The sequence below is a fragment of the Oncorhynchus masou genome, chromosome 28 (genome assembly GCF_036934945.1).
Source record: "Oncorhynchus masou masou isolate Uvic2021 chromosome 28, UVic_Omas_1.1, whole genome shotgun sequence".
NCBI classification, from domain to species: domain Eukaryota; kingdom Metazoa; phylum Chordata; class Actinopteri; order Salmoniformes; family Salmonidae; genus Oncorhynchus; species Oncorhynchus masou.
The window spans coordinates 46,324,467-46,468,645 of record NC_088239.1 but is presented as its reverse complement, the minus strand read 5'-3'; the positions used below and the strand labels follow the sequence as shown (position 1 = coordinate 46,468,645).

The 144,179-nt window shown below is 43.8% G+C and overlaps 5 protein-coding genes and 1 pseudogene across 5 annotated transcripts in view; 3 read left to right on the top strand and 3 right to left on the bottom strand.

The window, feature by feature from the left end:
* Positions 1 to 6,870, top strand: part of LOC135517686 (A disintegrin and metalloproteinase with thrombospondin motifs 6-like) — a 121,766-nt gene extending 114,896 nt beyond the window's left edge. The window contains exons 22-25 of the mRNA XM_064942200.1: positions 802 to 1,006; positions 1,162 to 1,338; positions 5,709 to 5,865; positions 6,717 to 6,870. Of these exons, the coding sequence (XP_064798272.1) occupies positions 802 to 1,006; positions 1,162 to 1,338; positions 5,709 to 5,865; positions 6,717 to 6,826 (649 nt within the window). The 3' untranslated portion in view covers positions 6,827 to 6,870. The remainder of the gene's footprint in view (positions 1 to 801; positions 1,007 to 1,161; positions 1,339 to 5,708; positions 5,866 to 6,716) is intronic.
* Positions 6,871 to 33,131: 26,261 nt separating this feature from the next.
* On the bottom strand, positions 33,132 to 83,283 carry LOC135517687 (spliceosome-associated protein CWC27 homolog). The gene is given in 15 exon segments (XM_064942201.1): positions 33,132 to 33,871; positions 50,216 to 50,328; positions 50,680 to 50,789; positions 66,937 to 67,043; positions 80,671 to 80,846; positions 80,984 to 81,020; positions 81,142 to 81,221; positions 81,321 to 81,390; positions 81,513 to 81,543; positions 81,546 to 81,615; positions 81,748 to 81,846; positions 81,944 to 82,087; positions 82,485 to 82,597; positions 82,807 to 82,903; positions 83,050 to 83,283. Coding segments are annotated over 15 exon segments (1,452 nt in total). The 5' UTR covers positions 83,092 to 83,283; the 3' UTR covers positions 33,132 to 33,708.
* A 252-nt stretch (positions 83,284 to 83,535) lies between these two features.
* On the top strand, positions 83,536 to 93,623 carry srek1ip1 (SREK1-interacting protein 1). The gene is made up of 5 exons (XM_064942199.1): positions 83,536 to 83,859; positions 85,366 to 85,413; positions 85,611 to 85,769; positions 93,158 to 93,230; positions 93,328 to 93,623. The coding sequence occupies exons 1-5, from the start codon at positions 83,847 to 83,849 to the stop codon at positions 93,500 to 93,502; spliced, it is 468 nt and encodes a 155-aa protein (XP_064798271.1). The 5' UTR covers positions 83,536 to 83,846; the 3' UTR covers positions 93,503 to 93,623.
* A 4,463-nt stretch (positions 93,624 to 98,086) lies between these two features.
* Positions 98,087 to 102,584, top strand: LOC135516997 (peptidylprolyl isomerase domain and WD repeat-containing protein 1-like; annotated as a pseudogene).
* Positions 102,585 to 102,638: 54 nt separating this feature from the next.
* On the bottom strand, positions 102,639 to 120,585 carry LOC135517684 (E3 ubiquitin-protein ligase TRIM23-like). The gene is given in 12 exon segments (XM_064942198.1): positions 102,639 to 103,837; positions 103,920 to 104,044; positions 104,785 to 104,895; positions 105,005 to 105,134; positions 105,240 to 105,374; positions 105,934 to 106,149; positions 106,420 to 106,602; positions 108,819 to 109,097; positions 109,236 to 109,357; positions 114,689 to 114,851; positions 120,492 to 120,558; positions 120,560 to 120,585. Coding segments are annotated over 12 exon segments (1,737 nt in total). The 3' UTR covers positions 102,639 to 103,657.
* Positions 120,586 to 139,923: 19,338 nt separating this feature from the next.
* LOC135518594 (LIM/homeobox protein Lhx5) overlaps positions 139,924 to 144,179 on the bottom strand; it is a 15,373-nt gene continuing 11,117 nt past the window's right edge. Inside the window, exons 4-5 of the mRNA XM_064943754.1 lie at positions 142,194 to 142,359; positions 139,924 to 140,270 (exon numbers count right to left, since the gene is read on the bottom strand). Coding sequence (XP_064799826.1) covers positions 139,924 to 140,270; positions 142,194 to 142,359 — 513 coding nt within the window. The remainder of the gene's footprint in view (positions 140,271 to 142,193; positions 142,360 to 144,179) is intronic.

Here is a 144,179-nt window from a genome sequence, read left to right as displayed (position 1 = left end):
CTTTTGGCCTATGGGATGAAGCCGTCTGCCAACAGTGATGTGTGTGTATATTTGGGTGTAGATGAATAAGTCGTTACGGTTAGATGGGCATCTGTAATGAACTGATATGAAGCCCGTTCCTGGCTTCACTCAATGCCCAAGAAAGCTATATTTGAACTCATCAGCTCACTCCATTAATAAGGGCCAGGTTGACATAGGAACAAACACTATCTATGAGTATTCAGCTTGTTAGTGGATTCCTTTTCTTCTCTCCTCTCGGACAGCCCTTGTTGCCCGTTGCCGTATCGAAGTGAACTGCTACAGTTTTCCAATCAGGAAGGCAAACATAGTGTCCACAGTCAGGGAGAGTACTGGATCAACATGAGCGTGTAAACATGATTGTTTTAGAATACCCAGCATGGCATGGGCGGGGGCCGGGTGGGGGGGGGGGGGGGGGCCCAGATGTTGGGAGACAATGTTAATTCTCTGTACATTCCTGTGGAATGACGTAAGCCGGATCAGGAATGTAACGTCTCCCAGTCGCTGGATGTCTGTGTCGACTGTGTTCTGACAACATGTTGTGTAGTTTGAAAAATGTGTTGCCCTTAAAGGGAATTAGTCTTGGCAGTGCATAAGAAAATATTTCCTCCAGAATATACAATTGAAGCGTATTATCCCATTTGTGATACTGCATAATACTGGGGGAAATATGAAAACACATCTGACCCATATGGTTCCAATGGGACTGTCCTCTTAAAGTGACAGTCCCATTGTTGTTCTGTTCCAGTCGTTGTTCTAAAGTTGGTGATCGTGCTGTTGTAGGTGGTTTATCGGCGACTGGTCGGACTGTGGGAAGACGTGTGGCGGCGGGATGCGGACTCGGACGGTTCTGTGCATCAGGAAGATGGGGCCTGCTGAGGAGGAGACCCTGGAGGACAGCCACTGTCTGACGCACCGACCAATAGAACGAGAGGCCTGCAATAACCAGTCCTGCCCCCCTCGGTGGGTCACTCTGGATTGGTCAGAGGTAGGAGAAGGACCGCCTCTTTTTACATCCCAGCGGGGGGGGGGAAACGGGGTCTTTTTTTCAAACAGTTTTGTCCACTAGAAATGTTTCATGTAGAAAAAAAGTCAAAGGTGAATAGTTTTATTGAGCTCGTCTGTTCTTCCTTCTGCTCCCAGTGCACGCCCAAATGTGGCCCTGGGTTCAAGCACCGCATTGTGCTGTGTAAGAGCAATGACCTGACCAAGACCTTCCCGCCCGCCCACTGTCCCTCGCACAGGAAGCCCCCCGTCAGGACCCGCTGTAGTCTGGGACGCTGTCCGCCACCTAGATGGATCCCAGGGGAATGGGGACAGGTAGGATTGACTCCCTCTTCAGAAATCATTGCTTCCTTTCACTTTTCATTGCTTCATTGCTGGGGTCCCTAGAGAGCTAATCACGTGTGCCTGTCCAACCTGTCTGTCTGCCTGTGTTGTGCGTATGTGTGTGTGTGTGTGTGTGTGTGTGTGTGTGTGTGTGTGTGTGTGTGTGTGTGTGTGTGTGTGAATATGTGCTGCGGCCCCAGTCAGATCTCAACCATACCAACAACACGTGTCTGGCCCCTGTGCCCACCGGGCCACCAGGCTTACCCTCCCTTCAGATCAGGCTCTGTGGAGCCTCACATCCCAGCCTGCATGTCATCTCCTCCCAATTAGACTGCCTTTATTAGGGCCCAGGCCGGCCCTGACAGATGGCCTACGTCAATGGAGGGTCTTAAGTGGGATTTGAACCAGTGACCTTTTGGCCTCCGGCAGCGAAACCGGGGAGTGAAGCACGACCTTCACAACAAGCTGCCCTTTCTATGGCTCAGGGAGAGGAGAGACAGGGGTGAGAGACAGGAGGAGAGGAGAGGGTGAAAGGTGTAATTATAGAGGGGGAGGGAGGGGGAATGGGCCAATGGGACAGAGAAAGAAAGAGATAGAGAGAGAGGTATATACATCTCTCCTTGGCCAGTGCGTGAGAAAGTCCTTGGTCTAAACAAACTTAAAGCTCTGGTGTTACTGGTATATATTAGACCCAACAACCCTGTTGTTTGATGGGCTGATTGAAGTGGGAGCACCGGGTGATGTTGTTATGAGAACCTGGGACCAGAGCCCATGACCTCTAACCCCCCACAGTTCCTTTAATACCACAACAAAGTCCACCACAACCTGGTTAGGCCCCTAAATAACATCCAGGTACAGCTAGAAGCCTTCTACTACAGAACCTGAGAAATTCTCTCGTTACAGACAAGTAAGAGAAGGGAAGGGGGGAAACCTAGTCAGTTGTACAACTGAATGCATTCACCTGAAACGTGTCTTCCGCATTCAACTCAACCCCTCTGAATCAGAGAGGTGCGGGGAGCTAACATAATCGACATCCACGTCTTTGGCACCAAGGGAACAGTGGTTTAACTGCCTTGATCAGGGGTAAAACGGCAGATTTTTACCTTGTCAAGCTCGGGGATTCGATCCAGCAACCTTTACGGTTACTGGCCCAACGCTCTAACCACTAGGCTACCTGCTGCCCCAGAGAACTACTACGGTACAGATAATAACATTGACAGGAGAACTGTTATGTTGGACTGATAACCCTGGCTGATGTACAGTAGTTAACTAGATGTTTCCAGCTGATGCAACTAAATGCATGACTCCTGTGTCTATAGCTGGTAGCTACCATCTCTCTGTTCTAATGTAAACCAGCTGACTGCAGTCTGACTGATGCCCATTAAATAATTACTAATGTATCACATTCCTCCCATAATCGTCTGTGCATGTCGAATGTTCATTCTATTTATTTACATGTTCACTCTATTTCTCTGCATGTTCATTCTATTTATTTTACATGTTCATTCTATTTCTCTGCATGTTCATTCTATTTCTCTGCATGTTCATTCTATTTCTCTGCATGTTCATTCTATTTCTCTGCATGTTCATTCTATTTATTTTACATGTTCATTCTATTTCTCTGCATGTTCATTCTATTTATCTGCATGTTCATTCTATTTCTCTGCATGTTCATTCTATTTCTCTGCGTGTTCATTCTATTTTTTTTACATGTTCATTCTATTTCTCTGCATGTTCATTCTATTTCTCTGCATGTTCATTCTATTTCTCTGCATGTTCATTCTATTTATTTACATGTTCATTCTATTTCTCTGCATGTTCATTCTATTTCTCTGCATGTTCATTCTATTTCTTTACATGTTCATTCTATTTCTCTGCACGTTCATTCTATTTCCATGCACGTTCACTCTATTTCTGTGCACGTTCATTCTATTTCTCTGCACGTTCATTCTATTTTTATGCACATTCATTCTATTTCTATGCACGTTCATTCTATTTCTATGCACGTTCACTCTATTTCTCTGCACATTCATTCTATTTCTATGCACGTTCATTCTATTTCTCTGCACGTTCATTCTATATCTATGCACGTTCATTCTATTTCTCTGCACGTTCACTCTATTTCTATGCATGTTCATTCTATTTCTCTGCACGTTCATTCTATTTCTATGCACGTTCACTCTATTTCTATGCACGTTCATTCTATTTCTCTGCACGTTCACTCTATTTCTCTGCACGTTCATTCTATTTCTATGCACGTTCACTCTATTTCTATGCACGTTCATTCTATTTCTATGCACGTTCATTCTATTTCTCTGCACGTTCATTCTATTTCTCTGCACGTTCATTCTATTTCTCTGCACGTTCATTCTATTTCTATGCACGTTCATTCTATTTCTATGCACGTTCATTCTATTTCTCTGCACGTTCACTCTATTTCTCTGCACGTTCATTCTATTTTTATGCACGCGTTCACTCTATTTCTATGCACGTTCATTCTATTTCTATGCACGTTCATTCTATTTCTCTGCACGTTCACTCTATTTCTCTGCACGTTCATTCTATTTTTATGCACGTTCACTCTATTTCTATGCACGTTCATTCTATTTCTATGCACGTTCATTCTATTTCTCTGCACGTTCATTCTATTTCTCTGCACGTTCATTCTATTTCTATGCACGTTCATTCTATTTCTCTGCACGTTCACTCTATTTCTATGCACGTTCATTCTATTTCTATGCACGTTCACTCTATTTCTTTGCACGTTCACTCTATTTCTATGCACGTTCATTCTATTTCTATGCACGTTCATTCTATTTCTCTGCACGTTCACTCTATTTCTATGCACGTTCATTCTATTTCTCTGCACGTTCATTCTATTTCTCTGCACGTTCGCTCTATTTCTATGCACGTTCATTCTATTTCTATGCACGTTCACTCTATTTCTATGCACGTTCATTCTATTTCTATGCACGTTCATTCTATTTCTATGCACGTTCATTCTATTTCTCTGCACGTTCATTCTATTTCTCTGCACGTTCATTCTATTTATATGCATTTCATTCTATTTCTATGCATGTGCATGCACTGTATGTTTCTGTGTGTTCGGACTCAGTCACTTAAACAGTTCAGGAAGGCCATTCTACTTATCTTGGCTTTTCGACTCTGTCTGTCTGTCTGTCTGTCTGTCTGTCTGTCTGTCTGTCTGTCTGTCTGTCTGTCTGTCACTCACTCACTCACTCACTCACTCACTCACACACTCTCTCTCTCTCACCTTTCTCTTAACGGTGACTTAATAGGATGAGCTACTGTGTCCGTAGTGATTAGTCAGACTCGCTGAGTGTCTGCCGAGAAGGCAACAGGTTCATTCTATTTCTATGCACGTTCACTCTATTTCTATGCACGTTCATTCTATTTCTATGCACGTTCACTCTATTTCTGTGCACGTTCATTCTATTTCTCTGCACGTTCATTCTATTTCTATGCACATTCATTCTATTTCTATGCACGTTCATTCTATTTCTCTGCACGTTCATTCTATTTCTCTGCATGTTCACTCTATTTCTATGCACGTTCATTCTATTTCTCTGCACGTTCATTCTATTTCTATGCACGTTCACTCTATTTCTTTGCACGTTCACTCTATTTCTCTGCACGTTCATTCTATTTCTCTGCACGTTCATTCTATTTCTCTGCACGTTCATTCTATTTATATGCATTTCATTCTATTTCTATGCATGTGCATGCACTGTATGTTTCTGTGTGTTCGGACTCAGTCACTTAAACAGTTCAGGAAGGTCATTCTACTTATCTTGGCTTTTCGACTCTGTCTGTCTGTCTGTCACTCACTCACTCACTCAATCACTCACTCACTCACTCACTCACTCACTCACTCACTCACTCACTCACTCACTCACTCTCACACTCTCTCTCTCTCACCTTTCTCTTAACGGTGACTTAATAGGATGAGCTACTGTGTCCGTAGTGATTAGTCAGACTCACTGAGTGTCTGCCGAGAAGGCAACAGGGGGGAGTGGGAATCTGCACACTCAGACTACGCTAAGCTAAGCTTGGCCCAGAGAGGTAACCTTTTGGTTACTGGCTCAACGCTCTAACCGCTAGGCTACCTGGCGCCCCATTTTCAATAAACGCCATACACTGCCAGACAGCAGTAAAGGGCTGTTTGACTGTGCATAGGACTCAGTCACTATAGGTTATAACACATGGGTGTGAGTTTTAACAGTGTGGCCGTGTTGAGGGTGAATAACTCTGTGTCTTTTGACTGCGGTATGTGGTTAATAATGTGGTTCAGTGTTTGGCGCAGTGTGATTGATAATGTGTGTGTGTGTGTTTCACCACAGTGCTCAGCGCAGTGTGGACTGGGCCAGCAGATGCGGACGGTGCAGTGTCTCTCTTACACCGGCCAGCCCTCCAGTGACTGTCCCGAGGGCCTCAGGCCCACTGCCATGCAGCAGTGTGAGAGCAAGTGTGATGCCATGCCCATCGCCAACGGTGACGGTGAGTACAGAACACACGCACACACTCACACATACACACGGAGCCCTACCTACCGATCAAGCCGTATGACCTAAACATGGCGGGGCGACACAACTCTCACGGAACACAACACATTCATCTCTCCATTGAGGTTGAGCTGGCTGCAGTTCAGAGCAGCCCGGACCCTCTATTCCTCTGCCTGTTATGATGGATGTGTGTTAGGATGCCTAGGGACAGGACCAGGCAACACGCCGGTGGGGATGAATGGAAACGCTGAGCAGGTGTGTGGAGACGCTAGCGGCTAATGGGATTAGCTTCAGGCCAATTGTCCCCGTACAGACAGACAGAGAGACGGATAGCAGTGAGAGCATGTCTCCCTCCTTCATATAGCACACATATATAGCACACACACTATCTCTCCCAGGGAGGAGAGAACGGCGGGAGCCTCACAGCAGGCCATCCGTCAGCTGGAACGTACCACTACACAGAAACACGGAGGGGAGATTTATTAGGGCCGGTTGTTGTAAGAGACAAGAGAAACTTGGAATAGTCCACAGTGTTTCTCGACCTTATTGTACCAGGGACAGGCTCGGAGGACCGCTTATATTAAATCTAACAGCTAAGACCTGACTAAATAGGTGTCAGAAAATTATCTCTGGGACCGGTGCACCTGCCGGAGGTTAGAACCACTGGTCTGGAATGCATTTAATTCATTTGAATCCAACAGCAATATTACAACATGGACACACACACACACATAAACACACGCACAGACAGACACACACATGTGGTTCATAGACATTGTCATTCCTCTCCTCTTGATCTTCTTATTTCCTTTATCTCCTATCTAACTTTTGTATTTTTCTCTCCAGAATGCAAAGACGTAAACAAAGTGGCATATTGCCCACTGGTGCTGAAGTTCAAGTTCTGTGGCCGTGCGTACTTCAGACAGATGTGCTGCAAGACGTGCCAAGGACGCTGACCCACTGAGAGAGAGAGAGAGAGAGAGAGAGAGAGAGAGAGAGAGAGAGAGAGAGAGAGAGAGAGAGAGAGAGAGAGAGAGAGAGAGAGAGAGAGAGAGAGAGAGAGAGAGAGAGAGAGAGAGAGAGAGAGAGAGAGAGAGAGAGAGAGAGAGAGAGAGAGAGAGAGAGAGAGAGAGAGAGAGAGAGAGAGAGAGAGAGAGAGAGAGAGAGAGAGAGAGAGAGAGAGAGCGAGCTGGAGGGAAAAGAGCGAGACAGACAACGGGAAGAGTGAAAGAAACGCAAGACCAGTGGAAGAGGAGGAGGAACGAGGATTAGGAAACACTGGGACAAGAGAAAAAAAGAGGGATTTACCCGTTTGTTACACCTGCTACGCCCTCAACCCCCCCCCCCACCCCATCATCACCGTGGAAACCTAACCACTGCTCAGCAGACACGCTGACACAGACGTTTATTGCCGTCACTTCTGTGAAGTGGGAACCTTAGAGGATTATTGTTACTGATGTTATTTTTTATTATAATAATGAATATTATTTGTATTATTTTATTCTCGTCTGATTGTTGTCGTTGTTCGTCGTCGTTGTTGTTTTTTGAATCCAAAGTGCTGGACACGTCACACATCGAGCGGAAGCACCGCAGGGATGTAGGGAGTAGCCACTGGAAGGGGGGGAGAGGATGAAGGAGTGTAGCTTAAAAATGGAGGTGGGGGTCGTAATGGGGCTCTACGGACAGACAGACAGACGTTGGCTCCAGTGCACAGGCGTGCGTGAATATCCCATAAATTACACCTAAACACTCCCACATCACCAAACCCACCAGTACTGTAATGAACTCCTGGTCAAGACGTCATCGCCCGTAGTGTCCTTCGAGCGTTTTGTATTAAATCTGTCTGCGACTATGCCACGTGTTGTCAGTGGAGTCCTGGAGGGCGATGAGATGACAGAGGGCATGTTTCTAAAAAAAAAATGTTCCGTGCTGGAACCAGAAAATGAGGTGCTGTGTCTGGAGTTATTGCCACTTCCGTGTTATCAGAGGAGCTGAACACAAGGGCGCAGGGGCGCTACGGTCAGATCATTCTTTTGTTATATGTTGGCGTCTCTTCTTGTGCCGTCTTCCAAAAAGGAGGGGTGCCTTCGTCTTAAACAACACTCACGTTGTGCCACAACCCTTAAGGAGGAGGACCATTGCTGGGCCAAAATAATGGATTTGTGAAAAAGTCCCTAATATTGCAAACTGCACCGTTTGTCAATGAAGTAGTGGAACTGGCTTTGAAGGACCTTATTGTTGTTACCATTATCGTTATTATCATGTAGTTATTATCATGTAGTTATTATCATGTAGTTCTTATCATGTAGTGGTTGTACTCCACCTCCAAATGGCCTCATCAAAAGGCATTGGAGACAGTTGCTGTTCGTAAACGATACTGTTATCAAAGCCGGAGGACCTCTGTATCAGCTCCATAACAGTGTATGTGTCGGGCCCAGGTTTCATCAGCGTGGGAAGAACGCACAGCCTCTTCAGCACTGTGGCTGGAGTTAAGTGAAGGGCCAGTACTCGCACACACACGTCCCTCCCAGCAGACCACGACGTGTTGCCAGACCACGCAGATCCGGTCTGCCACAGACAGACTACCTCCAGATACTGTCATCCCCCCTCTGCCCCCCACCCCCATCCTTTGAAGAGAGTACAAAAAGCAAATAACAGAATACTATGCAACTCAATGGTGCTTTTTCTTCTTTTTTATTCCGGTGGAATACTGTTTGTTTCCGTTGCCGCCTCCTCGTTTCCTCTTCCTCTTCAAGTGGGAGGCCTTTCCTGGCTTCACCCTGGCTCCCCCAGGCTCTTCTCCCAGGCTCTTCTCCCTAGCCTCTACCTGGCCTCTCCCTGGCCCGTGGTGCTATAGAAACGGGTGCATCCACTCCCCACTACCATACAGTGACTATAGGCTGGATCTGTTCGGAGCAATATGAACACTAAGACAGTATCTATGTTTGTTAATGCCGGCAATGTTGTTGTTTGTTTCAAATGATCTCTTCTTACCTCACACTGGGAACTTTCATTGATAGCGAGGTATCCGTGTAGTAACCTCGCACACCCAAACACAACACCGCCACCCCTGACCCCTGACCCCTATACATGGAGTTCCAGCCAGTTGTATCCTGTATTATTCCTAGCGGTGTCAAACATTCTTCCAATGTAAACCTCACCCAAGTGACATTGCTGCTGGCGTTGGTTCGGGGGTTTGTGAAAAGGGACCGCCACCTGTGTGTGGAACTGACCCGCGGTTCCAGACGGCCTCAGACCCCTATGGAGCCATGCTGAGGAGGATAAAACCAGTAGGACTTAACGGGAACCCCCCATACCATCGGGAAAGACAATTTAGGAGTCATAAACGGACCACGTGGGGACTGCCACAATCATACGACGACTATGCTACTTTTGTTTTGCTGCTGCTACTTGTTTGGTAGCCACCTCCACATTGAACCAGGACGTTTGGACATTAGTGGATACGATGAAAACGAAAGCATTTGACACGTATTGAACTCCACATGCTGGGGCTTCTTCCAGAGCTCTCTCAATGTCAAATCCGGAGGCTTGAAGTAACAGTTTATTGGCATTGGGACACAGAGCCGACAGACGGACAGAGAGACAGACTGACTTGACAGAGACACTCTAGAAGATGCTCATTCCAACTGGTACTCATAGCTGTGAACTTGGACGTTATGAATGTCACGTTGCTTTACCACCTTCAAGGGCAAGAGAGACATGAAAAATAAGAAGCATTATTTGATTTAGTTGCGTATATTTTATATTCAGTATTAATGTTGGTACACTGTTACTAATATTTTTTTTTTTACATTGTAAATGAAATGCTAATTTATTGCCATGTGTCACTTGTCATACATTTGCTTCACTGCATGCGAACATAACGTCAGTCTCGTGAAAAATAAATGCAGTGAAATAGGGCCCCTTCACCGAACTGATTTAACGTAGATACATTACGACAATAAAAAGAGCAGCTTCCGAAGAGACTCTGCGTTAAGATGGCTTCTGTTTTTCCCTGAAGTGTGTGAACAAACCGCTTGTGTGGTGTCTGTGTTTCAAGGTCTGAAAATATTCTAAGGACGTTCTACGACTCTTCCCGAGGCTCTAAAAGATCGTGTGGACAGATCTTCATTCTGAAGGTGCTTAGTGGACTGAGTTTGACATTTCTTGCTCTGGCCCAGTAGTAACACCCCTGATTCAGGCAGTAGGCAGTATGTTATTTCAACTCCGGCTGTTAAAAGCTTTGGCCACCATATGCAATTTGAGACTGATCAGTCCATTCACCAAGTACTGGGAACCTGAGGCTCTTAACACCTGATGGCAGCACACCAGAATACTGAACCCCCGGTTAATAGCGACTAACAAGTGCATCTATTCACTGCAGTATAAGGCTACAGCATGCAGAGCTGCGCTAACCAATCCTAGACACCCTTACTTCGTAGTGATACACGTGTGATTTCCCATACAGGTCACCTTTGGTTACAATCGGGGTGGAACTCCAGTCTGTATGATCTGGCTACTAGTACCTTCACCCCCCCCCACTAGGACCTGCTGAGGCTTTCTCTAGACCTCCTTGGTAATGAAGTCTAAATAAACCCCATCTACCCCAATTGGCTCATTAACACCTGCTCCTCATGATAATCCACAGCCTCCTGTTACACAGGCAGAAAGAAAAGACGGGCTGTTATGTCTGGCGTGCGCGTCCCAAGTTTAAAATGCCTGTGTGTGTGTCTGGCTAGGCTTCAGTCCTGCTGGCCAACTGCAGGGGTCTGTGATTACATTACCCTCAAGGAGGAGAGAGAGGGGCTAAAGAAAGGGACAAGAGGAAGAGGAGCAGAGGCGAGCGAGGGATGAGGAGGACGAGAAGGAGGAGAAGACGATTCGCAGAAAGAGGGAAAAAAGGTGAGACGGTTCAGGCTGAGGGATTCAACAGCTGCTCTCCAACTGACACGTTATGCACGCCAGCGACCCCGGTTCGGCTGTTTACATGCCTGGGTTGTCAGCAGCCACAACAGAGAGGAGCGCCGAGGTCTACAGACAGAAACAATGACATTCCTCATATCACCATATCACTACAAACACCATATACGGCTCCTACGAAGCTGAAATACGATTGTATGTACAGTGCAGTTCTGGTGGTGCAATATGTTAGAGGGCTCCATTTTGGGTTTGTTTACTAAAGGACTGTGCTTGTATGAAAGGGATCCACCGTTGAAACAAATATGTGTGTTTTCCAGAAGCAGTCAACTGCATAGCATGCGTCGTCAGGGGGACAGACATTCTCGACACAGATCCATGACACGATTGACTTGTTGGTGATCCTTAAAACGTTATGGCCCATTGGGCACTCACCGGTTGTGTCAACATCGTTTCCACGTCACTTCAATTCAATTACGTTGAACCAGTGTGGAACAGAAGTTGAGGGTGCTGGTGGGGGTGCTGCTCCAGGCATAGTATCGTTTAACTAGTTATCCAGCGGCACGTGGGCGATGTGACATAAATCAACAAGGGCCGTTTTCATTCGTCTGCAGGACAAGATGGCACCTGGTTCGTCTCTCACACACACCTCACCAGATGCCTATCTCACCCCTGCCAAGTTCCTCTCCTGGACTCAGTAGCCTGTGTACAGCGGTAGTCTTACCTGATACAACAGAAACACAAGCATATGTTATGACACTCACAGACTCCCTCACAAACCCTGTAGGATGCCTACGTAAATGCTTCAGAACGTTCTCTCTCGCTCTATCTGTCCACGCCTGTTGTCAAGGCTATAATATTAGTCCCCGTGACATATTCCATGTGTGTGAGAATGAACGTGCTGAAGGGGGTTCCCAGCAGGTTGGCTGTCTGAGGTGACAGGGGTCTGTGGGGAAATCTGTGGCGGCCGCAGACGAAGAGGTGTGCCATAGACTCCATCCTCATCCACGCTCTACTCTGTGCATGAACACACAGTCACAGACAGTGAGAAAAGCCATTCCCCCTCGTTAGTTAAAAACACTCTCGGGGCATTTAGACACACACGCACTCACCCCCCCCCCCCTCCTCACACACATTGCTAGCACGCCTACAAGTGCATCTCCATCAAAGCCTCCAAGAAGGTATTTGTGACTTTAAGCTGCCTCTCCTGGCAGTGTTTGGATCAAGACCCGTGGCTGGTTCTAAGCCTCCTCACCTCTGGACCTGGGAAACATCCTAGTGCCAGATCCTTCTCTGACAGAAACATAGATCCTCGCCTGGCAGGGAGCCAATTACGGCAAAGAACAGGGGCCTGGATTCCAAAGCTGGATCTAGACAGCCGTCGTTGTCGCTGCTGTGTGTTAGTGGTTTTCTTCTCTACTAGACGGTGTGAGGATTAACGTGACGACAAACGGCATCTCTTCTCAGAGAAGAGAGGACAGCAAGAAGTCGGACGTTTACATACACCTTAGCCAAATACATTTTTCACAATGCCTGACATTTAATCCTGGTAAAAATTCCCTGTCTTAGGTCAGTTAGGATCACCACTTTATTTTAAGAATGTGAAATGTCAGAATAATAGTAGAGAGAATGATTTATTTCAGCTTTTATTTCATCACACATCATCACATTCCCAACAGGTCAGATGTTTACACACACTCAATTCGTATTTGGTAGCATTGCCTTTAAATTGTTTAACTTGGGGCAAACGTTTCGGGTAGCCTTCCACAAGCTTTCAGGTTGAGCGGCCTTTCAGGTTAAGTCGATATAGGACTCGTTTTACTGTGAATATAAAATAAAATATGTACCAGTTTCCTCCAGCATCTTCACAAGGACCTTTGCTGTTGTTCTGGGATTGAATTGCACTTTTCGCACGATCATCTCGAGGAGACAGAACACGTCTCCTTCCTGAGTGGTGTTTTTTAATTTTTAATTTTACCTTTATATAACTTGGCAAGTCAATTAAGACTTGTTATTTTCAATGACTGCCTGGGAACAGTGGATTAACTGTCTGGTTCAGGCAGAATGACAGATTTGTACCTTGTCAGCTCGGGGATTTGAACTTGCAACCTTTTGGTTACTAGTCCAACGCTCTAACCACTAGGGTACCCTGAAGCCCCCATTTTGAAGGTAGGCCTTGAAATAAAACCACAGCTACACCTCCAATTGACTCAAATGATGTCAATTAGCATAATCAGAAGCTTCTAAAGCCATGACATAATTTTCTGGAATTTTCCAAGCTGTTTAAAGGCAGTCAACTTAGTGCATGTAAACTTCTGACCCACTGGAATTGTGAAATAATAATAAGTAATTATAATAAATAAATAATAATAATAAGTAAAATAATCTGTCTGTAAACAATTGTTGGAAAAATTACTTGTGTCGTGCACAAAGTAGATGTCCTAACCGACTTGCCTAAACTATAGTTTGTTAACAAGAAATTTATGGAGTGGTTGAAAAACGTGTTTTAATGACTCCAACCTAAGTGTATGTAAACTTCCGACTTCAACTGTAGCTGTGATACTCCTGGTGTCGCCGATGAGAGTCTGAAGGGCTTTAGACATGATTCTACTTAAGCTAAACAGCTCCAAAAGGTGTTGGAGACCGTAGGCAGTGCGTGTGTGTGTATATGTTTGTTTCTGAGTGTGTCTGTGTGTGTGTGTGTATGAAGTCCAGCAGGAATGTATTTGGTTCGGGTAGGTCATCTGCTGCTGCCCAAGCCTGGCCTGGTCTCTCCTGGGGTTAGGCCCTGTTCGCTGCTCTCTCCCACAGCAGACAGCCAGCCAGACTGAGTTATTGTACAGAACAGCAAAGGATGGGATGTGGGGCTGTTGGGGGGGGGGGGGGGGGGACATCTGTCCACCTCGTCCCTCTCACCCCACATGCAAGGACAGTCCTGTAAGTTATATTCTAAAAATACAAATAAAAGAAGAAGAACACGAGAAAGCAAACGAGCGTACCACACTGAGTGGACAAAACATTAGGAACATCTGCTCTTTCCATCACATAGACTGACCAGGTGAATCCAGGTGAAGGTTATGATCCCTCAATTGATGTCACCTGTTAAATCCACTTCAATCCGTGTAGATGAAGGGGAGAAGAAGGATTTTTAAGCCTGGAGACAATTGAGACATGGATTGTCTCAATTGTCTTATGTTCTTGTTGTTTCGTGCACTTAGTGTATACCTGTTCGGGTCAACACCCGTGGGTAAATCTAAAAGCACAGCAATAACAAAGGATGGAAAACATCGGATAAGTGCTTTCTCACTCTATTATATAATGATACTACAGTATAGTATTAAAGTGATGCAGAATCCTGCTGAACAGAAACGTCTTTGTGTGTCTCCGCTGTAGAACCCGAAAGTGAATCCGCACGCTGGCATAATGTTCCCAAAGTGTTCAATAAGGACAACGTTTTGACCCCAAACGGAGTCCTCGTCTCTCAGTGACTGCCCTGGTTCCTTTTCCCTGGCTGTCCGTACAGCAGTTCACCTTCAGAGGCGTCCAGTTCCATCATGTCCCCTGTCCTATCATGTCCCCTGTCCTGTCGCCATGTCCCCTGTCCTAAAAAAAAAACATCGGATAAGTGCTTTCTCAGGCAGCCATGTAAGTAGATTAGGCCCACAGCGATTCGATAGCCAATCACTTAGCCCCATGGAGTTGTGCCAAGAGAGAGTGTTTGAGCAGCCCCGGGGGTAGATGAGGTGTGTGTGTGAGAGAGTATGTGTGTGTGTGTCTGTGTGCGTGTGTGTCTGTGCGCGTGTGTGCTATAGCCAGCAGTAAGGACTCTGAGTTCCCACAGTAGTAAAGGGACGTTTTTTTCCTGGCCATCACATCTTTATCCCCATCAGAGATGAGTTATACAGGCCGTCCTCCTCCTCTACACAGCTAATAACAGACAGCAGCCTAATGGGGATGAATGATGATGATGGGACTTGGTGTACTGTACGGTAGGGTGTACGGCTCTCCCTGCGTTTAGTGCTCTCGATTGCAGTTCTGCTTCACTGTTATGCTGCACTTGATCTGTGTCTAGTCCAAGCTGCAGCTTAGTGAAAAATGTAGTATTTTCTTCCATCCTGGGAGTCTCAAATGGTTTTGATGAGGCTGCATAGATAAAACAAAATGACACCATAGAATAAACACTGCAGTGACACCATACATGGGGAGTGAGTCCTCGGCAAGTTTTCGTCCTTTGGAGGCTCCTTTTACTACTTCCATCTCCTTTATCGGTGTCTTTTGAATGAGGCTGATTCTATTGGCTAATAACAAAGCCAAATATAGCCTCCATATATAACTCTGGCTAATACTGTCACTTAGACAAAGTGAATGAGGCCATATAGCAGGCCATATAATTGTAATCAACTGATTAAGTGATTAAAACATAACAGTGGAGGAGTAACACTACATTTTATGGGGTACATGTGGACTGTTACCCTCGGTACTGTGTGTTAGAGATAACACCTGTCCTCCAGGTCTCTCTGGTTAATTCTGTTTCATTGTAATTACGATATATACAGTGGGGCAAAAAAAGTATTTAGTCAGCCACCAATTGTGCAAGTTCTCCCACTTAAAAAGATGAGAGAGGCCTGTAATTTTCATCATAGGTACACTTCAACTATGACAGACAAAATGAGAAAAAAAAATCCAGAAAATCACATTGTAAGATTTTTAATGAATTTATTTGCAAATGATGGTAGAAAATAAGTATTTGGTCAATAACAAAAGTTTGTCTTATATATATACCCTTTGTTGGCAATGACAGAGGTCAAACGTTTTCTGTAAGTCTTCACAAGGTTTTCACACACTGTTGCTGGTATTTTGGCCCATTCCTCTATGCAGATCTCCTCTAGAGCAGTGATGTTTTGAGGCTGTTGCTGGGCAACATGGACTTTCAACTCCCTCCAAAGATTTTCTATGGGGTTGAGATCTGGAGACTGTCTAGGCCACTCCAGGACCTTGAAATGCATCTTACGAAGCCACTCCTTTGTTGCCCGGGCGGTGTGTTTGGGATCATTGTCATGCTGAAAGACCCAGCCACGTTTCATCTTCACTGCCCTTGCTGATGGTAGGCTTTGTTACTTTGGTCCCAGCTCTCTGCAGGTCATTCACTAGGTCCCCCCCCCCGTGTGGTTCTGGGATTTTTGCTCACCATTCTTGTGATCATTTTGACCCGACGTGGTGAGATCTTGCATGGAGCCCCAGATCAAGGGAGATTATTAGTGGTCTTGTATGTCTTCCATTTCCTAATAATTGCTCCCACAGTTGATTTCTTCAAACCAAGCTGCTTACCTATTGCAGATTCAGTCTTCCCAGCCTGGTGCAGGTCTACAATTTTGTTTCTGGTGTCCTTTGACAGCTCTTTGGTCTTGGCCATAGTGGAGTTTGGAGTGTGACTGTTTGATGTGGTGGACAGGTGTCTTTTATACTGATAACAAGTTCAAACAGGTGCCATTAATACAGGTAACGAGTGGAGGACAGAGGAGCCTGTGAGAGCCAGAAATCTTGCTTCTTTGTAGGTGACCAAATACTTATTTTCCACCATAATTTGCAAATAAATTAATTAAAAATCCTACAATGTGATTTTCTGTATTTATTTCCCTCGTTTTGTTTGTCATAGTTGAAGTGTTCCTATGATTAAAATTACAGGCCTCTCTCATCTTTTTAAGTGGGAGAACTTGCACAATTGGTGGCTGACTAAATACTTTTCTGCCCCACTGTACATTCTGTTTGGGAGTGTGGATTTATTAGTGTCACGGATCCCTCCGGAACCTTCATCACGCACACCTGTCCCATATCTCCACTGATTAGTATTGTATTTGGTTTCCATGGTCTTGTCGATTATTGCTACTATGTCCGTTGGTGCGTGTGAGTACCTGTGCTGTGTGTTTTGGATTCCATGCCATTGTGGATTGCACAGATGATTACGTGTCTCGTCCCGTGTGTTAATCATTGTACGCATGTGTTATTTATTCGAGGTACTCCTTGCTCTTTTGTGTTGGGTTGCTACCCTGTGTGTTGTTACGTGTTTGTTTGGTTTTCAACCCCGTGCCTTTACATGGCACGCCGTAATTTGGGCATAATAAAAAAAAATATTACGCATTCCTGTGCCTGTCTCCCGAATCATTTATGCCGACCTGACATTTTCATGTATTTTAGAGTGGTTAATTTGCATGAAGTGTTGTTGGGAAAACCAGTTCTATGGAAGAATATTAGGGCCAAGTGAAGAAAAAAAATGGCAAAGGGTGATGGTACTTGGATTGTTTTATTTTTTGCATGATAGTACTTTCAAAAAAGTGGGAATATTTTGAGAACAAACTCAAAATGTAATTTTGAGAATAAAGTCAAGTGGCAGTTATATTTCAAGATTAAAGTAGGAGATTTGGTTAACTGCATGTCTCCCTGGCTCCCTGTTGCTGTGCCACCACCGATGAAAAATACCTGCAGTCAGATGACCTGGTGAAACGAACTATTGTCTAACAAGGAAATTCTTTATACTTTAGCACATAATAACCATATTATTATAAGTAGGCATATCAGGACCTGGAAGAGGTTGTGCCTCATATTTTCAGGAGGAACCATACTAGTCTTATTTCATCCAAGTTCATGTGGTTACATAGACATTGTAGGTAGAGACAGCTGGGTTGTGTGTGTATGCAGATGTGTGTGTGGGGGGGGGATCTAATACACTTGTTCAAACAGGCGTCACACAAACACGGTATCCCCAAAGCGATAACCATTCTAACGGCCATGGTGCGTTGCCAGACTGTGAAGAGACATGGAGTTGCTACAATGTCATCCTCAATCTCCTGCGTAGGCCAACACCATGCGTAGTATATTTTAGATAGTTACAGCTAGACCAGCAGCCTATATGTCGAAACAAATGGTTAACTTAAAACACCATGCCATGATGCATAAATGTCTATGTAGACTACACTTATGATGAAGTAGCCTCATAGGCCCTACAGATTGCATGGAAAATAATTGCCTATATAGGGGACAATGACCCTGTTTTGGGTAAATCCATGCATCCTTCATTCCTCCCCATCCTTGAAGACCAATAGATGAATAGTGAAAGGAGATATTATGCTAGGTAGTCAACCAAGACATGTCAGGTCAATCATTGTTTCTTTGCAGCCCATCATCAATTCTCTAACATGACTATATTAAGATCAATGATTATTTAAAGAAAGGGAGAATACATCCGTTAATATATTCAAACAGGGCCTCAGATTAGCTGGTTTGCACATGCAGTAGTGGTCCTTGAGTTGCCTCTCCTCCCACCAGCAGCCTCCCACAGACACTTGCATAAAACCCCTGCTTCATTGTTCATTCCACCCACCGCTGTTGGATAGGCCTATAATTTATGTAAAAAAAAAAACAAGCACTTGTTCTCAGTTGATGCTGACGTTTATCTCAACGAGTAGGATCTCAAAATACGATGGAAATAGAACCACCAAATCCCCTAGTAATTTCCAATAAAGAACATGAAAACAGAACATTTCCCCCCTCTTTTAAACGAGGCATGAAAGGAGGTGATAAAGTCTGGAAGGTGAGCAGGTCGAGAGCGCACTCTTACAGGCCGCAGAACGGGTGCTGCAGCGACAGCAACAGGTGACTGTGGGGCTGGCACTTGTACTTCCGTTGGGGCCAAGAGAGCGTGTGCCACCGGTAGCGAACCACTCAAGGTGGCATCAATGGCAGAGTGAGGACATGCAGGAGGTGGCACCTTCCTCAGTCGACTGGCATGCCAGACACATTTTGCTGGGCCCAGCTGACATTGAACTTGACAAGGTGTTGACAAGAAGGTGCAGAGCTTGTCTGCGCGGTGTGGTTGTTGAACCCTTACCTCACTTGGATTCCAGGAAGCTGTGCTCTCTTTTCATGTAGCAGTCCTCATTTTTACGCTGTTGGCTTTGCACGGCTGCTTTGACTGTCGAGTCTGTCGGGTTTCCAATAAAGGGACGGAGTCTGTGTAGGGGCAGCTCTAGTTCACATCCTAACATCAGCTTCACAGGAGAGACTCCAGTGGTGGAGTGGTGGGCAGCTCTGTCGTGCAGCAGAGTTTGTGACATATACTCAGTGTCGGAGCCACCTTGACGTGAGCTCTCAGTCCATTTTTCAGGGTTTGATTGAACCTCTTTCTCCCCCCTCACCGCAAATGTCCAGTTGGATATGTTCCCATGGACGGCAGGGCCAGGCCAGTGGCTGCAGTGGTGTTGGCGGAGGTCTTTCCACTGACAAGGCATGGAGCACAGTCACGTACTAGCCTCTCTGCTTCTGCTTCACAATGCCAAGGTTGTCCTCATGAGCGATGGCCAACACTCGTCCGCTGAGGCTGCTTGGTATGACGGTGCAGTTTCCGCGAGCCTGACATGTTTCATTCCAGCATGACAGCTCATGTTTGAAACCCGGCATATGGTTGGAGTTCCGACGGGAGCTGTGCTGGCCAATGATTGGCTACGTATTCCCGCAAGGTCGTGAAGATGGGGTCGTTGGCTGATTCTTGGGTCAGATCTTGAGCGACATACTGTGTGCGAGAGGTGAGTGTGGGAGCTGGATGAGGTCCTCCTTGGAGTCGACCTGAGCACAGGTGGAGTCTGGGGGAACTGAGCGCGAAAGGAGGTTGGCTACCACATTGTCCCTGCCCAGGGTAAACTGCAGCTTAAAGTTATATTGCTGGAGGCGGTACATGCGGAGGGGCTTGTGACCCGACTCGGAGGTCGACATCAAGGCTGTGAGGGCCTGGTGGTCAGTGCGTAGAGGTAAATGTGCCACCGCTCGCAGGCCCAGACGCGTGTCAGTGCCTCCCTCTCTCCAACTGAGTACTTCTGTTCAGTGGGGCTCAAAGCGCAAGAGGCAACACCGTCCTGAAGCTGACAGAGGACCGCTCCCACTGCTGTGGCTGACGTGTCACAGGTGACCAGGTGAGTTTAAAGTTGGCCAGGACAGGTGAAGTGGTCAGCAGTTATTTGAGAGAGGGGACAGCCTGTGCACAGTCGGGTGTAAAGACCCACTACACCTGCTTCGACAGCTGAAGCAGAGGGGACGTGATTGCCGAGTACTGGGACAGGAAACGCATGTAATAACCCGTCATTCGCAGAAATGAGGCAAGTTGTGTAGCAGATGTCGGTTCTGGGACATGATGGATGGCTTCCACGCTTGACTGCAGCGGTGAGAGCCCTAGGGCTGACACGCAGAACCTGACAAAGTCAATCTCTGGCACTGAGAACAGGCACTTCTCAGTGTTGAGTGCGAGGTTGTATTGGCTGAGCGCTGCGAAGGCTGCTTGCAGATGTTCATCATGGACGGTAGAGTTGGGGCCATGGATGACGAAGTCGCCCAAGTAGACAGCCATTCCAGAGACCCCGGCAAGGATGGTGGACATTATCTTCTGGAAACAGCTGGGGGCTGAACTGAGGTGTATGGAAACTCCCTCTCTGGGTGTAGGGGAACTTGCGAAAGTCCAGCTTTGTGAAGACCGTCGCCCCGTAGAAGTGAGTGGTCAGTTCCTCCATAGTTAGCAGTGGGTACTGATCAGGTATGACGGCCTTGTTGGCCGCTTTCAGATCCAAGCAGACCCGCAGCTCTCCAGACTTATTTTTGGCGATGACCAAGTTGGACACCCATTGGGAAGGCATCCACCGGCTCCATGAATCCATCCTCCAAGTGCTTCTGTAGATCCTTAGTAACCTCCTCACGTAAAGTCAGTGGAATACGGCGTAGAGGTTGAACGACTGGAGTCACTGTAGGGTCGAGGAGGGGATTATGTGTGAACGCTGTCAGGGCACCTATAACGTTGAAGAGGGTGGGTCATTGCTCTTGCTATGGGGAAGTGACGTGCAGGATTGTTGAGCCACTGTTGTCCAACAGAGAGAACCCCAGGCTGGTGAACAGGTCTAGACCTAAGATATTAGTGCCCTGCCGTGGGATGTGGAAGGGGAACCGAGTGCGGGTCTTGTTGCCATACTGCACTGGTGAGTGTATAAAGCCAACGTCATCAATCACTAAGCACCCATATTCGTACAGGCCAAGGCTGGGTGGCTGGAGAGGCAGGTGGGACAGGAGCTGGTGGTAGGTAGCCTACATGTTAGAGTGCTCAATCTAGTAAACCGCTATAGTTTTAGTATGCTGTTGTAGCCCATTATAAAATGTGTAGAGCAGCTTGACATGGGACACACACACGTAGCCCCCGGTCTCCAGGATCCCAACATAATTTGTTCATGTAGCCTACTAGGCTATAGTCGTTAGAAGGATAGTTGTCATAAGGGGGAAACACTACTGTTAGTAAAGCATTATGGATAAGATTGTTAATAGTTGCCCTTATACACACATTTTTTGCAAGGTGTTTGCCTAGGATACGCAGCATACCTTGTAGCGAATTCAGGGGGCAGACTGACCAGCCTACGAAATGCTCTGAGACCAGGTTGCAGCGAAAGAGGACCCTAGTTTTATTCACATTCAGTGGCAGTGCCAAGAAGGCTTGCTGATTGTTTTCATAACACACCATGGCAATTAGAAGAGTATATGCCTGTGGTCTGAAATTGCCAAGGGGAAACTTGGTGTGTGTGTGTGCGAGTTATTAGATTAGATTGATAAGAGTGAGTGCGCAGTGACGCCTGTTTGAACGAACGTATTAGATCATTAGATCGATAAGAGTGAGTGCGCAGAGACGCTGGTTTGAGCTAACGTATTAGATCATTAGATTGATAAGAGTGAGTGCGCAGAGACGCTTGTTTGAGCTAACGTATTAGATCATTAGATTGATGAGTGGCAGAGACGCTTGTTTGAGCTAACGTATTAGATCATTAGATTGATAAGAGTGGCAGAGACGCCTGTTTGAACGAACGTATTAGATCATTGGATTGATCTCCGTTTGTTTCCCCCCTACTTTTTACACACACCTAACAACACACCTAACCAGCCCGTCTCGACCTATGTATGCAACCAACCATTTCTCTTTCTGGAAATACTCTGCGGCACAACCTATTCCAGGTCCCAATACTTATAATAACATGGTTATTATGTGTTAAAAGAGCAAGGATTTCCTTCTTACTAAAGCCAATTCTAAAGTTTAGTTTCATCAGGTCATTTAACTCAACGGTGGCGTGCGCCAGCAAAAGGGAGCCAGGAAGACATGCACTTAACCAAATCCCCTACATTAATCTTGAAATATAACTAAGACTTTATTTTCAACATTTTGACACTTACTCTCGAAATTACACTTAGAATTTATTCCCGAAATATTGCCACTTTTTGCCCGTTTTTTTCAAGTACTATCATGCAAAAAAAAAATTACAACCAAGTACTACCACCTGCTGCTGTTTATTTTCTCTTTTCTCTTCACTAAGCCCTAATAGTCTTAAGTACATTTGAGTCATGCTGAACAAAAAGGTAAGTTCCTAAAATAATTCCTCAAAGATGTGTCTTCTGAGGTGAAGTATCAATGTCTCTCACTATCTCTCTGAGGATGTATGACACTATCTCCTAACTATTCCAGGGGTGGATATAGGAATGGAACTGCTGCTGTCATGTGGGTGTAAATAAGGAAATGAAATACACAGGAGCTGGAATGCATTGTACATTGGCAGGTACTTTCTCTACCTGGCAAACTCATCTTTGTTGATATTGTCTGCTCTTGTTGGACTCCTTCTGATTGTTGCTTCCATTAGATGTGGAGACAAAGACCGTGGCAGGATGTTTGGTGGTGTCTTGAAAGGACATTAGGTCTTGAGGTTCACGAATGTATTCATATCACAGCATTACTAGACTTTGACCCCATTTGGTACTATGCAAAATACCAATAAATATGCATAAGATTAAACATTTATTTTTTTAAAGAGATGGAGATATGGAAAAAGAAAGAGGAAGAAGACAGAGAGCCTTTCCTTTGAAGTACCTACCGAATGAACATGACCAAAATACCACTGCCACACTTTATGAAGGTGTGCATTCAGTCACAGTTAATATCATGTAGGCATCCACTGGCTTCCTGACCATCAATGTCTTTTATATCCTGGCTTGGTCCACCGCACAGGACTGCCCAGGTTACATACCTTAGATTCTAATCTGGACAGGGACCAGTCACTGGGAGACTGAGAGAGAGATAGAGAGACACCTGGCCAGTGTGCATAGAAAGAAGATAAATACCGCTGTATACTTTAGCAATGTTTCCGACTGGACCGTTTCAGCTGGCTCTTGTGAGAGTGAAAGGACTTCAGAGTGACAGGCCCATGACACAACACTAATGTGGAATGGACATCTCCATTCCAGCCCCCGGCTTTTCCTACAAAAACAATTTGCATTTTAGAGATAAAAAGAAATAACAGCACACTGACTGCTGTAGCAATGTTTGGACCTGAAAGGTCAAAGACACCTGGCTGGCTAAGTGGAGAGTGATAGGCCCTCAAAGCGACGGGCCAATGACACAACACGAACATCTCCATTTCAGACATTCCCTGCATTCATGGAAATCCCAAACTATTAGCTTTTTAGAGAGAAGAGCCATCGTGTTGGGTCACAAGGTGTTGTTGTTCTGCTAACTAAGGGACAGGTGAAGATGGGAGGGTTAGCCTACAGTACCGGCATGCCATCTATATTTGTTCCAATGAAAGGGTCTGTTCCAGCATCAATAAACAGGACAGTCACTGATACAGTAGTTGAGAAACACAATACTGTGTTGATAGATGCTTGATTACTAGCGTGGTTGGTGGACTGAAAGGTTAAAGAGAAGGCCAAATGTCATTTAAAAATAAATTAAAATCATGACGGGATAGACAGTTTTACAGGTGAACGGTTTTCTCTGAGTCCTGAGGCAGTAGTCATGGGTGGAGAGAGATCTTGCTGGCGCCACCACCCACACAGTAGAAACACACCAAGTCCACAATCTCATTCAATCAAATGTTCAATGCAGTATTTAGGCCTATGTTACACAATGTCCTCAACGGTGATTGCTGTTGTTAAAGGTCACAATAGTGTGAACCGATGCAATGATAAATGAATTGTATCACCTGTTCAGCCGTTGTTAGGGGCTCAGAACAAGAAGAGTCATCCTTTTCAATGAGCAGGATTCCTTTGTGGGTTCCTGACTTGGTCTTCTCCATTGGGGACCAGAGTCGTACTCAGATTCCAACAGCCAGGTCTCATTTCTACAGACTTCCTTCAGAGTTCAACACCACCCTCACAAAACAGCACCAATATAGTCATGTCAAATATAAATTCCCCTTTCCAAGAATCGTCTCTCGGATTTATGGAATAAATTCATGCATTACCTTAAATGGAAATATTTTTACAGTCTCCAATGGGTGGGTTAGATAACAACCGTCCAGCATGTAATTTAATGCAAAATGCTCATTCAGTCCGAGGTAGAATATTTCTGAGGTTTCCTTTTTAGAGTTTAACCTTGGTCTTTGGTTGTAGTCTTGGGCTTAATTTATTGTTTTGACTGGTTCCTTTCTATGCTTTAAGATTTCGGGGAAATAGTCTTCATTCCTGATCAGTCTCGTCCAATACCTCTGGTTGTGGGGGTTTTCGTGTGCAGGCAGCCTGGCCTCTCTTGGATACAGCGCCTGGAAAGGCCTTGCAGGGGGAATGAAGCTCTGTGTTTTTTGTTAATGCTCCAGTACCCCCCTTTTCGAAGGGGAAATGTTATGCTATATCACATTCCCCAGGTTGGCATCTCTCCTGACATATGCCCCTCCAGTGGCACTTCTTTAACAAGGTGTCTGAGTCTCTGGGTCAAATGACACCCTCTGAGCCCTGTCCCCCTCCTAGTGCATGTAGTCAACTAAGCCTTATAGGGACAATCGGAAGTTGATACAACACATTCTTGGACTTAACAAATGAATTACACAGTATATACCTATTGATTCTTGATGAATATAGCATATAAATGCCTCACGAGCTCAGTTCAACTGTCGTAGCCCATCAGAACCCCAAATAGAAGATTGTTCTACTCCAATGTCTGTAAACATTGTACACGTAAACAAACACTATAGCCTCAAAACATGCTTAAAAATGATGTTGTTATCTTGGATGGTCAGTGGTTATATTTCTCAAGACTCGTCCCTCGGGTTTTAACCAGAAAAGAGGCAGTGGGACTGCTTTGTTATTGTTTCAACTACAGATTGCCCCTTTAAAAGGTCTCTGCTCAATAGTAGCACATTTACAATAGGGGATGTGGTCCAAATGATGTGCACTACAAGAAATAGTGGGCTCTGGTCAAAAGTAGTGCCCTATGAAAAAAAGAATAGGCGGTCGTTTTTGCCCGAGAAGATGAGGAAGGACAAGCAGCACAGGAGCAACAAACCCCAGGTCTCAGTAGCCCAGTCAGGCGTGTGGAAGAAGTCAATGACTGCTTTCTAATACTTCATCATCCAGAGAGTTTTACCAGCGGCACACGCTCCCTTGGCTCCACTGTAAATGCAAGAACTCAACTCTGCTATATAGAGACTTTGATTGTGTTTGTCTTTAGTAAAACAAAGTTCATACTATCTTCACATATGACCGCCAAGCACTTCTGGACATCAGATCGACAGTTACTAATCTTGATTGAGACTTCAAATACGACTTCAACTCCGACTTAGTTGTTCCACTGTTCATACCGGACCCTATTCCTTGTTCCGTGGGTTACCAAAACGCTGCAAGCGTAGACATGGGAGATGAGGTGGAGTCCTGGTGAAATTGAGGCGAAGAGAAGAACGAACGACACTCCCCTCCGTTCGATTGGCAAATGTCCAGTCACTTGAGAACAAGACGGATGATATTCGTTCAACATTCTCCTATCAGAGAGACTTGAAAATCTGCCATATTATATGTCCTACTGAAACGTGGTTGGATGATGGCGCTGTGCACGTAGTACTCTTGCGGATTCTCCATGCAGCGGCAGGATCGGACGGTGGCTTCGGGGAAGTCGAAAGGAGGTGGAGTGTGTTTTTTAATAAATAACAACTGGTGTGCTGCTTCAAGTGAAGGACATCTCGAGCTTTTGATCACCTGATATAGAGTACCTCATAGTAAGCTGCAGACCCTTTAATCTACCAAGAGAGTTCTCATCCGTAAATATCACCACGGTCTACATCCCTCCACAAGTCGTTTATGGAGCCATAAACAAACAACAAACCGTTCACCCAGAGGCAGTGTTTCTGGTGGGCGGAGACCTTAACGCGGGGAGACTTAAAACCGTTCCACCTCACTTCTACCAACACGCCTCTGCGACACTAGGGGCGCTAAAACTCTACACCACTTTAATTCTACCCACAGAAATGCATACATGGCCCTCCCTTCGTCCTCCCTTCGGCAAATCTGACCATGACTTCATTGCCTTGTTTCCTGTTTACAAACAAAAGCTCAAAAAGGAAGTACAAATGATGCACTCAATACAGAAGTGGTCGGATAACACAGACACGAGGCTACAAGACGGTTTTGCTAGTACAGCCTGGGATCTTTTTTTTCTGGGATTCCTCTGATAGCATTGAGGAGTTTACAGTCACGAGTTTCATCAAAAACGTGCATACACAACGTAGTCCCCACAGTGGCTATATGAACGTATCCAAACCAAAAACCATGGATTACAGGCAATATATGGGCTAAAGGCTAGAGCAACCACTTACAAGGAACGGGACATGGACACATACAAGAAAGCCCACTACGATCAAACATGAAAAAGGACAATATAGGATCAAAAAGGTGGAATCCTATTACACCAGCGCCGATGTTCGTCGTATGTGGCAGGGTTTGCAGACGATAACCGATTACAATTGGAAACCCAGCAATGGGTCTCAATTGTATTTCACACTGCCCACTCCCACCTGGACAAAAGGGGAAGTAACTATGTGAGAATGTTGTTCATAGACTACAGCTCAGCGTTCAACACCATAGTCCCCACCAAGCTCATCACCAAGCTGGGGAACCTGGGACTGAACCCCTTCCCCTCTGCAACTGGATCCTGAACTTCCTGATAGTACGGCCCCAAATGGCGAGGGTAGGCAACTACACCTCCTTCATGGCAAACATTCAACATGGGGGACCCTCAGGGGTGTGTGCTTAGTCCTCTCCTGTACTCCCTGTTCACCCACAGAGAGTACTGTGTGGCCACGCACGACTCCAACACCATTATCAAGTTTGCTGACTACACAACGGTAGTAAGCCAGATCACGATGACGATGAGGGAGAGGACAACAAGGGGAGAGAACGCCATCCACATCAGCGGGGCTGTTGTGGAGCGGGTTGAGAGCTTCAAGTTCCTTGGCGCCCACATCTCTAAGGACTTAACATCGTCCGCACACACCCGCACAGTTGTGAAGATGGCACATCACAGCCTCTTCCCCCTGAGGAGGCTGAAAAGATTTGGCAATGGGCCCTCGGATCCTCAAAAAGTTCTACAGCTGCACCATCGAGAGCATCTTGACTGGCTGCATCACCGCTTAGTATGGTAAATGCACGGCCAAAATGCCCTGCCGACACTATATATACAAAAGTATGTGGACACCCCTTCAAATGAGTGGGTTCAGCTAATTCAGCTAGACCCGTTGCTGACAGGTGTATAAAATTGAGCACACAACCATGCAATCTCCATAGACAAACATTGGAAGTGGAATGGCCTTACTGAAGAGCTCAATGACTTTCAATGCGGCACCATTCAACAAGTCAGTGCCACCTTTCCAACAAGTCAGTTTGTCAAAAATAGGCAATGCGAGAGCTGCCCTGGTCAACTGTAAGTGCTGTTATTGTGAAGTGGAAACATCTAGGAGCAACAACGGTGGTAGGCCACACAAGCTCACAGAACGGGACCGCCGAGTGCTGAAGCACGAACGTAGCACTTAAAAATAGTCTGTCCTCGGTTGAAACACTACTACCAACTGTCAAACTGCCTCACAAGAAGTGTTTGTTGGGAGCTTCATGAAATGGGTTTCCATGGCCGAGCAACTGCACATAAACCTAAGATTACCATGTGCAATGCCAAACGTCAGCTGGAGTGGAGTAAAGCTCGCAGCCATTGGACTCTGAAGCAGTGGAAATGCTTTCTCTGGAGTGGTGAATCACGCTTCACCATCTGGCAGTCTGATGGATAAATCTGGGTTTGGCAGATGTCAGGAGAACGCTACCTGCACTATGCATAGTGTCAACTGTAAAGTTTGGTGGAGGAGGAATAATGGTTTGGACTAGGCCCCTTAGTTCCAGTGAAGGGAAATCTTAATGCTACAGCATACAATGGCATTCCAGACGATTCTGTGCTTTCAACTTTGTGGCAACAGTTTGGGGAAGGCCCTTTCCTGTTTCATCAGGACCATGCACCCGTGCACAAAGCGAGGTCCATACAGAAATGGTTTGTCGCGACAGGTGTGGAAGAACTTGACTGGCCTGCACAGAGCTCTGACCTCAACACGATCAAACACCTTTGGGATGAATTGGAACGGAGACTGCAAACCAGGCCTAATCGCCCAACATCATTGCCTGACCTCACTGATGCTCTTGTGGCTGAATAGAAGCAAGTCCCCGCAGCAACGTCCCAACCTCTAGTGGAAAGCCTTTCCAGAAACGTGCAGGCTGTTATAGCAGCAAAGGGGGGGGGGGGGGGACAACTCCATATTAATGCCCATGATTTTGGAATGAGACGTTCGACGAGCAGGTGTCCACATACTTTTTAGTGTATCTACCTCAAAGACCTCTGACCTCTGGTATTCCCTGTATATACTGTAGCTCCATTGTGTATTTTATTCTATTCCGTGTTACTATTTAATTTCTAAACTCTGCATCGTCGGGAAGGGCTGGTAAGCAGGCATTTCACGGTAAAGTCGACACCAGTTGCATTCAGCGCATGTGACAAATCCAATGTGATTTGAAGAATCATATTTTCATTACAGAGAGGAGAAGACGAAGGAGGGGAAGAGAGGAAAAACCTGCTGGTGAAAAATAAATCTCAGAAAGTGGCAGTGAAATATCGTCTGTGACACAAGGACATTTATACAGGTTAACCCTATTAAAAGAACAGGGGCCCTGTCTACCTCTGTTTGACTTTAACTACCCCCTCTTTTTTTTCACCATGAGGCTATTAGAATACGAAAACTCAGATGAGCAGATAGACTGTCAGCAACACAGCTCCGGTAGTAAGGAACAGGGCACTGTGACAGAGAGGGTCACAGAGACCTAGAAAGACAGACAGAGGTAGTAAAAGCACAGTACACATGGCTCAGATTCAGCGAATGCACTCACCGTTTAATTCAGGCTATTGAAATAATAGTGCTGGATGTTGCACCAAGGTCATACTGCTTTATGATAGGCTTCAGAGACCTAGAGTGGCATTTCCCCTCAGATCTCGCTCTCTCCTCTTTGAGCTCACTCTCTCAAACTCATGAATAACCCTAATATCAACACAAATGGGCTCCCTTCTTATGGACATGCTCTGGTGACCCTATTCCCATGGCCTATAGCAGCCCCCCCCCCCACACACACACACACACACCTCTTAGTTTTTGCCCTAGCACTACACAGCTGATTCAAAGAGCCAACTCATCATCAAGGTTTGATGATTTGAATCAGCCGTGTAGTGCTTTGGCAAAAAACGAAATGTGCACCCAGGGGGAGCCCCAGGACCGACTTTTGGGAAGCTATAGGGCAAAAGAGAAAGACACAGTCACCAAGGGGCGATTAGGTTAGGTGCGCTATCCATCCCTTCTAATTGGGCATGGACACAGGCACACACACACAGCTCCTGCCCCGTACTGCCAGGTTGTTCCTTCTCACACAGGGGACTTGGCCAGGTCGTGAGGACTCATGGCTAGGGGTTAGAGGTCAGACACGTGGCCCACTCCACATCCTGGTCCTCCTATGCCGCTCCACACCTCCCCGGCCACACGGGTAAAAGCACACAAGGAGGAAGGCTGTATTTCATAACATGTCAAATGGGTGGGGGTGAGGGTAGATCAGAAGCAAGGTCAAACTAAAATACCTTTACAAAGTCACTGGAAAGGGTGTGTGTGTATTGGGAGGAGGAGGGGGGGTCACAGGTCATTGGAATGCTAAATGTGCAGTAAAACCATGGAGCAGGAGTGTGTGTGTGTGTTACAAGTTATTTACATTATATGCAGCAGGAAATGGGCAGGAAAACTCATCTGAAGGGTTGAGGTAAGCAGCATCAAAGCCCTGTAGAGCCCAAGGTAAACTGTAATGTTATCCGACCCCCCCCCAAAAAAGAATATAGTAAAAGTAGCCATCCTTCCCAGCCAACCTGATGTAGCTCAGACACACACACTGTGTTTTTTAGGAGAGCAGAAGGATTAGTCTGCTAGTTGTAACCTCCGTCAGCCCGTCCACAAGGGCAGAGAACATGGCGGTGGTGGAGCACGATAACGTAATTACCTCAAATCTCATCCCCAGCAGTCACGTGACCGATGGATGGACGTTCACAGACAGCAGCAACCATGAGTGGTATTTCCTGCCCAGAGCTTGCCACAGCAAGGTCAAGCCAGGGAATGTTAAGTATTCTGCTGGTGTTGCAGGGCTGGAGAGAGGAGTGGCATCGTCTTGTCCTTTGTACCCTCTCCAACCACCGCTAGGATGTCTCCATGTTAAGGCTAAAGGGTTTAATCATAGTCCAAAACCTGTACACGTATGCACGGCAATGTTCTAGAATGTTGGACGGTTGGATTTCATACTTTTCGAATTCTCAGTGCAACTCAAGCAAGTTCTTCAACCGTTGACGCATTTAAATGAATAGAGGACGTGTACTGGAGCCGCGTTGGTTGGAATTGTGGTAAGGTGTGCGTTTGGGCTTTGTGTCCCCTGCGGAGGGCGGTTTCGGAGCCAGTCGCTATCGTATATGTCATAATGGGACGGCGGACAAATCGCGTCTCATCATCTGGGGACTATGACTTTATGCTTAAGCTATTTTTGTATTCTCAGCCGATAATTCGATCAAGCTAATACAGTAGCTAACGCCTTATATTTCAATTTCTTGACTGTTTCATGTCTTTTTGTTTTTTGTTGTTCTGCACAATATTGTGAGAGCTTTTGTAAACAGAAATGATTTCTAGTCAAGAGACAATATTGATATCAGCCACGCACAAGCCAAAAAGGAATCGGTTGTGACCAACCAGTGGTGGAAAAAGTACCCAGTTGTCATACTTAAGTAAAAGTAAAGATACCTTCATAGAAAATGACTCATGTAAAAGTGAGTCACCCAGTAAAATACTACTTCAGTGAAAGTCTAAAAGTATTTGGTTTTTAATATACCGAAGTATCAAAAGAAAGTGTAATTGCTAAAATTTACTTAAAGTATCAAAAGTAAAAGTATAAATAATTTCAAATTCTTTAGATTAGGCAAACCAGATGTCACAATTATATATATATATATATATATATATATATATATTTTTTTTTAAATCTACGGATAGCTAGGGGCATGCTACAACAATTGACAAACGAAGCATTTGTGTTTTCGTGAGTCCACCAAATAAGAGGCAGTAGAGATGACCATGACCAGGGATGTTCTCTTGATTAGTGTGTGAATTGGACAATTTTCCTGTCCCGCTAAGCATTCAAAACGTAACGAGTACTTTTGGGTGTCAAGGAAAACCTATGGAGTAAAAAGTACATCATTTTCTTTAGGAATGTAGAGAAGTAAATGTAGTCAAAAATATAAATAGTAAAGTACATAAACCCCAAAAAATGACTTACATAGTTTTAAAGTATTTTTACACCACTGGTTGTGACCCACCATTGGCCAGCCACGGGCATGGCTACAGTAGATAGTCTAACTGAAGCATGGTGCCTCTCACCTGTTTTACATTAGCAGCAGCAGCAGCTCAGACTCGGGCCAGGCCGTGGCTGGGCGACCAGGCTCATAGTGGAACATTAACTCTCCTTCCTGTTCCATATGAGAAGTTAAGCATGAACCCAGAAGAGCAGTAAAAGGCGGCTTGCAGGCCAAACTCTGCTCCTGGTCACACACATGGCAAATCTACATCATTTACCCTAACAAAACCACTACATTAAAGCAGAGAGGCTAGTCTGGTCTTAAATGCCACCCTAATCTTTGTGTAGTGCACTACTTTTGACCAGAACCACCTTATTGCATCCCCATATAGTACACTATGACATAAGACCAGAACCACCCTATTTTACCAGAGGCCATGGCTCTCAGTTGATGGAATATGAAAGGAGCGATACATTAAAAAAAGAGAGGCAAGGAGGTTCGATTGTCACTAGTTCGATTTCACCACAGCTATGTGTTCCTTGCGTCAATCTGGTGAAATGACTGTGAAATGGCTGGGTGAAGGCAGATCATATCCTGCCTGACTGTTTTAACTGACAGGGTTGGAATGGAGAGGAGAGGAAGCCCTACAGACTGACTCAATGTGCATCCCAAATTTCACCCTATACAGTGCACTACTTTTGACCAGACCCATATGGGCCCTGGTCACAAGTAGTGCACTATATGGGGTAAAGGATGCCATTTGGAATACAACTATGGTGCTTAAATAAAGACAGAGTCAGGGACTTAATCGAGCTTTAATACCAGTTTTCACAACTTCTGCTGGAGAGCTGTTTTTATGATTCCAGTCATGTGAAGTCACACTGGCTGGCTCTGTCTACTCAGCTGCTGTTATATCAGATATGAGGAAAAGTTGGCTTTGGGCACAAATACAGGATCAGCTTACCCTCTCCAGATACTGATATTAAACTATAGGGGAACAACACTAAACTGACCTTAGATCAATGTAAAGGGGAAACTACTGCAGCAGCTACTGTGTTCCATTGTCTCTCCTCCCTTTTCGGCTTACTGCTCATTCCTCACCATAGTCAAGGTTTTCATAACACATTCTGGGTGGATCTCTCTCAGTCATTTAAAGTAACTTCCTCTTATAATCTTCTCTCCTTAAATCTCAAAAGCATATGGTGGCGTGCTGGTTTCCTCTCCATCTCACTAGTTGCCCTTCTTGCATGAACAGTCACACTTGCCTTTGCTTACCAGCGCCGACTTTGCTGACCGCTGCTTTACTAAGGACATTCCTGTTGCTTACTAGAACTTTGATGTGTGGTTGTCTCACCTAGCTACCTTTCAGATGACTGCGCTAACTGTAAATCGCTCTGGATTAGAACATCTGCTAAATTGAGTGAAAATAGTCAAATGTAAATAGTCGGAGTTGGGTTCCTCTCCTCGTCTCCACGGACAGTAAACTATTGGGACACGTGAAAATCCCAGTGTGCATCCTCCATGTTGCGCTCACCTGCCCAAGCCAATGGTTGAGGAGTTCTTAAAACGCAGCAAGCGCAGAGAGGAATACAAACACAGCTGCAAACATCAAAAGGAATGTGTGCCTTATGACAAAAAAAGGTACATTTATTATCCGTACATGTTCACAACATTGGTCATCAGACATGTTGACGTCAATGACTTGGGAACATCATCCATCACCTTTACTACTTTACCTGGATCCCTGGGCATTTCTCAACATTTCTCAACCCCTTTTCACCTTTACTTTCCAATACTCCCGCAATCACAACATACAGTACTGTACGACAGAAAATGAACCTATTCTTGGAAATGTGGGTTCACATTCCAGTTCAAAATGACACTATGTCTTGATGACGGATAGTTTTAGATTAACTATAGCTGTCAGGTCATGTGCGTTTCCTTTTTTATTGGAGGGATAACCCTGATGGGCTGAAGTCACATTGGCCCTGTGTTAGCCGTTCCCTTCGATCAGATGTGAATGGATTCCCGACAGCTTTTCAGAAATAGCTTTGTTTTGGTTGTTCATGGCATTCCAAGGTTCAAAGTTCATCAGGAGAGACAGTTGTTTTGAAGTGGTAGAGAGGAAGAGAGGAGAGGCCCGGTCAGTCACATGGCTGGGGTTAATCTCCATGCCTAATCCCTAACCCCTCACCTCTTGGCCTTCTTCTCCTTCATGATCTTCTTGCTCTCCTCTCTCCGCCGTTTGTTGACGGGGTTTCGTGGATCGGAGATCTCAAATGTGTCTTCGTCCTGCATGTTGGCATCCTTGACTTTCCTGGTTTGCTCGTCAAACTGGAGAACATGGGCCATCCTAAAATCAGAGAAAGAGGAGGTTCAAAGAACAGCAAATAGAGCACTGTGATGGGAACTCGGTAAATCACATCTGGTGATATGGAACTCTCCATCTCTCCATCTGTTCCTCTCCATCAATTCAAATAGAATCACATTCCCTTTGAAGCCGGTGTTCTGTCACAACAGGCATTTATGGTATCAAGATGCCATGGTGGTGAGTGATGGCAGTGTATTGATGATAAAGGAATAGGCTACGGCTACAACACAGCAACGCGCGCACTATCACATTAGTGTAAGAATAAAAACATGGTACAAAATACAGGGTTGAAATGTTCTGTTCTCTCAGGGAGGAGCAGGAAGAGGATGGAGAGGAAGATGAGGAGGAATAGGAATAAGAGAAGGAAGATGACTGATATGCATGTGGAAGCATCCTTGGCTGTTCTCTTGTCCTTTGTGGACTAGCAGCAAGCAGCACCTCCGCAAAACAGAGAAAAGGGGAGAACGGCAGAATCTGAAGAGATTGTTCGGTTTAAAAAGGCAACTGACTTCATGATTCAACCTCTATCAACACTTTAACGAAAACCCCCTGACATGTTACCTAGTAGGCCAAGCGTGTCAGTGTAACAGTTATCAATCAAACTCCCAGTATATAGATACAGTGAGAGCAGGAATCCCCGGGGAGACAGCAGAGAGTGGAGAGAGAGGACTTCAAGAGGGGTTAGGCAGGTCTCCGGTGTCCATCACGCAGACACATCTGCCCGGCGCAGAGGGATTTGCGCTACATTCATAGCGCTCTGTCAGTGTCTTGACACGCCCCACCTGTTTGGAGGGTCCTGATGAAGGCCATGCGTCACCAGGGGCCACGGAGCTGCAACCCCCGGGGAATTAAAAACAAGATAAAAAGGGAAGATGCTATCACCAATTCACAGAAGCCGAGAGACGGAGACAAAGCCAAGCCAGACGAAGAGCTTCAGGCCCAAATCTTTTTGACTGTTTGCGCTATTACTGTGATGTACTACTATTACAGGTAGTTAGTTAAAGCCCTATCTTGTCCGAATCTGCCATATCTATCATTTTTACTTGGCGGGAAGATTATTATTCCAGTCCCAAAAACCTACCGTTTTTTTTGTGTTTTTTTTTATACAAACTCCCAGGTCCTTTGATAATATTTATCTAGTGTGAATCGTCACCACTGTGTTTTGAGGGATATTACAGAGTTGTACGGTGCTGCACACAGTTTGGGCAAGAACATGAGAACAAATTGATGCAAAGAGCTACAAAGTGTTATGCAAACAAAGTCCTATCCGTTTTGTCATATATCAACGCTCCCAGTGACTATGTCTTTTTTTTAAAGATTAAGTAAATGATAGTGCGCCAATGAATTGATAAATTGCCGAATACATCAGTTGATTAAAATGTCTGCATGCAGTTCATGTTTCTTATTGATACTATTTATACTTTCTCCTAACTGAAAGCCAATATTAGGCTATTCCTAGACAAGTTGAAATACATGGTCAAAAGTATGTGAAAAGCATCTCATTCCAAAATCAAGGGCATTAATATGGAGTTGGTCCTCCCTTTGCTGCTATAACATCCTCCTCTCTTCTGGGAAGGCTTTAATATGGAGTTGGTCCCCCCCCGTTTGCTGCTATAACAGCCTCCACTCTTCTGGGAAGGCTGTTCACTAGATGTTGGAACATTGCTGCAGGGACTTGCTTCCATTCAGACACAAGAGCATTAGTGAGGTATTGCACTGATGTTCGGCTATAACCCCATTGAACAGGGGGCCTGAGGTCAGGGCTCTGTGCAGGCCAGTCAAGTTCTTCAACACCGATCAACAAAATATTTCTGTATGGACCTTGCTTTGTGCACGGAGGAATTGTTATGCTGAAACAGGAAAGGGCCTTCCCCAAACGGTTGCCACAAAGTTAAAAGCACAGAATCATCTAGAATGTCATTGTATGCTGTAGCGTTAAGACTTTCCTTCACTGGAACTAAGGGGCCCGAACCATGAAACACAGCCCCAGACCATTATTCCTCCTCCAAACTTTACAGTTGGAACTATGCATTGGGGTAGGTAACGTTCTCCTGGCATCCGCCAAACCCAGATTTGTTTGCCGGACTGCCAGATGGTGAAGCGTGATTCAGCACTCCAGAGAACACGTTTCCACTGCTCCAGAGTCTAATGGCGGCAAGCTTTACACCACTCCTGCCAACGCTTGGCATTACACATGGTGATTTCAGGCTTGCATGCGGCTGCTCGGCCATGGAAACCCATTTCATGAAGCTCCCGACGAACACTTCTTGTGCTGACAATGCTTCTATTGGCAGTTTGGAACTCGGTAGTGAGTGTTGCAACAGAGGACAGATGAATTTTACGCTCTATGCGCTTCAGCACTCAGCGGTCCCATGCTGTGTTTGTGTGGCCTACCACTTCGCGGCTGAGCTGTTGTTGCTCCTAGATGTTTCCACCTCAAAATAACATCACTTACAGTTGACTGGGGCAGCTCTAGCAGGGCAAAAATTTGACGAACTGACTTGTTGGAAAGGTGGCATCCTATGACGGTGCCAGGTTAAAAGTCCCTGAGCTCTTCAGCAAGGCTATTCTACTGTCCATGTTTGTCTATGGAGATTGCATGGCTGTATGCTCAATTTTATACACCTGTCAGCAACGGGTGTGGCTGAAATGGCGAAATCCACTAATTTGAAGGGGTGTCGACATACTTTTGTATATATAGTGTATTTCATAGCAGTTTAGATGGTACAATGAATCTCTACACTTTGCTTGTTTTGTCATATAAACTGACATTAGGCACACTATTAGAATTTTAGCAACCAGGAAATGGCGGAGCGATTCCTGCATATTTCAACCAGTTTAGCTGGCAGCCATTTTGCACCATTCATGCCTAGAACAGCCTCCAGTCTTCCATCATAACAGTACATAAAAAGAAGAAAAAAAAGATTTACAGGGGGCAATTTCATAAAAATTAATCCCGTCCGAATCGGACAATGGAAAACACAGACAAGCCTGGGGTATTACTTACATAATGAACGTTCTATAGTAATAGAATATAAGCCAACCTATTGCTTTACAAGTTCTGCTGTATGGTCCTAGGGGGAGATCCCCTTTAAATCAGCCACTAAGATCACATTGAAATGTGTGTCCTCCTTGTATGTGTGTGTTGGATGGCGTGTGTCTGAGTGTGCACTTGAGTCTGTGTGCGAAGCGTACATTATGAGTGTATTTTTGTCAAGATGGCTTGTCTGTGTGTCTATGTGTGAGTGTGTGTGTGTGTGTCTGCCCATGTGCTTCGGTGAAGCGTGTGTATATAGTGGTCCTTGGTGGCTCAGTTGGTAGAGCATAAAAACATCTGCTAAATGGCATATTATATATACACTGAGTGTACAAAACACTCCCCCCCCCTTGCCCTCAAGACCGCCTCAGTTCCTCGGGGTGTGAACTGTACAAGGTGTCGAAAGCGTTCCAAAAGGGATGCTGGCCCATGTTGACTCCAATGCTTCACACAGTTGTGTCAAGTAGGCTGGATGTCCTTTGGGTGGTGGAGCATTCCTAATACACACAGGGAACTGTTGAGCGTTAAAAACCCAGCAGCGTTGCAGTGCTTGACACAAACCAGTGTGCCTGGCACCTACTACCATACCCCATTCAAAGGCACTTTCAATCGTTTGTCTTGCCCATTCCCCCTCTGAATGGCACACCCACACAATCCGTGTCTCAATTGTCTCGAGGCTTAAAAATCCTTCTTTGGCTTGTCTCCTCCCTTTCATCATCCGATTGAAGTGGATTTAACAAGTGACATCACAGCTTTCACCTGGTCAGTCTATGTCATGGAAAGAGCAGGTGTTCATAATGTTTTATACACTCAGTGTATATGTTTGTATGTGTAGGGCTGCACAATACAGGAACATATCTATCTAATTGCAATTTTTGTACCAAATACTGCAATTTTACTTGCGTATATAGATCAAAACACTTGGGAAAACGGTTGGAATCACAGAAATAGAATTATCATTCTAATTTCATGGTTGGAATACTGTGGACACTTGGAATGCAGTTTAGGTTGGCATGAAAATGAATGAAGAAAAATATGGGAGGAGATGGTTGTGACAGAGTAGGAACCAAAGTGTTGGTCAGTGTTTCCCAGGCGACCCTAATTAGATTTAAATAGATATGCATGTTCAGGCAAAGATGTTAGAACATTCTTCGCCTTGTCCTCTCTGATTAAGAAACAAGTTGTTGCACCACGGGTTCCGGCTGTATTAGAGTAAAAGTTTGCTCGCAAGATTTGCCGTATCTCACTGGACTTAGCTAGCAAAAATGTGTCTTAGCTCCTAATGCTAATTGTTAGCTAGCTAGTTAACTCCAGTGAGATACGGACACATTTGCAAGCTTGCTAAGACCAACTAAGTAGCGTGTTGCAGAGAGCAAGTTACACAAGCGAACAGTCAAATATACAAATGTTGATTTATGTTAAGGAGCAAAGTGGAACGCTGCCCACTGCAGTTCTTGTTTGGGAAAAATCTGTAGACTGCACGCTGTGGATTGGTCAATGGAGGCAGAGTGAATTCCCGAGCACAAGGAGAGTGACATGAAGGGTGGGGCTTGAAGTGCATGGGATTGGGAAGCAGCCTTAAGAAGAGAGAGGGAGAGAGAATCGTGCAACCTTATGTGTTTGTCTGCCTTTTAGTCTGCCTGGGTACATAGGTGAAGAATGTGTGTGTGCTCTGCAGTCCCCCCTCCTGTGTTCATGTGAACTGGGCAGTAGTAGTGACAGCTCATCCAGGACGTCATGGTGGCTCTACTCTGGCAGACTGAGGAGTCCTGCAGCGCGAGGCGGACCGCTACCATAATTTGTCTAGCAGCCTCAGTGATGACAGGAACACAGCCTCATTGCCCAGACTACAGAACAGTGTGTGTATGTGTGTGTGTGTGTGTGTGTGTGTATGTATACACACAGTGCATTCAGAAAGTATTCACACCCCTCGACCTTTTCCACATGTTGTGTTACAGCCTGAATTTAAAACGGATTAAATTGAGATTGTGTCAATCTACACACAACACCCCATAATGATGTTTTTCTAAATGTTTGCAAATGAATAAAAAATGAAAAGCTCAAAAGTCTCGAGTCAGTAAGTATTCAACATCAGCCTAAATAAGTTCAGGAGTAAAAATATGCTTAAGAAGTCACACAATAAATTGCATGGACTCACTCTGTGTGCAAAAATAGTGTTTAACATGATTTTTGAAAGACTACCCAATCTCTGTACCCCACACATACAAGTATCTGCAAGGTCCTTCAGTTGAGCAGTGAATTTCAAACACAGATGCAATGCCAAAAGCCATGGAGGTTTTCCAATGCCTATTGGTAGATGAGTAAAAAAAAAAAACTTAAACGCAGACATTAAATATCCCTTTGAGCATGGTGAAGCTATTAATTACACTTTGGATGGTGAATCAATACACCCGGTCACTACAAAGATACAGGTGTTTTTCCTAACTCAGTTGCCGGGGAGGAAGGAAACCACTTCGGGATTTCACCATGAAGCCAACGGTGACTTTTAAACAGTTACAGTTTAATGGCAGTTACAGGAAAAAACTGAGGATGGATCAACAACACTGTAGTTACTCCACAGTACTAACCTAAATGACAGAGTGAATAGAAGTGACAGTTAAATACATGGTTATTCCACTTTGTAACAACAAAATGTGGAAAAGGTCAAGTGGTGTGAATTCTCTTTGAAGGAACTCTCTATATATATATATATATATATATATATATATATATATATATATATATATATATATATATATATATATATATATATATATATATATATATATATATATATATATATATGTGTGCCAGGCTCTGGGCTCCCACCATTCAGCAATCCAGTCTGCTTATCAAACCCACTCTCTACCCAGAAGCCTCAGAACTCAGAAGCCTTTCCTCTATTTGTTTTTCTTTCGCTTTCTGAAAAGAGGGAGGAAAGAGGGAGGGATGGGGGTGGGGCGACGGGCTCTATGGCTGGCTTCTTGGAGTGTGTGTGTGTGTGTGTGTGTGTGTGTGTGTGAGCAGAGCGATCTAGAAAGTATAACGTTTGTAGACCCAGACGGAATAGTTTACAGTCCCCTGGCCCAGACTTGACTTGGGGAGTCTGACCTGTAGTAACCCAATAGTTCCTGTACCAGAGCTCGCAGAGTGGCACAGATATCCTACGCTAGTGCGTGGCTGGCGGGTGTTGTTCTAGATTAGGTCTGCGGCCCAAATGACACCCTATTCCCTATATAGTGCACTACTTCTTACCAGAGCCCTGTGCACCATTTGGGACCCGGGGTGCCTTTTGGGACACCGCCTGGGACTGCTAGGCTACTGTGCCCATCTTCCCTCCTCCTCCTCCTGTCTCATACCTAGCTGGCTGGCGGGGGCCAAACAGTGAGACTGAGCTGGGGGCCTGGCTGGCTGAGACTAATAGCAACTACAGGTTTTGTTATTCTAAATCTCTCACACAGACACTTTCCTCGAAGTTCAAACACATGGGATTAATTTCAGCCCTCTGACTCTCTCTCGCTCTCTATATATTGAGGTTTGAGAGAGAGACTCAGAGGTCTGTCGGTGAAAATCAGAATGGGAGAGGAAAACACGATGTAAAAGCTGATTTCCTGACTGTGGCTCTGTCTGCCCACTGAGGGAAACGGCAGAGAGACCAGGCTCTGCAAACACGCACACATACACACCGCTGTCTTCATTGCCTTCAATAAACTGGTATATCTGAATTACTGGCACGGCGTCAGGTGCCAATACACAGACACACGGGCCGTGTTTTAACTCCCAGCAGGAGCTGCTCCACAGGGCAATGTGTTAGCTAGCTTGTTTCCTGTAGGCTGGAGCTCGCCCTCCCTCCCCCTCCGTGTCTCTGCGTCTCGCTCTCAGTGAGTCGCAGTACTGCGGTGAGGCTCTCTGTTCTGGTCAGGACACGGCAGGACGTTGAAAACACATCAGCAGCAGAGAGGAGAAACGTCAAAACACAATCCATCTGAGGAGGTAATCAAATTGAAAAATAGAACCGAAATAGACCATAAATGTGACCGGCCGGGGGAGGAAAAAAATTGAATTCCATATGCATCTGATTTGTCTGACAGAAGGAGCGGTGCGAGCCAGCAGACTACAGTACTGAACAGTGTCCTCCTAACTGTAGTGTACATCCCATTCTATAGCTTCAGCCTGTGCGCACTAAAACCTTAGAGAAACATCCCTATACTTCCTCAAGTGCTAGTTTCTTACACAGTGGCAACTCAATGTTGTATTTTGTAAAACACACATTAGGGATGACAAAACCCTTCAGTCCTGGTCTAGGCCTAGATGGTAGAGAAAGTGGCATCCACTATTACTGTAGAGCTGTGCCGAGGGTCGGGAACGGCCTTTCCAACACACGCATCCGTAAAGACCCACACACAGGTAGTCGCGCGCACACACACACACCATGAGCCAAGCCTACTAGGACAAAACAAAAAATGTCAAAGTAAGAGAGAAATAAACATGCCCATGTTAGAGCAATCTTTTCACCTGGCTGGCAGTCTGTGTTTCTCTGAGAGTGCGGAAACTAAAACCTAAGGCTGGCACCCAGGCAGGCCATAGCTACATCTACAGTGCGTTGGGGAAACTATTCAAACCCCTGGACTTTGTTCAATTGATTCAATACATTTTTCCCCTCATCAATCTACACACAATACCCCATAATGACAAAGCAAAAATTTAGAAAAAAATGCCTTATTTACATAAGTATTCAGACTCTTCACTATGAGACTCAAAATTGAGATCAGGTGCATCCTGTTTCCATTGATCATCCTTGAGATGTTTCTACAACTCGATTGTAGTTCACCGGTGGTAAATTCCATTGATTGGACATGATTTGGAAAGGCACACACCTGTCTATATAAGGTCCCACAGCTGACAGTGTGTGTCAGAACAAAAACCAAGCCATGTCAAAGGAATTGTCAAAGAGCCTCAAGACAGGATTGTGACAAGGTACAGATATGGGGAAGGGTACCAAAACATTTCAGCAGCTCTGAAGGTCCCCAAGAACACAGTGGCCTCCATCATTCTCAATGAAAGAAGTTCCTAGAGCTGGTCGCCGGGCCAAACTGTGCAATCAGGGGAGAAGGGCCTTTGTCAGGGGGGTGACCAAGAAACCAATGGTCAGTCTGACAGAGCTCTAGAGTACCTCTGTGGAGATGGGAGAACCTTCCAGAAGGACAACCATCTCTGCAGCACTCCACCAATCAGGCCTTTATGGTAGAGTGGCAAGACGGAAGCTACTCCTGAGTAAAAGGCACATGACAGCCCGCTTGGAGTTTGCCAAAAGGCACCTAAAGACTCTCAGACCAAGAGAAACAAGATTCTCTGGTTTAATGAAACCAAGATTGAACTCTTTGGCCTGAATGCCACGTCTGGAGGAAACCTGGCACCATCTCAATCTACAGTGAAGCATGGTTGTGGCAGTGCGACAAGTCTCTGAATCCTTGAGTGGCCCAGCCAGAGCCTGACCTTGAACCCAATCGAACATCTTTGGAGAGACCTGAAAATAGCTGTACACCAACGCTCCCCATCCAACCTGACAGAGCTTGAGAGGATCTGCAGAGAAGAATGGGAGAAAACTCATCAAATACAGGTGAGCCAAACTTGTAAGCGTCATACCCAAGAAGACTTGAGGTTGTAATCGCTGCCAAAGGTGCTTCAACAAAGTACTGAGTAAAGGGTCTGAATACTTATGTCAATGTGATAGTTTTTATTTTATAGTGTTTACGTAGTGCGTACAGCCCAGTACATTACTGGGGCTAAGCTTCCTGCCATCCAGGACCTCTACACCAGGCGGTGTCAGAGGAAGGCCCTAAAAATTGTCAAAGACACCAGGCATAGACTGTTCTCTCTACTACCGCATGGCAAGTGGTACCGGAGTGCCAAGTCTAGGACAAAACGGCTTCTCAACAGTTTTTACCCCCAAGCCATAAGACTCCTGAACAGGTAATCAAATGTCTGCCCGGACTATTTGCATTGTGCCCCCCCCCCCCCCGACCCCTATTTTTCCCGCTGCTGCTACTCTCTCTTTATCATATATGCATAATCACTTTAACCATATCTACATGTACATACAACCTCAATCAGCCTGACGAACCGGTGTCTGTATGTAGCCTCGCTACTGTATATAGCCTGTCTTTTTTACTGATGTTTTATTTCTTTACTGACCTATTCTTCACCTAATACCTTTTTTTTGCACCATTGGTTAGAGCCTGTAAGTAAGCATTTCACTGTAAGGTCTACACCTGTTGTATTCGGCGCACGTGACAAATTCGATTTGCAAACATTTCTAAAACCCAGTTTTTGCTTTGTCATTCAAATCAAATCAAATTTTATTTGTCACATACACATGGTTAGCAGATGTTAATGCGAGTGTAGCGAAATGCTTGTGCTTCTAGTTCCGACAATGCAGTAATAACCAACAAGTAATCTAACTAACAATTCCTAAACTACTGTCTTATACACAGTGTAAGGGGATAAAGAATATGTACATAAGGATATATGAATGAGTGATGGTACAGAGCAGCATAGGCAAGATACAGTAGATGGTATCGAGTACAGTATATACATATGAGATGAGTATGTAAACAAAGTGGCATAGTTAAAGTGGCTAGTGATACATGTATTACATAAGGATGCAGTCGATGATATAGAGTACAGTATATACGTATGCATATGAGATGACTAATGTAGGGTAAGTAACATTATATAAGGTAGCATTGTTTAAAGTGGCTAGTGATATATTTAAATCATTTCCCATCAATTCCCATTATTAAAGTGGCTGGAGTTGAGTCAGTGTCAGTGTGTTGGCAGCAGCCACTCAATGTTAGTGGTGGCTGTTTAACAGTCTGATGGCCTTGAGATAGAAGCTGTTTTTCAGTCTCTCGGTCCCAGCTTTGATGCACCTGTACTGACCTCGCCTTCTGGATGATAGCGGGGTGAACAGGCAGTGGCTCGTGTGGTTGATGTCCTTGATGATCTTTATGGCCTTCCTGTAACATCGGGTGGTGTAGGTGTCCTGGAGGGCAGGTAGTTTGCCCCCGGTGATGCGTTGTGCAGACCTCACTACCCTCTGGAGAGCCTTACGGTTGAGGGCGGAGCAGTTGCCGTACCAGGCGGTGATACAGTCCGACCAGGATGCTCTCGATTGTGCATCTGTAGAAGTTTGTGAGTGCTTTTGGTGACAAGCCGAATTTCTTCAGCCTCCTGAGGTTGAAGAGGCGCTGCTGCGCCTTCTTCACGATGCTGCCTGTGTGAGTGGACCAATTCAGTTTGTCTGTGATGTGTATGCCGAGGAACTTAAAACTTACTACCCTCTCCACTACTGTTCCATCGATGTGGATAGGGGGGTGTTCCCTCTGCTGTTTCCTGAAGTCCACAATCATCTCCTTAGTTTTGTTGACATTGAGTGTGAGGTTATTTTCCTGACACCACACTCCGAGGGCCCTCACCTCCTCCCTGTAGGCCGTCTCGTCGTTGTTGGTAATCAAGCCTACCACTGTTGTGTCGTCCTCAAACTTGATGATTGAGTTGGAGGCGTGCGTGGCCACGCAGTCGGTGGGTGAACAGGGAGTACAGGAGAGGGCTCAGAACGCATCCTTGTGGGGCCCCAGTGTTGAGGATCAGCGGGGAGGAGATGTTGTTACCTACCCTCACCACCTGGGGGCGGCCCGTCAGGAAGTCCAGTACCCAGTTGCACAGGGCGGGGTCGAGACCCAGGGTCTCGAGCTTGATGACGAGCTTGGAGGGTACTATGGTGTTGAATGCCGAGCTGTAGTCGATGAACAGCATTCTCACATAGGTATTCCTCTTGTCCAGATGGGTTAGGGCAGTGTGCAGTGTGGTTGAGATTGCATCGTCTGTGGACCTATTTGAGCGGTAAGCAAATTGGAGTGGGTCTAGGGTGTCAGGTAGGGTGGAGGTGATATGGTCCTTGACTAGTCTCTCAAAGCACTTCATGATGACGGAAGTGAGTGCTACGGGCGGTAGTCGTTTAGCTCAGTTACCTTAGCTTTCTTGGGAACAGGAACAATGGTGGCCCTCTTGAAGCATGTGGGAACAGCAGACTTGTATAGGGATTGATTGAATATGTCCGTAAACACACCAGCTAGCTGGTCTGCGCATGCTCTGAGGGCGCGGCTGGGGATGCCGTCTGGGCCTGCAGCCTTGCGAGGGTTAACACGTTTAAATGTTTTACTCACCTCGGCTGCAGTGAAGGAGAGACCGCATGTTTCCGTTGCAGGCAGTGTCAGTGGCACTGTATTGTCCTCAAAGCGGGCAAAAAAGTTATTTAGTCTGCCTGGGAGCAAGACATCCTGGTCCGTGACTGGGCTGGATTTCTTCCTGTAGTCCGTGATTGACTGTAGACCCTGCCACATGCCTCTTGTGTCTGAGCCGTTAAATTGGGATTCTACTTTGTCTCTGTACTGACGCTTAGCTTGTTTGATAGCCTTACGGAGGGAATAGCTGCATTGTTTGTATTCAGTCATGTTACCAGACACCTTGCCCTGATTGAAAGCAGTGGTTCGCGCTTTCAGTTTCACGCGAATGCTGCCATCAATCCAAGGTTTCTGGTTAGGGAATGTTTTAATCGTTGCTATGGGAACGACATCTTCAAAGCAAGTTCTAATGAACTCGCACACCGAATCAGCGTATTCATCAATGTTGTTATTTGACGCAATACAAAACATGTCCCAGTCCACGTGATGGAAGCAGTCTTGGAGTGTGGAGTCAGCTTGGTCGGACCAGCGTTGGTCAGACCTCAGCGTGGGAGCTTCTTTTTTAGTTTTTGTCTGTAGGCAGGTATCAGCAAAATGGAGTCGTGGTCAGCTTTTCCAAAGGGGGCGGGGCAGGGCCTTATATGCGTCGCGGAAGTTAGAGTAACAGTGATCCAAGGTTTTTCCGCCCCTGGTTGCGCAATCGATATGCTGATAAAATTTAGGGAGTCTTGTTTTCAGATTAGCCTTGTTAAAATCCCCAACAACGATGAATGCAGCCTCCGGATAAATGGTTTCCAGTTTGCAAAGAGTTAAATAAAGTTCGTTCAGAGCCATCGATGTGTCTGCTTGGGGGGGATATATACGGCTGTGATTATAATCGAAGAGAATTCTCTTGGTAGATAATGCGGTCTACATTTGATTGTGAGGAATTCTAAATCAGGTGAACAGAAGGATTTGAGTTCCTGTATGTTTCTTTCATCGCACCATGCCTCGTTAGCCATAAGGCATACGCCCCCACCCCTCTTCTTTACCAGAAAGGTGTTTGTTTCTGTCGGCGCGATGCGTGGAGAAACCCGTTGGCTGCACCGCATCGGATAGCGTCTCTCCAGTGAGCCATGTTTCCGTGAAGCACAGAACGTTACAGTCTCTGATGTCCCTCTGGAATGCTACCCTTGCTCGGATTTCATCAACCTTGTTGTCAAGAGACTGGACATTGGCAAGAAGAATGCATTATGGGGTATTGTGTGTAGATTGATGAGGGAAAAAATCTACTCAATCAAGTTTAGAATAATGCTGTAAAAGCATCAAAATGTGGAAAAAGTCAAGGGGTCTGAATACTTTCCGAATGCACTGTATGTAATCTAGAGCAGTCAGAGTGTGTTGATCCACTGTATAAAGTTCAACAGTGTGTCAAGTCGTTAAGGAGCAGCTCCTCAGGCCTGTGTTATGACTGGGCATTAACAGACATAACATATCTGTTACAGAATGGGAGGGGGGGGGCTCTGGCTGGTCTACTAGAACTGTCTCGTCCTGAATGGCACCCTATTCCATCAATATCATGACGTTGAATCAAAGTGGAAAACTGGTTGGAGCTGCAAAAAGTCCTCGACGTAAGGGCATTTCCGTCTTTTCATCCCCAACTTTGAACCTAAATCCAATGATATGGTGACATTTTTTGTTGATTTCAAGTTGAATTCACGTTAGTTGACAACTCATCCAAATGTAAATCAAAACTAGATGTTGAACTGACTTCTGTGCCCAGTGGGAAACTTTGCTTAGGACTTATTGCAAGTAAGGCTGTTCCCGACTAAAAAAAAAATCTTGGTTGACCGAGAGTCGTCCTGACAGACCATGTGTGTTTCAATAAAATCAACTACATATGCACTGAGCTTGTTTGATGCTTTAAGCACACGGTTTGATTAAATAATGGAGACACAAAAATGACTCAAGAAAGAGCCCGATGGTCACACTGTGTTAACAAATAGTAGTGAGACCTGCGTGCATATTATGTGTGACAAACAGGTGCTGTTAGATTACAGTATTATTTTTCTGCCTGTTGGGAACAGTGTAAACAACACTAAATAAATTTAAGTAATACAAGTCTGTTCTAACGAAAAACGTTTGTAAAGCCTTTATTACAGCATAACAAAATCTAAAAATAACCGAATCTGTACAATTGCTTTATCCAACATATTGCTGTTGTATATTAAACAAACAAAACAGGCAACAGAAGCAAGATCTGTCATATTTATGTAGATATTTGTGACTAATTTCAGGAAACTAGGCATATGTCACGGGTCCCTACTCACAGGAACACATTTGAACTAAAACTTTGTTTTTGGGGGCAGAAATGCCTTCTGGAACATGTGAACTTTCATGTGCCTTAATCACAAACTTGTACGCCATATGTAAATACGAATACAATTGTTAAATTATGAGCCTAGTTGGTTTAGCCACAGAAAAAGCCAGCAACCTTCCCGCTAACTATGATTGGCTGAGATAATGAATGGCTGGACATGCCGAGACATGAGTTCGGATTGGTCTGCCATAAAAATCCTTTTAAAAAAACCAACCCAAACATATATATTCTGTAGTAGAACTGCATAAGTGTTGCTCTTCATAAATCATGATTTGGGATTATGGTTCATTGTTTAGCTAGCTACATGTCTTATCAAAAGACTCCCCTATGCAAGTATTAATTTCAATAGAATGTCACTGTTAGCTACATTTTCAGATATTACACGTTTCTAATTTGGCAGAAAGTCATATTCATTTCAAGTTAAAGTGTAAAGTGTACTGTTAGCTAGCCAGCTAAAATTAGCTGGCTGGCTCGCTAGCTAACGTTACGTGTATGATATTATTATTCGTATCTCAGAGCCATTTGCTTTGCTAGTTATAGCCTAATGTTAACTAGCTAACATTGAACCTGGTTGGTTAGCTACCTCCAGATTAATGCAGGGTAGTAACGTCATGAGTTAGAATTATGGTTCATTGTTTACCTAGCTAGCTAGCGACATGTTTTAACAGAAGATTCCACTTTGCAAGTAACCATTTCAACAGAATGTCACTGTGACAACTGTTGATAGACGTAGCTGGTAAATTCGCTCTGGCTATCTTCTCCGATTTCAGAAAACTCTCGTCCGAGTGTGCTAGAGCGCAGAATAACTGACGAAAGTTACGAACGCTCAACGCCTGTTAAATATGGGCGGTAAATATGTCAGTAAACGTTGACAAAAAATAGACTTCAATTGTTGCAAGCTCTGGATAACATGAAAACAGCCTAACCAGCTCTGCTAGGGCGAGTAAAATGATCAGTGAGCTGTTCTCTTGTTTGTGTCTGGAAGTACACTAACATTAGCCAGTTAGATCGGGTGCTTGACTGATGTTGTTAGGACCGAACGCTCAGATCAACCCGTAACTTCTTGGTGCCAGGGAGCAGTATTTTCACATCCGGATGAAATGCATGCCCAAATTCAACTGCCGGCTACTCATCCCCAGAAGATAAAATATGCATATTATTAGTAGATTTGGATAGACAACACTCTGAAGTTTCTAAAACTGTTTGAATCATGTCTGTGAGTATAACATAACTTATGTAGAAGGCGAAACCCTGAGGAAAAACCATTCAGATTTTTGAGGTCATTTCGCTTTTCATTGGGAATTCAGATTTCTAAGGGACCTTCTTGCAGTTCCTACCACTTCCACTGGATGTCACCAGTCTTTAGAAATTGGTTGAGGTTTTTCCTTTGTGTAATGAAGAAGTAGCCCTGTTCAAAACAAGGGTCACTTCAAGTGTACTGTTTGTTAGAGGCGCGAGACCAGAAAGGTAGCGTCAGTTTGTTTTCTTCCTGTATTGAACACCGATCATCCAGTCTTCAATTTTATCGATTATTTACTTTAAAAATACCTAAAGTTGTATTACAAAAGTAGTTTGAAATGTTTTGGCAAAGTTTACAGGTAACTTTTGAGATATGTTGTAGTCACGTTGGAACCAGTGTTTTCCTGAATCAAACGTGCCAAATAAATGGACATTTTGGATATATATCGACGGAATTATTCAAACAAAAGGACCATTTGTGATGTTTATGGGACATATTGGAGTGCCAACAGAAGAAGCTCGTCAAAGGTAAGGCATGATTTATATTTTTATTTCTGTGTTTTGTGTCGCGCCTGCAGGGTTGAAATATGTTTTCTCTCTTTTGTTTACGGAAGTGCTATCCTCAGATAATAGCATCGTTTGCTTTTGCCGAAAGCCTTTTTTAAATCTGACATGTTGGCTGGCTTCACAACACGTGTAGCTTTAATTTGGTATCTTACATGTGTGTTGTCATGAAAGTTTGATTTTTATAGTAATTTATTTGAATTTGGCGCTCTGCATTTTCACTAGCTTTTGGCCAGGTGGGACGCTACCCTCCCACATATCCCAGAGAGGTTAAAGAGAATTTGTATCGCAAATAAAGTTGCATAAATAACTCAAAATGAAGCATATAGGAGGAACTGTTTCTTTGTTAAATGCTCAACAGAGAATAGTCGCTTGTGCGAACTTCCTCGTACATCGTTTGAGGAAAAATAGCCTTTATTTATTCTGCTATGTTCAATTGTATTCTTATTACCATAAAATAATACCACAGGAATTATAAGCAAATATTGCCTGCTAAATTAACTAGTGTAGGCCACAGTCATATGGCATAGCCAGAGCAGGGTCTAACATAAGGACGACTCAGAATATGCTATTCTGTTCTTCTGAAATAGGGTACATTTTCTTCAAATCATGTTTCTTTAGACCTGCCTAAAATAAATAATGGTTTTATTGTGATGGTGTAGGCTATATTAAATGGATTTATTAAACTTTTTCAAATGTAGATGTTCCAAAAGGTCCACATCATTGGCTTGTAGGCTATGTGTGGAAGCCCGGAGATGCTAAATGTCTGGGATATTTTATGTTAAACAACAGTCAATTACCTTGAGACCGGCATTGTCATTTGCATGACAATCACCGGCTGACAAAATATCATGAGCGCCAGAACGCTAACCATAACGTACCATCCTTTGTCGTCGTCCTCTGCCAGCTCCTCGGGGGCCTCCTCAGGGGCCTCGGAGGTCTCAGTGATGGCTGAAGACAGCTTGGACTTGAATCGGTCCAGCAGCGCCATTGTCTACAAGACAATCAGCTTAACGGTCACTGGGAGATCTGGGTCACTAACAAAACAAAATCTTAAGATCTAACGCTCATCTAAGTCTCAGACTTTCACCTCAACCCCCTGTTGCATCAAGAAGAAAATGCACTGCTGGTAATTTATGTGTTTGACTGAAAGACGTCATCATTAATGTCATCAACACTATAATCCCAGAGCTCCAATTGACCACAATGAGGACCAGTAGGAAAATGTACACACTAACTACTGAAAGTCGCTCTGGACAAGAGCTTCTGCTAAATGACTCAAATGTAATGTGTGTAGAGAGTAAATGACAGCTGACACAGTTTTGAGTAATGACTCCTCTGTTACCTGCGCTTCTCTGCTGGATCCCTTCTTCAGTTTCTGTTTCCTCATGTCTTCATATTTCTTCTTGCCCTCCAGGTACTCCGCCACCGCCTCGCTGCCTGGCTTCTTCTCTTCTATAGGGACCCAGTAAGGTACTAGTTAGTTAACAGTCAGTTCATTGTTAGTTAATAGTCGGTTCGCAAGCTTGGATATATTAAGGCATTGCCCCGCTGTCTTGTCTGTCTTTTTGTCTTCTACATTGAAGTTGATAGAGTTAGTTATTTAGCAGTTCATTTACAGTTAGCCTAGTTAATGTATCACATTAAGCAGTGACAATAGCAAAAAACACTATCAGACACAATGCAGAGGAAAAAACATCAAACATGTAAAAACCATCTGAAGCTCTGCCTCGTCATTAGTAAGAGATCAGCTCAGAGAGAGGGACCCGTCATCGGGTCACAATGACAAACACAAACTGAATTGATCTGATTTGAGGGAAAGATCCACTACTGCATGGCTAACAGATCCAGCAGGATGACTGATGGGCTCCAAGTTTAACAAGGAAACCCCTTTCCTTCTGCCATGAGACCCCTCTCTTTCTGCTCTGCATCAGAGCCAGCCACATCCAACATATTGTAAATGTTCCCAATGAAAAAAATGAAAAAACGTCTGAATTCTTCAACTTCAGCCTTGAGACTGGATGGAGACTGCTCAGGGAAAGTATACCTCTGGGCAAGCAGAGTTTAAATGAGAAAACCAAGTGGCTCGACATTTTTGCCTCAAATAAGTGGATATACCTTGTATTATTCAAGCACAACAATACTTACAAAAGCACAGTAGTAGGTCTACTTAATACATGAATTCATTATCTGTACACTGAAATTAACCTTAGTACTTTGCCAAGTGAGGATACAGAATACAACATCAAAACACTGTAGAATGTAGTGCCCTTAATCCACCACCATATTTTACTAGGTATGGGGTTCTTTTATGCTAATGCATCCTTATTTTGACACCAAACCCACCACTGGTGTGGTGACCAAAGAGCACTAATTTCATGTCATATGACCATAGCACTGTTTCCAGTCCAAGTGCCAATGCCTTTTAGTAAACTCAAGGCATTTACATTTGCTGGATGACATGAAAAGTGAGCTCTTTGGCCACGCACACCAGTGGTGGGTTTGGGGTTGAAATAAGCATGCATAAGCAGAAAAGAACCCCATACATACTGTACAATATGGTGGTAGATCTTTAATGTCCTGGGGCCCTTGTTAAGGCCAAAAGCACCATGAGCTTTAACCAGTAACAGGACATTTTTCCCAAAACATGGTTGCCTCTGCCTGGAGGCTGAAACTTGGCCGCAAGTGGATCTTCCAGCAATAACCCCAAGCACATATCACAATTCCTAAAGAAATGGTTAATTGATCCCAAAATCACACCTTGATCTGTTTCACATGTCGTTGTGCTCGTCTCCACCACCCTACAGGCGTCGCCCATCTTCCCCATTATCCCCTGTGTATTTATACCTGTGTTCTCGGTTTGTCTGTTGCCAGTTCGTCTTATCTTGTCAAGTCTTACCAGCGTTCTTTCCCGCCTTCCTGTTTCTCTAGTTCTATTTTCTAGCTTTTCCCAGTTCTGACCTTTCTACCTGCCTGACTCTGACCTGACCACGAACCTCTGCCTGCCCTGTTTCTCTAATAAATCATCTGAGAACTGTACTATCCACCTCCCATGTCTACATATGGGTCATCTCCCGAGTCGCGATAATCTCAGTCTGCGGACTTGAACACTATCAAAAACCTGTGGTTTGAATTGAAGAGGCCAGTCCATAAGCGCAGACAAAGGATCTCAAAGATCTGGAAGGATTCTGTATGGAGGAATGGTCTAAGATCCCTCCTGATGTGTTCTTCAAATCTCATGAAACATTTTAAAAAGGCTCAGTGCCGTTATCGTCGCAAGGTAAGGCACTGAAAACAGGGGTGTCAATAATCCCCCCCCTATTAAAAAGAAATCTATTTCTCTGAGCAATTGTGTTAGTATAAAATATTATAATTTTCTTTTTAAGCATACAATATAGCTTAGTATTTGTATTATTTGTTGTATACAATCTTTTTTGCTCATCTTTATCAAGGGTGCCAATAATTTTGAACCGGACTGTAGATCATGGATCAAAGCGTTCCAACACTGTTTCCATACTAGGTCAAATCCCACATGCGTGCCTTGAGAGTGAAGGAGAACCTCCAAGCAATTCTATAAGCTAAAGTGGGCAATCCGCAGTTGAAACAATGAGCTGAGGGATGGGACTGAAGAAATGTAACCACTCACAAATTCATATACAAAGCTATGGATGCAAGGACTGATCATCCATGATATCAAAATGATAGTTTGAACAATGTTTTAAGGCTATATAGTATGCTTACATTTACTTTATTGACAAACATTGGAATAAAACAAGCTTCTATGTGGGGTTCTGATGGGGTACGACAGTAGAACTAATAAGCTCATGAGGAATTTATTAGCAGTGGTGTAAAGTACTTAAGTAGTTTTTGGTTGTATTTGTACTTTACTATTTATATATTTGACAACTTTTAATTTTCTTTAGTAACGTAGTGAAATAAAAATATCTACTTTTTCTCCATACATTTTCCCTGACACCCAATCTCTCCTGCATCTGATTTGGCAGACTCACTAAATACAAATGCTTCATTGTAAATAAAATAAAAAAGACAATTGTGCCGGCTGGTTTGCGGAATATAAGAATTTGAATTTGATTTATACTTCAGTACATTTTAACAATTATTTTCCTTTTGATGCCTACGTATATTTAAAACCAAATACTTTTACTCAAGTAGTATTTTACTGGGTGACGTTCCCTTTTTTGAGTGATTTTTTTATATTGGTGTAATTAAAGTATGACAATTGGGTACAAGCAGTTATATTCTTCAATAACCAAATGGGTACATATCATTAACTTGTTCTTCCAATGGTTCATGTATTTGCTTTGACATATTTGTGGAAATGAACCGTTCCCAACATGAAATCATTTGAAAGCTTTGCTGACTTATGTGACTGACTGGGGAGGTGACGTGCAAGGAAAGCATAAGCAGGGCTCTGCCAAAGGTGCCTCCACAAAGTACTGACTCAGGGGTGTGAATAATGAGATATTTCCATTTCATTTCATTTTCAAGAAATTTGCAAAAATGTCTAAAAACATGTTGTTTTCACCTTGTCATGATGTTGTCAGGTGTCTTTTATACTGATAACAAGTTCAAACAGGTGCCATTAATACAGGTAACGAGTGGAGGACAGAGGAGCCTCTTAAAGAAGAAGTTACATGTCTGTGAGAGCCAGAAATCTTGCTTGTTTTCCACCATAATTTGCAAATAAATTAATAAAAAATCCTACAATGTGATTTTTTGGATTTCTTTTTCTCATTTTGTCTGTCATAGTTGAAGTGTACCGATGATGAAAATTACAGGCCTCTCATCTTTTTAAGTGGGAGAACTTGCACAATTGGTGGCTGACTAAATACATTTTTGCCCCACTGTAGATGGGTGAGCAGGGAAAACATCCCTACCTAGTTCATCTGCACACTTATTTCCACAACAGCCCTCTGATGTCACAGATTGAGATGGCAGGCAGGCAGCCTCAGTCACCTGGCTTCTGGAGTTATGGTAACTCTGACTCGCGGGTAATGTCCCCAGGCCCCGACAAGACAGGACACACAGAGGGGACAAAACAAACAACGTAACGCGCCACAGACATACCTCCTGTGTCTGGGCCTGTCATCTATTAAGAGCTGCCATAGTACTGTACGAATGCTGCTGGCTGGAACACTGGGCCATTGTCAGAGAGGCTGGTATGTTTGCGACTTGATCATCCAGAGGGGAGAAATGGTATTCAGCACGTGTTACACAAGTATGAGGCCTATTCTTCAGAGCAAATTTTTTTTAACGAGCTCATCTTGAGAACATGATACTGTAACTGTGCTTTACCTTTCACTACTTGGTGTGTATGGCCAGTGGGATTTTAGCATGTAAATCTTGGTGGGGTAAAACAAACAACATGTGGGATGCATGCCATCAAAGCCACGACACAACATTAAACAATACATTAATTGCGCTATATAAACGGTGACAAACAGTGGCCACAAACTGTTAGGACCTACATACAGTGCCTTGCGAAAGTATTCGGCCCCCTTGAACTTTGCGACCTTTTGCCACATTTCAGGCTTCAAACATAACGATATAAAACTGTATTTTTGTGAAGAATCAACAACAAATGGGACACAATCATGAAGTGGAACGACATTTATTGGATATTTCAAACTTTTTTAACAAATCAAAAACTGAAAAATTGGGTGTGCAAAATTATTCAGCCCCTTTACTTTCAGTGCAGCAAATTCTCTCCAGAAGTTCAGTGAGGATCTCTGAATGATCCAATGTTGACCTAAATGACTAATGATGATAAAGACAATCCACCTGTGTGTAATCAAGTCTCCGTATAAATGCACCTGCACTGTGATAGTCTCAGAGGTCCGTTAAAAGCGCAGAGAGCATCATGAAGAACAAGGAACACACCAGGCAGGTCCGAGATACTGTTGTGAAGAAGTTTAAAGCTGGATTTGGATACAGAAAGATTTCCCAAGCTTTAAACATCCCAAGGAGCACTGTGCAAGCAATAATATTGAAATGGAAGGAGACCACTGCAAATCTACCAAGACCTGGCCGTCCCTCTAAACTTTCAGCTCATACAAGGAGATGGATGAACTGCAGAGATCTACAGCTGAGGTGGGAGACTCTGTCCATAGGACAACAATCAGTATATTGCACAAATCTGGCCTTTATGGAAGAGTGGCAAGAAGAAAGCCATTTCTTAAAGATATCCATAAAAAGTGTTGTTTAAAGTTTGCCACAAGCCACCTGGGAGACACACCAAACATGTGGAAGAAGGTGCTCTGGTCAGATGAAACCAAAATTGAACTTTTTGGCAACAATGCAAAACGTTATGTTTGGCGTAAAAGCAACACAGCTCATCACCCTGAACACACCATACCCACTGTCAAACATGGTGGTGGCAGCATCATGGTTTGGGCCTGCTTTTCTTCATCAGGGACAGGGAAGATGGTTAAAATTGATGGGAAGATGGATGGAGCCAAATACAGGACCATTCTGGAAGAAAACCTGATGGAGTCTGCAAAAGACCTGAGACTGGGACGGAGATTTGTCTTCCAACAAGACAATGATCCAAAACATAAAGCAAAATCTACAATGGAATGGTTCAAAAATAAACATATCCAGGTGTTAGAATGGCCAAGTCAAAGTCCAGACCTGAATCCAATCGAGAATCTGTGGAAAGAACTGAAAACTGCTGTTCACAAATGCTCTCCATCCAACCTCACTGAGCTCGAGCTGTTTTGCAAGGAGGAATGGGAAAAATTTCAGTCTCTCGATGTGCAAAACTGATAGAGACATACCCCAAGCAACTTACAGCTGTAATCGCAGCAAAAGGTGGCGCTACAAAGTATTAACTTAAGGGGGCTGAATAATTTTGCACGCCCAATTTTTCAGTTTGTGATTTGTTAAAAAAGTTTGAAATATCCAATAAATGTCATTCCACTTCATGATTGTGTCCCACTTGTTGTTGATTCTTCACAAAAAAATACAGTTTTATATCTTTATGTTTGAAGCTTGAAATGTGGCAAAAGGTCGCAAAGTTCAAGGGGGCCGAATACTTTCGCAAGGCACTGTAAAGCTGTCCAACAGCAGTTCCAACACCTTACCACTGCTACACCTGACTATCAGCGGAGTCTTGTCTGGCAGCGAAACAATTAATTCAGCCTCATTTACTGCCTTTTAAAAAAAAACATAGCTGATATGGCTGATTTGCTTAAACAAATGTACATCTCAATTGTCAGTAGAAACCACAAACTATGGCATAAGGGGACGACAAGCAGATAAGAAGGAAATAGGTAATTTCGACTAAAACATTAATGAGCGAGCTAGGATGGACATAGTTATTATAACTATTTGTTTAGCACTTTTGAAATGTACAGCAACAGAATTCAGAATTTCTCTAAACAGGTTAATGGGTATATGTGCACAACCAAGTCAGAACAGTATGCGAAATTAAGAGTGGTATACAGACCAAATTATTAGGGGGAGGTACATGGGCTACTAACATCTAACTACACAACATACACTTAATTGACTTTCTTAGCTACAGTATACATACCTCCCTGGCATATTACATAATTTATGCCTCAGCAGACAAGGCATTTTTGGACCTTGTTGTGCTGTGCTCACTTGAACAGGAAGGTGGCACAGCAGTCCTTCGTGGGCAAATTGTGTAATGAAAGTCTGGCATTATCTGGATTTATGGTGCTTTCAAAACAACTGGGAACTCTGGAAAAAAACGAGGTTGAACCATGATGTCAGTGATTTTCAGGTCGTAGCTCTAGAAAGAGGCCAGAGTTCTCAATCTACAGTTCCTAGTTGGATGACTGAAACATATTTCCCTGTCGGAGTTTGTTTTTTCCAGAATTCCCAGTTGACTTGAATTCATTGAGTTCAAGACTTCGCAGATCCGAGTTAACAGTGGTTTGTTTGCACAAATCATACTTCATTGACCGCAAGGCCAATGTTGAATGTTTATCATTTTAAACTAGGAAGAGAGCCCCCTAATCCCAGATTTGGGACCACACAGCCACTGTCACTGATTCCTTCCAAATCACTCATTGTTGAATTTGCGATTTCCAACTTGTTTTGTAATGTTTATGTCCAATGGCTGATGAGCACCGATACGTGTTATCTATCATTTCTCTTCATATGACAAGGATTAAAAAGGATTTGCCAGTAGACGTGATTCATGATGATTGATGACTGCTAGCTAAGATTTTGAAAGTATGATGTTGACATGATCAGTCCAATCAAAGCTAATGTACATATAACGTCATTTTATCTGTTGCCAATGACCTTCAGCTTTCTTTGATGGGCACTTCTAATGTAACTCTATGGCAGCACCCAAGGGGCTAGAATTTTAGAGCTCTACCCTTAGACATGACTGTGACGTAGTGTCCCCATGAGAGACAGAACACTGAGCCAATCACGGCGCAATGCTCCGTATTTCCTGCTGGCTTGCCCCACCACCACATAAAGCACTGAGCTAGGCTGAAACACCTACATTTTGTAGCTGCCTTACTCAAGAAAGCAAAAAATAGACCATGTTTGTATGTGGCTTTGAAAAGTGCTCAATGACAAATATATATATTTTTACATTGTTTGCAAACTGATATGTATTAATGTCAAAATAACATGCAAAACAAATAAATAAAATATATATACAGTGGGGCAAAAAAGTATTTAGTCAGCCACCAATTGTGCATGTTCTCCCACTTAAAAAGATGAGAGAGGCCTGTAATTTTCTATGAGAAAAATAAATCCAGAAAATCACATTGTATAATGTGGTATTACTGTCTGGTCATTATAGTGTTTATAGCAATGCACAGGCATTAAGGTATCACTGTATCCTACCTGGTATAAGCTATTCCCGAGCACTCATACAACGTTATGCAGTTTGTGCATGTGCATTATGTCTAGCTGACTAAGCTCAACTCCTCGGCGAAGGAAGTTTGATGAACTCCACCAAAGGAGTCGAGCAGGGGACAGGCTTTGTGGAATTCATCTCCGGCTACATCGATTCGCCCAAGGTCACCTACATTATAGCCTGCCTATACTGCTATTCCGGAGATGCCCTGTATTTGTCATTTCTTTCTATTCCTGCGTAGAACCACTTTTGTACCTTCTCACTACTCTGTGAGAAGTCAGTACTCAACCTTGTGTGGTAAACCCAATATCTGCAATAAATCTGTTCTGAAGACTTCTGATTTGTTCTTGCCGGACAGCCCCGTGGCAGCTGAATCCTGTCCACTGCTACCTATATAGTTCTCTACTAGCCTTTAGTATTATTCTGTAATAATGTTGTCTGTTTAGAGTGAAAAGGCTTAAAAGAAAATGTTGTCAGTTCACTTTATGAGAAACCTAATTGAGTAACAAAAAGCTTAAGCCCCACAGGGTATTTGGGTTTGGAAGGATATCATTATAAGTCCAGAAAACCATGCAGTTACTCATTTCACAAGGTATTTAGGCCACAAATACACCAAATTTGGAGCAATCGTTGGAATTCCCTAGCAAAGACTGGGGCCACACTCTCTCTCACTCTCTACAGTCCAGGCCTCTTCCCCAGAGTCAACATGGAAGTCTGCTCTGCTGCTCGAGGTGCAAATCTTTCCCTTTTGATTTACGATAGCAAGAAGTGATCCCTTTCCATCTTTCTCATTCACCCCTTGCACTCTGCCCCCTCGCAGCAGCCCGGGACTTGCAGGATGCTGAATGATGATTCCCTTGGGCACTAACACAAGGAACACACGTCGCCCTCTCCAGCTGTTGTCACTAACTACTATCTTTGAGTTTGATGGCCATTCTAACCACATTCTTCCCCTTAGCTATCACCTTGGCCAGAGAGAACTACAAATCACAGGCCTGATGTGGTAAGGGGGGGGGGGGGGTTGTTGTGAATGACAGACTCCTCTTCGTTAGGGGAGGAAGCACCTCCATCTCTCTTTTCCTCTTTAACCAATCAACGCTTGTTCAAGACGAATCAGAGGACCGTCGCTTTCAAAAGGCCTGGAGCAGTCAAAGCAGTGTCAAAACAAACCCCGTTTCTCATCGATCAGCACACTCATCAGAAATAGTTCCAAAATATGTGTTGTGAAGCCGGCTACTCCTCCCTCTTTCTATCCATCATAGTCATTGCCGTCACAACAATAAAATAATGCAGATTCCAGCTGTGAACTGAGTGATGTGGTTCTGAGTTTCCTACAGATTGCCTCCCAAAAGAGGTCACAACAGGGAAACCCAACACCCACCCACTATATCGTCATTGAACCTTAATTTCCTTCCAAACAGAAATTTTGAAATGAAGGTTTCTGCCAGTTTCTTTTTGCTCAATAGGCTATGTCCTCTGACATAATTTGGCTTAATAACTTTGACGAATAAATGTTTAAATCTCCATTTGAATGTATTCTTCGAAAGGCCAAAAGAAATTACAACACAATCCTTGACTCAACAGCCAAATTGAATCCCATTCCAAAATATTAGAAATTCTCGAATGAAGCCACACGATTCATAAAATGTCAAACTGAACTGCCTTTGTCAGAAACGTGAACTGATATTTTGGAGGAAAAAAATAAACCTAACTGCAACATATAATCATAAGTCAATTGACGTTTCAAAGATCAGTCTTTGTTTCTTCCACATCAACAATTTGACTGACAAGGCGCCATTGAAATAAAACACGCTGTGCACACAGGCATAACCTGTATAAATAACTTGGAGTGGTAGAAAGAATGTTGCCACATCATTGAGGGTGGGTATAAAATGGACAGTGTTTTCAGCCTGTCTTTCTTATTTTTGGCTCTCAGAACCAACACTTATGCCAAGAAAGAGAAAACCAGACTAGAAGAACATGCTATAATTTATGTCTTGAAAATGGAAGCGATGTCTGTCGAAAATAATAACTCAAAAAGGTAACTCAAATGTCTCTTTTAGCTCTCTGCTGGGTGAGTTCTGGGGTGACAATTGATTTTTTTTCCCTGATTAAGTTGCCGCATGCCAAGTTAGTGGGTAGTGGCTGCTGCTGTTGTTAGCGCATGGAGGAGGAATATGTTTGCTTCTGGGACTGAGCACAAAGATGTGTATAGCATAGGAAGTCCAGGGAGACCAGATTCAAGGCCTGCTGCAAGAAACCAAATGATGAAATCAGTTCCCAGCAAACAGGGGACATCCTGCGACGTTCCCATTAGGCCCCTTTAGGGCTTCGGTGCGACGTTATCTTATTGATGTTCTAAGAACATTGCATGATGGTCCCAAAGGGAACGTTCTCTGGTGGACCTTTGTCTAGTTCCCTGTAAGAAACCAGGACATCACTGAGGACCATGTCAGGAACGTTTTAGGACGTTCAAGACTTTCCTTTTACTAGTCCTTAGGATGTCACGTGACGGTCCCAAGGGTCCCACATTCTCTGGGGAACCTTTTCATAATTCCCAGTTTGTCCTTGGGGCGTTTTTAGGACGTTGTGTCATGGTCCCCTGAAGGTCCCGCGAAAGTTCTTGGGACATTGTGTCATGGTCCCCTGAAGGTCCCGCGAATGTTCTTGGGACATTGTGTCATGGTCCCCTGGAGGTTTTGTTTAGTTCCCGATTTGCCCCGGGGATGTTTTTATGACATTTTTGGGACATTGTATCATTTAACATTACATTTAAGTCATTTGGCAGACGCTCTTATCCAGAGCGACTTACAGATTGGTGAATTCACCTTATGACATCCAGTGGAACAGCCACTTTACAATAGTGCATCTAAATCATTTAAGGGGGGGTGAGAAGGATTACTTTATCCTATCCTAGGTATTCCTTAAAGAGGTGGGGTTTCAGGTGTCTCCGGAAGGTGGTGATTGACTCCGCTGTCCTGGCGTCGTGAGGGAGTTTGTTCCACCATTGGGGGGCCAGAGCAGCGAACAGTTTTGACTGGGCTGAGCGGGAACTGTACTTCCTCAGTGGTAGGGAGGCGAGCAGGCCAGAGGTGGATGAACACAGTGCCCTTGTTTGGGTGTAGGGCCTGATCAGAGCCTGGAGGTACTGCGGTGCCGTTCCCCTCACAGCTCCGTAGGCAAGCACCATGGTCTTGTAGCGGATGCGAGCTTCAACTGGAAGCCAGTGGAGAGAGCGGAGGAGCGGGGTGACGTGAGAGAACTTGGGAAGGTTGAACACCAGACTGGCTGCGGCGTTCTGGATGAGTTGTAGGGGTTTAATGGCACAGGCAGGGAGCCCAGCCAACAGCGAGTTGCAGTAATCCAGACGGGAGATGACAAGTGCCTGGATTAGGACCTGCGCCGCTTCCTGTGTGAGGCAGGGTCGTACTCTGCGGATGTTGTAGAGCATGAACCTACAGGAACGGGCCACCGCCTTGATGTTAGTTGAGAACGACAGGGTGTTGTCCAGGATCACGCCAAGGTTCTTAGCGCTCTGGGAGGAGGACACAATGGAGTTGTCAACCGTGATGGCGAGATCATGGAACGGGCAGTCCTTCCCCGGGAGGAAGAGCAGCTCCGTCTTGCCGAGGTTCAGCTTGAGGTGGTGATCCGTCATCCACACTGATATGTCTGCCAGACATGCAGTATCATGGTCTCGTGAAGGTCCCCTGAATGTTCTTGGGAAGTTGTGTCATGGTCCCCTGATGGTTTAGTCTAGTTCCCCGTTTGTCCTGGGGACAAATGACAATAGGATTACATTTGACATGAACACTTAGTACTGTCTTTTCAATATGACCCCAACTTGGATTTGAACTCACAACTTCTTGATTTGGGGAATACTGATCTTTCTGTCGTGGCACAAAGTCTGTATAATTTCCCAGCCTCCCGAGTGGCGCAGTGGTCTAAGGCACTGCATAGCAGCTGGCCGCGACCGGGAGACCCATGGGGCGGCGCACAATTGGCCCAGCGTCGTCCGGGTTATGGGAGGGTTTGGCCGGTTGGGATGTTCCTGTCCCTTCGTGCACCTGCACTCCTATGGTGGGCCGGGCGCAATGCAAGCTGACCACGGTCGCCAGGTGTACGGTGTTTCCTCCGACACATTGGTGCGGCTGGCTTCCGGGTTAAGCGGGCGTTGTGCCAAGAAGCAGTGTGGCTTGGCTGGGTTGTGTTTCCGAGGACGCATGACTCTCGACCTTCTCCTTTCCCGAGTCCGTACAGGAGTCGCAGCGATGGGACAGGACTGCAACTACCAATTGGATACCACAAAATTGGGAAGAAAAATGGGTTAAAAATAAATAAAATATATAGATTCAACACAATTACAATAATTCAGCAGTCCCCTACACATTAATTAATTATAATCCAACACAGCACTTAATTACAATAGCAGTGCAGATGACACTCTTTTGTTATCAGTTATTTCCGACTATTCTCTCATTGATTTAATTAACTTATTTCAGCAATGTGAGGGGTTTCTGTATAGTTGTCTAATGTTGGTGGGGGAAATATTATTCTGTTTTAATGTTTCTCCTGAATCACTATGATAAATATACTCGTTCTTTTCTTCAGTGCATTTAACAGAGCTGAGATTGACTTTGAAGTACAAAAAGTGTAGGAAAACCCCTACAGATGAAATCAGTCATTGATACAGACGTGGTGGCATAGCAGGAAGATCAGAATTCCGTGAACCAAGACACGAGTTCAAATCCCATGTGAGGAAATGTTAAATAATAATTACTGTATGAATAAACATATACAATGTAATCATGAATGTCAAAGAGAGTCAAATATGTAAGTTGAAAAGACTATATTAAAAGCACCTTTGGTGTGTTAGTTCCCGGGACCAACTGGGAACCAGTTAGTGGACCATGATACAACGTCCTGACAACTTTAGTTGACAAATTCTTGATGTCCAAACGACTCATTATTGTTTGCAGGGTTAGCGGCTGGGATCAGATCAGTAGCCTGTCAAAATAGCTTCCACTCATACTTAGAACAATACCTCATTTAGGACAATAACTCATTTAGAACAATGCCTCATTTAGGACAATAACTAATTTAGAACAATACCTCATTTAGGACAATGCCATACATGGCAATAGGTTTTTAGCTCATTTCAAATAAACATGAACTTAATATACAATATTTTCCATGATAAATGAAAGCGATAAGTTCAAACGGTTCAAATGGGAATCTTACTGCTAGATATAGGCAAGGCATTTCAGATCAGAGAAAAATTACATTTTTATTATATTCTGACAATTACAAACTCAGTGATTATACTTCAGGCTCTCGTCTGCTACTAACATTAACCTAACCGTCCCAGATAGATATGATGGAGCTCCCTTTTCTTGTTTTTTCCTGGTATTTCGTTGGCGATTGCTGAGTACATGGTGAACATGCCTCCTCCAAACGGTCCATGACCTGTCTTGGCCAAGTAACAGAGGGCTGTGTGTCCCAATGGCACCCTATTCCCTACAGAGTGCACTACTTTTGGTCAGAGCCCTTTGGGCTCTGGCAAAAGTAGTGCACTATACAGGGTGCCATTTGGGACGCCGCTGTGGAGGACTCCGTCCAAGCACAACATGTGCACAAGCAGGATCAGAATTCCATCCTCTGCAATTTCATTCTCATAAAAAATAGGACAAAGAGGAATCTAGAACACTTCAGTCTTCTTGTGTGTATTTATCAATAGTGTGTTTGGCAAGCTAAGAAAACAATCTAGATTAGATTTGTTTGTTTTTTCCGCAAACCGTTCGGTCACACTTTAATTAATCAAAAGCGCTTAGAAAACATTTGAGGGCAAAGGGCTTTGCAAACACACCAGTCTTCTGCTAACAGAAATTCAAAACGTCTATGGGTCTAATGGTCCTGTCCAAATGTCCTGTCTCTTTTGAAAGCGTAAAAGAACAATACCCATTTTATTTGCCACATGAATGTGAGGAATGTTGAGTGTATTGAAGTGCACGTCCGTGTACGTATGTTTTGGAAGTGATGTCTCTGTCTTAATAGCAGACCGGTGAGGTAATGATGATACAGAAACACAAAGTCAGCAAGTTTACCCTCTAAATTCCCTTTCCCTAGAGACTACAGTCAAACCTACCACAGCTGCATCTGAGCTTCTTTGGAATTGACCGCTGCTCAGAGGTCAGGCTGTGGGGGGTGAGATTTTTGGCCCCATCGAGGCATTCAATGTGAGGACAGTGACGTACAACAGCCTCCCTATTCAAAGCTGTTTGAAGGTCAAAAGGTTTTCCTGAGCCCACACTAATCCTTAGAGAAAGTAGGGCAGAAACCTGCCTGACCAGGCAGCTTTAGAGTGAGTAGATTTTATTAATAAAACAAGACTTACTGACCTTTACTAGGTCACAGTGATTTAGTTTTTTTAGTAACAGCAAAGTTAAAAGTGAAAACAAAATCTGTATCCGAAATGGCAACCTACGCCCTATATAGTGCACTAGTTTTGATCAGACCAAATAGGGCTCTGGTGTTCAAAAGAGGTCAGTAAACCATATATGGCCAGGGATCGGAACCGGTTAAAAAAAAAAACTGAAAATAATTATTTTTCAAGGAACAGAACCAGAACAGGGAACGAAAGTGATCTATACCGTTCCGGAAAATAACTTATTTTTGAAAGCATAGGATCCGGTTAATAACATTTTATGTTCCGGGTATTTTTTTCTAGTTTCACAAAGAAAAACGCAACAAAGCGCCTATGCAAAGTCATGCCTCTGTCAATCAGAAACTTCATCCAGTGTCTGCCTGCCAGCTGAACATCTTTGCCAGTGTGTGTGTCGGCTACCTGCCCCTCCCACTCTGAAGCACAGCTGTAGCCTACTAATGTTGCAAGTTTGATTCAGAATATAGGGAGAGATGTTTAATTAAAGAAGAAAGGGTTTAACTTTTTCAACGCTAGTTAGGGATACTATAGTTATCACATTTCACGTGTTATTGATTCTGGTGCCGCTGTGCACACACAAGCTTGTTAGCTAGATAGCTCTGGTCCAACGTTAGCCGACTCTGAAGTTCAAAGACATTCAAAGTTCCTCCATAGAAGCCGCTCCTCCGTAGGTATAGCTCTGTGGGCCTAATTCAGATAATGCATGTCATAACAAGATTCCCAGCACTTCAAGCCAAGCCTCCTCCTCCACCCTCTCACTCTCCCCACCTGCAAAATGTAAGTTGTATATCATGTCCTACACTTCTCTTTCCATCGCGTATGTAAACAACTCACTGAGCTATAGCTAGCCTGCTCCATAGCAAGCCTCTGGGGGGGTTCGAACCGGTTCAGAGCATTATTTTGCTGGTTGGAACAGTATATATATGGTTCGGTTCAGAACTAAACTATTGGAGATTCATTTAGGTTCCAACCTCTGTAGGGTGCAGCCAAAATGTGAAGCAGTAGCTGTTTCACCGCTTTAAACCCAAAGTCACCATCCATCCAGAATGATGAGAATGAGATAAAACCACCTCCTTCAGTATCTAACCCACCACACCACGCAACAGTGCATTCCTCTCCCTCAGCCGAGTCTCAGGATTCAGTGTTTAAGCAGACATCTGCCCCCCTGCAGAGTCCGCTGGCCCGTGACTTCTCTTCTACACATTCCATCCTGCTGAATGAAGCCTCACGTCCAACACATTCACGTAATGAGAGGAGCGTTCAAAGAGGCTGCTGCCCAGCCGGAGACACACATAAAGGCCTCCTGGTTAACACCGGTTACAGCATCCGGCTGGATAACCACATCTACACTGACCTACCTGTTGTGACTTACCTGAACTGAAGCTTTTGTGTTTCCCTGTGACCTGCCAAGTAGGCCTAAACAGAAACGTCTCTAGCTGGGATCCAGTCTCAGTTGAGACCTAATAGTGGGTTCTGAGTCGAGTACCCACCATGTGGTAAGCACTGAGTAAGAGGCAGTGTCGGGGGAAAAAAGACAAACAGTGTCTAGGAGATGATGAGAGCATCTCAATATCTCATGAACTTAAATGCGCCTTGCGGTGACCCCCCCTGTTCGTTTGGCATTTATGCCACCACAAGACCACATGGACCATTGGTTTTGTTGCAAAACAACGTTTTGAGCTTCTCAGTCGTACTTAACTCTGAGCCAACGTGGTTTTCATGATTGTCCAAAAATATGTGTTTCTTTATCGGTGGGTGTACCGACAAAACACTCGGGAGACAGGCGGTATTACGGGAGGCTGCAGGACTGTGTGGTAAAAAAACACCCACTTAGTCGCCTTGTCACTTTAAGCAAAGCTGAAGACCAACCTACGGCAAGGGCTTTGGTTTTTAACCAAAGGGGGTAGGCAACTCAGTAATTTGTTGCTCAAGCAATTTACGTAATTAAAAAAAAAAAAAAAAAAAAGCAGAGCCTTGGGTAGAATAAACTAGAAGTTGACGTCCGCCTTAATTGTCAGAGACGAGAGGACTGTCTGGCTACATACATAGCCATTACAGGAGAATGTGGCCCAGAGAAGAAATACTGTACCTCATGGAGATGGAGGATATCCTCTGTGTTAGATCACATAGAGAAAATGACTTTGGGTAACACTTCACATATAACGAGTATAAAGGGTGAGTAGGTAAGTCGTTGTTTTTAACAGTCTATAAAGTTTGTAGAAAATCCTTTCATAAACCATTTATAAAGTGGTACCTGCAAGGTATTTAAAACAGTAGTTGATGTAGTGACATACCCTCGCCTTCCTCCTCCTTCTTTGGAGGATTGGCGATGTCTTCCCTCCTCTTTTTGATGGCCAGTAGGTCCTTCTTCAACTGGCGAGCCTCTTGACGCAGCTCGTCGCTGGAAAGGGAACAGAGGAGTTAACATTCAAGTAAACCACAGATCAACACAAGGTATACACTGCAGGTGACAGCCTCAAAATATACCGGGAAAAAAAAAACGAAAGTCGTCTGAATTACTACAGATGGCTCTACAGCAAATCAGACTGACTGAAGAGAGCAAACGCTACTGCGATCGGGGAACCCAGGTGCATTTGACTTTTCCGTGACGTGGTCAAAAGTCATAGCTTAAATTCCAATGTATTTATCCAGAACTTTCTACAGCAGTCCACTGTTCTGGGTCTTGACAAACAAACACGTATTGTTCCAAGTTACCTACTTCAAGCTTCTCACAACGCAATTAGCATGTGGGAGTGTGTGTGAGAGCACTGAGCTGTCGTAAAATGAACATTTAAATGTTTAAAAAAAACGGGAAAAAAAAGAAAAAAAAACACACAATGATCATAGGCAGCGCTTCTATACAGTTTGAGGGTTGAAATATGTACACTAAAAAACGAGCTCCAATAAATCGAGTGGCGCCTTATTATGAGGAGTGTTCACGCGGCCTTCCAGGCAGTCCAGGGTTCTGGCACCACTAGAAGGGATGTTGTGGTTGAGTGGGTACAACACAGCCCCATAAAACCCCTGCAGAGAAAAGTCCATCTCTCTCTGAGTAACAAGTCACTGATCCCTACTGCGGCCGTGGACCAAATGAACTCGATGAAGTGCTTGAGACTGGGGAAACTGGCACCAAATTGCCTCCAATTTGTTCCCAGTTTAAAAGGGCATGTCCTCGGTTGGTTTTTAAAAACTGTGGCTGGCTGGCTATAGTCGTACCCTTCGCAAAACAATCATTTATTTGAGTCGCTTCCTTTATCATAACTTGCTTCCTACATGTATTTATATAGACTGCAATTACAGTAATACAACACCGAGGGGTGTTACCTTCAGATGGACTCAAATGTGTTTCAATTTCATGGGAGGCTATAAACCTGAAATGACACTTACCAATGATACAGTAGCCCAAAATACTCAGACCTCAGACAGAGGGGAACAGACTTCAAGAAGACATAAGCAGCGGGAAGTAGTGGATCTATAAATAAAGTGTATGCCTCAATTACTGTGCTGAGCACAAATGCACATTCATACACTGCAAATGTTCAAGTGTGATTGTCCGGCCTTTCTGACCCTGAATGAGGAGACCTGGAACAGTGATTAAAGTTAAGCCATTGAGGCCAAGGCATGTCCAGACCCAGGTCCGGACCCAGGTCCAGAAATCCTGGGTGTAAGCGGAGGTCTCTGCTGGCTGGCTGCCCAAAGCCCAGCTAGGAGAGGGAGAGGAAAGGAGAGGATAGAGAGGAAGTCTGCTCCCCATGCCAACAATCCTCCTCATACTGTTCCCTTTAACATGACTGACAGACAGAGGCTGCTAAGTACAGACCAGCTATCTGATGTTGGGAGACAATAATATTTATACAAAGCCTGACAGCTCTGTTTGGGTCCTTTTGCAGAGCACAGGTAACACGGGTAGGCAACACAGGTGAACTTCAGAAACACGTCCAGGAAGCATCTCTCCAAACAATGGCTGCCTTTGTTTCTCTGAACACCTTTTTTTACTCTCTCTCCCCACCTTCTGTTCCTCATTCTGTACTTCCCCAGCTCTCCTTCACCCCTCCATTGCTCCTTAGGGGGGGGGGGGGGTCATCAAACTTAGCGACGTCTGATATATTGACCTTGTAAAATGTATTATTGTGGTCGACTAGATCCCGCTGTGTCTCTTCCATGTTGGGCTCCCTGCTGGCTCTAAGTAGGGGCTCAGGTATTGGAGGCCTATAAGGTACTGTATGCGTGACCCAGACACAGCTAGACATGGTGTTGGTTTGTCAATGTTATTTCTCCTCTTTAGGGGCTTAGGTATGTGAGTCTCAGACACACAGCCAGCCAGACATGGTGCTGGTATGTTTTCCCTTTCTTGGGTCACAGGTATAGGAGGTACTTGAGCTCTGTGAGCCTCAGACACAGTTCGGGCATGGGGTTGTTGGTATGTTTCCCCTGCCTATCAGGCAGAGACACTGTCAGAGCTGAGGTGGTAGACAGGAGACATCCTGGAACTCTGCCGGAGGCCTTTGAAGACTGTCGCCTGCCCAGTGTCCCGTCTCAGTCTCACATCCATCTCTCTGTGTCTCCCGGTGTCTCAGAGCTCGTCTAAGAGCTCGTTCTGGGGAGCCGGGCTGAGTGGACTACGGCATGAGGAGTTAAGGGAAGGTCAAAGCTGAGGAGTTAGTTAAGGTAAAGTACTGTATGTAAACATGTGTAGCTAAGGCAGTGGGTAAGGTCAGATCACATGAGCTCAAGATGGAGGAGACGAACGAACAGTATAATGTTTGCTGACCACCGAATTTGCTTTGTTCTGTACACCTCGATAACAATCAGCTTAACTGGGCAAAACAGCTCTGGGCCTGCTAGCTGTTGATACGGTAACTACACAAGCTCAGATTTATCAGCACAGAGATCTTTGGAGTTTGAAATGAAGACAGACCATAGGCTATATATTTTACTGGGAGGGAGGGGAGGACACACTTCTGACTGAGTGATCATTTTCGGCTTGCCTTGACACGCTGCAATTTGCAAAACAAGAGAGACATCTCCAAGGCAACTGCCAAACAATGGTGCCGCGGGCAGACCCCCGTGCCAATAAAGGAGAGAGGCCAGAGAGGACGGGAACGAGGAGGGAAGAGAGCCAGCCAGCAACACCTGTTCATTCACTCCTGGGGGCTCAGCACATTCCACACAGAGCCCTCCAACACTGCAACACACTGATAGACTGACACTGGAGATTATATTGTTTCTGTCAGCAGCACACAGGTAAACTAACTACTCTGCCCCCATCCGCCTGTCTGTAGGGATGACAGTATTGTAGGGCGTGTTCCTGAAAAAAAATGTTTTTGTTTGACCAACAGTCGTCTGTTCTTTCAACCAATCGATTGGTCACAATTTCAAAATGTGTATTTTATATACAGTGGGGCAAAAAAGTATTTAGTCAGCCACCAATTGTGCAAGTTCTCCCACTTAAAAATATGAGAGGCCTGTAATTTTCATCATAGGTACACTTGAACTATGACAGAATAAATTAGGGAAAAAATTCCAGAAAATCACATTGTAGGATTTTAAATGAATTTATTTGCAAATTATGGTGGAAAATAAGTATTTGGTCACCTACAAACAAGCAGGATTTCTGGCTCTCACAGACCTGTAACAACTTCTTTAAGAGGCTCCTCTGTCCTCCACTCGTTACCTGTATTAATGGCACCTGTTTGAACTTGTTATCAGTATAAAAGACACCTGTCCACAACCTCAAACAGTCACACTCCAAACTCCACTATGGCCAAGACCAAAGAGCTGTCAAAGGACACCAGAAACAAAATTGTAGACCTGCACCAGGCTGGGAAGACTGAATCTGCAATAGGTAAGCAGCTTGGTTTGAATAAATCAACTGTGGGAGCAATTATTAGGAAATGGAAGACATACAAGACCACTGATAATCTCCCTCGATCTGGGGCTCCACGCAAGATCTCACCCTGTGGGGTCAAAATTATCACAAGAACGGTGAGCAAAAATCCCAGAACCACACGAGGGGACCTAGTGAATGACCTGCAGAGAGCTGGGACCAAAGTAACAAAGCCTACCATCAGTAACACACTACGCCGCCAGGGACTCGAATGAATGAATGAATAAAATGTATATATATATAAATATAATGTATATATAAATATATTAAAAAAATAAAAAAATAAAAAAATTGTCCGATTAATCAGTATCTGCTTTTTTGGTCCTCCAATAAATCGGTATCGGTGTGAAAAATCATAATGGGTCGACCTCTAATAACCATATACAATTGAATGTGCACATGTCTTACAGTGATGGACTGTGTCATCCCCATGACCTCCACAATGATTTAGTTCACTCAGACAGGCGCGAATCAGACAGGTGTCTTGTACACCATGAAAATACATATTTTCTTTGCTACTGCTCGACTAAAGAAATTTTGTTCGACCAGCAGCCTATCAACCAAACAAACGGCCAAACGACTAAATGGAATCAGGCCTTACAGTATTGATGAAGTCACCATTTTTTGACAAGACTGGTTGACTTGACAGCCGCCTGCATTGAGAGTCCTAAGACAAAAGTGCCCGGAGGATACTCCAGTTACAAAGAGGCACTACTCACCCTGTCCCGACCACAGCTAGGTACCGAATTCGCTGTCAGCTGACTGAACCGAGGTGACAAAACCAACTGACAGTACCTAAATCAAGAACAGATCGGTGAAAGAGGTCACCCGCACTGCTGTCATTTAATTAATGAGTCACTGAGTTAAGATCGCTGGAGACATCTTCAAACGCTCATGGAATTCAGTTTCTATTGACTGCTATGTGAGTGTAATAAAACATGAAATTAATTCTATATTATTTTATGAGAAGTAGAAATAAAATTTAAAACTTCTGAGCCTATACTATAGCCTCATAAACGCAACTGCCAAAATAAAGGAGACACTTGAGTAAACACAAAGTACATTGAAAGCAGGTGCTTCCACGCAGCTAGAAGAAGAGATCTCAGAGGTCTCAAAGGAGCATAGGGGGTTTAAAGGGTAAGGTAAAGGGGGACACCAAGTCAGTATGTACAACTGAACGAGTTAAACCGAACGCGTCTTCCATATTTAACTCAACCCCTCTGACTTCATCGGCATCCACCTCATCGGCGCCCCGGGGAGCAGTTAACTTGGGGTTAACTGCCTTGCTCAGGGGCAGAACAAAAGATTTTTACCTTGTCAGCTCTGGGATTCGATCCAGCAACCTTTGCGTTACTGGCCCAATGCTCCTACCCGCCAGGCTAACTGGTGTGTGTGTGTGTTTACACAGGCAGTCCCATTCTGATCTTTTTATCACTAATGGTCTTTTGACCAATCAGATCAGCTCTGAAGAAGATTTGACATGAAAAACATCTGATGTGACCAAATTGTGGGGGGTGGGGAAATCAGAAATGAGCTGCCTGTGTCTCAGTCACCAGATCTCAACCTAGTTTAACACTTATGGGGCGGCGGTGCCTGAGACAGCGTTTTTCACCACCATCAACAAACCACCAAATGATGGAATTTCTTGCAGAAGAATGGTGTCACCTCCCTCCAAAAGTTAGAATAGTAGAATACACAAGGTGCAATTTCGAAACTTGGTTGTGCATCAGCAGTCTGCTATTTGTCATTCACTGACAGTCACTCAATTAGCCCGTGTCAGTTAAGATGTTTAGATTGTTAAATTAGTCTAGCCAGCTATCTAAACTTGTAATCATGGCCGAATTACCGACCGGGCAGTCAAGGCACGCGCCCTAACCTCCAAAGGGCCCCCATTGATTTTGTTTGTCACGCTCCCTCAAATATCATATTAACATGCCCTAAGTCATGGGAGAATGTGTAGAATTGCAGTAAATCAGCTTTTAAAATAGCAAAAATGACTCCTCAATCCATGACAAAACGTGTAGAAATGCAGGAACTTAGTTAAACTGCAACAACAACAACGTTATGCAAAGCAAACGTATTTGTTTACCTTTTGTTAAATAAGAGTCTAAGCTCTGTCTTAAGCGGGGAGGGTTCTACTAAACCATATGGAATTGTTTACATTTTGCTCCTTGATTTTGAATTCACACCCCTTGAAGTATACCTTTTTGTATTGAAAAAATTATTTGATGAACATTTATTTTTGGCTCGATGAACATTTATTTTTGGCTTTACTGCTATTAGCCCATTCAAATGCATTGAAGAACAGATTCACTACATGGAACAACAGATAGCGCCCCCCCCAAAAGATATCCAAAAATAAGTTTACTGTAAAGTGTCTGTCCTATATCTGAGCGATTTGACATGTATTTAACCCCTTATTTTTGACACTAAACAGTTTCCATACTGTATACATTATACTCCCATTCATTTTCTTTCCATTGGTACCAGGGGACCTTCAGAGGAGTCTTGTGAGGCCCAGAGATGTGTGTGCAGGTGAGTGTCTTGCCTTTCCACAGAGGGGTCATATTAGTGTGCAGCCCAAACTGTTGGGACGCTAACAGACAGAAGTTGGCAGATCGGCTGTACAGACTTCAGACAAGTCCCAAGACGCTTGTGGGGGTCGTAGAGCAGAACACCATCGTCTTTGTGAGAATCTCATCTTTCCATAGTCATAATCGTGTGCAGGTCAAACCGTTCGGACGCTACAGACGATTTTGTGAGAAGAACCGGTCTCATGGTCTGAAACGCCGCTCTCGCTCTGTCACCTTCCACCGCAGATGCGGAAGTGAGACCGAGACGGATGCGGTGGACTGAGACGCATGCAAAGCAAAACAAATATTTTAACGGAGATTTCTTTTATTATGCTAATTAGATTTCCACTGGGGCGCGGACATCGACATTAGCAGGAAAAGTATTTTATTAACCCCCTCACAGATCTCTCTGTACGTATTAAAATGATAGTTTTTAATCAAAGTGCTGAGTTCATGTGAAGCGGCTAATCGTATAGCTAATAGACTATGTGTTTGTAGATGGACTGAGGTGGCTGTAGATACAGCAACCAACGTGATAACGTTACCAATGTGAGGCTCCCATCGGACCTCACTGAAACTCAGACCCTGGCTACGGCCTTGTTGCCTGCATAGAGGCTATATATAAATGCGCATATATTCGGAGTAAATACGCAAAATCAGATTTCAAGAAGTGGCAAGCTGTCACAAACGGCCTCCAAAACAGAACTGCTAATAAATGAGAATGAGCCAGAGCAGAGCAGTACAGTTAAAAATAGCAGAAACACCACAAGGTGAGCACTAGTTTCAACCAGCCCAAGGGGAGGTCTCCATGGGTATTCATTTAGCCAGATGAAAAATAACACAGTAGTGAATACAGTGGCCTTCTGTTAGCAGGACCATCCCAGCCTCTCTCTCTCACACACACACACACACAGAGTGTGTTAATGAGACCAGGCTTTGACGAGATGCCAGAGTGTGCCCTCGCTCTCTCTGACTCCCTCCCTCCTTCAGATCTATCAGCTGGGGGGAGTCAAGAGACATCCATCCTCCACTCCACCTCCTTCATCCCTCCTTCCCAACCGGAGCACAATGCCAGCCATTCAGCAGCACCTCCCCACCTGTGTGGGACTGTCATCCCGCAACACTGTAAGGAGGAGAAGGAGGGGAAAGAGAGAGAGACAGAAGAGAGGAGAGAGAGCGAGAGACGCATGTCTCGGACCAGCCTATCTACATTAAATGTCCTCCCTCTCCTCTTTTCTGAGCAGATTGAAGTAGGAACAGGTCTTCGTCATTCCTCTCTGCTGGGCCAGGCGGCTTTCGGCCTCTCAGGGGCTGCCAGCGATTGTCGCTCATTCAGACAATTCAAATAAGCGAAACCCAGGGTGCTGTGGATGATTTACTTTTCATAAAGAAAGCACACAAAGTGACTGGCTACGGCCCAGTCAGTCAGTCAGTCACTCTCTCTCTCTCTCTCTCGAACTCCGCCAGCGCCGGAGAGGAACCCACAGCACAGCACAGACAGACAGAGAACAGGAGGGATCCCAATCCCTCAGCGCAGCAGTCTAAACCAGGCCGCTGGTATACCAGAGAGATTGGGATGACAGACAGTGGGATGACAACAACATCTAAACCTTTACATTCGAGTCATCCAGCAGACACACTTGTGCAGCAGACACACTTGTGCAGCAGACACTCTTGTGCAGCAGACACTCTTGTGCAGCAGACACTCTTGTGCAGCAGACACTCTTGTGCAGCAGACACTCTTGTGCAGCAGACACTCTTGTGCAGCAGACACTCTTGTGCAGCAGACACTCTTGTGCAGCAGACACTCTTGTCCAGGGCGACTTACATTTGGTGCATTCATCTTCAGATAGCTAGGTGGGACAACCACATATCATAATAAAGTACATATGATGTCTTATTTAAAATATATATTCTTTGAAGAGTTAAGGCTTCGGACACGTCCTTAACACGGGCAGGGACTATGCTGTCAGGGGAAAGCCCTTTCCGCCACTGGGGTGCCAGGGCAGAGAAAAGCTTTGACTGGCCTGAGCGGGGGCTGACCCCCCTGTAGGGGTTGGACGGCCAAGAGGCAAGAGGTGGCAGAACGGAGTTCTCGGGATGGGGTGTAGGGTTTGAGCATAGACTGAAGGTAGGGAGGGGCAGTTCCCCTTGATGCTCCGTAGGCAAGCATCACAGAGTGGATTCGAGCTTCGGCTTGGTTCAAAGCCAAGCAGGACGGTGAGGAGGAATCTGACCACAGCACCACAGACAAGAATCTGCATGACTGTGCAGAGAAGGAGAGAAGCAATCTGTCTATCCCTCTCCTACCAAGTAGGCTAAATTCCCCACAGGTTCTTCATTCCATCCAGCCCATCAAACACATAAAGAGTCCTAAACACACAGATCTGTTTCCCGAGAGAGAGACAGACAGATGGAGAAAGAGGGAAGAGAGAGACAGAGAGCGAAAGACAGAGAAAGCAAGAGAAAGACGAAGACAGAGAGTGCTCCGTGCTGGATAGACATGCAAGGTCGGGCCAGCAGAGATGTGTAGACCTGTCAGTTCCAAAACACACAGGACCCTGCTGCCAGGAACTGGATTGTCTACAGCGGTTCTCCACTAGATAGTCCAGTGCTTCCTGATTCCCATTACCTTTCTCTGAGAGACCCCCTGGGTTATGACCAATCACAACAAACAGGTGCAGCCAATTAGCCACACCGTGACACTTTTGTATGTGTTTGTGCGTTTGGTGTCCAGTGTAAGACCACTTGGGCTTAGATAATTGGTGTATGTTGTCCCAGTTAATTGTGAGTTCCATTGTCTGCTGAAGGACCGTCTAGTGAAACAACAACGGTCTGGCCAACCCTCCTTCGGGAGAGGTACTGGGTCGTCTTGGTGACCAGGTCATCAGTCACCTAGTCAGTCAGGAAAAGGCCACATCTCAATCTGTTAAAGATCAACAGTCATTATAGACTTTTCTTCACACACACACACACACACACACACACACACACACACACACACACACACACACACACACACACACACACACACAACCCCCTGGACTGGCTCACAGGCCTAGACCTTAAAAGGCCCAAACAAGGATATTTCTCAGTTAAAACATGATTAAGATTGGAAAAAGACAGGTCATGGTTAAACATTGGGCCTGACAGGAGTTGTTTCTTCCTGATTTGGGGTTGAATTCAGGGCTAATCTCTCAAGAACGACCAGGCAATGAGAAGAGGGGAAAGACAGGGAGAGATAGATAAGAGAGATATACACCGAGTATACAAAAGATTAAGAGCATCTGCCCACTCCATGACAGACTGAAAAGCTGAATCCAGGTGAAAGCTATGATTCCTTATAGATGTCACTTGTTAAATCCAATTCAAATCAGTACAGATGAAGGAGGCTTGTTAAAGGAGGATTTTTAAGCCTTTTTTAAAACATAGACTGTCTATATGTGCCATTCAGAGGGTGTATGGGCAAGACAAAAGATTGAAGTGCCTTTGAGTAGGTGCCAGGCACACAGGTTCGTGTCAAGAACTGCAACAACGCTGCTGGGTTTTTCCCGCCCGACAGTTCCTGTGGAACGCTATCGACACCTTGTAGAGTCCATACCCTGACGAAATGAGGCTATTCTGAGGACAAAATGGAAGGGGGGGGGGGTACAATTCAATATTAGGAAGGTGTTCCTAATTTTTGGTAGACTCAGTGTAAATGGAGAGAGAGAAAGGCAGAGAGAGTGCACGCCTGAGAGAAAGAGAAGAGAAAGAGAGAGCGCAAGAGAGCCAGGGTCTTGTTGGCAGAGCCAGTCAACTAAGGCTGTGTCCCAGAGCCATATGGAAGCGTTTTGCTTCCCCAGTCATGCCCCGTCGGGTTTAACAAAAGTGGCGGCTAGTCGGCTACCACATGCACTGCTTTTGGGACTCACTTCAATATATATATATATATATATATATATATATATATATATATATATATATATATATTTTTTTTATAAACTCCCGCAAAGAGGCCCCAGGCATTTCATATAGAGACCGGATTTAATCAATAGGAATGGTGACGAGGTGTTGAGCTCAGATCCCTCTCTGGTGAATGCTGCGGAGGTGAGAGGGATTGATATATAGCTATATATAGCTGTATCATGGGGTCGATATACAATAACGGATAATGATGTGGTAAGTATATACCGGTGTTGTAAAAACTGTCCGCACCCAACCAAACAGTCCGAGTATTTCTAGAGAGATTTCCAGGTTTATTACCCTCTCCTTTAATGGACGGGACCAAATTACAGTTCCCTCTTCAATTCCCATCCTGTCATAGTAAATATACATTATGATTTGAGATATCTCGTGAAAACACCTCAGACTGATTACGTCACTTGATGCTGAGGAAAATGGAATGTTGTCTGGTCGCTTGGCACCTACGGGAAACAATTGCCTGGCAATATGGTAAAGACGTTTTGTGTAGATCTGAAAAATATTTTTTCCGCGAGATTCCTAATTTTCGCTGTCGTCTCAGACTTGACTTTTAACGTCTCCACCTGAGACCTGCTGGATAACACCCACGACCATCCTTCAGTTTTATCCCCTGCAGTTGAGCAGAAAGGAATTACTCAGCGGGCCAAACAATAAAAATACACTCTTGTGGTCTGAAACAATATCTCAGAGAGAAAGGGGGAAAGAAAGAGAGAGAGAGAGACAGAGAGGAGAGATTCTTCAACAATGCCCCCTTTGTCCCGGCCCAACACTGTGCTCTACCTACCAGCCTTCCCTTTGACTCTGTGCCAACACAAACCACGGTGCTGGGGTACAGGCCTACAGCCAAACGATCTACGCTTGTGTTTAATATACTACAGTCGGTCTGCATCGGCCTACCTGTCAGTCACATGCACACACGCACGAGCGCACACACACAGCTGACTGGCTGGGCCGGTGCCGAGTCCTTATCCCATTGGGTAATTGAGAGGTAACACAACACACTGCTAGATAACAGTTTATGATAAGGCTGGTGCTGTGTGGTAATCAGCAGTGGCATTGAGACAAACATGTCACATGCTTTTAAAAACACTATGTTTCCTCCACCGGTAACTGATTTTGGACGACAACCTTGAGGTTACAAAAACTGTCACAGCCGTTCTCTCTGCCCGGCTCGATCTGTCTGTCTGACTCTCTTTCAGTCCTGTTTGCTTGCTCGCTCTCACACAGTGTTGGCAGACTGATGCCTCTACTACAGCGGAGTAAGGCATGTGGTGCGGGTGACAGCATTTCTCTTCCACCTAGCGGGTCCTGGCTGCAGTGGACAGGCTGAGTTCATTGATGTGGGGCCAGTGGCCCGAGGTGAGTGTGTGTTAGCAGCGAGGGGGTCCTGCTTGGCTGAGAGGGTGTCACTAGTCCTCATCAACACCCTAGCATGGTGATTCCTCATGAGACTAGAACAACAACAAAGAAAGACCATGATTTGGGGGATTTTCACAAAATGTAATTCGTAGAATGGTCCTTTAGAGGAAGGAATGTTGACATATTTGGCATGTGTATCTTAAAGCCTAATTGAGAAAGAATTGAATTGAAGTTTTGTGACCACATTTGGAACATGTTGGCCTTACCCAGGCCTCCTTTAAACATTCCATGATGTTTCATCTGTAGGTGCTACAAAGCAAAGATTGGTGTCATATGAAGCTTTACCGTAATATGAGTAGCATTTAGACTTCAATAACAATTTTCCTATATGCATTTATGAATATTGAAAAACAAACATGAATCGAAAACACCAAATCTTAGATTTGGCAAAAAACAAAATGATATACATTGTTGAACATAATATACTCTACGGGCAGATCAACATTCCACAGTGGGATCTCTTCTACTTTTAGAGTTACGATCCAATATGTTAAGCATTAACAACAGCGTGAATGTCAAAATTATCCTCTACTGGTGATACAGGATGTGCTATGATACAAGTAAAAAGGAGGGCTGTGATTGGTTACATTGTCTACTATGCCAATTTCTCTATATAAAAATGGGCCACATCTTTAAAACTAGCAGAGATCTGAAACTCGCTGGAACTTCAATATGTCAATAGAGTCTTTTATGTTCAACAATGTGTAGCTTTTTTCTCTCCAAATCTAAAGGCATACTAAATTGCTCATGTTAAATATTCATGTGAATATTTCTCAACATTAATTAATGTAAGGAAATTGTTATTGAAATGAAAATACTACGCATATTAGAGCAAGAGGTAAAGCTTCATATGACACCATGTTTGCTTTGTAGCACCTGCAGACGAAAACATTATGGAATCTTAAGAGATGCATTTTGCAGAAATCACTATGCCATTTCCTGGTTGCAAAAATTCTAACAGCTTAATTTTAGTTGTGACTAAACAAGCAAGTATAATGTAGATAATCATTCACTGTACCATCTAAAAAGCTGTGAAATATCATTTCCATAACCAAAAATATTGGACTTTCAGCTGGTGTTCAAAACCGTAAGTAAAAGAAGCAAAAACTTAACTTAAAGAACGGGAAGCATAGAAATAGCACACATAGAACAGATTCACCGCTTCTTAGACTTGCTTTCAATGAAAATGGCAGATCTATAACACACATTACTATGTTACAGCTTTAAAAGGCGGCCTAGGTAAGGCCAAATGTACCAACTTTAATACATTTTTCCACAATTATGCTATAAACATACAAATGTAAAATATATGTCAACAATCCTTCCTCCAAAGGACTCTTCTATGGATTACATTTCTTGAAAATCTTAACAATCATGATATTTTTTGTTATATTGTCATGAGAAATCACCCAGCATAAGTACCTCTGACTCTCTGATTCATTAATTAATTCATGGTTACCAAAAGTAATTGCCATTAAAATGTATTTTTACAACAATCAGTGTTTAATCAGAGATGGCGTTTGCCATTGCAATTATCTTGTCAAGACTGTACTTAGTTACAGTAGTGAGCGAGGAGTAAGGAGTCATTGTTGAGTTATCAGTGTTGGTATGTAGCCTGATATAGCCAGTCCATAGGATTAATGATGGCTATTTCATCAAAGCAGCCGAATCACACTGCTCTATCTCTACGACGAGGTCCTTTGGTATGTTCAGTCATAGTGCATCATCTCAGTTATCACAAGATACCTTTGAAAACCTATCAGAACAGATTGAATGAAAAGCTGTCTCTTTTATCACGGATTTCCTTGTGAACTGAACCAAAATGTCACCTAGCTGGACATTGAGTTGGGGCTTTTAAAGCAATAGTATATCCAGTGCATAGACAGACTGAGCTCCCTTGTCCATGCAGTGCTACAACGCCTCCCCATGGCCAGTTTAAAGAATTACAACTACTGTATCACAGATTCGACATCACTTTCTCTTGTACGCTACCGCCACCTGCTGGGCACCAAGTCAGGTTTCTAATCAAAGATGTGGTAAAGTCAAAAAGGGGCCTAAACTCAGAACACTGATGAACGATTAACCTAAATGATAACACCGCTATTAGATTAAACAACAATCCCCAATTAAAAAGGTGCATAAATGGCCGCATGGAATGGATGGCATGTCATTTTAGTGTAATGTACCTGCGGTTGGCCCTCTTTCCTCTGTCCTCCTCGCTGGGATCGGTACTCTTCTTCTCATCCTCCTTCATCTTCTTCAGCTTCTTAGAGATCCTCTCCCTCATTTCCTGCCTCTCGTCAGAGTCATACTCCTCTTCGTCACCATTCGCATCCCCCTCCGCAGCCTCATCATCCTCACCCTGAATACGAGAGAGGAGAGAAGGCATGAAGAACGCTCAAGAGAAAAGGTGTTCCCCAACAAGCGGAACGGAGTGCATTATACATGTGGTGCATGGTGTGTTGATTGAACAGACCCCATGAAGGTATAAGAGCATACCTCTGCTGCTTCTCCAGCCCCACCTCTGGCTTTTTTCCTTCAAACACAAGACAAATAGATTCAGAAAAACATGAATAATATATCCATTCATTCACTCTCCAAACAAGGTAAGTTGAGGCAGCAGAGCATGGTGTCTCTACGGTATCTTAAGTGTTTACTTGTTGACCGCTGGGACAGAGCTCAGCAGCGGATCATCCTTCAGCAGGTCATGACTGCTTTTGCTTTTCCCCTTCAGTGTCTGGATGAAAAGAAACAATGTGTGGATGACACGGATGGCACAAAGATGGCGAGTTTGATTTGAGGCGCAGAATAACAAGACCGCTCATGTTCTAATCACCTGGCTGACTTGAGTTACCATTTCCTCTTCCTCCTCAGCTTCCTCTCCAAATGACAACAGACTGAAGTTCCTGACAAAATAAATAGGTCCAGAGTCCGACTGTTCATAACTGCAGTACCACGCTTCCGAGTCAGCAACAGATTGAGAGTGAGGAGCAGAGAAAGTGTGTATAATAGACAATTAAACACTTACTTTGTTGCTTTGGACTGAGATTTCTTTCCTCTTTTTTGTCTTCATCCTTTTTGGATTTTTTTCTTTCACGTGGAATGATGTCATCAAAGGGAGAATGTAACACCTGCAGAGAGACATTTGAAAAAACGTAAAGTAACAAGAGTCTGACAGAATTGGTACACATGTAAAAACAAATGAATGGTCAAAGTGATAAAATATTAGGGTGTGATGTAAACCCATAACAAGACATACATACCTCAGTGGTTCGTATCTTATGTGGATTTAAAGGTCTTTCCTCCTGATCACATTCCACTTCGGATAACCTGAGCATGTTGTACACTGTGTCACCCGTCACCTGCATTGGGGAAAGGAAGATGAACTTCCAGGACAAATGCTGCATACTAAAAGCTGTCCAAACATAAAGATGCATTGATCTTCTTTTGGCATTTTACCTTTCCAAAGATGGTGTGTTTGTTGTTGAGCTCATCTGCCCGACCCAGGGTGAAGAAGAACTGGCTGCCGTTGTCATGGGGCCCTGCGTTGGCCATGGCAACCAGACCACGTCTGTTGAAACGCAGTCTGGAGTGAAACTCATCCTGGGAACGGGGGACAGAGCCAACAGCAAAACCAAAATCAGCCCCACTGTCACATTGTTAGTGGAAGTCTGAAACCATAGTTTTATTTTTTATTTATTTTATTTTAACTTTATTTAACTAGGAAAGTCAGTTAAGAACAAATTCTTATTTTCAATGACGGCCTAGGAACAGTGGGTTAACTGCCTGTTCAGGGGCAGAACGACAGATTTGTACCTTGTCAGCTCGGGGATTTTAACTTGCAACCTTCCGGTTACTAGTCCAACGCTCTAACCACTAGGCTACCCTGCTGCCCCAATGGGTGAGTTGACAAAGGTTCCATGTAGAAAAGTTGAGTTTATGTCTAGCCTATAATGTTTTGGGGGTGACCATGATGCGAGTTAATAAGGTGATGGGAGACCTTGAATGGGCGTCCATAGATGGACTCTCCCCCCGTCCCGGATCCTGTGGGATCTCCTCCTTGGACAATGAACTCTGGCACCACTCTATGGAATGGTGTTCCATCATAGTAGCCTGTGGAAGAGAACAGTACACATTTACAATAAGCTGGTGTGCAAAGTGAAATGGTGAGTATACTAATCTCCTGAGGACAGACAGAATCGGACAGAATTCCGGGTTCTGGGTTAACCAAGATTGAGTATACATTATAAGTACATCAGTACTGCTGAGTGACCTTGCGTTTTAACCTGCCAGTAGATATAAATCAGGCACCCAGTCCTTACCTTCCATGCATAACTGGACAAAGTTTCTGGCGGCCTTGGGTGCCTCTTTGGACCACAGCTCAATATCGATGTCACCAGCTGAGGTCTTGATCAGAACCTGAGAAGGTAGAAGCATATCACTTTATACCAAGGCCACACGTCTGCTTGGCAGAACGTTAGCTAGCCAGCTTACTGTACTTCGTGCAGACTGTGATCATCAGAGGAACTAATTGCAGGAGCCCTGGCAAACAAGCTGGCGCTCACCTTTCCGTTTGTTGGAGGCTCTTGAATGTAAATGTTGCTCATTTTGTTGTTGACGTTAACAGACAACTCGACACCGAAAATATGTTATCTATCTTTCAGCAGTATGAAAATATATATTTGTCCGAAAATGCAGCACTAAGTATTTGGCAAAGACTGCAAATTAGAGATTAATGTCCAAACGTGTATTCCAGCACAGCTCACTGAACCGCCATGTTGTTAAACCATGAATGCGTTGTTTACCTCGAGGCAATGGGGTGTGAGCGGCATTTACCAAGTCGATGCGTGGAAGCAGCTTCCCTAATATTTGTTTGAAGGGTGATATGTCAAATATCAATGAACTTATTAAATATGTGTATGGAAATATATCGTAAATAAACATCTGTTAAAACATTGATGGATTATCATTTTCATATACACCCCTAAAATGTGTGGTTTGGTCCGTGTGTTACATTGCGATCAACCTCCTCCCCGCCCCCCTAAAACGTTATACAGAACAGTAGCTAGCTAGCTAAAGGGAGGCTGACGAATTTATATCGAGAAAACTCTAATTATTCAAGTTTTCTGATAAAATAAGAGTCATAAATATTAGTATGTGCGAATTATTTCTCAAGTAGTCAGTCAAATCAGCTCCAAATGTGTTTACATTTTTTTTTAAATAATGTTTTAACCAAAGATGGTAGTAACCACTAACCATTTTATGTTTCCTATCGGACCTGTTTTGTAGAGGACCCACAGGGAAGTGGTTCGAAATGTATCAACGCAACAAGGTTGTTGTTTTTTTGTAATAAAGTGTGATAATGGCTGCACCAGGTATGTTTGCTCTAACATAAGACTCATCGGTATTAATATTTTAATGGAAATTGGAGGTAGCTAGCTGTAACTATCTTTTAGTTGCCTTTTGGCAAAACTTATGGACTGCTAGTTAGCTAGCCTAGCAACTATGATCCGATTGGCTAGTATGATTGTGTTCAATGTTTTAAATAGCTAGCTAGTGTTATTCTGATAATAATCTGTGTATGGCATTTTAGTCTCTCCATTCGTCTGATAACAGCTGTGTTATGTTATCTCAATGTGAATCATATACACTGAACACAAATATAAACGCAACATGTAAAGTGTTGGTCCTGTGTTCCATGAGCTGATATAAAATATCCCAGAAATGTTTTGTACGTGCAAAAAGCTTATTTCTCTCAAATTTTGTGCACAAATCTTCTTACGTCCTTAGTGAGCATTTCTCATTTGCCAAGGTCAACCATCAATCTGACAGGTGTGGTATAATAAATAAGAAGATTGAACAGTATGATCATTACACAGGCACACCTTTGGGGACAATAAAAGGGCACTCTAAAATGTGCAGTTTTGTCACACAACGCCTCAAGTTTAGAGGGAGCTCGCAGTTGGCATGCTGACTGCAGGAATGCCCATTAAAGCTGTTGCTGGAGAATTGTTCATTTCTCTACCATAAGACACCGTTTTAGAGAACTTGGTAGTCTGTCCAACCAGCCTCACAACCACAGACCCTGTGAATGGCATTGTGTGGGCGAACGGTTTGCTAATATCAACGTTGTGAACAGAGTGCTCCATGGTGGCGGTGAGGTTATGGTATGGGCAGGCATAAGCTATGGAAAAACAACACAATTTGCATTTTATCAATGGCAATTTGAATGCACAGAGATACTTTGATGATATCCTGAGGCCCATTGTCGTGTCATTCATCCGCCGCCATCACTTCATGTTTCAGCATGATGATGCACGGCCCGGATATGATGCACGGATATGTACACAATTCCTGGAAGCTGAAAATGTCCTAGTTCTACCATGGCCTGCATACTCAGACATGTCACCCATTGAGCATGTTTGGGATGCTCTGGATTGACATGTACGACAGAGCGTTTCAGTTCCCGCCAATATCCAGAAACGTCGCACAGCCGTGAAGAGTGGGACATCATTCCACAGGACACAATCAACACTATGCAAAGAAGATGTGTTGCGCTGCATGAGGACAATGTTGGTCAGACCAGATACTGACTGGTTTTCTGATCCACACACCTAACTTTTTTTTAAGGTATCTATGACCAACAACAGTCATGTGAAATCCTAAGATCAGTGCCTAATAACATTTTTTTGTCAAATGACTGATTTCCTTATATGAACTGTAACTCAGTAAAGTCTTATACATTTTTTTGCATAATGCGTTTATATTTATGTTCAGTATAAGAAGGAATCAGAATACACCGGCCTACATTTTTGCAAGACTTCAACAAAGCCAAAAATTGTCCCATTTCACAATGATTACATTTGTCAATTAATTTGCAGGTCCCAATAAGGACAACATCAGAGCTGGGTGCAAGAAATGTGGTTACCGTAAGTCATCTTTATTGCTTATATTATGTCTCTAGTCTAACTCTACATATTCAAGCCTTGTGAATACAATTCCAGAATGTTTCTTGTTGTCCCCTGACCCCTGAGTGTGCCATAATCATTCTGTGCTAGATACACTTTCATTCTAAAGTACTTCCCTTCTTCACTCACTTTTGTACTTACTCTGGTCATTTTATCAGCGGGCCACCTGACGTTCGAGTGCCGTAACTTTGTGCGTGTGGACCCCCGGAAAGACATTGTCCTAGATGTAAGCAGTACAAGCAGCGAAGAGAGTACAGAGGACGAGCAGGAGGATCTGCCTCATGACAAGCTGGGTCGGGAAGGAAAAGACTCAAAAGGTCTAAACCTCTTTTACATTTTGGAATCTCTGCTCAGCATGTTGTTAGAATGATCTGAATTCCAACTGGTTACTGGTACAGACATGAATGCCATTCTGGACATATGGAACAAATCTAATGAGACCAACTACAATCCATAAGCAACCAAGGCTCTTCATCATGTACTCTCTGATTACTACCTCATTGATGCCTGGCGAGCTCATAACCCTAAAGCAAAAGAGTACACTTTCTATTCAAACAGGCACAAAACATTCTCCCAAAACGATTTAGTACTATGACGTGCCTACGCTTTTATTTTCTTTATTCAAGAAAATAGAAATTCGACATATGAGCATATCTGATCGTCAGATACACATTCCAGATTCTCCTACAAGAGCCACAAGATTGCGCTTTAATATTTCCTAACTACAAAATCCAAATTTTCTGTGACCAATTTGAAACTGAATTGAATGAATTTGTAATTATTAACAAAAATTCAGTTGAGGATCCTCACATTTTATGGGACGCCATCAAAGGCGTTATTAAAAACAATACAACTACATTTGTATCTGAATTTGCCATCCAACGAGACTCAACCATTTCATCCATGGTAATTGACCCAGTCATCTACTGACTAACAAGTTTTGCAGCAATGATCAATTACTGGATATTGCAACGATTGAATCTGAATCAGGTGAATTACTATACTCAAAGTCAAATTAATCAACTAAAGAATCTCCCGTTGATATAAAGAATTGTACACCTCTGATTTGTAAATCCACACCAAGCCAGATTGATTCCCATTTAAAAGATCTAAGAACTCCTCTTCTCTCAGTTGAGGAAGCCAGGCTTGCTGGGAGACCAAATCTATTTCCATGAACTTAAAAGGGCATTAGATAACATCAATAAAGGCACATCACCTGGTTGGGCTGGTATTCCTGGTACTCTATTAAAAATGTTGGAACCAATTAGGTCCACTGTTGCTTGAAATGATTAACACAGTCGTTGACAAAGATTCATTTGGAAGGGATGTTAGAACAGCACTAATTTCCCTTTGATATATATATATATATGGTAAGGACGCCATTTTCATTTGCTAAACATAGATATTAAACTTTTTTCAAAAATTCTGTCGTCTTGTCTTGCTACTTACCCAAATATTATCCGAAGATAACATCTGTTGTGTATTACATATCTCACATGCTTCATCATAAACCAAAGCTCCTTGGGCTGTTCTGTCTCTCAATGCAGAAGAAGATTTTGATAGACTAGAATGGTCATATCTTTGTGACTTGGCTCGAATTTCATTAATATGACTAAAATACTAAATGACAACCCCCAGCCATAGTAATAACAAGCAATATGTGCTTTGTTCTATTCAGTATAACTAGACGTTGTAGGCAACGTGATCCCATCTCACCTCTGCTATTTTTGTCTAACTACAATGCAGTTCAAAAGTATTTACTAAATAAACTAAAGTAAAACATTTAATGAAAAGTAACACAAAATAACAATAACGATGCTATATACAGGGGGTCAATGTGCATGTTATTTGAGTTAATTTGTATATGTAGGTAAGGGTAAAGTGACTATGCATGGATAATAAACAGTTAGTAGCAGCAATGTACAAAACAACGGGGGGGAGGGGTGTCAATGTAAATAGTCCGGGTGGCAATTTGATTAATGGTTCATCAGTTTTATGGCTTGGGGGTAAAAGCTGTTAAGGAACCTTTTGGACCTAGACTTGGCGCGCCGGTACCGCTCGCCGTGTGGTAGCAGAGAGAACAGTCTATGACTTGGGTGGCTGGAGTCTGACAATTTTTGGGGCCTTCCTCTGACACCGCCTAGTATATAGGTCCTAGATGGCAGGAAGCTTGGCGCCAGTGATGTACTGGGCCGTACGCACTACCCTCTGTTGCGTTTTACGGCTAGATGCCGAGCAGTTGCCATACCGGACAATGATGCAACCGGTCAGGATGCTCTCGATGGTACAGCTGTAGAACATTTTGAGGATCTGGGGACCCATGCCAAATCTTTTCAGTCTCCTGGGGGGGAAAAGGTGTTGTCGTGCCCTCTTCATGACTATCTTGGTGTGTTTGGACCATGATAGTTTGTAGGTGACGTGGACAGCAAGGAACTTAGATCTCGACCTGCTCCACTACAGCCCCGTCGATGTGAATGGAGGCGTGTTCGGCCCTCCTTTCCCGTTAGTCCATGATCAGCTCCTTTTGTCTTGCTCACGTTGAGGGAGAGGTTGTTGTCCTGGCACCACACTGCCAGGTCTCTGACCTCCTCCCTATAGGCTGTCTCATCATTGTTGTGATCAAGCCTACTACTGTTGTGTCGTCAGCAAACTTAATGATGGTGTTGAAGTCGTGCTTGGCCACCCAGTCGTGGGTGAACAGAGAGTACAAAAGGGGACTAACCACGCACCCCTGAGGGGCCCCCGTGTTGAGGATCAGTGTTGTAGATGTGTTGTTGCCTACTCTTTTTGTCAAAATGAATATATAACTCCAGGTTTCTGGAATTCAGTGCTTTCCTTGTCTCCCACTACTGGCTATTGTGAAAAAAAATCCATAGTGCGGTTTCGAAATGTATATGGCAAGGTAAGTGATACCGGATAAAATTATCAATCTTACAAAGAGGGAAAGACGTTGGAGGAATATCTATACCAAACTTTAAATTGTATTTCCAGGCACTAGCATTTCATCCCATCGTAAATTGGTTTAGATGTGATTCTTCCGGCCCCTGGCTGAGTATGGAGAGAAATACAGTGTATCCTATTGCCCTGGAAGAGGTGCTCTTCACTGATAGACTATATACAGTGCCTTGCGAAAGTATTCGGCCCCCTTGAACTTTGCGACCTTTTGCCACATTTCAGGCTTCAAACATAACGATATAAAACTGTATTTTTTTGTGAAGAATCAACAACAAGTGGGACACAATCATGAAGTGGAACGACAATTATTGGATATTTCAAACTTTTTTAACAAATCAAAAACTGAAAAATTGGGCGTGCAAAATTATTCAGCCCCTTTACTTTCAGTGCAGCAAACTCTCTCCAGAAGTTCAGTGAGGATCTCTGAATGATCCAATGTTGACCTAAATGACTAATGATGATAAATACAATCCACCTGTGTGTAATCAAGTCTCCGTATAAATGCACCTGCACTGTGATAGTCTCAGAGGTCCGTTAAAAGCGCAGAGAGCATCATGAAGAACAAGGAACACACCAGGCAGGTCCGAGATACTGTTGTGAAGAAGTTTAAAGCAGGATTTGGATACAAAAAGATTTCCCAAGCTTTAAACATCCCAAGGAGCACTGTGCAAGCGATAATATTGAAATGGAAGGAGTATCAGACCACTGCAAATCTACCAAGACCTGGCCGTCCCTCTAAACTTTCAGCTCATACAAGGAGAAGACTGATCAGAGATGCAGCCAAGAGGCCCATGATCACTCTGGATGAACTGCAGAGATCTCCAGCTGAGGTGGGAGACTCTGTCCATAGGACAACAATCAGTATATTGCACAAATCTGGCCTTTATGGAAGAGTGGCAAGAAGAAAGCCATTTCTTAAAGATATCCATAAAAAGTGTTGTTTAAAGTTTGCCACAAGCCACCTGGGAGACACACCAAACATGTGGAAGAAGGTGCTCTGGTCAGATGAAACCAAAATTGAACTTTTTGGCAACAATGCAAAACGTTATGTTTGGCGTAAAAGCAACACAGCTCATCACCCTGAACCTACTCTCCCCACTGTCAAACATGGTGGTGGCAGCATCATGGTTTGGGCCTGCTTTTCTTCATCAGGGACAGGGAAGATGGTTAAAATTGATGGGAAGATGGATGGAGCCAAATACAGGACCATTCTGGAAGAAAACCTGATGGAGTCTGCAAAAGACCTGAGACTGGGACGGAGATTTGTCTTCCAACAAGACAATGATCCAAAACATAAAGCAAAATCTACAATGGAATGGTTCAAAAATAAACATATCCAGGTGTTAGAATGGCCAAGTCAAAGTCCAGACCTGAATCCAATCGAGAATCTGTGGAAAACTGCTGTTCACAAATGCTCTCCATCCAACCTCACTGAGCTCGAGCTGTTTTGCAAGGAGGAATGGGAAAAAATGTCAGTCTCTCGATGTGCAAAACTGATAGAGACATACCCCAAGCGACTTACAGCTGTAATCGCAGCAAAAGGTGGCGCTACAAAGTATTAACTTAAGGGGGCTGAATAATTTTGCACGCCCAATTTTTCAGTTTTTGATTTGTTAAAAAAGTTTGAAATACCCAATAAATGTCGTTCCACTTCATGATTGTGTCCCACTTGTTGTTGATTCTTCACAAAAAAATACAGTTTTATATCTTTATGTTTGAAGCCTGAAATGTGGCAAAAGGTCACAAAGTTCAAGGGGGCCGAATACTTTCGCAAGGCACTGTATACACTGCTCAAAAAAATAAAGGGAACACTAAAGTAACACATCCTTGATCTGAATGAATGAAATATTCTTATTAAATACTTTTTTCTTTACATAGTTGAATCTGCTGACAACAAAATCACACAAGTTATCAATGGAAATCAAATTTATCAACCCATGGCGGTCTGGATTTGGAGTCACACTCAAAATTAAAGTGGAAAACCACACTACAGGCTGATCCAACTTTGATGTAATGTCCTTAACACAAGTCAAAATGAGGCTCAGTAGTGTGTGTGGCCTCCATGTGCCTGTATGACCTCCCTACAACGCCTGGGCATGCTCCTGACGAGGTGGCGGATTGTCTCCTGAGGGATCTGGACTAAAGCATCCGCCAACTCCTGGACAGTCTGTGGTGCAACGTGGCGTTAGTGGATGGAGCGAGACATGATGTCCCAGATGTGTTCAATTGGATTCAGGTCTGGGGAACGGGCGGGCCAGTCCATAGCATCAATGCCTTCCTCTTGCAGGAACTGCTGACACACTCCAGCCACATGAGGTCTTGCATTAGGAGGAACCCAGGGCCAACCGCACCAGCATATGGTCTCACAAGGGGTCTGAGGATCTCATCTCGGTACCTAATGGCAGGCTACCTCTGGCAAGCACATGGAGGGCTGTGCGACTCCCCAAAGTAATGCCACCCCACACCATGACTGACCCACCGCCAAACCGGTCATGCTGGAGGATGTTGCAGGCAGCAGAACGTTCTCCACGGCGTCTCCAGACTGTCACGTCTGTCACATGTGCTCAGTGTGAACCTGCTTTCATCTGTGAAGAGCACAGGGCGCCAGTGGTGAATTTGCCAATCTTGGTGTTCTCTGGCAAATGCCAAACGTCATGCACGGTGTTGGGCTGTAAGCACAACCCCCACCTGTGGAAGTCGGGCCCTCACACCACCCTCATGGAGTCTGTTTCTGACCGTTTGAGCAGACACATGCACATTTGTAGCCTGCTAGAGGTCATTTTGCAGGGCTCTGGCAGTGCTCCTCCTACTCCTCCTTGCACAAATGCGGAGGTAGCGGTCCTGCTGCTGGGTTGTTGCCCTCCTACGGCCTCCTCCATGTCTCCTGATGTACTGGCCTGTCTCCTGGTAGCACCTCCATGTTCTGGACACTACGCTGACAGACACAGCAAACCTTCTTGCCACAGCTCGCATTGAAGTGCCATCCTGGATTTGCTGCACTTCCTGAGCCACTTGTGTGGGTTGTAGACTCATGCTACCACTAGAGTGAAAGCACCGCCAGCATTCAAAAGTGACCAAAACATCAGCCAGGAAGCATAGGAACTGAGAAGTGGTCTGTGGTTATCAGCTGCAGAACCACTCCTTTATTGGGGGTGTCTTACTAATTGCCTATAATTTCCACCTGTTGTCTATTCCATTTGCACAACAGCATGTGAAATTGAGTGTCAATCAGTGTTGCTTCCTCAGTGGACAGTTTGATTTCACAGAAGTGTGATTGACTTGGAGTTACATTGTGTTGTTTAAGTGTTTATTTTTTTGAGCAGTGTACAAAGTATGTGGGCACCCCTTCAAATTAGTGGATTCTGTATTTAAAGCACACCGTCATGCAATCTCCATAGACAAACATTGGCAGTAGATTGGCTCAGTGACTTTCAATGTGGCACTGTCCATAGAGCTGCCCTGGTCTGTAAGTGCTATCATTGTGAAGTGGAAACGTCTAGGAGCAACAACGGCTCAGCTGCGAAGTGGTAGGCCACACAAGCTCACAGAACGGAACTGCCGAGTGCTGAAGCGCTTACTCATAAAAATCGTCTGTCCTTGGTTGCAACACTCACTACCGAGTTCCAAAATATTTGTTTGTCGGGAGCTTCATGAAATGGGTTTCCATGGCCGAGTATTTGCGCACAAGAGCCTAAGATCTCCATGTTTACTGCCAAGCATCGGCTGGAGTGGTGTAAAGCTCACCACCATTGGACTCTGGAGTGATGAATCACGCTTCACCATCTGGCATAGTGCCAACTGTACAGTTTGAAATGTTGACTCAAATGCTGCCCACAGTTGTGTCATGTTGGCTGGATGTCCTTTGGGTGGAGGACCATTCTTGATACTAACGGCAAACTGTTGAGGATGAAAAACCCAGCAGTGTCTCAGTTCTTGACACAAACCGGTGCGCCTGGCACCTACTACCGCACTTAAATCTTTTGTCTTGTCCATTCACCCTCTGTATGGCACACATACCCAATCCATGTCTCAAGGCTTAAAAATCAGTCTTGAACCTGTCTCCTTCCTTTCATCTAAAGTGATTTGACGTGGATTTGACAATTGACATCAATAAGGGATCCTAGCTTTCACCTGGATTCACCTGGTCAGAAAGAGCAGGTGTTCTTAATGTTTTGTCTACTCAGTGTATATGCACCTATTTTCATCCTTCTTTGCTTTTAGGCACATAAGGAAGGGGTGGTATGGTAAGGATTTTTCTGTGGGGGGTGGAAAACATGGTTTCTGGGTGGGGGGGCGGGCGGGAGGTGGTTGGTTGGAGGGAGACATGTTGATTGGGGGAAGGGGTTAGAGACAATATTTATTTATTTTCCCCTTTTTTTCTCTTTACTTACTACGTGTTACTTTTTTGGCTCTGTGATGCGAGCTAACCATTTTAAATTAGATGAGTTTGTATATTGTGCATTAGCCCCCCCCCCCCCCCCCCAAACTAGAAAATAAAAAAATGTATAAAGGTTTGGTCACAAAGAAAAAGGTCAATACAGTACAAACGACTAGTTATTTTATAACAGACTACTTAGCACTGCTCTAGTCACTGTTATAACAGGCTCTGCTGTGTTACTATGTTATAACACTGTTACATGACCCTGCTTAGTTGTCTATCAATCCTTGGCTTCCATCAACTGTGTTGCTCTCACTTTTATTTTACTGTTTTTGTCTGAATGGCTTTGTGCATTTGTCCTGATTGCTGTAGGTCCCCAGGAGGACACCAGGAAAGTTAAACACAAGAGGAGGAAGAGTAAAGACAGAAAGTCTGAAAGAAAGAGGTACGTCACATTCGTTTCTCTCCGGTATGTATGAGAAATAATGATGCATGGTGGTAGTGTTATGTTTAATCACTGTGGATGGCACAATCTCCCGTAGGTCTTATTCATCGAGTGACGAAGAGGAGAGCAAGAAGAGAAAGAAACACAAAAGCCACAAGAAAAAAGGCAAAAAGGAAAAGAAAGAAAAGAAGGAACGTCACAAGAAGAAGCAGAAGAAGAAAGGTGAACCTTCCTCGTCTGACAGCTCCAGCGGGTCCTCTGACACTGATTGAGAAGATGGAGCGTTCAGGGACAGATTTACTGAAGTGTTTGCTACTCGTCATTTTACGGAGGAATCGATCGAGCTCAAGACATACGATTGTATTTAGATCCACTTTACCTTTAAGATATTATTCCTTTTTCTTCAACTTTGATTTTCTTTTCTTTGATGTTTTATGTCCTGTGCAAAGTAATAGGTGCAGACACTGAGTATATCTGGCCCTTGTGTGTCACAGAATCAAGGACCATCTGTAAGGCTGGTCAATATAGCCTCTGCTACAAATGAAACAACGGACCCAGATTTACTGTCACTGGTTTGACTTTGGTGAATACTGAAACATTTGGATGGAATTTGTTTTTAAAGGTATTATGTAGATTGGTAGCATCTAGATTTGACCATTTATTAGTGAACCATCTGAACTTGTCATTTTCCAAGTGTTGATCTTTCAAGTTACCAGAATGGGATAGGCAGATGTAGTAAGCAAGTCATTTCTGTATTTTCTATTTTTAGGAAGGTATTAAGGTGGTAATGCTTCCAGATTTGATGTCATTCATTTAGTAGAAAACTGTAATAAAACAATCCTATTACATTTCTGTGTCTGAGCTCTTTGAAATGAAAGTGATTATTATATTCAATATATGATGGGAAAATATATTTTGCTGTTTGAGAAATGCAGAGACATTGAGGAATTTACTTGTTTTCAATCTTCTGATATTCATGAAATGGCTTTTGGAGGCAAGACGTGCAGAAGTGTATCTCCATCCTACACACAGTGCCTCTGGTGTTTTGCGGGTACTATTTAATGAAACTGCCAGTTGAGGACTTGTGAGGCATCTGTTTCTCAAACTAGACACTAATGTACTTGTCCTCTTGCTCAGTTGTGCACCGGGGCCTCCCACTCCTCTTTCTATTCTGGTTAGAGCCAGATTGCGCTGTTCTGTGAAGGGAGTAGTACACAGCTTTGTACGAGGTCTTCAGTTTCTTGGCAATTTCTCAGTAATTTCTTGCATGGAATATCCTTCATTTCTAAGAACAAGAATAGAGTGATGAGTTTCTGAAGAAAGCTCTTTGTTTCTGGCCATTTTGTGCCTGTAATTGAACCCAGAAATGCTGATGCTTCAGATACTCAACTAGTCTAAAGGAGGCCAGTTTTATTGCTTCTTTAATCAGAATAAGTTTTCAGCTGTACTAGCAATTGCAAAAGGGTTTTCTGATGATCAATTAGCCTTTTAAAATTATAAACTTGGATGAGCTAACACAACGTGCCATTGAAACACAGGAGTGATGGTTGCTGATAATGGGCCTCTGTACGCCTATGTAGATATTCCATTAAAAAACAGCCATTTCCAGCTGCAATAGTCATTTACCACATTAACAATGTCTACACAATTTCTGATCAATTTGATGTTATTTTAATGGACAAAAAAAATGGCTTTTCTTTCAAAAACAAGGACATTTCTAAGTGACCCCAAACGTTTGAACGGTAGTGTGTGTATGTATAAATATATCTATATATATATATATATATATATATATATATATATATATATACGTGTGTGTGTGTGTGTGTGTGTGTGTGTGTATATATGTGTATATATATATGTGTGTGTATATATATATGTGTGTGTATATATATATATGTGTGTGTATATATATATATGTGTGTATATATATATATATGTGTGTGTGTATATATATATATATATATATATATGTACAGTGGGGCAAAAAAGTATTTAGTCAGCCACCAATTGTGCAAGTTCTCCCACTTAAAAAGATGAGAGGCCTGTAATTTTCATCATAGTAGGTACACTTCAACTGACAGACAAAATGAGGAAAAAAAATCCAGAAAATCACATTGTAAGATTTTTAATGAATTTATTTGCAAATTATGGTGGAAAATAAGCATTTGGTCACCTACAAACAAGCAAGATTTCTGGCTCTCACAGACCTGTAACAACTTCTTTAAGAGGCTCCTCTGTCCTCCACTTGTTACCTGTATTAATGGCACCTGTTTGAACTTGTTATCAGTATAAAAGACACCTGTCCACAACCTCAAACAGTCACACACCACTATGGCCAAGACCAAAGAGCTGTCAAAGGACACCAGAAACAAAATTGTAGACCTGCACCAGGCTAGGAAGACTGAATCTGCAATAGGTAAGCAGCTTGGTTTGAAGAAATCAACTGTGGGAGCAATTATTAGGAAATGGAAGACATACAAGACCACTGATAATCTCCCTCGATCTGGGGCTCCACGCAAGATCTCACCCCTTGGGGTCAAAATGATCACAAGAACGGTGAGCAAAAATCCCAGAACCACACGGGGGGACCTAGTGAATGACTTGCAGAGAGCTGGGACCAAAGTAACAAAGCCTACCATCAGTAACACTCTACGCCGCCAGGGACTCAAATCCTGCAGTGCCAGATGTGTCCCCCTGCTTAAGCCAGTATATGTCCAGGCCCGTCTGAAGTTTGCTAGAGAGCATTTGGATGATCCAGAAGAAGATTGGGAGAATGTCATATGGTCAGATGAAACCAAAATATAACTTTTTGGTAAAAACTCAACTTGTTGTGTTTGGAGGACAAAGAATGCTGAGTTGCATTCAAAGAACACCATACCTACTGTGAAGCATGGGGGTGGAAACATCATGCTTTGGGGCTGTTTTTCTGCAAAGGGAGCAGGACGACTGATCTGTGTAAAGGAAAGAATGAATGGGGCCATGTATCGTGAGATTTTGAGTGAAAACCTCCTTCCATCAGCAAGGGCATTGAAGATGAAACGTGGCTGGGTCTTTCAGCATGACAATGATCCCAAACACACCGCCCGGGCAACAAAGGAGTGGCTTCGTAAGAAGCATTTCAAGATCCTGGAGTGGCCTAGCCAGTCTCCAGATCTCAACCCCATAGAAAATCTTTGGAGGGAGTTGAAAGTCTGTGTTGCCCAGCAACAGCCCCAAAACATCACTGCTATAGAGGAGATATGTATGGAGGAATGGGCCAAAATAGCAGCAACAGTGTGTGAAAACCTTGTGAAGACTTACAGAAAATGTTTGACCTCTGTCATTGCCAACAAAGGGTATATAACAAAGTATTGAGAAACTTTTGTTATTGACCAAATACTTATTTTCCACCATAATTTGCAAATAAATTCATTAAAAATCCTACAATGTAATTTTCTGGATTTCTTTCCCTCATTTTGTCTGTCATAGTTGAAGTGTACCTATGATGAAAATTACAGGCCTCTCTCATATTTTTGTTCAGTATATATCAGCGTATTTTTCAAAAACCGTTTTGAAAGCGATGATTGTTGCCGTTTCTAAACGTTAAAACACAGCGTGGGAATTGTAGTTCGCATGGCGCCATCAGTGGGCGAATATAAGCACTGAAAACCCTACATACGGAGAAGGGGTTCTGAGAGTTAAACCCTAACCTTAAAGAGGAACTGCACCCGATAACTTGGCCTAGGTTTTTTGGGTTGCTCTTCAAGAAATGCTAGCGGCCATGACAGAAGCCAAACCTGAGTTGGCTTGGGGGAGGAGTTCCATGATCCTGGTGGAGAATACACAGGGTTTTCCCCTCCCCATATTGACAGATACCATTCAATTCAATAATACAAAAAGACGATACAATAAACGTTTAATGCCGAATGGCAGGTCTCTCTTCATTTAGAGACATCAGTATCAAGCTGTCTGTCAGTCTGGACTTCATCACATCATCTTGCAAGTCTCCATGTGCTGGCTCCATACATGTTTCTGTGAACACAGTCGCAGTTCTAATACCATTGGCAATTGGATTAGATCATATCTGACACAAACAGGTACTTTGTTGAGGTTTGAAAAAGTCAGACTAAACCTATATAATTATGTTCTCCCCATCGACGACCGTCGGTGAGCAAGCAAGAGGTGAAGCTGGAGGTAAGGTCTTTGCCAGAGCCCCATTGATGGGTATAGCAGCATAGATCAGCTCCTGGCCTCTCGTCAAAGATACTAGTCAGTCACACACAAAAACACACACACAGAGCACTGATCACATTATCAATGGTGGTTATGAATAGCCTGGTGGAACCAACCTGATTGCCTTCCGATATCATCAAATGTGAAGTGAAATAGAAATGGTGAACACAGCGATCAGGCTGGTTCCACCAGGCTAAGTTATACCCATGACGTTATTTGCATCTAAGTGGAAATTTCTCAACAAATAAGGTCAGTTTACATAAATTCTGTTTCACAATTGGGTTATCAAATGTGTCAAAGTAATGACGTTACTTTCTGTATTTGTAAAACATGATGAGCCTGCGAAAGCTGTTGCTGCTGACGGATGAAGGTTGCTGGCTGGATACTTGCCAACATGTGGATGACTGTTCAATTCATAGGAATGCTCACAGTGAGCATTGATGCGGATGAGGGCCCCTTCGCTGAATGTTAGGCTGCAGACCGAACATCTCTTGAACAACTGCAGCAGGCAATCTTATGAGATGGTGTTGACCGGAAGGGCCTTTGAAAGGGTGATTTTCACATAACGCACATTACCTGTTGTTGATGAAGCCGTCTGCGTCATCAAGGCAACAACTCGGGTCGTTATCAGAGGCCTCATGATGACGTGTCCATTTCTTAGGAGTCGATGGAGACTGGCAACAACAGAGGAGGTGTCACAAGGGTACTTGTGTTGTATGACACTTTTCTTCTTGAGGTCTTGCCTGACAAGTTGTGAAAATAGCAGGTAAATAGTGAATGAAATGATTTTTGGAGGTGGCTAAACCATTGCAACCACTTTGCTCTTTCTTGTAGGTCCCGGCATCCATTCATGACCAAGGGGATCAGTCTGGCACCCAACGGTATACTTTGTTAAACAGAAAAACAGGGTCAACGATTGTCATCTTTCAATTATACATTTACATTTAAGTCATTTAGCAGACGCTCTTATCCAGAGCGACTTACAAATTATAAACATCGTTTGAGAAATAACGTATCTAATTAAATTTGGAATCTTATTATATGCTTTACAGATGTAAACTGACTGGCTCCAGATTGGATTAGATTGAGGCCTGTGACGCTGTTACTCGCAAATTGGTATCTCCCTAGCTAGTGGGTATCTCCCTAGCGACGATAATGATCTCACTACCGGTAAGATCACCACCACTGCGGACCAATGAACTCCAATGACCTATTCCACGTGGTGGGGTCCTTCCGCAGTGCATGCAAACCAGAGTTGTTGGCTGTGCATCCTTCTAGAAGTATGCATTGCATGGTCAAAACGTATAGGGTTTTTCAGTCTCAAACGGCCGTGATCCTTTGAACGCATTGGTTGGTGACGATGAAACAAAGGAGCCCCATTCAACGAAGGGAAGCGGTGGGGCGATTTGCATGCGGAACTTGACAAAAGGGGGCATGATTTCAAATCAAATCAAATTTTATTTGTCAAAAGCGCCCGAATACAACTTTTCCATGAAATGTAAATAATCCTGTGGCCATTTGGTTATCAGTCTTATGGCTTGGGGGTAGACGCTATTAAGGAACCTTTTGGTCCCACCGCTTGCCGTGCGATAGCATAGAAACAGTCTGTGACTGGAGTCAGAATATTTTTTGGTCTTTCCTCTGACACCGCCTCCTATATAGGTATACAGGAAGCTTGGCCCCAGTGATATACTGGGCCGTACGCACGACCCTCTGTAGTGCCTTATGGTCAGATATCAAGCAGTTACCATACAAGGTAGTGATGCAACCGGTCAGGATGCTCTAGATGGTGCAGCTGTAGAACTATTTGAGGATCTGGGTACCCATGACAAATCTTTTCAGTCTCTTGAGGGGGAAAATGTGTTGTTCTGCCCTCTTCACAACTGTCTTGGTGTGTTTGGACCATGATAGTTTGTTGGTGATGTGGACACCAAGGAACTTGAAACTATCGACCCGCTCCACTACAGCCACGTCGTTGTTAATGGGGACCTGTTCGGCTCACCTTTTTCTGTAGACCACAATTAGCTCCTTTGTCTTGCTGATATTGAGGTAGAGGTTGTTGTCCTGGCACCACACTGCCAGGTCTCTGACCTCCTGCGGGACCAGATGGATTACCAGGACGTGTACTCAAAGCATGCTCGTACCGTACCACCTGGCAAGTGTCTTCACTGACATTTTCAACTTCTCCCTGACCGAGTCTGTAATATCTACATGTTTCAAGCAGACCACAAATAGTCCCTGTGCCCAAGGAAGAGGAGGTAACCTGCCTAAATGATTTACCGCCCCGTAGCACTCACGTCGGTAGCCATGAATTACTTTGAAAGGCTCCCGGATACCATAGACCCACTCGAATACGCATACCGTCCCAACAGATCCACAGATGACACAATCTCAATCACACTCCACATTGCCCTTTCCCACCTGGACAAAGGGAACAGCTATGTGAGAATGTGGTTCATTGACTACAGCTCAGCATTCAACACCATAGTACCCTCAAAGCTCATCACTAAGCTAAGGAACCTGGGACTAAACACCTCCCTCTGCAACTGGATCCTGGACTTCCTGACGGCCGCCCCCAGGTGGTGAGGGTAGGTAGCAACACATCTGCCACGCTGATCCTCAACACTGGAGCTCCCAAAAGGTGCGTGCTCAGTCCCCTCCTGTACTCCCTGTTCACCCACACACCATCATTAAGTTTGCAGACGACACAACAGTGGTAGGCCTGATCACCGACAACGACGAGTCAGCCTATAGGGAGGAGGTCAGAGACCTGGCCGGGTGGTGCCAGAATAACAACCTATCCCTCAACGTAACCAAGACTAAGGAGATGATTGTGGACTACAGGAAAAGGAGCACCCCAGCCATAGACTGTTCTCTCTACTACCACATGGCAAGCGGTACCGGAGTGCCAAGTCTAACCCGGACTATTTACATTGTGAGCCCCACCCCCAACCCCTCTTTTACGCTGCTGCTCCTCTCTGTTTATCATATATGCATAGTCACTTTAACTATACATTCATGCACACACTACCTCAATTGGCCCGACCAAACAGTGCTCCCGCACATTGGCTAACCGGGCTATCTGCATTGTGTCCCACACCACCAGTTCTTTTTATGCTACTGCTACTCTCTGTTCATGATATATGCATTGTCACTTTAACCATACCTACATGTACATACTACCTCAATAAGCCTGACTAACCGGTGTCTGTATACAGCCTTGCTACTGTTATTTTCAAATGTCGTTTTACTGTTGTTTTATTTATTTTCTTACCTACACACACACACCTTTTTTCACACTATTGGTTAGAGCCTGTAAGTAAGCATTTCACTGTAAGGTCTACACCTGCTGTATTCGGCACACGTGACAAATAAACTTTGATTTGATTCCTCTGCTCTGTGGGTCTTGTGTAGTTTCCACCCGGGCCAGTGTGAGTGGATCTACAACCCAGATGATGCTATCTGCTGCGTGGCCTGCTCAGAGAAATCCACCGGGAAGATCTTTGTCTATGACGGACGGGGAAGCAACGAGAAGCTCCATACCTTCGACAAGATACACTCCTCTCCGCTCTCCCAGGTCCGCCTCAACACCAGATACAGTGTCATCGTTTCTGCAGAAAAGGCTGGAATGCTGGAGTATTGGACCGGCCTACTCAGCGAGGTCAAATTTCCCTGGCAGGTGGACTGGGAGTGTAAGACTGGCACAGACTTGTATGAGTTTGCCAAAAACAAAACCTAACCAACCAGCCTGGCCTACTCCCACGACGGTAAGATGTCTACTATCGCCACCGACAGGAAAGTCAGGATCTTACGCTTCCTGACGGGGAAACCGATGAGGGTGTTTGATGAGTCGTTATCGGTAAGTTCCTAACTTTCACAATCGGGTCTTTACTTTATTTCACATTGCTATTAATAAACTGTGCTATAACTTATAATCAAGAGATTTGTCATTTTAAGTCACAAGATACTGACAAATTGGTAGCCAATTCACTGTTTCCCAGTGCATTTATCTGAACTGTGGTAATTTCTCCAACCTGGTCCTTTTAGATGCCCACAGAGCTGCAGCAGATGAAGCAGCAGCTACCAGACATGGAGTTTGGTCAGCGGATGGCGGTAGAGAGGGAACTGGAGAAGGTGGACGAGATTAGGCTCACCATCATCATCTTTGACGAGACGGGTCACTTCGTCCTCTACGGAACCATGCTGGGCATCAAGGTCATCAATGTGGAGACCAACAGGTAGCGTTTGAATGGTCAAAATGCACTTCATAGTAATATCCTCTAAACACAGTGGTTGTCAGCCTTGGAGAGCTACAGAGTGAGCAGGCTTTTGTACCAGCTCTGCACTAAAAACCCTAAGTCAATTTATCAAGCTCTTGATGATAAATTGATTAGTTGAATCAGTTGTTTTTAAGGCTGGACTGAATCAAAATGTATTTGTCACCTGTGTGTGGGTATCCTGGGGAAGTTAGAGGACAGCCGTGTGGTGAAGCTCAGCCTGTTCTAGGGGGTTGCGTGCAACACAGCTCCCACCATTGAGATGAAGGCATCAGACAACCCGGCCCTGCAGAGCACAATGCCAGACCCCACAATCTTCTGCACTGCCTTCAAGAAGAACCGCTTCTACATGGTGAAAATTCAGTCAACTTTTTTTTTTGTCCTGGAAGGGCAATTGTAGCCCCTGTAAAAGAGAAACAGTATATTACTGTTGCTCTCTTGTAGATACATTCTTTGACATATTTTGACCCGCATTCTATAATTTCTGTCACTACAACTTAATTTCTCTTGGTAGTTCTCCAATAGGAGAGCCAGAGGACACTAAGTGTGCCGAGTCAGACAGAGACGTGTTCAATGAGAAGCCGTCTGAGGAGGTGATGGCTGCTACCCAGGCTGAGGGGCCCAATTTGCAATGCCAAAGGCTCTGTCTGTTAACTTTCCTCAGAACCTACAGTTTTACATTTGATTCTCACACCAGTCGGTGCGCTATTATTACATTACTTTTTTAAAAGTAAAAGTCTTGGATTATTCAAGAATGCATCTTGCTGTCTCTCATTCCATGTGTCATCTTTTCTTGGACGTGTGAAATGAATAAAGCAGGGTCTTATTTGGGACCATTCAGGGGAACATTACAGAACGTTGATAGAATCATGTTAGATAGTTCTATCTACAACTTCTCTGGATGGGTCAGACCATATTCAGACATTAATCAGTTTGTTTTTATTTAATAGCGTCACATTATGAATCGTTTACAAAAAAACATCAAGTCCGAGTAACAAATGTGCGGCTTTGCACTGTGCTTCTAAGCGTTTCAAAAATCACATCAGAAATGGAAGATTTCGCAAATCAAGAGATCCGTTAAGAGTAGAGGGAAAGGCTTCTTCACATGTGCCTTGTTTTTTATACACATACAAGAAGTAGTAAACACTATAGCAATAAGGAAAGTTAATTCTAACCAAATGATGGTTCCGCGAAACAACAAGAGGCGTTGAAAGAGCGTTACTACAGGTGGGTAATGTAGTATGTTACTAAAAATGCAGATTGCTAAAACAGAAAATCGAACAAATGTTATTACAGAACTCCACCTGGAGTCCTCTAGTCGACAGCAGATATTATTTTTCATTCGGTTTCAAATGAAGCCAGGGTCACATTCAGTAGGGCACAACATTATGGTACATTCAGATAAATAGTGTGTGAAAATCATCCTGTCAATTAAAATGAAGGAATTATGTCAGCGTTAAACATTTATCTGCTACGAGTGTAACGTTGCACCGCCCTGAACACAACCCACATGCACCAATGCATTCTTCACAACATCAACAAAAACACTCCACAAAACAAGAGGCAAATATTTCGCTCAGATGTTTCACCAGAGATACAATATCTCGGCAAAGTCTGTTTCAATCAACTCAAAATGGATTGACACAGATTTCAGTAAACTGCATTATTTAACGTTAACAGACACTTCTCAACCAAAGTAAATAATAGCTGAATCCAAACCTTCACCGCTTGTGTCATTTTCAGACCGTATGCTGCATTACATAAAATCATCTGTCAAGTGCATTCGTACCGAAGATTGGGTAAGCATCAGGTAAGAAGTTTAGGTAGGTATTTGGTGAAACTGGTCTCTAGGGTATCAATGGGTTATGGGGAGGTTTTAGGGTAAGAAGGATAAGGTGTGAGACTGGGTAACAGAAGTCAGTCATCAGGGGAGGTTTAGGCCACGTCCAGTACGCCTGCAGCCACCAGCTGTCGGGACAGCCAGTCCAGGCCCTCGTAGAGCCCTGTGCCGCTGCGGGCGTCACAGCCTTGGATGTGCCAGCTCCTCCCACAGCACAGCTTGTGAAGGCTCAGAAGCTCCGTCATCTCCTCCACTGACTCAGCCCCGGGGACATCCTGCAGGCGGGGATAGAGGAATCAATGACTTAATCATCTTTGTGTGTGTGTGTGTACTTGTACCAGAGGGCTGCGTGTGTACCTGTTTGTTGGCGAAGATGAGCAGCAGGGCGTCTCTCAGCTCTTTCTCGGTCAGCAGTTTCGCCAGCTCACTGTGGGCCTCCATCAGCCTGTCTCTGTGACAGCTGTCAATCACAAACACCACCGCTGGAGAGAGAAACTGAGAAAGTCAGGGCCCTATTCATTCATAACCTGTTTCCAGGTTTCCTGGATGAGTAAAAAACTAATTTACTGAAAATGTTTTGTATAAAATACTGGATTTTCAAATGCTCTCTATTCAAAAGCAGTACATTTGTCATATTTATTGATATAGTAAGGGAAGCAGGTAATATGAAAGAAAGTGTATCTGTCTATCCTCTAGTTATACAAAAGTATGTGGACACCCTTTCAAATTAGTGGATTGGGCTATTTCAGCCACACCAGTTGCTGATAAGTGTATAAAATCGAGCTGGTTGGTAGCTTCATGAAATTAGTTTCCATGGCCGAGCAGCCACAAGCTGAAGAGCACCATCCGCAATACCAAGCGTCGGCTGGAGTGGTGTAAAGCTCGCCGCCACTGAACTCTGGAGCAGTGGAAATGCGTTCTCTAGAGTGATCAATCACGCTTCACTATCTGGCAGTCCGACAGACGAATCTGGTTTTGGCGAAAGCCAGGAGAACGCCACCTGTCCCAATGCACAGTGCCAACTGTAAAGTTTGGAGGAGGAGGAATAATGGTCTGGGGCTGTTTCTCATAGTTTGGGCTAGGCCCCTTAGTTCCAGTGACAGGAAATCTCAACGCTACAGCATACAATGACATTCTAGACGATTCTGTGCTTCCAACATTGTAGCAACAGTTTAGGGAAGGCCCTTTTCCTTGTTCTCATACTTTTGACATTGTAGTGTACCTTGTGTGTTCAGGTAATAGTGCTTCCAGAGAGGTCGTAGCTTATGTTTCCCACCAACATCCCAGATGGTGAACTTGAGATTCTTATACTCCACTGTCTCCACATTAAAACCTAGAGATGACAAGAAGGAATGGCTAGTGTCAATACAATTCAGGTAAATGTCATGTAAAAATGCATAATTTGACACGTGCCTACATGACAACGATTGTTGTGGGTTTACCTATGGTAGGGATGGGCTGCATAAACTCGTCCTGTTTCAGCTTGAAGAGGATGGTGGTTTTCCCTGCACTATCCAGTCCCAGGGTCACCACCCGGATCTCCATCTTTGGACCAATGTGGACCCGGTTGTCCTGGAACAGAGAAAAATCATGTCGTCTAAAGGAGGTAACTAATTATCCTTCAATGGAGAGTGTGCCAAGTCTTGAATTCCTACAGAGTAGAGCAGAGTGCTGTACCTTGGTGAAGGTGACGGGGATACCAGCGTCTAGCTGGATGTGGTCAGCCAGCTCAGTGAACTGCTGCTGCTGTTTCTGCAGAGTCTCCAACAGTCTGTTGATCTCCTGCTTGGCCAGTACCACCCTGCAGTCATCCTACCGAGAGAGACGGGAAAGACTTCAGTCATGATTACTGTGATGTTTTTGATACTTGCGGGCAAGAATGCTTGATCTTGCTGCGACAATTCGGACATTTTATATGGCAATATGCAATGATTTTGTGCAATTTTTCACAAATGCGCTGACGAGGGAAAGTGGCTTGATTGAACCATATTATGTGGTAAATGTGCAGTGATTGGTTGAGAATGCGAGCCCTCTTTTTGTGCTGCGGGGATGAGTCAGTTTGTCCAATAATATTGCGATTAATTGACTGTTTTATGCTGAAATAGTGCAGTGATTAGTGAAACTTGCAAGCCCTCTGATAATATTGTTAATTTTGGGCATTGTTGATTTTGAAAAAAAAAACAACATTTGCTATCGTAGAACCCAGGAGGGACTGTCCAATTGAACACGCACACAGAAGACCCCAGGAAGAACATAGCGGTGCAAAGCTGCTTATTGAAAACGACAGCACCTTCCGGTGCAAGCAGAGATTGCGTTCCTACGGTGTGCTCTAGATGCTATCCCCCATTGGTGGCCCCATTTTGACTCCTACCTGCTGCAGAGTTCTCTCACAGTGCAGGCAGGCAGTGGAGACCTGGGAAAGCAGGATGGCCATGTCCTCCTGCTGCTGCCGGAGCCAGATGAGTCTCTCTCTGACGTGGGCGTCCACTACGCTGAGCGCCATCTCCTCCTGTCTGCACAGTGTCTCGTGGAGGTCGGCGAAGTAGGCCCGTACGCAGGACCGGGCGCTCTCTGCCGTGCCTGGGACCTGGGGAACACCCACAGACGACTGAGTCCATCAGGAATACACACAGCATGAGGAAAGATACACTAGGATTAAACGTAAGCTATTTCATGACTTTTTGGAAGAAAACAAACAACGTTTGAGGACTTTTAAAATGTAGCCATTGTAAATTGGTAAACACAGTAACAGCTTTACATTGATTGTACCTCAATTGCCTAGCTATCCTCTTTGACAACTAAAAGTTATTCTGTTGTGTAGAATGCAAAAGAATCATCCACTGCCAGCTGTTCTTACATGTTCAGTGTGTGCCATGCCGATGCCGTCATCCACGGTCTGTTCCCCTCCCTCAATCTGCTGTACGATCCCAACCAGCTTCCTGGAATACTCCGACACCTCCTCTGTGAACGTCCGGATACAGTGGGCCATGTCCAGGATGGATGCACGGATCTGATTGGCTTCTGCCTCCAGAACCACATGCTACAGGAAGGAAGCAATCAGTAAGGAAAAATTAATCGAATCATAGCAGTTGAACAGCCTCAACCTTCCTGCCTCAACACCATAGTACCCGCCAAGCTCTTCACTAAGCTCAGGGCCCTGGGTCTGAACCCCTTCCTGTGCAACTGGGTCCTAGACTTACTGACGGGCTGACCCCATGTGGTGAAGGTAGGCAATAGCACCTCTGCCACGCTGATCCTCAACACCGCAGCCCCACAGGGGTACGTGATCAGCCCACTCCTTTACTCCGTGTTCACCCATGACTACGCACCAGTGTTTCCATTAGCTGGCAAATGCCGGCCCAAAAAATTAAAAGCCGATAAATAAACTGTAGCCGGCCAAATTGTCCCGGAGAAGGAATGACACTACTCCACTACAGAGTTGTGAGTCTCGCTCTTTCCTTTCATCCTTGAGCTGTTTCTACAACTCGGAGTCCACCTGTGGTAAATTCAATTGATTGGATGTGATTTGGAAAGGCACACACCTGTTTATACAAGGTTCCACAGGTGACAGTGCATGGAAGAGCAAAAACCAAGCAATGAGGTCGAAGGAATTGTCAAAGAGCTTCGAAACATGATTGTGTCTAGGCACAGATTTTTAATTTTATTATTTTTACCTTTATTTAACTAGGCAAGTCAGTTAAGAACAAATTCTTATTTTCAATGACGGCCTAGGAACAGTGGGTTAACGGGCAGAACGACAGATCTTGTCAGCTCGGGGATTTGAACTTGCAACCTTCCTGTTACTAGTCCAACGCTCTAACCACTAGGCTACCATGCCGCCCCAAGATCTGGGAGTAAGGGTACCAAAACATTTCTGCAGCATTGAAGGTCCCCAAGAACACAATGGCCTCCAACATTCTTAAAATGAAAGAAGTTTGGAACCACCAAGACTCTTCCTAGAGCTGGCCGTCCGGCCAAACTGAGCAATCGGTGGAGAAGGGCCTTGGTCAGGGAGGTGACCAAGAACTCGATGGTCACTCTGACAGAGCTCCAGTGTTCCTCTGTGGAGATGGAGGAACCTTCCAGAAGGACAAACAACTCTGCAGCACTCCACCAATCAGGCCTTTATGGTAGAGTGGCCAGACAGAAGCCACTCCTCAGTAAAAGGCACATGACAGCCTGTTTGGAGCTTGCCAAAAGGCACCTAAAGGACTCTCAGACCATGAGAAACAAGATGATTCTCTGGTCTGAATGCCAAGTGTCACGTCTGGAGGAAACCTGACACCATCCCTACGGTGAAGCATGGTGGTAGCAGGGAGGGACACTAGTCAGGATCGAGGGAAAGACGAACGGAGCAAATACAGAGAGATCCTTGATGAGAATCTGCTCCAGAACGCTCAGGACCGCAGACTGGAGCGAAGGTTCACCCTCCAACAGGACAATGACCATAAGCACACAGCTACGACAACGCAGGAGTGGTTTCGGAACTAGTCTCTGAATGTCCTTGAGTGGCCCAGCCAGAGCCCGGACTTGAATCCGATCGAACAACTTGCCACCCCCATCTAGCCAGCTAACTAGCTGGGTAAGAGTACTTGATGTCGATCACTGAGGGTCAGTGCTACCTGGGAACCTTGGGACATCCCTAGGCTAAACACTGACCTTAACCCCTCCCATAACCCTGAACCTTGCCATTTTAAAATGTCAACTTCAATGGAATGGCGACGTCCCAGCTAGCAAGGACCGTTTACTGAGGCAATGCATAGGGCGAGTACCAGCACCACATTTTGTGATTGATGTTTTTCTTTTCAAATGACAACAAAATACCAATACATTGAAAATGTGTCCAATGCGGTGTTCCAGCTGGCTAACATGAGGCAGCTCAGTCTTCAGAGTCTAGGCATTTTGTTTGCTGGAATAATTGCTGTTTATCATCCCTTTCGCTAGAGTAACACAGTTTTTCTAATAAAAAAAATAGTCTTTCTGGTGCTCTTAAATTGTATGTGGTGCTTACATTGATGTTCTTTGTAGGGCTGTTTTTAGCACAATCAATACAAAAAAGGTTTTATTGGTCATCTGTGAATATTGCCACTCTAAAATCGGAATTGTGTCGGATCAAAAAAATTCCATATCCGTCGGGTTCTAATAAAAACATATTGCTGTCTCTAGTGGGTCTCGTTGCTAGGAATGTTGCTTGAGAGATTGACGTAAGTCAGTCAATACTGATATTCTCCAAGCGGACTCATCCTCCTGCCGTACCTTGTGTCCCTGGTGCTTGCCGTACTCTTTGCACACGCAGCACATGAGCGGCCCAGGCTGGCAGATCTCCTCCTGACAGACAAACTCGATAGCGTGGACCTGATGCTGCGGGCACAGAGTCTTCTCGTGGGGCTTGTCTGCCAGGGGTACCCGCCGGTGCTTGGCCAGGGTGCGGGTGGAGTGGGTGAGCTGGGAGCAGTTGGCACACAAGTGGGTGGCACACACCGTGCAGTACATAGATGCCGTGTGGCTCTCGTCCTCGTCACAGCGGATTACACTCTGGAAGGAAAGGGAAGAACATAGGATACTTACTTAATGACAACACATGAAATGTATGTTTGGCTGGATGATGAAATGTGTTTTCAGATAATTGCAGATGACAGATGGGAACCCAGGGCAGGGGTAACTACTGCCTACCTCTCCCATGCCTTTGAGGGAATCCTCTGCCACGCCCAACTGGTTGGATGCTCCATTCTGCAGCCTCTCCAGAAGTTCCAGCAGAGCAAAGTTCTTCTTCAGACCCCACACACCAGAGTCACCTGGGAGAGAGATGGATGTCACATTACCGTCACACAGACCAGAGTATGTGAGCCATTGGAAATCCCACTCATCGCTCGTGGAGCGGTCTTTGTGCACCGCTCCGTGGTTCAACGCCCATTCCCCTGCTCTGCATAGAAAAAGGAGAAAAAAAGAAGTGATCAGCGCTCACATTTTTTCCCTTTAAAAATGTAGCTCCGACTAAGATTCCCCTTTTTGTTTAAGAATAGCCTATTTAGAAACCAAAAAGTGCCACATGGGCTGATTAGTTGTCTTGCTATCAATTACACAGGCTGTGTGACCTATTTCTTTGTTGACTCATAACATCTCTGCGCATTAGTGGTGGGGTAGGCTAAATAAATACAACAGAATAGGCCTTATTAAAGGAATAGTGGTGAAATGAAAAAATGCTGGGCAGAGAACGCCCAGAGCTCGTGGCTGAGCAGTACCGGAGTGAAATTGGAGCAGGAGAGAAGGCCGAATTAATCCATTACAGCCAAATTACACACGCTCCACTAACACAGGTATTCCCAAACTGGGGTATGCACAACGCCGTCGGGGGGTTAAAAACGTGATTCACATTAAAAAATATATACAGTTGAAGTCGGAAGTTTACATACACCTTAGCCTAATAAAAATTCCCTGTCTTAGGTCAGTTAGGATCACCACTTTATTTTAAGAATGTGAAATGTTAGAACAATAGTAGAGTGAATGATTTATTTCAGCTTTTAATTCTTTCATCACATTCCCAGTGGGTCAGAAGTTTACATACACTCAATTCGTATTTGGTAGCATTGCCTTTAAATTGTTTAACTTGGGTCAAATGTTTCAGGTAGCCTTCCACAAGCTTCCCATTGATCTGGGTGAATTTTGTCCCATTCCCCTGACAGAGCTGGTGTAACCGAGTCAGGTTTATAGGCCTCCTTGCTCACACATGCTTTTTCAGTTCTGCCCACAAATCTTCTATAGGATTGAGGTCAGGGCTTTGTGATGGCCACTCCAATACCTTGACTTTGTTGCACTTAAGCCATTTTGCCACAACTTTGGAAGTATGCTTGGGGTCATTGTCCATTTGAAAAGACCCATTTGCGACCAAGCTTCTCGACTGACTGATGTCTTGAGATGTTGCTTCAATATATCCACAATTTTCCTTCCTCATGATGCCATCTATTTTGTGAAGTGCACCAGTCCCTCCTGCAGCAAAGCACCCCCACAACATGATGCTGCCACCCCCGTGCTTAATGGTTGGAATGGTGTTCTTCGGCTTGCAAGCCTCCCCCTTTTTCCTCCAAACATGCAGATACAAACCGTAGTCTGTTTTTTTATGGCTGTTTTGGAGCAGTGGCTTCTTCCTTGCTGAGCGGCCTTTCAGGTTATGTCCATATAGGACTCGTTTTACTGTGGATATAGATACTTTCGTACCCGTTCCCTCCAGCATCCTCTCAAGGTCCTTTGCTGCTGTTCTGGGAATGATTTGCACTTTTCGCACCAAAGTACGTTTATCTCTAGGAGACCGAATGTTTCTTCATCCTGAGCGGTATGACGACTGTGTGGTCACATGATGTTTATACTTACGTACTATTGTTTGTACAGATGAACGTGGTACCTTCAGGCGTTTGGAAATTGCTGGAGAACCAGACTTGTGGAGAACTACAATTTTTTTTTCTGAGGTCTTGGCTGATTTCTTTTGATTTTCCCATGATGTCAAGCAAAGAGGTACTGAGTTTGAAGGTAGGCCTTGAAATACAGCCACAGGTACAGCTCCAATTGATGTCAATTAGCCTATCAGAAGCTTCTAAATCCATGACATTATTTTCTGGAATTATCCAAGCTGTTTAAAGGCACAGCCAGTATGTAAAATTCTGACCCATTCTGAATTGTGATTATTATTTCACTTAGAACTCACTGTGTCTGTAAACAATTGTTGGAAGAATTACTTTCAAACAAGAAATGTGTGGAGTGGTTGAACAACGAGTTTGAATGACTCCAACCTAAGTGTATGTAAACTTCCGACTTCAACTGTATATATAAATGTATTTTCTTCACATTTTCAAACAGTCCATTTATATTTATCAATGACAACCTCACATTCGGGAGAGGTTGTTTCTCACCTGAGTAGCCTCGTTTCACTGCCAAAAATTAAACCATCTAGTGTTCATTGAAATAACAACAATGTCAAATACATGTAGCCTAGTCAAATAACTAACACAATAACCGCTACTCTCTAGCGGGAATTCCACTAACGGTCCGTATGTAGCCAAACATAGCTGCTGCTCATGTTGGTATCTGTACTGATGGAGTCAAAGCCATGATAGGGAAACATAGTGAAGTGGTAAAGCTCGTGCAAGCAGTTGCTCCCGACACCACTTGGGTACATTGCAGCATCCACCAAGAGGCTCTTGCTGCCAAGGGAATGCCTGACAGCTTGAAAGGCGTTTTGGACACTAAAGTGAAAATGGTTAACTTTGTTAACTTCTCTAGGGTAGGGGGCAGCATTTGGAATTTTGGATGAAAAGCATGCCCAAATTAAACTGCCTTCTACTCAGGCCCAGAAGATAGGATATGCATATAATTAGTAGATTTGGACAGAAAACACTCAAGTTTCCAAAACTGTTAAAATAATGTTTGAGTATAACAGAACTGATTTGGCAGGCGAAAACCAGAGAAAAATCCATTCAGGAAGTAGGATTATTTTTTTTGTTGAAGTTCTATCCAATGCCATTATAGTATCCATTGACTTCGGACTCAAATTGCAGTTCCTATGCCTTCCACTAGATGTCAACAGCCTTTAGAAATTGTTTCAGGCTTGTATTCTGAAAAATGAGGGAGTAAGAGCAGTCTGAATGCGTGGACCCTGCCGTGTCAGAGCTTTTTCCATGCGCGCGACCGAGAGAGTGCCTTTCTTGTTTACCTTTTATATTGACAACGTTATTGTCCGGTTTAAATATGATCAATTATTTAGGCTAAAAACAACCTGAGGATTGAATATAAACATCGTTTGACATGTTTCTATGAACTTTACAGATACAATTTGAATTTTTTTGTCTGCCTGTTGTGACTGCATTTGAGCCTGTGGATTACTGAAGAAAACGCGCAAACAAAACTGAGGTTTTCGGATATAAAGAGAGACTTTATTGAACAAAAGGAACATTTATTGAATAAATGAATGTCTTTGAGTGCAAACATATGAAGATCATCAAAGGTAAGTGATTAATTTTCTCTCTATTTCTGACTTGTGTAACTCTTCTACTTGGCTGGTTACGGTTTGTAATGATTTGTCTGCTGGGCTATGTTCTCAAATAATTGTAAGGTATGCTTTCGCCGTAAAGCATTTTTTAAATCTGACACCGTGGTTGGATTGACAAGAAGTTAATCTTTAAACCTATGGAAAATAGTTGTATCTTTTCTGAATTTTTATAATGAGTATTTCTGTATATGAATTTAGCGCTCTGCAATCTCACTAGATGTTGGCCAGGTGGGACGCTAGTGTCCCACGTACCCTAGAGAGAGGTTAAAGCAAGGCCCCTGAACTTGTGTGTATTTTCTGCACAATGCAATGATGTGGGCAGCGACCACGTAACGCTTTTACAACATACAGAAGTGCGCTGGTTGTCAATGAGCAAAGTATCGACACATTTTTTTATTTTTTTTATTGAGAGAGACGAGCTTAAAGTTCGTTACTGACCATAACTTTCACTTGTCTGACTGCTTGCATGATAACAAGTTTCTCACACGACTGGCCTATCTGGGTGATGTTTTTCTCGCCTGAATGATTTAAATCTAACATTACAGGGACTCCATAACTATATTCAATATGGGGGACAAATTGAGGCTATTATTAAGAAGTTGGAGCTCTTCTGTGTGTTGTCCTTGTTAATTCAGAGGTCTTTCCATCATTGTGCAACATTTCAACGTCCTGCTACTCATGCCAGGAATATAGTGTATGCATATGATTAGTATGTGTGCATAGAAAACACTGAAGTTTCTAGAACTGGTTCAATGGTGTCTGTGACTATAACAGAACGAGTTCCGTGGTCAAAATCGCAAGAAACCTGATCACAAAAATCGCAGAAGAAAAAATCCATCCACCAGTCTCTGTATTGTCTGTGGCTTGCCATAAATGATGGAACTGTGCTTGCAATTCCTACAGCTTCCACAAGATGTTGCCAGTGTTGTGATTTCCAGTTCCCTTTATCCTTGGTTAGATCACTGAATAGCACATCCTGTCTTCAGGTGCGCACCCGGAAATAATGTTGGTGAAAAAAATGGACTTCGTTTTGAAAACTTCTAGCTATTGAATATAGATCTCTCCGTGATCAATTTGATCGTTTATTAATACCTAAACTTGGATTACAGAAGTAGGTTGAAGTGTTTTGTCATAGTTTATAGGCAACTTTATGAATTTTATAAAATGACCTTGCGTTCGGAAATGTGACTTTTTCCATGGATCTCTCAGTGTTCATAAATGGACATTTTGGGTATATATGGACCGATTTAATCGAAAAAATACCCAATTGTGATGTTTATGGGACATATAGGAGTGCCAACAAAGAAGCTCGTCAAAGGTAATGAATGTTTTATATTTTTTTAATTCTGCGTTTTGGGTAGCGCCGGCTACGCTAATTTCTTTTGTTTTCGTCCCCTTTGTGTGTTTCTGGGGGCTGCATGCTATCAGATAATAGCTTCTCATGCTTTCACCGAAAAGCATTTTACAAATCTGACATGTTGGCTATATTTACAACGAGTGTGGCTTTAATTGAGTACATTGCATGTGAGTTTTAATGAAAGTTTGAGTTGTATCGAGTACAATTAGTTGGCGCTCTGGAATTTCCGCTGATTTGGTTCCTGTACAGGTACAGCATCCGTAAAAGGTTTTAAGACAGACTCTCTCCAATACAACCCACCATTGCAGAGTTGTGCATCCCTTCAAGCACACCCTTCTCAAATAACCTGTGGTTAGTTATTCACAATTGTCGATGAACAAATAAGGTTTTATATGTAAGATGGTTAAATAAAGAGCAAAATTATTTATTATTATTTGTGCTCTGGTCCTATAAAAGCTCTTTGTCACTTCCCACGAGCCAGGTTGTGACAAAAACTCACTCATTCTTATGTTTAATAAATGTATCGTATAGTGTGTGTGTGGGGCAGGCTTACAATGGCAAAAAAACAATTTTTGAGAATGCACTTACCCTGGTGCTAGAGGGGTTACACAGCTGGAGGTGGAATGTTCGAAGTGGTACCGGACTATAAAAAGTTTGGGAACCACTGCTCTAACACATACACAGGAAAACAAAAGGGCCTGTATAGAAACCAAACCCTACAGAACTCACCCAGTTCAGTGACCTGTCTGTCAAAGGGGCAGCGGACGGCTCTACCATGCAGGGGCAGCCGGGTCAGACAGTCATGGCAGACCGTGTGACCGCAGAGCAGCAGCCGGGGGACCTTGTCCCCTTGGAGAGAGAAGACATCCTCACACACGCCACACTCCAACACCTGGGAACCACAACAACAACACAAAGACAGGTTTAGCCAGACACCCAGACACTTGGATGGATCCCTCTTCATTGCATATCATCTCAAAATGTATTCATTTGTCCATGGCCTGAGATTAGGAATATGCCTTAGTTATTCTATAATTATCTTCAAAGTAATGACTCGGGATGTCGGGTTTGAAATGAAAGATTATTTTAGTAATACTACTTGTTCACCTTACATTTAACAACTTCAGATTCTACAAAACAATAAAAGAAAGTTGCTAACGAAGGTCAGGATAATCCCTTGTCACTTGTACAGAACTGGTGCGTTCTCCCCTCTTCCTACTACCTGTCGTAAAGACATTCTAGAATTTGCAGTCAATAGCGTAATTCAGTACAATAGAAATATGTACAGTTGAAGTCGGAAGTTTACATACACTTAGGTTGTAGTCATTAAAACTTGTTTTTCAACCACTCCACAAATTTCTTGTTAACAAACTATAGTTTTGGCAAGTCGGTTAGGACATCAACTTTGTGCATGACACAAGTAATTATTCCAAAAATTGTTTACATACATATTATTTCACTTTAAATCACAATTCCAGTGGGTCAGAAGTTTACATACACTAAGTTGACTGTGCCCTTAAACAGCATGAAACATTCCAGAAAATTGTGTCACGGATTTAGAAGCTTCTGTTATGCTGATTGACATAATTTGAGTCAATTGGAGGTGTACCTGTGGATGTATTTCAAGGCCTACCTTCAAACTCAGTGCCTCTTCACTTGATAACATGGGAAATTCAAAAGGCCTCAGAAAAAAAAATTGTAGACCTCCACAAGTCTGGTTTATCCTTGAGAGAAATTTCAAAATGCCTGAAGGTACCACATTCATCTGTACAAACAATAGTATGCAAGTATAAACACCATGGGACCACACAGCCGTCATACCGCTCAGGAAGCGGTATGGCGCTTTCCGTCTCCTAAAGATGAATGTACTTTGGTGCGAAAAGTGCAAATCAACCCCAGAACAACAGTAAAGGGCCTTGTGAAACTGCTGGCGGAAACCAGTTACAAAAGTATCTATATCCACAGTAAAACGAGTCCTGTATCGACAATAACCTGAAAGACCACTCAGCAAAGAAGATGCCAAAACCCCTATAAAAAAAGCCAGACTACAGTTTGCAACTGCACATGGGGACAAAGATCGTACTTTTTGGATAAATGTCCTCTGGTCTGTTGAAACAAAAATAGAACTGTTTGGCCATAATGACCATCGTTATGTTTGGAGGAAAAGGGGGAGGCTTGCAAGCCGAAGACCACCATCCCAACCGTGAAGCATGGGGGTGGCAGCATCATGTTGTGGGGGTGCTTTGCTGCAGGAGGGACTGGTGCACCTCACAAAATAGATGGCATCATGAGGACGGAAAATTGTGGATATATTGAAGCAACATCAAGACATCTGTCAAGTCAGAAAGCTTGGTCGCAAATGGACAATGACCCCAAGCATAATTCCAAAGTTGTGGCAAAATGGCTTAAGTACAACAAAGTCAAGGTATAGGAGTGGCCATCACAAATGGCCATTTCACATTCTTAAAATAAAGTGGTGATCCTAACTGACCTAAAACTGGAAATTTACACTAGGATTAAATGTCAGGAATTGTGAAAAACTGAGTTTAAATGTATTTGGCTAAGGTGTATGCAAACTTCCGACTTCAACTGTATGTAGTTCTCTCAATCTCTAATACAATTACATATGTAAATAACTGAAGAAAATATCTTTAGATACAGCTCAATGACTTAACTGTAAACATTGTCTGTAACCCATTAAAAGTTACAACATTAATGTCCACCTTCTGCCACTATAATTGTCATGGCATACTTTTAAGATAGGTTGTTTTAACTTTCAATGTTTTTTAAACCAGTGGATTTTGTCCATCCTCCACTGATTCAGAATGTCATTTTCATAGTCATGGCACACTGTGTGAGAGCCAATGATATATACAGTACCAGTCAAAAGTTTGGACAGCTACTCATTCTAGGGGTTTTCCTTATAATAGTGAAGGCATCAAAACAATGAAATTACACATAAGGAATCATGTAGTAACCAAACAAAAAAGTGTTGAACAAATCAAAATATATTTTCTGTTTGAGATTCTTCAAAAGTAGCCATCCTTTGCCTTGATGACAGTTTTGCACACTCTTGGCATTCTCTCCGCCAGCTTTGTGCTTTGTTAAAAGTATTTATTTTGAAAGAAACCACTACTAAAGGACACCAATAATAATAAGAGTCTTACTTGGACCAAGAAATACAAGCAATGGACATTAGACCGGTGGAAATCTTTCCTTTGGTCAGATGAGTCTGAATCTGGGATTTTTGGTTTCAACCGCTGTGTCTTTGTGAGACGCAGAGTAGGTGAATGGATGAAGCATGGAGGTGGTGTGATGTTGCTTTGCTGGTGACACTGTCAATGATATATTTAGAATTCAAGGTACACTTAATCAGCATGGCTACCACAGCATTCTGTAGAAACACGCCATCCCATCTGGTTTGCGCTTAGTGAGACTTTTCAACCGGACAATTACCCAACACACACACCTCCAGGTTGTGTAAGGGCTATTTGACCAAGGAGGGTGGTGGAGTGCTGCATTAGATGATTCAGTGAGGTCGGCTTCCACAATCACCCAACCTCAATCCCAATTGAGATAGTTTGGGATGAGTTGGACCGCAGAGTTAAGGAAAAGCAGCCAATAAGTGCTCAGCATATGTGGGAACTCTAAGACAGTTTGAAAAGCATTCCACATGAAGCTGGCTGAGAGAATGCCAAGAGTGTGCAAAGCTGTCATTAAGGCAAAGAGTGCCTATTTTGAAGAATCTAAATTATTAAATATATTTTGATTTGTTTAACATTTCTTTGGTTACTACATTAATCCATGTGTATTATTTCATAGTTTTGATGTCTTCACTATTATTCCACAATGTAGAAAATAGTTTTAACAAATAAAGAAAAACCCTTGAATGAGTAGGTGTGTCCAAACTGTTGTCTGGTACTGTAAATACACTGGATGGCTGATAAGGGGCACTGCCACCATGACTCCATCTTGCCAAGATGGCACTTCCAAAATATTTTTTACAATGGTGGGGAAGCTCTAGAAATGCATTTATACACATTCATGCTCCTACTGGGGAGTGCCAATATGGCAGACCGGTGGCTTCAAAGCCTTTCAAAAGCCAAGACATAGCATCAGCAATCCAGGGTTTATATACACTGAACAAAAATATAAAATGCAACATGTAAAGGGTTGGTCCCATGCTTAATGTGCTGAAATAAATGATCCAAGAAATGTCATACGCACAAAAAGCTTATTTTTCTGAAACTGTGCACAAATTTGTTAGTGAGCATTTCACCTTTGCCAAGATAATCCATCCCCCTGACAGGTGTGGCATATCAAGAAGCTGATTTTATTTTTTTTTATTTTTTTATTTTTTTTAACCTTTATTTAACCAGGCAAGTCAGTTAAGAACAAATTCTTATTTTCAATGACGGCCTGGGAACAGTGGGTTAACTGCCTGTTCAGGGGCAGAACGACAGATTTGTACCTTGTCAGGTCGGGGGTTTTGAACTCACAACCTTTCGGTTACGAGTCCAACGCTCTAACCACTAGGCTACCCTGCCGCCCCACTAGGCTACCCTGCCGCTGATTAAACAGCTTGATCATTAGACAGGTGCACCTTGTGCTGGGGACAATAAAAGGCCCTCTGTGGTGTTGTGTTGAACAACGCCACAGATGTCTCAAGTTTAGGGAGTGTGCAATTGGCATGATGACTGCAGGAATGTCCACCAGAGCTGTTGCCAGATAATTTAATGTTAATTTCTCTACCATAAGCCACCTACAATGTCATTTTAGAGAATTTGGCAGTATGCCCAACCATCCTAACAACCACAGACCATGTATAACCACGCCAGCCCAGGACCTCCACATTCAGCTTCTTCATCTACGGGATAGTCTGCGACCAGCCACCCAGACAGATGAAACTGTGGGTTTGTACAACCAAATAATTTCTGCACAAACTGTCTCGGAAGCTCATCTGCGTGCTCGTTATCTGCACCAGGCTATTGATCTGACTGCAGTACGGCGTTGTAACCGTTTTCAGTGGGCATATGCTCACCTTCGATGGCCACTGGCACGCTGGAGAAGTGTGCTCTTCACATGAATCCTGGTTTCACCTGTACTGGGCAGATGGCAGACAGCGTGTATGGCGTCGTGTGGACGAACAGTTTGCTGATGTCAACGTTGGGGGGGTTATGCTATGGGCAGGCATAAGCTAGGGACAACGAACACAAATGCATTTATCAATGGCAATTTGAATGCACAGATACCGTGATGAGATCCTGAAGCCCATTGTTGTGCCATTCATCCACCGCCATCCCCTCATGTTTCAGCATAATGCATGGCCCATGTTGCAAGGATCTGTAAACAATTCCTGGAAGCTGAAAATGTCCCAGTTCTTCCATGGCCTGCATACTCAGACATGTCGCCCATTGAGCATGTTTGGGATGCTCTGGATCTGTGTGTACAACAGTGTGTTCCAGTTCGCACCAATATCCAGCAACTTTGCACAGCTATTGAAGAGGGGTGTGACAATGTTCCACAGGCCACAATCAGCCTGATCAACACTTATTTTTATTTATTTAACTAGGCAAGTCAGTTAAAACTAATTCTTATTTACAATATCTATGTGAAGGAGAGGTCTCAAGCTACATGAGAAAAATGGTGGTCACACCAGATACTGACTGGTTTTCTGATCCACACCCCTACTACATTTTTTTTGTTGTTTGCATCCGTTTTCCCTGTCATGTGAAATTAATAGATTAGGCGCTAATGAATTTATTTCAATTGACTGATTTCCTTATATGAAGTAACTCAGTAAAATCATAGAAATTGTTGCATGTTGCATTTATTTGTGTTCATTGTACATCAATGGTATTAGCTATTGAAGATTGAAATCTTGTGAAATACACAAAGGCTTGGCTTTTTCTCCATCCACCCGATTCAGGAAATACCATCTTCATAGTCATGGCAGGCTTGGTTTGATAGTTATTGAGGAGCGTGAACCGAATATCCAATTTAAAACACATTTTACCCTTACATTTAACCTTCTTCTTCTTGAACTGCACTGTTTGTTAAGGGCTTGTAAGTAAGCAATTCACGGTAAAGTCTACACTTGTTCTATTCGGCGCATGTTGCAGATAAAGTTTGATTTGATTTGGGTTCAAGAACTGAATAAATTATGCAGTATCAAGCCAGCTACAGTTAATGTTAACATACAGCTATGCTAATATATGCATCCAAGTGACAGGTGAAGTTAACGGATGCAATTGCATGGTTTGCATGGTTTACAAAAAGCTGTGGTCGGGGCACTTAATTGCAGACAGAATCACCATCTGGGTTTGGTGGATTTCATGTCTACGCAGACACAAAAACTGCAGGCCGATCGTTTGACACTACAGTGACGCCCCGGCCGCAGAAGCATACGAAGCCAAGAAGGCAGAATTGAGCGCCCTTGCTGGCCGTTTGAATAAACCGCCGGATTCGACCGGTAATATCGCCCACAAACATGGTTCATATGCTTCTTCAGACGTATAAGTATTCAACCAACCTTCACCGTGTTGCCTGTGGCCCCTCTGCCGTGCCGAACACAGACGTCCATCGTTGCTGCTGTCCCGTTTGTTCACACCCATAGCAACCGCCATCCGATGACTAAACCATTCCCACGGTGTCAGTGTGAATCCGAAAATGTCTGTGTGGAATATCTGTAGACCGCCAACTAAATTTGAGAAGTTGTATTTATGAAATGTAACTTTGGTGTTTTGTATCGATAATAAAAAACTAATAGGTTTGGTTATTTACATTTTAAAAATCAATAATGAAACTGGCGATTATTTATCACCCCTAATATGGACATGGAAGAGTCCGTCAGCTTTTTCCGTCAGTTCCACGGGTTGTGAACTTAGCGCCCTCTTGCGTTCTTTCTGCAACACTAAATTCACAGTTTCTAAACCTGTACAACAATTTCATGCTGTTACTGTCTTTGCCTGTACTGTCGTAACCCAGTCTCTCATTAACTATGTACTATATGTACAAATAAGCACAATGGTAAGTATCTCAATAACTATGTACGATATGTACAAATAAGCACAATGCTTTCATGTACTAATAGCACAAACTCATGATGCATTGCGCTCACAACCATAAATAACACCAGAGACCTCTGATGCCACGCCACTTCTCAATATCTTTAAACTTGATGCGCACCGAGTTTGCGTTATTAGTACAAATAAACATAACTGTTTATTTTAGCTATTAGCTATTTTACGGTGAGAACGCGAGGTAAGTCATTTTTAGTAAAATTCTGTATTTCGGCCCGCATAACTCTAATCTCTTATTTTATTTCAGTCAGTTATGTATATTGGTTTATCTTGTAGACAGGACCTGATATTTATTTGCTCTGGACAACAGTATCTTGTATTTTTTTTTTTACATTTAACTAGGCAAGTCAATTAAGAACAACTTCTTATTGACAATGACCGCCTACCAAAAGGCCTCCTGAGGGGAGGGGGATTAAAAATAAAAAACGTTGTTTTTTTTGTGGGGGGGTTGCCTGCTTTCCATGTTATTTTGCCATTAATACGTGTCACATATCAGTCTGCAAACAATGTAAAAAATGTAAACATATCATAAAGCCAAACATGGTCTCCTTTTTGTTTTCTTGAGTAAGGCAGCTCCAAAATGCAGGTGTTTCAACCAAGCTCTTCCTGTGGTGGTGGGGCAAGCCAGCAGAAAATACAGAGCATTGTGCAGTGATTGGCTCAGTGTTCTGTCACTCATGGGGACACTACATCACTGCCAAGTCTAAGGGTCGAGCTCTAAAATTCTAGCCCCTTGGGTGCTGCCATAGAGTTACATTAGAAGTGCCTATCAAAGAAGGCTCAAGGTCATTGGCCACAGATAAAATGACATCAAATCACGTTATGTCTACAGTAGCTTTGATTGGACTGATCATGTCAACATCATACTTTCAAAATCTTAGCTAGCAGTCATCAATCATCATGAATCAAGTCGACAATCTACTGGCAAATCCTTTTTAATCCTTGTCATATGAAGATAAATAATAAAGAGAAATTATAGATAAAACCTATCGTGCACATCGGCCATTAGACATAAACATTACACAACAAGTTGGAAATCGCAAATTCAACAATGAGTGGTTTGGAAGGAATCAGTGGCTAACTGCAAGCATTGCAAGTCAATTTTTAGCCTGCTATTCAGTGGAGTGGCTGTGTGGTCCCAAGTCTAAGATTAAGGGTCTCTTTTCCTATTTTAAAATTATTAACATTCAACATTGGCCATGCGGTCAATGAAGGGTGATTTGTGCCGTGCTCAAAACAACTATTAACTCGTAACTGCAAAATCGGACTTTGGTGAGTTCAAGACATCTGAGAACTCTGGGGAAAATGAGCTACGACTGGGAAAACACGTTTTGAACTTTTATCTAACTCGGAATTGTAAATCGGGAACTCTGGTCTCTTTCTAGAGCTACGCCCTGAAGATCACTGACGTCATCATGATTCAACCGTATTTTTTTCAGAGTTTCCAGTTGTCTTGAAAGCACAATAAATCCAGAGAATGCTAGACTTTGATGACAAAACACGCCACCTTCCTGTTCAAGTGAGTACAGCGCAACAAGATGAGTCCAAACATGTCCTGTATGTTGCTATATAAATGATGTAATATGCCAGGGAGATATGTACACTGTAGCTAAGAAAGTAATACTAAGTGTATGTTGTGTAGTAAGCTGTTAGTAGCCCATGTACCTCACCCTAATACTTTAGCCTATATTCACCTCTTAATTTCACATACTGTTCTGACTTGCTGGTGCACATGTAGGCTCTAACTTGTTTTTGAGAAACGTAATCATTGAATATTGTAAGAGCTTTCATTGGCTGCTTATATGCCCCCTTTATTTATCCTGCGGTTCTGACTTGGTGTACACTGTAAGAATGGCCCATATGTTTTTTAAAAGGCAGTAAATGAAGCTGAATGAACTGTTTTGCTGCCAGACAAGGCTCTGCTGATAGCCAGGTGTAGCAGTGGTATAGTACAATTAATGTATTGTTTAGTGTTGTGTTGTGGCTTTGCTGGCTTGCACCCCACCTTTTTTTATTTTGCCCCACCAGGATTTACATGCTGAAGTTGCCACTGTGTATATACTGTATATATAAGACAAAACACACACCATGACAACACAGCATGGTAGCAACACCACATGACAACAACATGGTAGCAGCACAACATGGCAGCATCACAAAACATGGTACAAACAGTATTGGGCACAGACAACAGCACAAAGGCAAGGTAGAGGCAACAATACATCACATGAAGCAGCCACAACTGTCAGTAAGAGTGTCCATGATTGAGTCTTTTAATGAAGAGATAGAGATAAAACTGTCCAATTTGAGTGTTTTTTTGTTGTTGTTTTTTGCAGCTAGTTCCAGTTCCAGAAGTGAAAAGAAGAGCAACCCAGAGATGTGCGCGCTTGGGGACCTTTAACAGAATGTGACTGGCAGAACGGGTGTTGTATGTGGAGGATGTATGCTTTTTGGTTCCCGCCATGAGCCAGTGAACATTGGGCCTTTTTAGCTAGCTACTCGCTGTTATTAATTATGTAAAAACAAAATATCAGTCGTGGAAGCACATGAACATATTTTTTTAATGAATTATTGAGCAATTCATTTCATGAGTGACGGACTGTGAAACTTAATTTCCCATGATTCCGTAGTACCGGAATTGACACAAACAGACAATCATAACATGTGCTATAGGGGGTACAACAAATGACAGATTATACAAAGGCCTTGTTTTAACAGGTTTCTTATTGGAAGAATGTAGTATGGTCTTAATGTACAGCTCAAACTCCTTATAGAAAACAAGGAGAGTGTTTTTGTTATTAGTGAATTTACATTTATGAATGTTACATTTTTTCCATTAGCACAATTAGATTTAAGAGGTAAAATGTGTTTTCTTTGTCCTTATTACAGTTGTCCTTATTATAGTTAAGTAAACCTAGCAGTATATTCTCACATAATAAACAAAAGTCATCAAGAATATTAACAATTATAAAACTATAAATATCTTGCCACATTTGCTTTCCATGTAGACAATGCCAAAATAAATGTAAAACTGTTTTTTTTGCTCAACACAAAAACTACAGTTCTATTGTATTTTTTGAGTTTCTTCAGATAATGATTTGCAGGGTATGGTAACTGACCTTGTTGTGTTTGTTCTTAATATACGTCAGTGGTTGTGTTGATACCTCACCCAACTTAAAATAAGAAATTACTCTGCATATAATACTCTGCACATAACATATAATAAACAGAATAAACTATTTAGCATTTTAATTAGATATTCGATGGTATAGTTAGTTCATTTATTGCCTGTATGTGACCCATAGAAATATTAATCATATTTCTATGGGACAATACAGGCCATAAATAAGCTAGCTACGCTGGTGTCTGCACATGTTAAACTGTAATTCTCTTTTTGCTGTCTGTATACCAATTGTGTACATGTGAATATTCAAATACACTTCATAAAAAGTAATGCCAGCATTACTCACCTGTGATTTAATGAATTAAAGCAGATCGATAACAAAAACGTTTGAGTGTTAACTGTGGAGGCTTTGCTTTTGCACAACATAACGCAGTCCCCACAGTAATGAAAATCAGCCATCCACAATGTACCCCAAGGGTGATGTCCAGATTGAGATCTCCCTTGGGGGATTTCTTAACAGATTTATCAATGCTAGGATCGTTACACTACTCCCTCGATTCAGAAAACACAACCTGTGCTTCTCTATCACAAATCCCTCACGCCTGAACAGGACGTGCTTTTGACCCTCACGCACTCTCCTACTACTGGCATCAGAGTAGCAAATGGTAGGAGGAGGTGTTAACCCGGGGTAGGCTTGAAGCCAGGTCGTTTGACCCAAAGGAAATCACACTACACACAACAACCCCAAGAGAGTAAGGGCCTCATCAAGGCTAGCATCGTTCAACTGTCAGGCAGCATGACTACCTTGTTAGGACATTTCTAACTAGTACTAAATGCAGTTTTTAGCTGTCTCACTGGCTTTCATTTCAATGTGGGATTAAGTACAAAGTGGTGCTATAAAACGTTCAAATCCTCAAACCGATTGAATGTAACCTAAGCCTCTGTCTTGGAGGCATTAACTCTTAGGTTGCATGTATTGACAATAGATTCAAAGTGTTGTATTACTCTCAAATTATGAAGAACCACTGCTAATGTACATTAAAACCACATAGTTATGTACATGTAATTTAATGACATACCTAATATAATGACCTACAGTATATCATCATTTTATGACATACAGGGCATTCGGAATGTATCCAAACCCCTTGACTTTTTCCACGTTACATGACAGCCTTATTCTAAAATTGATTCAATCGTTTTTCCCCCTCATCAATCTACACACAATACCCCATAATGACAAAGCAAAAACAGGTTTGTAGAAATTTTAGCAAATTTATGAAAATTAAAAACATATCACATTTACATAAGTATTCAGACCCTTTACTCAGTAATTTGTTGAAGCACCATTGGCAGCAATTACAGCTATGAGTCTTCTTGGGTATGATGCTACAAGCTTGGCACACCTGCATTTGGGGAGTTTCTCCAGCTCTCTGCTGGAGAAGCTCTGTCAGGTTGGATGGGTAATGTCGCTGCACAGCTATTGTCAGGTCTCTCCAGAAAATATTAGATCGGGTTCAAGTTTGGGCTCTGGCTGGGGCACTCAAGGACATTCAGAGACTTGTCTCAAAGCCACTCCTGTGTTGTCTTGGCTGTGTTCTTATGGTCATTGTCCTGTTGAAAGGTGAACCTTCACCCCAGTCTGAAGTCCTGAGAGTTCTGGAGCAGGTTTTCATCAAGGATCTTTCTGTACTTTTCTCCGTTCATGTTTCCCTCGATCCTGACTAGTCTCCCAGTCCCTGCCGCTGAAAAACATCCCCACAGTATGATGCTGCCACCACCATGCTTCACTGTAGAGATGGTGCCAGGTTTCTTCCAGCCGTGACGTTTGGCATTCAGGTCAAAGACTTCAATCTTGGTTTCATCAGACCAGAGAATCTTATTTCTCATGGTCTGAAAGTCATTTAGGTGTCTTTTGGCAAACTCGAAGCGGGCTGAGGAGTGGCTTCCTTCTGGCCACTCTACCATAAAGGCCTGATTGGGGGAGTGCTGGAGAGATGGTTGTCCTTCTGGAAGGACTCTGGAGCTCTGTCAGAATGACCACTGGGTTCTTGGTCACCTCCCTGACCAAGGCCCTTCTCCCCAGATGGCTCAGTTTGGCTGGGCGGCCAGCTCTAGGAAGAGTCTTGGTGGTTCCAAACTTCTTCATTTTAAGAATGAGGCCACTGTGTTCTTGGGGACCTTCAATGCTGCAGAAATTATTTGGTACCCTTACCCAGATCTGTGCCTCGACACAATTCTGTGTCGGAGCTCCATGGACAATTCCTTTGATCTCATGGCTTGGTTTTTGGTATGACATGCACTGTCAACTGTGGGGCCTTATAGAGACTTATAGCTCCAATGAATTGAATTTACCACAGGTGGACTCCAATCAGGTTGCAGAAACATGTCAAGGATGATCAATGGAAACAGGATGCACCTGATCTCAATTTTGAGTCTCATAGCAAAGGGTCTGAATTCTTATGTAAATAAGGTATTTCTGTTTTTTATTTTTAATACATTTGCAAAAATGTTGAAAAACCTGTTTTCGGCTTTGTCATTATGGGATACTGTGTGTAGGTTGATGAGGGGAAAAGGTGCATTTAATCCATTTTAAAATTAGGCGGTAACGTAACAAAATGTGGAACAAGGGAACGTGTCTGAATTGTTTCCGAATGCACCGTATATCTGTATATCTGGATTCTGGTTTCTACTCCCAAAAAAACACAGTTATACTAATGCCTTTAGGTTACATTATATACAGAAAACACAATTGGATTTAATAGTTTCCATTACCTGTACCCATCCTCCTGCAGTAGCCATGCTCCTGCACCTATCCCCACAAGATACAGGTACAGAATGCGAAAAACAAATTCCATGCCAAACTTAAAAATAGCTGTATGACATTTTTTTCATGAATTCTGTCATTACATTTATTTTTAATTTTTTAGACTCCCTGATGCAGGACCTACAGGACCTGCAAAAGTGACTTGGGTAGAGAGGCAGGCCTTGTGTGCACAAACGTGGCAGTGGTGATGGTGGACAGCATGTTCTCTGCTGAAGGTACTGTGATGGGCCAGTGTCAGTATTGCAACAGGGAGGATGCGGTTGTGTGTTGCTAAGATTGCCTGCCCAGGCATCTCCTCTGTACCACATGTGACATAGCCACCTATAGCACCAAGGTTTTGCACAACAGGGAGTCTCTGTTTGAAGGGTTTTATCGCCCCTTGTCCCCATCCTCCGTAATTCATCAGGGTGATGAGGGGTCCCTTACCTTCCAGGAGAAAGGAGTGTTTATTGTTTAGGTGTTTCAAATCAAATCTGATAGCCCCTCCTGCAATATCCACTTTTTAGTCATGCTGCACAATTTTCAATGCATCAGTAGTTACAGTCCAATATATTTAACAATTTAGTTGTGATTCTTGTCACATTTTGGTTGGTAGTTTTTTGCCTATGGCAGTGCCACAGCTGTGTGGTTGCCCCTCTCCAGCGCCCTGACAGTGACGAGTGGCAAACAGGACATCGTGATTGGAATAAATGGTAAATATGTGGTTTTTAAGGACTTTACTTCTATTTACTTGTTTTTAAAGAATATAATTTATTACTTCCTAATAATTACTCCTGACTCAGGCTGCTACAACCTGTCCGTTCCTGCTCTAAACTGCTCCGGGTGTCTGACAGTGGGGCTGGACAAACCTGTAAAGAGTGGCTACTGGCCAGCCACCATGACTCACCAGACCATTTTCACAGTGGACCTCTTGAAGTCCTTTAAAGACATGAAGGTGTTGGCCCCAGGATGCTCCCGTCAAGCCTTTGTGGGAATTATTCATGGAAGAACAAAGCACTTTGGCAGGGTAAGCGTGTATATACTAATCAAATGATAATTTGAATGAATTAGTGGTTAATATTTGTCCCCAATATAAACATTGCACCCTACCCCTGTATGTCTTGCATGTTATCAGAGTGGAAAGATATGTGGCGACACATTCCAGAAGGCATTCCTCGAGGGGACGTACGGGCAGTTTGAAATAGACACGTTTTGTGGATGTGCTCTCCTCCATTGTCCTGCCTGCTCACAGGAAATGGATGCTATATCAGTTGATGGGAATCGCAAGCAATACCGCTTCCAGAAAGCCTCAGCGTTTGGACTACATCTTATGTGTTGATGTTTTGTTCAGGATATAATTATACCCTCTTAAAGTGCATGCTGGTCTTCTTTTTGTTATGAAGTATATGTTTGTGATGTTATATTCCAGCCGGTCCCTTTTTTAGTAGAAGATGAACTGGCAATTAGAAGGTCAATCTCCATGAAGACAGTGATTCGTTTTTTTTTTGTTGCATTATCCAAACCCCTCCGAGACACACACACAGACATACACAGAGAGGTTGGAGCTTCCTTTCATCTCTCTTCTCCTTCTTCTCTGATAACACAATCGCTTGTCTTTCTGTCTGAGAGTGTACACCGTACTCTTAGTTTAATCGTTGCCCTGCCCTCTCCTGTAGGATCATTGTGGGCCTGTTGTAGATGAACGTGGCTCCATGTGTGCTGGCCAGAGGATAGCTGACACCTCCATGGGAGACTCCTCCACCGCCTCCTACCCCACCACAGCCTCCGCAGAACCCAGAGGTCAGTCAATGTCCAATATCAGGGGCTGAGGGAGCTAGAGAAGAGAGTTTGTGGTTTCCCCTATCCTCAACAATACTGCTTTCTCACTGGTAGTCCAGCCAGAGTATATAGGTCATTGTTTCCTCTACCATAAACAGTACATGTCTCTCAGGTAGGGACAGGCAGAGAAGAGGGTTAATGCTTCTACAGCCTCGGAAGCCCAGGCTTCTCATGTTCTTAACAAAACATATCTGGGGAAGTTCCTCTCAGGAAGATGATGAAAAAGGGCAGAGTATGGATTGTATTGACACCATATGAAATATTTAGCATGGGTGGAGCTCCGTACAGAGAAAAATGTTCCAACTTACAACAAGCCTGCATGCATAAGATACAAAACGAATGCTGTATAGGCTACTAAAACATTGTCTGATAAGGTAGGAAAAGAGAGAGACAGACAAGTGAGGGGAATGTAATTTCAACTCAAAGCCAGTCAAATGCAAACGTTGGATGCCAGCGTCCTCATTGCAACTCAACATCCCAACCTAAAGTTCTCCAGACTTCTACTAGTTGATTCAACAAGACAAGATGCTGAGGAGTATTTCTGTCTGTAATGAAGCCCTTTTGTGGGGAAAAACTCGTTCCAATTGGCTAGGCCTGGCTCCCCAGTGGGTGGGCCTATGCCCTCCTAGGCCCACCCATGGCTCCGCCCCTGCCCAGTCATGTGAAATCCATAGGTTAGGGCCTAATGAATTCATTTCAATTGACTGATTTCTTTATATGATCTGTAACTCGGTAAAATCGTTGAAATTGTCGCATGTTGCGTTTCTATTTTTGTCAATTATTAGTGGGTCTTATGCTTGTATTTAGCTTAGGTATAATTTTATAAACCCTGAATTCATTAGATTATTCCTGACTTTTTGAAATGCAGTGTATTGACCTTTTTAATTGCGCAACAAAGGTTATTTCGAGAAAACGGCAAAATAATCGAGATGTGTATTGTGAATCTCCCATAAGTTTGAAAAAAATTGAGATGTGAGTTTTAGGTCATGTGGCCCAGCCCTAGTTGAGGGGAAGGGATTTACCCTGTAGGGGAACTGAATACTGTGTTCCATCTTCCTTGCTGTCAGTCATGCTCTCATAAGTGTCTCATTGGTCCCTCATCGGAACATGCTCATCTGCATGTTCTTATCCTGCCCCAAACACTGCCTTTGTGGCTTGCATGACACACACCAATCGCTGCCTGCACCTGCCCGCCCGCCCGTCCAACATCACTACTCTGGACGGCTCTGACTTAGAATACGTGGACAACTACAAATACCTAGGTGTCTGGTTAGACTGTAAACTCTCCTTCCAGACCCACATCAAACATCTCCAATCCAAAGTTAAATCTAGAATTGGCTTCCTATTTCGCAACAAAGCATCCTTCACTCATGCTGCCAAACATACCCTTGTAAAACTGACCATCCTACCGATCCTCGACTTTGGCGATGTCATTTACAAAGTAGCCTCCAATACCCTACTCAACAAATTGAATGCAGTCTATCACAGTGCCACCCGTTTTTTCGTCACCAAAGCCCCATATACTACCCACCATTGCGACCTGTAAGCTCTCCTTGGCTGGCCCTCGCTTCATACTCGTCGCCAAAACCACTGGCTCCATGTCATCTACAAGACCCTGCTAGGTAAAGTCCCCCCTTATCTCAGCTCGCTGGTCACCATAGCATTACCCACCTGTAGCACGCGCTCCAGCAGGTATATCTCTTTGGTCACCCCCAAAGCCAATTCTTTCTTGGCCGCCTCTCTTTCCAGTTCTCTGCTGCCAATGACTGGAACGAACTACAAAAATCTCTGAAACTGGAAACACTTATCTCCTTCACTAGCTTTAAGCACCAGCTTTCAGAGCAGCTCACATATTACTGCACCTGTACATAGCCCACCTATAATTTAGCCCAAACAACTACCTCTTTCCCTACTGTATTTATTTTATTTTATTTATTTAATTTGCTCCTTTGCACCCCATTATTTTTATTTCTACTTTGCACATTCTTCCACTGCAAATCTACCATTCCAGTGTTTTACTTGCTACATTGTATTTACTTTGCCACCATGGCCTTTTGTTTTGCCTTTACCTCCCTTATCTCATCTCATTTGCTCACATCGTATATAGACTTGTTTCTACTGTATTATTGACTGTATGTCTGTTTTACTCCATGTATAACTCTGTGTCGTTGTATGTGTCGAACTGCTTTGCATTATCTTGGCCAGGTCGCAATTGTAAATGAGAACTTGTTCTCAACTTGAAATTAAAAATTAAAACACACACACACACACACACACACTGCTTGCCATCCCTCTCACCCTTCTCTGTATGTGCAGTGCGTAGAAAAGCAGACAGAGAGAAGAGCAGAGAGGGTTCCAGCCAGAGGGTGTCATTCCAGCCCAGCGCCACCAGGAGGCAGAAAGCAGCAGTTCCTCCTCACAGTTCACCCCAACTACCACTAACTAGACCCACACCGGACTAAGGACTGAGGGGCCACCTGACAAGTCTTAAGATGCTTCCTCAATTCATCTTCTTTCCTTGGTGGCTAATTAATCTCCTCTCCTCCTCAGTTGAATAAAGGTGAATGACTATAAGAGTTAAAGTATGTACCTAGTCTGCCATGTGGCTTTAACCTCAAATCAAAATCAAATCAAATCAAATTTATTTGTCACATACACGTGGTTAGCAGATGTCAATGCGAGTGTAGCGAAATGCTTGTGCTTCTAGTTCCGACAATGCAGTAATAACCAACGAGTTATCTAACTAACAATTCCAAAACTACTATCTTATACACACAAGTGTAAAGGGATAAAGAATATGTACATAAAGATATATGAATGAGTGATGGTACAGAGCGGCATAGGCAAGATGCAGTAGATGGTATCGAGTACAGTATATACATATGAGATGAGTAATGTAGGGTATGTAAACAAAGTGGCATAGTTTAAAGTGGCTAGTGATACATGTATTACATAAAGATGCAGTAGATTATATAGAGTACAGTATATACATATACATATGAGATGAATAATGTAGGGTATGTAAACATTATATTAGGTAGCATAGTTTAAAGTGGCTAGTGATATATTTTACATAAATTCCCATCAATTCCCATTATTAAAGTGGCTGGAGTTGAGTCAGTGTGTTGGCAGCAGCCACTCAATGTTAGTGGTGGCTGTTTAACAGTCTGATGGCCTTGAGATAGAAGCTGTTCTTCAGTCTCTCGGTCCCAGCTTTGATGCACCTGTACTGACCTCACCTTCTGGATGATAGCGGGGGCAAACTACCTGCCCTCCAGGACACCTACACCACCCGATGTCACAGGAAGGCCATAAAGATCATCAAGGACAACAACCACCCGAGCCACTGCCTGGTCACCTCTACTATGCTTCCACATCAGTGCAAATGAGGAGAGAAGGTACCTTGTTTAAACCACAGTATTGAGATTCTGATTCATAATCCGTGTGACCACTAATACTTACCTCTTGGTCACCAAAAGGTGCTGATTTTCGACCTGCCAAAAGGCTGGAAGAATTTCCTGTTAGAACTGGTCCAGAGTCAGTTGGGATATGTTTGAGAATAAGAGTTGAGTTTAGGTTTTGAGTCACCAGAAACTAATCCTAAAACAGTACCATGCGCTCATACTTTAGACAGGGTATAAACCAGGGCTGTCATCTGCTAATACTAATGTATAGTATTGATATGTATTGAAATGTTTGTTTTTTATACCATGAACACAGCAACAAGGAGTGGTCTGAAGTGCTCACCATCACAGCACTTGTGGAACCAAAAATGTTTGCACTCTCTTTTGGTCGTTTATGTCCACCATGCTGATATCCAACACAATACTGTGTCCTTTGTATGTTTCCTATTGTTTTTGGAGAGAGTTACTAGAGTACAGCCAATTCGGTTGCCTCTCTGGTCCATCATGTTGAAATCCAACACAATATACACTGTGTGTACAAAACATTAGGAAAACCTGCTCTCTCCATGACATAGACTGACCAGGTGAATCCAGGTGAAAGCTATGATCCCTTATTGATGTAACTTGTTAAATCCACTTTAATCAGTGTAGATGAAGGAGGGGGGGGCATGTTAAAGAGTGATTTTTTTAAAGTTACAATTAAGACATGGATTGTGTATGTGTGCCATTCAGAGGGTGAATGGGGTAAGACAAGATGTGCCTTTGAGCGAACTGCCTTTGAACGGGGTTTGGTAGTAGGTGCCAGGCGCACTGGTTTGAGTGTGGGATGAACTGCAACGCTGCAGGGTTTTTCACACTCAACAGCTTCCTGTGTGTACCAAGAATGGTCCAACACCCAAAGGACACCCAGCCAACTTTACAAAACTGTGGGAAGCATTGGAGTCAACATGGGCCAGCATCCTAGTGGAACGCTTTCGACACATGTAGAGTCCCATCCCCCTGAAGAATTGAGGCTGTTCTGAGGGCAAAAGGGGGAGCAACTCAATATTAGGAAGATGTTCCAAATGTTTTGTACACTCAGTGTAGTCGGCTGTTTATTCTGCCTAATGCCCATGAGGAGAGAGTGAGTGAAGGAGCCTAGGCTGCAGACTCTTGTTCCAACATATTGTCACAGAAACACTTGAGAGCTCGACAAGCTGCTGCGGGTTATTTTCTCTGTCCACCGTATTGAAATCAACACACTGCAGTGTGAACAGAATACTGTCTCATTATAGTATGTGTGTTCCTCGGAGATCATGAGTAAAATACATTGGAGTGGGGGGGGGGGGGGCTTTGAGTGAGTTAATTCCTGTCCTGTCTACGGTGATGCTTCGGCTGTGAAGAGGCAGAGTACAGCACCCTGCAGTTTTAGTCACGTGCACAAGTACAGTGAAGTGCCTTTCTTGCTTGCTCTTTCCCAACAATGCAGTAATCAATATCAGTAGTACTATCATTATTCTTCTTCTTTAAACAAAAAGTCGAGTCGAAACCAAAACAAACGAGAAGTAGAAATGAGAAGAACATGGGAAAGGAAGTAAGCTAGCCATATACAGGGTCAGTTCCAATACCACATATCCCATGTGTAGGCTTACTGGAGGGATGGAGGTAGATCTGTATAGTGGTCAGGTGACTAGGCATCAGGATATATGATAAACAGAGTAGCAGCAGCGTATATGGTATGTGTGTATAGTCAGTATGAGTGTGTGTGTGTGATAATGCAGATAGTTTGTGTAGCTATTTAGCGCTCTTATGGCTTGGGGATAGATGCTGTTCAGGAGCTTGTTGGTGCCAGACTTGTAGCTCCGGTACAGTGCGGACAGCAGAGGTTGCAGAGATCACAGTCTATGGCTTGGGTGGCTGGAGTCTTTTACAATTTCCCAGGCTTTCCCTTCACACCGCCTGATATAGAGGCCCTGGATGGCAAGGAGCTCGGCAACCAGTGATGTACTGGACTGTCTGCGCCCCGCTCTGTAGCGCCATGGGATCGAGGGCGGTGCAGTCGCCATACCAAGCGCTGATGCAGCCAGTCAAGATGCTCTCAATGGTGCAGCAGTAAAACTTTTTGATGATTTGAGGGCTCATGCCAAATCATTTCAACCTCCGGATGGCCAGGAGGCGCTGTCGCGCGTGTGGACCATTTTAAGTCCTTGGTGATTTGGACACAGAGGAACTTGAAGCTATCTACCTGCTCCACTTCTGCCTCACCGATGTCAATGGGGGCGTGCTCACCCCCCCCCCACCATTTTCTGTAGTCCACGATCAGCTCCATGGTCTTACTGACATTGAGGGAGAGGTTGTTGTCCTGGCACCATACTGCCAAGTCACTAACCTCCTCCCTGTAGGTTGGCTCATCGTCGCCGGTGACCAGGCCTACCACCGTCGTGTCGTCAGCAAACTTGATGATGGTGTTGGAGTCGTGCATGGCCACGCAGCCGTGAGTGAACAGGGAGTACAGGAGGGGACTAAGCACACACCTCTGTGAGGCCACCATGTTCAAGGTCCGCGTGGCGGAGGGAATGTTGCCTACCCTCACCACCTGGGATCGGCCTGTCAGGAAGTCCAGGATCCAGTTGCAGAGGGAAGAGTTCAGTCCCAGGGTCCCTAGCTCAGTGATGAGCTTAGAGGGGACAATGGTGTTGAACGACTGAGCTGGTATTCCTCTTATCTAAATGGGTCAGGGCAGTGTGGAGTGCAATTAAGATGGATCTGTTGGGGCAGTATACAAATTGTAATGAGTGTCTGAGGTGATGGAGTTGTTTGCCATAACCAGCCTTTCAATGGGGCAGTATGCAAACTGTTCATCGACTATTTGACTGTAGAAAGGCCAGTTCAACATTGACGGTTTCATGTGTCTGTTCAATGCCGCAGAACACAGCCTGTTATTGAGTTAAGACTGTAAGATATGTGGTGACCTTATGACCTTATTGTCCTTCACGGCTGGCGTGGTGTGACAATGGAAGCCAGTGTGTTATCTTCTCTCTCTCGGGGAGAGACTCGAGCGTTTACTGAGATGTCTCTAGGTTGTTGTTTTTTCTGTGGCCTCCAGGGGGAACTGAAGGCACACTACAGTCACTGCCCAATCATACAGCCCACTTACACCCAGGGATGGAATGGAAAGATTTTGGGCAGTGGCCAGCCGGGCTGGTAGACCGCAATATCTACTAGCCCGGCTGGTATTCTTTGCCATGCGATATTGTCAAAGCCAAACTTTAGCTAAACACATTTTCCACTAGCCCATTCTGAAAAGTACCAGCTGCGGTCTAGCTTAATGTCCGTCCCTGCTTACACCCCATCTCAAATGGACCGCTAGCTAGCTCCCCCCCCCCCCCACCCACCCCCCTAAGCATATTATGTAGATCTATGACGTATTCAATGAGATAAAACGTTCAGAACATTGGAGATGCGGTAGCCAACACGGTTGCCTATTTTTACATGACAATCATTCCACACAATATAATTCCATCGGAACATTCTGTATCTTTGTGATCAGTCTCCTGAAAGTGTTGGACAGGTCTCAGAACAATGTCGCGAGATACACCGTCAGACTTGACACTTACCGTTGCTTTGAATCTACATTTTGTTGTCTGTGTATAAGGAAGTAGTGTTGGTTTGTTTGTTCACACATATTTGTGTTTCAGTGAGACACATCCTTATTGTGTATGTGTGTATATATAAGTTGTGTGTGTAATTAATGATGTGTCTCTCTTCATAGGGTAATTGGATTTCCCCATTCCAGGCGGCAGAGATGAGAGAGGGGAGTAAGAGAAGGGCACATCCGCCGGCGTGTGTGTATGCTGATGGGAGAGGGGGGTTAGGGACACGGAACCCCAGTGTAGCTGTGCTGATGGGGGCTAAAGGGGGAAGGGGGGGGGGGAGTTGGGTGGAGGAAGGGAACAAGCAGGTGATTTATAGCAGTTCCACCAGGCCACCTCCTCTGCTCTCTCCCAAAACAGCAGAGCAAGGAAATCCATTACAAATGAAGTACGGTGTTAATGGGCTTTGGTGTGTGTGTGTGTGTGTGTGTGTGTGTGTGTGTGTGTGTGTGTGTGTGTGTGTGTGTGTGTGTGTGTGCGTGTGCGTGTGCGTGTGCGTGTGTGTTCATGGTCAACAATTGATGTTTGGGTGGAAAAAAGGTGAAGGTTATTTGAGGTGTTTGTTTCTGTGCAGCAGGTCAGCCTCTTTGCCCCGGTGTGTGTGTGTGTGTGTGTGTTTATATACAACAATGTTTGTGTTTGTGCTCCTATATAATCAGCTGCTTCCTATTGGCTCCTATGCACCCTCTATCCATCTCTTTTCTCTCCATCCCCCTCTCTCCTCTCTAGTTCTCTCACATGACCCCACCCCCCTCTGCTCTCTCTCCCTCACTTTCTGAGAGATGGAGTGATACAGGCCTGTGTTCTAGGCAGAGGAGAGGAGAGGCTCAGGGGAGAAAACAGAGGAGTGAAGGAGGAATAAATAAAGAGAATGGAGGGATGCTGGTAATGTACCAGCGGAGGGTGAGGACCACGTTCACTGCTGTGGTGTGTGTGTGTGTGTGTGTGTGTGTGTGTGTGTGTGTGTGTGTGTGTGTGTGTGTGTGTGTGTGTGTGTGTGTGTGTGTGTGTGTGTGTGTGTGTGTGTGTGTGTGTGTGTGTGTGTGTGTGTGTGTGTGGATCGCGGCTTACCCCAGACTCCCACAGGGGGAGTTGTGTGTGTGTGTAGATGTGTGTGTGCGGAGCCTGTCTCCTCTCACATTACCCCTTACATTAAAACCAGTCAGGGGGAAAATTACTGCAGACCTGGGCCACCCTGTCCACCTGGGCCCATGGAGAGAGGGATGAAGCCGGAGGAGGGGATAAAGATGTGGAAGAGAGGAAGGGGGGGGGGATAAGGATGAAGCCCATTAAGAGTGGGATGGAATACCCTCTAGATGCTGACTTAGGCCAGGTTTGTTGTTTTCCCCCTAATAGATCAGGTGATGATTTGGGGAGGGTGCACCGATCCTACAAGACCTGTATCTTTAGGAACAAATTGTACCCTGAGCAGGTGGAAGAGAATTTGGTTGATGATAAATCTGGTAAGACTCATGCCCCCGTCCACACACTACCCCCTACCCCCTATGCAATTGTGTGGATCCGAAAGGATTGGATAGGTGTTAGTAATAAGGCAAAGGTGGGGCGACTATTCCTTCAATGGGAATGGTAGAATCCATGGGCCAAACAGAATCAAATCCCCTCGGGTCAGTGAGTAATACTTGGGCGACTCCATTCCTTGTATCAAACAGAGGTTTGATAAAGCAAGAGACGATGTGTTTTATTATCAGTGGTATTTACATTGGAACAAAACCCCCACAACCCAACGCTGTCACTCTCGCTCTCTCTCACAGAAACAAGACACTCCCTCCTTGTTTTTCGTCCCACACAAAGTCCAAAGGGAGAGGGCGACTGAAATATGACTTCAAGAGCAGGATAAGGGTGATAACTTGTAGGGAACAGATGGTATGCGCTACATTGTTGGAAGTCCTTAACGGTGCCTCTGCAAAGCTAAGAGGTAGCTGGATGGGTACAGAGCTGAATTCAGCAAATAATAACAGGCGAATACATCTGACTGTCATGCCTGAATGGAATGAACTGACCTTGACTGTGTTTCTCTGTTTGTATCAAAGGCCATGTTGGAATAGCGTGGTATGACCGTGAAGTCTTTACAGTGGTAAAACTCCTACTCCTACAAGGGCATGTTCTTCAGTGAGAGACCTAGACAGAAACACAGTATTCAGGTAGATGCTGAAGTGGCAAACATCATGGCCCTGCATACAAACCTTTAGCATTTCATCTTCAAAACACAGGGTGTGAAAGGTATTCCTGAAATACAACGGCATTGTATTATGATCTATCCTCCACATACTTAGCCTTGCATTGCCAACTAGGCTCACCTACCGTATAGAAACTTCATTTGTTGATATCTCTACCCTGTGTGTGTGTGTGTGTGTGTGTGTGTGTGTGTGTGTGTGTGTGTGTGTGTGTGTGTGTGTGTGTGTGTGTGTGTGTGTGTGTGTGTGTGTGTGTGTGTGTGTGTGTGTGTGTGTGTGTGTGTGTGTGTGTGTGTGTGTGTGTGTGGTATTTGCCCAGATAGTGTACTTGTCATTTTTGGCAAAGTTGTTGTCCTTCATTTTGGCTGCATGTGTGCCTGAAACCAAGTGCTAAGGATCCCCCCCCCCACACACACACACACACACACACACACACACACACACACACACAGTGTTTCTATCTGGCCACTAGGTGGCGATAGTTGCCAGGCTGCCAAGCAGACAGACACGGTAGCAAGTCACAGATGTTGTCTGGCCCCTCCTTTTGTTTTCTGCCTATTGAAGAAGGAGACCTCAGCTGCTGAAGGACATTCTCCATTATGGCATCAATGTTCTTTTGAAAATAATTTCCATTAAAACATGCTTTTCCCCTTTTTTTAAAGGGACAGTAACAAAGGGAAGGCCAGGAAAAGTAGAGGAGGAGAGAGGGACTGACAAGGGGTGCCTGGATGGGAGTGAGGGATATAAAGGGGGCCTTGATTTATAGAGGTTTGTGTGTGTATATGAATGAGTGGCTTGTGTATGGGTGTGTTCTGAATAACCATGTACGAGAACAGCAAGACCATCTATCAGGTACACATCACTAGAACTGACGGTCAAAATGATGACCAACGTGTGGGTGAAAATGTGTGCAATGGGTAGAAATTCCAGAAGGAGCCATGTATATCACTATGAGGCTTTTAGATCTGCAGTACAGTGGCTCAGAGTCTATCGGAGGGTCACCATGAATGTTGTCAATGAGCATTTCTTTATCTAATAACAGAATGTTTCATGGCTGCCACCAACGAATCCCCTGACTTCCCACCGAGCTCGACTGTTCTCATCTCTGCAGTCGAGACGATATCGGCTTTGCTCTATTCTAGTGGCAGTGAAGCTAAAAGCAAAGGAGGTTGTGCATAGCAACAGTTAAAACACTGAAAATTGTATTTGTCTGTGTTTGAGCATTGTATTGGAAGCAATATTACAATAGGAGAACGAGTCAAACATTACGCAGAAAGAGGAACCCGGCTAGTTAGGCCTACAACATTGTGCCTTTTTAAGAAACAGTAGAATGAAAAAACCAAGACAGTTCTGAAACCAAAAAATAAAATACATCAAACGTCCCTTTTGGCTTGTATTCTTTCTGGATCTCTCTCTTCAATATCACGTGTCCTTAGTCTCCAGCAATGGATAACTCCACTGCTTCTCGGAGTGAGAGGGGAAGATACGGGGGCGAGAGGAACCGCCTAAGCATGTTTCTTCCATCTTTTCAATCCCAGTTCATGGTTCCCAGAGGTGGGTGGGGGTGTATTTCTACTACAATCCAGGGCTGAATGGGGCGGCGAATAGTACCACAAAGTTCATATTTTTCCAGCAAAGCCGCCCCATCCTGGATCCTCAGTCCTTGTGAAGGATCAGAGTCGAGGGGGGGGGGGGGGGGACATTCCATCAATTCAGCAAGCCAATTCAAAGTCCCAATGAACAAATACATAAATGGCACTTTTCAATTCATAATAACTCATTCATAACGTCTTCAAATTCATCTCCTGAATTGACTGGGAAGTTCACACCCACCCCACCCCCCCAAACCCTGATCCCAGATCTAGACGTCCCCCCCTCTAGTCTACCAGACGGTGGTCTCTCCCATCTCCTGTCCGGGGTGGGACATGGGGGCGCTGTAGCTAGAGTTACTAGCCAGGGAGAAGGGTGGGCTGGGCCCCCCTCCATACACATCCCCAGGGACGGGCTGCAGGGAGCTGGGCAGGCCGGGCTCAGGGCTGGGGGTGTCTGCGTGGGAGATCATGTCCGTGAACCTCTGGTCATCAGAGGGGTGGTGGGCTGACACAGAGCCCTCCATGGCACCTCCATGGATATAGGGGGATTCTGCTGGAGACTGAGCCTGAGAGGAGGGAGGGCCGTGGGGGAAGAAGTCATAGTTTCCCCCTCCTCCGTAGTAGTCGCCCTGGTACTCTGTGTGTGTGGGGGGGGGGGGGATAGATACGATTATTCAGATAGAAAACAAATCATCTAATTCATTGTGCAGCACACAGACAAAACAATCTATATAGCTACATTCAAAAATGGAACTTCACACACTTTTTAAAAAAGGACCTGCATAAAGATTCAAGATCTTTTAAAAGAAAAAAAAGATGGTTTAGTTCCCTGTTAGAGCTGAAAAGTGAAAGAACAAAACACAGCTAAACTTCTAAAATTCACACGGGAACTCCTTTTTTTAGTCCTGACACTCATCCTTTTGTGAGTTAGTTTGAGGATTTTTCTTATTTTATTTTTCAAAGCGTCTCAACTTTTAAAAAGGAAATGAAAATCACACTTTCTACTCTGCTTTTCAGTTATACGCCATACACTTTAGCTTTAAGTGTGAGTGGGTTCGTGTTTCAGTACCACAGAGGGAAAGAGCAAAAATAACTAAGCAAACACAAATTTAATAATGTCTTGTTTAGTGTACAGTTTGATGTTAAACAACCATTCTTCCTAATCCAAACGAAATCAACAATCTGGAAAACCCACACGTTGTTTCAAGATCAGTTAAATGTAGTCAGACAGACAATCAGCATTTCATCAGGCTTTGTTCCTAACTTGACAAAGAAACATTTCCCCTCTACATAACTAAATCAGCAGCACGCCAACCTTATGTTACAAATTGTGCTAATGAGGGGAAGGAGAAATCCACTTTCAATGCAATGAAATCCACTTTTTTTTCCTTAAAAAAAACACACAAAAAAACAATAAACAAGCTAATTATTGAGTCGCACAAACAGAACCCTGCTAGCTACGACAGACCTTGAGAATCAACCTGCTCCTGGGGCGGCCGGGGGAAGGGACAGGGAGGGGCAGAGAGAGACACACACATGTACACGCATGCACACGCATAGACACACACACACGTGCAAGCAAGCACGCACTCGTGCACACACACACACACACACACACACACACACACACACACACACACACACACACACACACACACACACACACACACACACACACACACACACACACACACACGTGCAAGCAAGCACGCACTCGTGCGCACACACACACACACACACACACACACACACACACACACACACACACACACACACACACACACACACACACACACACACACACACACACAGCCTCCTCTCTAAGCAGCAGCAGTAGTAGAGGAACAGAAGGATGGAAGGAGTAGTCCTGCTAATACAGTAGAGCTCCCGGCTCCACCGAGGCACAAAAGGGTGTGAAAAGAGGCATGCTGAGAACGGAGGGAGCTAGAAGCAAGAGATTAAGGTTTTGTCCTCCTCTCCCCTCCTTCCCTCCCTGCCTGTTCTATCCTTCACGGCTCCCTTTTAATTACTGTGGATGAAGGCTGCTATGGTCCAGTATATGACTGATTCCTCAGCAAAATCTCTCTTCAGCTTTGTACTGCTGGGATCATCAACTGGCAAACTGGCTTTTGTTTTTAGAATTCTGTGGTTGTTCACTTTCAGCCCATTCCGGAATGATCTATGTCTTGATTTCAACATTTGACTTTTCTATATTTCAGAATCGTCTATGTTGCTCCAGTAGGCCACTTGAGGAGCAGTCAACACCCTTGTCTTCCTGCAGTTTAGACAGAGCTGGGCAGCACAGAGGCGAGCAATGGCATACCTGATGAAAACCATGTCACTAAAATCTTCCACAGAGATCACTTGTGAGCTTTAGCGACAGGTGAGCTTTAGCGACAGGTGAGCTTTAGCGACAGGTGAGCTTTAGCGACAGGTGAGCTTTAGCGACAGGTGAGCTTTAGCGACAGCATGATGACCGAGTCATCATGCTATCTGATGTAAGGCAATTGACGGCGAGTGTATTTTACCACTATATAATCAAACCGTGAGTGTATCTTACCTGTGTAGTATCCATAGGCCCCAGGCCCCAGTATGTCTGGGTCCTCCAGTCGTCCTCCCAGGGGCCTCATCCGCCGGGGCCCTCTGAAGAAGGCGTGCCGCCGGGCCCCCAAAGCACTCAACTGCTTCATCCTCCTCTCCTTAGATCGACGGTTCTGGAACCACACCTATAGAGAAAGAGATAGTGAGTTATCAGGCCACATCCCATCTATAATGACCTATGACACAGAGAAGCATCTAAGATTGTTATCAGATCAAAGTAAGTAAAACTATTTTAATAGGTTTAAGATTTCATTTTCCTTTTCACGGACAGAAAGAAAGAAAAAACAGTTGTTTATACTGCATTTTTACACAGGCACACAGTGTCGCAATCAAAGTCATATCTAATCTAGCTTCATTTCTAGTCCATTACTTGTCTACAATGGACAGTAACGATCGCCAGATGTATTCATTATCCATTTCACATTAAGTGTTACAACACAAAAAGCAAATGGGAAAACTACAAGGTAGTTGAAATGACAAGGCCCCACTCCTAATCATCAACTAAATCAAATCACCCTCAAATTAAATCCACCTTCATTTCAGACCTTAATAGTTTTTGTCCATTTTTACTTTGTCCATTTCACAGACTTGGGAGTGCTATTTAACTAGACTTGTTATGCTCATTTAGGAGTTTGAATTCTCTAGTGTAATGAGTACTGCTAGCTACAACAGATTAAATGCATTTTGGACAAGGGATCTGTGGGAAACTTTGAGAGAGTACAATGCAATGTAATATTAATCATTCACAACGTGTGTTCTTAGCGTTTCACAGGGTGTGTTCCAAACGCATGTCACAGGGACTGCACAACATCAATGATTTAAAAAAATTCAACTCAATTCTTCTTGTACTCCTCAAAATGTTTCTTTTGAACATAATGCACTGTAATTTAAGATTTAAAACTACAGAAATTTCTCTCTGCCCGGAGGCAAATTATGTAGAATAGCAGGAAATTGGCTTTAAAACTGCAAAATGTTCACTTTGATGACGAGAGGGAGGCCTTTAAAATGTTTTCCAGTGCACCGAACTTGATTAGTTCAGCCATGCACCGCAGAAGTCATAGCAAAACTGCGTTTCAGCTTTTTGTATCGCACTGTAAAGTAGGAGTTGTGTTCTGATATTCTGACGGGTCGGTCCCTGATGAATTTGCTAATCTCAAAAAAAATATATATATATTTTTTAAATTATTATTATTTTGCTGTCTTGAGACCGGTATAGAAAAGAGCCCTTCTTAGGCACATCGCCTGTAGAAATAACTTAATAGAATTAAAGGGCTCCGCTTAGATATAAGGAATATGGATAATGTGTGGTGGAGGCAGTGAGGGTAAACTAACAAACGTGGATGGACACGGTCTCTACCTCAAAGTTCAACCCAGACACATTGAAATAAGATATTCAGCCTCTCCACTTTGAGGACTATGGCTGTATGTGAGAGGCAGAGTGGAGGTTCACTTTCAACCAGGACTCAGGCGTTCGAGGGAGACACCATAGCCACCAACAAACACCCAGTGGTGTCCAAGAAACAGAAATTACACTGGAGCTGTTTTGTAACCAGTGATATGGACATCGGCATGTTTTGAAATGATCCAATAAAATCAATGAATCAGTCAGCAACACAAAGGAGCACGCACAGAGCAGCACATTCATTTCGATAGGTCACTATTTCCCATGTGCCCCGGCAGGCCTCAAACACAACAACACAGAGAGCAGAGACGTTAAACACAGTCGTCGCTCCTCCTCGGAGTCAAATAAACTGCCTTTGTACAGGAACAAAGGCGAAGAGGAGATATTTCAACATATGGAGGACTTACTTTGCATTCTAAAAACATAACACATTGCTCGTTGTCTCTGCGTCGGCGCTGAATAATAACACATGTTAACACCAGCTAGGCTACACCAGAGGCACAATTCCCACTGTGTCGGAGATTAACCAACAGGAAAAAAAAA

Coding starts and splice junctions, on each gene's coding strand:
- srek1ip1 (XM_064942199.1), top strand. Junction 85,414..85,610: donor GTGCAAGAAATGTGGTTACC/GTAAGTCATCTT, acceptor TCATTTTATCAG/CGGGCCACCTGACGTTCGAG. Junction 85,770..93,157: donor GGAAGGAAAAGACTCAAAAG/GTCTAAACCTCT, acceptor TGATTGCTGTAG/GTCCCCAGGAGGACACCAGG.